The sequence below is a fragment of the Perca fluviatilis genome, chromosome 3 (assembly GCF_010015445.1).
Source record: "Perca fluviatilis chromosome 3, GENO_Pfluv_1.0, whole genome shotgun sequence".
Taxonomy (NCBI): Eukaryota; Metazoa; Chordata; class Actinopteri; order Perciformes; family Percidae; genus Perca; species Perca fluviatilis.
Genome location: NC_053114.1, coordinates 969,480 through 1,095,000, shown reverse-complemented (window position 1 = coordinate 1,095,000; position 125,521 = coordinate 969,480). Strand labels below are relative to the sequence as shown.

General features: G+C 40.4%; 4 protein-coding genes across 8 annotated transcripts; 3 read left to right on the top strand and 1 right to left on the bottom strand.

The window, feature by feature from the left end:
* The first annotated feature begins 15,512 nt into the window (after positions 1-15,512).
* Positions 15,513-33,897, top strand: pnoca (prepronociceptin a). 3 transcript variants are annotated; one of them, XM_039794047.1, is made up of 3 exons: positions 15,513-15,614; positions 30,076-30,209; positions 31,551-33,897. In XM_039794047.1, the coding sequence occupies exons 2-3, from the start codon at positions 30,090-30,092 to the stop codon at positions 32,163-32,165; spliced, it is 735 nt and encodes a 244-aa protein (XP_039649981.1). In that variant the 5' UTR covers positions 15,513-15,614; positions 30,076-30,089; the 3' UTR covers positions 32,166-33,897. The 3 variants fall into 3 exon arrangements, with proteins under 3 accessions (XP_039649981.1, XP_039649983.1, XP_039649982.1); XM_039794049.1 differs by having other exon boundaries at positions 15,521-15,614; positions 30,079-30,209; XM_039794048.1 differs by lacking the exon at positions 15,513-15,614 and adding an exon at positions 24,309-24,446.
* A 4,809-nt stretch (positions 33,898-38,706) lies between these two features.
* pdpr (pyruvate dehydrogenase phosphatase regulatory subunit) lies at positions 38,707-57,246 on the top strand. Of its 2 annotated transcripts, none has more exons than XM_039794675.1 (18): positions 38,707-38,836; positions 39,546-39,819; positions 40,267-40,400; positions 40,965-41,046; positions 41,587-41,750; positions 41,856-41,977; positions 42,434-42,551; positions 44,556-44,705; positions 45,667-45,859; positions 46,100-46,224; positions 47,588-47,743; positions 47,847-47,980; positions 48,321-48,469; positions 48,550-48,662; positions 49,717-49,811; positions 51,286-51,375; positions 51,925-52,107; positions 52,940-57,246. In XM_039794675.1, the coding sequence occupies exons 2-18, from the start codon at positions 39,557-39,559 to the stop codon at positions 53,345-53,347; spliced, it is 2,679 nt and encodes an 892-aa protein (XP_039650609.1). In that variant the 5' UTR covers positions 38,707-38,836; positions 39,546-39,556; the 3' UTR covers positions 53,348-57,246. The 2 variants fall into 2 exon arrangements, with proteins under 2 accessions (XP_039650609.1, XP_039650610.1); XM_039794676.1 differs by having other exon boundaries at positions 38,714-38,836; positions 39,610-39,819.
* A 261-nt stretch (positions 57,247-57,507) lies between these two features.
* On the bottom strand, positions 57,508-64,647 carry mrps11 (mitochondrial ribosomal protein S11). The gene is made up of 6 exons (XM_039794679.1): positions 64,467-64,647; positions 64,157-64,261; positions 63,876-63,974; positions 62,382-62,511; positions 61,184-61,249; positions 57,508-57,697 (listed from the first exon to the last, which is right to left on the bottom strand). Exons 1-6 carry the CDS (start codon positions 64,553-64,555, stop codon positions 57,590-57,592), a joined length of 597 nt encoding a protein of 198 aa, XP_039650613.1. The 5' UTR covers positions 64,556-64,647; the 3' UTR covers positions 57,508-57,589.
* Positions 64,648-64,945: 298 nt separating this feature from the next.
* mrpl46 (mitochondrial ribosomal protein L46) lies at positions 64,946-73,038 on the top strand. 2 transcript variants are annotated; one of them, XM_039794678.1, is made up of 4 exons: positions 64,946-65,452; positions 69,240-69,441; positions 69,862-70,032; positions 72,667-73,038. In XM_039794678.1, the coding sequence occupies exons 1-4, from the start codon at positions 65,192-65,194 to the stop codon at positions 72,909-72,911; spliced, it is 879 nt and encodes a 292-aa protein (XP_039650612.1). In that variant the 5' UTR covers positions 64,946-65,191; the 3' UTR covers positions 72,912-73,038. The 2 variants fall into 2 exon arrangements, with proteins under 2 accessions (XP_039650612.1, XP_039650611.1); XM_039794677.1 differs by having other exon boundaries at positions 72,664-73,038.
* The last annotated feature ends 52,483 nt before the right edge of the window (positions 73,039-125,521 follow it).

Below are 125,521 nucleotides of genomic sequence, written 5' to 3'. Positions count from 1 at the left end.
CCTTCTAGTCCATGTTTGTGTTGGTCTACTATTTTCGTTTCTCTTGTCCCCTGTACTTGTGCTAAGTGTCCGTGGGTTTCATGAAATGCAATATTAAGTTAAGTGGTCTAACAACTCCTAATGCTGGGTCAATGTGTTGCTCACATACATCCAAACTAGGCTAAGTTACGTATGCAACACTTGAACAACGATACATCTGTATGTATTCTTATTGTAAATGAATGATTTTCTGCGAGCACTATTCATCGCGACTACATACCTCCTGGTACCTAACTCAGTAATCTACAGTGGACAATAAAGCACCATAAAGTAAAGATCTTTGACAGCAGGTGTGGTAAATACACTACAGCTTTTGTCAAAGCAGCCGCTAGGATCAACACAACGAAAGTTACATAGCAACTTTAAAAAATTAACACCAGCTGAATGAGGTGACGTAGGAGTGTATTTCAGGCCGTGGTCAGTACATTGTGACGTCTGTGGTTAGAGGTGCAACAGTCTTGAAACCTTCAACTTGAGTGAAACACGGCTTTCAGCATGTTATTGAGTTACTGTTTAACTTTTCTTCATTTCTGCAATATCTGTGCATGATAACTACAGAACACTTAGTTGGGGAAATGTGCAATGGCAAAAAATAAGCTTAAACAATTGGTTTATGGAGTTATATTCCTATCTTTAATCAAAAGCGCATTCTTTCAATTTGAGAGCATTTCTCCCTGATATTACGTTCAGATTTTGTAATAATTTCCCTCAAAACCTTGCTCTCACACTCAAATAGTCACTCTCGGCCTTGGATTTGCTCTGCTTGTGCTCAAAGTTTGTGCTCCGCTTGGATTTGCTCTGCTTGCACTCAAACTTTCTGCTTGGACTCAGATATGTTGTTTTTGGACAGATTTCCTGCTCTCAGCTTTGAACCTTCTCCTCGCACTCAGGCTGATTCTGCTCACTTCAAAGTTTCTGCTCTCGGTTCTCCTGCCTTTTTAACCCACAACCCATGTTCCTGAAATATCCAACGTGGGGTCACAAGCTGTTGGACCCCCACCCTTAACCTTTATAAAGTACACCTGCACAGGAAACGGAAAGCACAACACCACGCACCGTACCCACAAAACTAACAAAAACCACCCCCCCCACCAGGTGCCCTCCACACCAGATAGGTGCCTGTAATGTCTGCCATATATCAATCAATCAATAAATGTTGTAAGTATACTGCTATCTTAAATATTGTAGAGAGCAATAAGATACAGATTATTAAAACCATTACATTTGAACAAAAAAACCCTGATCAAAAATTTTTCATGTTCCATAACATTTATAAAAACAAACCAGTACAATTAAATTTACCAACTGACACTTTGTAAATACTTTAATTTACTTGGAAAAACAATGAGTAATTCATAACAAATTGCACAATATTTGACACAAACCTTAAAGTGTATGGTTCATACTACGGTAAGCAGTACAATGGCTATAGATTTACTGTAGCAATGATATTGCAAACAGATCATAGGTGAGTTTGTGAGAGGTTAGATAAGAAGATAGTAGTGTTCACAAGGGATACAGGTATGCAACACAATTAAGAATAATCAATTAAATAGGGTATGTACAACTAGTAGAAGATAAATTAACTATACAAGAGCAATTAAGGTAAAGTTTTGAGGGCAAGCTAAAGTATAGTCAATAGCATGGAGTCAAGTCAACAGTGTACACCAGAATAATATATACTGTGATTAAGTAATGATACTTACTGTTGTCTGTACTAATATAACACAAAAAATAATACAGTGTTGATGCAGTATGGAGAACACCAAGCCATATGAACCCAAGAACTTTAAGTGTAGCTGTTGATGATGTTACTACAAACAAAACTTAATGTTAAAAATAAAAAAAAAAAAAAAAACAAGCCATACAGTAGGTAATCTGAGCAGATGGTTGTAGTCTGTAGCCAGCCGTGCAGTAGGTAGATCTGAGCAGATGGTTGTATTGTACACATACAGTAGGTAATCTGGAGCAGATGGTTGTAGTCTGTAGCCAGCCGTACAGTAGGTAGATCTGAGCAGATGGTTGTAGTCTGTAGCCAGCCTGACAGCAGGTAGATCTGGAGTAGCAGGGTGAATTCTAGCTGTCATGGGTTGGTGATATGACACACAGATCAACAGGGGTCAAACCCCAGCCCCACCTGGATGAAAAAAGTAAAACAAAATACTTTTTTTAGTCAGTTTGCTTGTATTAATTAAACAAATAACTGCTATTTAAAGCAAATAAGAACATAATTCTAGATCTGTTTATTATAGTGATAAATTGAACTTAAATTACGTTTTATACAGATTGCTATGAATTATTTTCAAACTAATGTTATATGAAGGAATGAAGACTAAATTCTGATGAACAACAAACAACAGTGATGCAAAATGACAAACAATCCAGTTTCTTGTGTTCTTCAGTTATATTACAGTTTATGTTTTACTACTGGCTCTAACATGAAATTAGCCAAATCCCAGGAACATGGTTAACCAAACGAGGAAAAATACAAAGTAGGGTCATCACATATAACACACTGTCCGTCATATGTCGTTCAATCTAGCTAGCTATACAATAAAAACATATATTTGTTTCTGACATCAAGCTAGGCTATATGCTAGCACCATGCTAGCTAGCTAGCTAGGTGCTTAAGTTATGTTACTCACCTCGTGAGTTGTGGACATAACTTCATACTCCACCAAAGCTTTCTCCGTCCTGACGGGTGCAGGTGAAAGTGCGTCACCATTCTGTGCACATTGTTGACATATACTTATAATAAAGCCATAAACGGCGGGGAATATAAACTTGGTTACAGTCAGGTACGTGCAGCCCTCCAACAGACGTTCTAAAGTAAAGTGAACGACCTCAACGGGGTTGGGAACATTGGTCAACACTAACTGGCATTCTATTGGTTGTGATTTTGATAGTTATAACACACAAAAAATCCAAGCCGCAGGAGAAACCAGAGCAGAAACTTTGCAAGAGAAAAGCCTGAGTGCGCAGGGAGAGGCAAAGCTGAGAAATCTGTCAAACAACAACATATGGTCCAAGCAAAGGGTGCAAGCAGAGAAACAGCGAGCACAACTTTGAGACAGCAGAGCAAATCCAAGCGCGAGCAGTGACTATTTGAGTGTGAGAGCAAGGTTTTGAGGGAAATTATTACAAAATCTGAACGTAATATCAGTGAGAAATGCTCTCAAATTGAAAGAATGCTCTTGATTAAAGATAGGAATATAACTCCATATTGGTTAGGTTAAGTGCAGAGTTATGGCAAATAAAAGCCGATATTAATGCTTGTTTGTGATGTAACGTGAACTTCAGTCTCTCCAGCATTAAAGTCAGATGCACTACAATCCAATGCACCACCCCAACCTCTCACTGATACTTTCCATATTGCTACATAACCAGCACACTGCTTTATGCAGTGGCGCTCAACATTGGAATTGTCGTGTGCTGCAAAATCGGCCAATGTGAAGAATATTTTGTTGGGATACGTGACTGTTTGGTTACAATAGTCTGTTCATCTTGTAATATTAGATTATTTGCCTCTTTAAATAATATATGTCCCTGTATGTAATGGTTCTCAGTTGTTTTGTTATTGACCCTCAGTGCTTATGGTCTCTTCTTGCCAAAATCTATTGCACCGTAAAGTTAGTTTCATTTCTCTGATTTGTGGAAAATGAACTAATTGAGCTAACAAGCGGTCAGTCAGAGGAAGAAGAATACACTGGTTAAATAAAAGTAAATTGTACAACACAACTAATAAATTACGATAGCCTCCTCCATTTCGGCCTCTGGCTCTCCGTCTCTCAGAGGTCAGCACTGTCAAGACAGCTTGCTATTGGTCAAATTGAATCTATATTGAACTCTACATTTGCACAGATTCATTTCACCTCCTGGAGCAGATCCACTGATCGCGGTGGTTCCATTCGAATTAATTAATTTTGCTGAAAAATGTTGCCTTTTTTAATCCTGGTGTATGTTCAAGCCAGGCCTTCATGTCAGACATTCCAAAGGTGGTATTTTTTACTTAGTCTAAAACCTTTGTAGGAGCTAAGCTAGCAGGACAGTTTTTTGCTTAACGGCCCTGTTGGCTCTTTCAAATGAAAGTGCTCCAAAAACTTTCATAGTAAAGTATTTTTTTTACGTAACTCTTAATTTCATATGTCCTCCAATTTAAACTGTCACATCAATACCAGTCAATAGGTCAATACTATAGCTTTTGGTGCAACAGTGATTTTGTCCGTGAACTCCTCCCTGTGTAGTTCCATGAAATGTGAAGCTTTGCTGCTGCTGTGTGGGTCTGTCTGCTTGCATCGACGTGCATGTACGAGCTGTGTGTGTGCGTGTGTGTGTATGTGTGTGTGTGTGCATGTGTGTGTGTGTGTGTGTGTGTGTGTGAGACAGAGACATAATGGCAGATGTGAAGCATCCAGGGAACACTGGTAGATAACAATGTGTTTCTGTTCTCTGCTCTGCTGAACACCAATCACTTCCTCTTTCAGATAAGGCCCAGAGGAATGAAAATAGACAAGTGAATGTGTGAGTGTGTTTTTAGTCATGCAGGGATGTGTGACAATAACCCATTAAGTGTTTTAGAAGTCTTGTGTTAAATATATTTCTGCAGTATTGCTGATACAGCTGTCCTTGAGTAACTTTTCTCATCTTGGTTTGGACTGACCCCTCAAGTGGAAAACCCGCACAAAACATTGGGTCGGGCATCTCTTAGTCCCTGATGCTTTGGCCTGCTGACCACATACAGATTTCTTAGCTAATGGTTCTGACCTCTATTAGTGCCCCCGTTCCATCACAGACTCACCTCTTCCATCCTCCTGCACGTATTGGCCTCCTCCTGCTCTGCTCCCGACTCCATCTGTTTCTTAAATGTACTCTTTCTTTCCAACTATCCACTCCTCCTCCCCAAATCCTAGAAGGATGCCGCTGTCCCTCAGGTTGTCAACATCCAAACTGCATCAAGACATTATGACACTCACGTGTGGTTGAACCATTAATGTGACACAAAGAATGAGGTTTGGTAAAGATAACCTGAAAAATGAAACCACTACAAATCTACCACAGTGCAGGATGATGTGACTTGAAGGAGGCGTCTGCGTCACTTTTAATTTCGTAAAGTGCACCAGCAGAATGTATTGATGAGTCTTTTGACGACCTTTTAATAAAAAAACATTTGCTGACTAAAAACATACTAACTTGTCACATCTCCCTCATAAATATATTCTGATTTTTTTTTCTGATTTTGATAATGGTTCCCATGCAATATAAATCTCATGGGTCGTGAGGCAATTTAAGTGTTAAAGAATGCCAAAAAAATTATTGTTTATTTAGAGTTTCCTCTAATGTTTGGCTTCTTTTTGTCACTCACTGGATCATTTGAACTTTGAGGTCTATACAAATATTCAAATAAAATAGGAAAACTAAATTATCACTTTTTGGTCATAACCTGTAAACATACAGCTGGTAATGAGGGCTATATGCTGATTTGATTTAAAGGTATAGTTTGACATATTTACATTTATTCGCCTTCTTACCGAGAGTGAGATGAAATGAGTCCGTAGTGTAAACATGAATGGCCAGCAAGGAGATGGTTAGCTTAGCATGAAGACACAAGGAAACATCTGACTCAGTCACCATGAAGTTATCAGGCAACCAGTAGGCTAGAGTCTCAAGGAAATACTTCTGTACGTAACAACATATCATTTTCATAAACACTTGTGAACAAGATGTGAGCTTTGGAGGTGCTGGTAGAGTATCAGAGCCAAGCCAGCTTGTTCCTGATGTTTCCAGTCTTAATGATAAGCTAAGCTAACTTTTATATTAATATTAATATTTAATGGACAGACATGAGAATGGGATTGATGTTCTCATCTAACCCTTTGCTTTGAAAGCAAACAAACACATTTCCCTAAAACTATTCCTTTAAGGGGTCACAAATCAAGAAGTTTAGGAAACACTGCTCTATATCGACACTGTGTACATCGTCACACCTCCATATGTTACACGGTATTGTTTTTAACTACGTATGTGTGTATTCAGGAGCACATCATTACTAGAAGTAAGGATTTAAAAATGTATTTAATCCTTTTTTTCTTTTTTTATTCAAAGCATTCATTACAGACAATAAAGAGACAACAGGAACTGAGGGAGAGCGGTACATGGTAACTGTCTTTAATCCAAAGCTAGATGCATATGTTTGCATATTAATGGGCAAAAAGAGGACTTTTACAATGACCAAATACATTTAAATTAACCGTTGTCTCAGAAGATAACTGCCCCAGGTTGAGAACCGATGGTGCTGGCGAACATGCCCTAAACCTCCACCTCAGCCTATTAATAGAGACGTTCCGCTCTACCACTGATCAGTCGCCATCCCCAGAAGAAGCTCGGTGGGCTGGGGAGGGAACACTGACGTAGAAATCCCAGGTGTGTTACTGCGGCCCGTTTATCTTAAAATTGAGGCGCTTGTTTAATTCCGTTCCTTTCTCTGTCTGATCCTCCTCCTTCTTTTATTCATCTTGTTATCCTCCTCTCTCCAACACCATTCTATTGAACAACCGATGGCTAGGTTATTGACGCTTTGGTCATTGACCAGCTGATGACTCCCCACTATAAATAATGGGTATTGCATTGAATTTTACAGCGCCATACCAGCTCTCCGTCATCATTAAACTCCATGGATGAAACAGGCCATCACAAGACAGTGATGGAGAAATAAGTTTATTCCATTATTTGCTCATGAGCTCTAGCTGATGTGGCCATCTCGGTGTGGCTTTTAGAGGCTGATAAATCAGCCATAGCCATAGTGGTGGAGGTGGGATTAAAGCCTTATTGGCTCTAGCCTCAATGTCTACTGTTAAATGAAGCAGGCGATGGCAAAAAAAGCACCAACAAGTAGCTGTGATCCCCTCTGTCGTCACCATTAGCATCAGTCAAGGCCATGACCATGAGGCCCTAAGCTTCCTTTCAAGTGATACTTGCTCTGATGTCACTGACTGATTAGATGAATCTATCAGGTTTACAAAATAAAGTATACTTTTTGAAAGAGGAGAAAATAAATTAAGGCAAATAACATCAATTGATCATTTGGTGTCACATAAAAGTGAAACAAGTGCAAAGCAGCTAAACCACACAGATTCAATTAATGATACAGTTGGCAATCACGAAAGGCAGAGACAAAGAGTGCAACATTTCTTTTTGTACCAGTTCAACAATTAGCACAACATTTAAATAAACCATAATTAAACTATTAGAAAAGGAAAATACTTTATTTTAGACACATCTACTGACACACGGTCCGATGGCAGTACGAAAATGGCTAAATAACCGGTAATTACATTCATAACTTCAGGTAATAAATGAGCATTGACTGTTGGTGGAGGAAAAGTAATCAGTAAAGAAAAGGGTTTCACCACACACATGAGCCCGTGCCATGTATACATACACTGTAAACTAGAGAAAAGGTGTACAATTATAAAATACAAAGTGTAAAAATAACATCACACATGCACCTATGGGGCAGGTGCTGAATCCCCTACTCCTTGAATGGCTGCTTGCCCCCACACTCTCTTATATTGTGGCCTCATAAAACACAAAGGAATTACGGTAAGTTCACAGAATCCATAAAAATCATAAACTACCATAACTTTAAGAAACACAACTCTTGGGAGAAGCAAAAAAAACTATACACAAGGAATGTAAATTAAAGGTCCCATTTTGTAAAAAGTGAGATTACGTGTCTCTTTTGACGGTTGTGATGTCACAACTACTGTATGCTATAGGTAGAAAGTGCTGCCGAGAGTACAGATGTGGAAGACAAGGAAACGCTGACCAATCCCAGCAGACTCGGCTGTTTTTGGCAGTGGGGCTTAAAGGCAGGGCTGGTAATGTTAAAAAGCAACAAGATTTGAAAGTAGCATCTCCTCGTGGCTCCGTCTAACCCCTCCCACTGCCCAATTTGATCCAGACTAGCCCTACGGTAACCCAGCAAGCTACTTAGAAAGCAAGTTTAGGGTTGTGAATATGTTACATTCCATTTTGTAATAATTGAACAAAGTCTCTTATCTGTTTTAATTGGTAACATAAATTGGAATCATGAATTGTGACAGTTTCTTTTTCTCCCTGAAGATTTATCTTTGTGAACCTACCTTGAACCAATCCTCCTTTTCTCTGGTGCCCCTTTCTTATCTCTGTACTCTCACTCACGCCATTGAAATGAATGAAGCGATTGTTAGAAAATGTATATATCCTTGTGTGTCTCATTAACCCTTTAGAACAATTTGAACTGAACTCTGCTTTGTGTCGCTTTGTTCCCAGAGATTTCGTAAATGCTTTCAGAGTCAATTCAGAGAGGTGAAGCCAGTAGATGATAGGATATGAAGCACAAAACAATATTGATTGAATAAAAATTATTTTTTGGGCACTTCCACCTTTATTTGACTAGGTGAGAAAGGGGGACGACGTGCAGGAAATCATCACAGGTGGGATTGGAACGCTGAACCTCTGCATCAAGGCATAAACCTCCCAGTATATGTGCTCCTGCTCTACCCACTGAACCAACCCGGCCACTTGAATTGTTTCATAACACTTAGCAACTGTACAGCGGACCTGTCAGGCTTTAGATTTATCCACAACGAAATCAGTGCGCATGAAAAAAAACTGAGAATCTGTGTGCATGGAGCTGTAGTGAGAGCAATTTTTTGGCATTTAAAGAGTTTGGAGGGTGGTGTCCTTTTTTTAAAAGCTTTTTTTTGGATTAAACAGCCTTAAACAGTGTGTTTATCTTCTCTAACATAAGCTGGCTAACGAGCTTACTACCTTTAAGGCCGAGGTTCACATCATCAACTAACTACATGAGTTTGGTTACAGGTTAAAAATGCCTTGTTTGCGACTAGCACAACCAGACAGTAATATTTATATCAAAGAGAAAGATTGAGAGGCATAGTAGGAGTAATTCAGCAATCAATTTACAGATTGACTAGTTTTCTTTGATAATTTTTTTTCCATTTTATAGGACAGCTGAAGACATTAAATGGGAGAGAGAGTGGGAACAACATGCAGCAAAGGGCTGCAGGGCAGAGTCAAACTGGCAGCTGTGCATTGAGGAGTGAACCTCCATATATGGGCATGCGCTCTACCAGGTGAGCTACACAGATGCCCACAGATTTATTTGTTTTCTAATGGCTGTATGCTAAAAGTAATGTCAAGAGAAGATATAGGGTCTCTGCAGCGCACAAACACCAGCACATCATCATCATCATCATCAGATATGATATGGTAGATATGGTAAAGGCGGGACTATGACCACATTACCGTTAATAGACAGGGGCTCAATTATATGGGAAAGAATGGCAGCAGGCTGCAGTGGAGAGAAAGGGGGCAGTCACAGTAACCTTTTTGGCATCTTGGTGGGTAAGAAAATGACAAGGTCTGACACCTTCTGAATGAATCACATCTGTGACATTTGGTCCATTGAGAGGTTTTCACACATGGTCAAGTGGCTAGCAACACCCCCGCACCTGCAACTAAACAACATGGCTCAGAGAAGAAAAGGTCAAGATGGTTGACTATGAAAAAGTTGCACACTTTCTGAAGCACTTCAAAACAATGGCTGAATGCTCTACATTTCCTATTCAATGTGTTACTTAGTTTAGGAAGTTGAAGGATGAGTACAGCGTCCATTTAGGGAAGCACCTTAAATAAACTTGTCTGTTTATTTTTTGTTTATTATTTAAATCCCCATTAGCTACTCCATTAAGCAGCAGCTATTCTTCCTGGGGTCTTAACAATTTTTACCAAAATACTAACATCAAAGCTGTACAACAATGAAGACAAATACAGAAGTGCACCCAACATCTTCTACATCAACTAACTAACAAACATACACACAACACAACATAACACATATACACTAAACATAACAACATAACCATAAAACAATAAGCTCTTCCATGTACAAAATATTACCACTCACAGGGTATAATATAAAATAAAAATCACATTTCAATTCTGTCACCTGTGTCATAGGTTGTTGTCTCTCTTTGGATGGTTAACATCTCTTTTGAAATCTAAGTCTAAAACTTTTCACACTCTATGTTAATGCCAAAACATCTCCCACTTGAATCACTGCAATGCTCCTTCAAGATGACATGGAATTTAACAAAATGAACCCCCCTCCCACCCCTCCATCAACGTCTTTGTTTCCCATGAACCTACTTCAAATTGAGGCTTGGGTCTAAAAGTCGATGAATTCTTTTAACCAGGTCTCGATTGGATCAAGCCTCTCAGCGCCTGGCAGGGAGAAGATAAGACCTGTTATCTCTTTCAGACAAACCTGCAACCTCCCTCCGTCCTCCCCATGACTGCACCAGAGGAAGGGGATAAGACAAAAACACATCCGCATAGATATAATTAACAATTTTGGTAATGATATTACAAAGTGTATAAATAAAATTGAAAATCTAGAACTTGAAACATGAAAGAATAAGTAGTGACAATTAAAAAGTTTAATTACAACAAAATCTGGATTTATGGTACAATGAGCTGAAAGATGATAAAAAGCTCTTTAGAAAACAGAGTTGGACGATAATGTTTCCATCTCGACAGCTGACCCCCAAAGGTGTAGTCCTGCCGGAGTGGAGTTGTACAAATGAGGAAATAGAATATTTGCCATTCGCATTATCCGGTTGAAATTCATATACATTTTAAGGAACATAACCTACAAGCCATAACTTATACGTGCACATGCATGCGTCATAGGCAGTGCTGTAGTCGAGTCACCAACTGCCAAGTCCAAGTCAAGTCTTGAGTCCCCAGGGTTTGAGTCCGACTCAAGTCCAGGACTCTATCACTCTATCACTGGTCATAGGTGTAGCCCCCTGTCACACACACGTGTGTGTAGAAGCTCGTGTAGAAGCTTGCTGCTATGGATGGGATTAAGTGGATAATGGGAGAAACAGCAGCTGAATTAAGGAAATCAGACAGATTATGTATCTGATCATTGCTTGATGGTGCTTTTATAATGCTTGGTGGGGCCATAGCCCAATATACTTCTAGCACAGCCTATGGCAGTCATGGTAGTGGCATAATTGAACATGAATGCAGTTAGGGATGCAGTGGTGGCCTAACGGTTAGAGTTACCACTGAGGTTACTTTGAGCAAGGCTTGATTAAACTCCGGAACAGATGGGTACACAGGCAGCTGGGGACACCACGGGCACATAGTAGCTCTGTTTATACTATCCAGTTAGAGGACGCGTTCCAAACATGCAAAGTAGATTGCTACGCTACCACTTGTAGTAGAGTGGCTGCATGGACATGTCTGAACAAGTCTGCGTGGTCACAACAAATTGGCTATAGACCTTTTTCACAGCAGACATGTTGACATGTCATAGTAGGAAAAGCACAGGTGTATTCAAACCCATTAATGATGGCTGCATTCCACTTAGGAGAGGTCCTGGTATTAAACCATTAATGATGGCTGCATTCCACTTAGGAGAGGTCCTGGTATTAAACCATTACTGATGGCTGCATTCCACTTAGGAGAGGTCCTGGTATTGTGCATGCTGACTCACTGAAATCTCTTACTGGGACACTTGATGGAATTGAGCCATCGTTAAGGTTATCAATTTCAGCTGTGCTTTTCCTACTATGACAAGTCAACATGTCTGCTGTGAAAAAGGTCCATTGGCAGACATCGGCATCTTATACAGTCTATGATCTGCACAGAGTCTGCTCGTACATTTTATGATGACCCTCAGCACTCGTGAACACAGATAGTCTAATTTCACCTCAAGCCCAACTGGCTTCTGATGAAGCATGGTGATTTCATGTCGATGAAAATAAATTCACAAGCAGTGGCTGGTAGATGTAACATGCATGATGGTTAAATGAAGCAAAGCAAGAACGTTACAGTGCTATGTTAGGAACAGACTCTTGTTTAAGAGGTATTCTGTCATACACTAAGTGTTGGGAAAGTGGACATTTTGATTGGTTTTGGTAAATGAACAGTGAACAGTGGACTGTAAACATAATTTTGCAGGTTATTTAAACCACAACAAAGAACAGTTAGACAAAATATCTGTGTTTAAACTTTGGTGGCATTAGCTCAAATGTAAATCACATTGGTGTGTCTTTAAATAATATTGTTTTCTTTCTTCTGGTTGTTTTGAAGCAGGCTAAAATTAGCATCTGTTGTGGTTCTGTCTAATTTATTGTTTAGCTATCAGCCATTTCCTACAGGAAAAGTCTTAATGAGTATTTGATTAATGACATTGATTCATTTGGCGGAGGAAAATCTGCTTCATGGATCAGACTCTGACATGAGACAAAGCAATGTCTCTCATTTTTTCCCAGTCCTTGTCTTAATTACTCACTTTGTGTTTTACACACACACTACATTTATTTAAATGTCTTCATTGCGTAATACTGCTTTCAGATGGTCCCGTGTGTTGCCTCTGTAGAAACCCAACATTTCGCTGTGGTGCTGTTTGGCTCAATTAGCGATCAACTAGCTGCAGTCGGCTCCACAATACAACCTAATTGCTCATTTAGCATTTTGTGTCTCTTTTCAGATTGCCAAAATACCAGAATACGTAATTAGGGGTGGGTGCGCGATGAGGCGAGGCAAATAAAAAAAGCATTGCAAACCATCATTACTGTGTGGCTGATTGTCTGATGAGGTTTATTACCTCCTGTCTGGTCTCTTAAGATGGAGGAGAGCGTAACTTTGAACTGAAGGAGATATGTATCTGATGACTCTGTCTCTGCTCTCATTATTACGCACTATCTGCTCTCTGTTAACTTGATTTGTGTGAGTTAAGTCTACATTATTTGATCTGAGCTGAGTTGAGCTGAGTCAAATTATTTAATTATTTGTAGCCCATTTCTGACAACCAAGCTACCACTGCTGCCAATCAGTGTTAATTACAACCAGCTAGGGAAGATTCATCATCCACTTCATTGTTCAAAAAGTAATTATGCGGGTACTGACGAGACAATAAGAAGCATGGTCTTTACAGGGAAGTCATGTCCTCAAACCACTAGAAACTTCAGGCGATCACAATTCATATGGCTGCTCTGCACGAACAACTTAATTTCCTTTCAGCAATGATGGTAAGAATGTCGATGCTTCTGACATTTTACTAATGTTATGTGAAGTGCTTTGAGCTGGATCATGATATGATACGCTGTGTGAAGAAGTGGGTCTGGACAGAAATGCTAAACGAGTGGACACTGAACCTGTGACGTCTTGATTATGGGACAGTCTTTTGGATTACTTGACCAAGCTGCTGTCTCTACTGTGATGCCTATCTACTAATGAACCACTGACGAGAAGAGACAAACACAATAATAGCCTATTGAACTCCAGAAGGCTGTCTTTACTACTGAAACAACCTGTCTGTCGCACACACACACACACACACACACACACACACACACACACACACACACACACACACACACACACACACACACACACACACACACACACACACACACACACACACACACACACACACCAGCTATCCATTCACCAGGTAATAAGAAGTAATAGTGACTAGTTAAAATACTATAGACAGGATCTTGATCAAGATTTAAAAGTAAGTAAGTAAAGTAATTACTTCATTATCTGGCTAGTTTTGCAGAAAACCAAATATCTAATTGATGAAAATATTCATAAAATATGACAAATGACCAGTTTTGACATTTAGGTACAAGGACTTGCTGCAAAGTCCTGTTAATAACCTTGGTGTAAGCTTCAACTTTATTAGAGAGAAAAATATTCTCCTCTCTTATGCAAAGAGATGCCACACTTTACTGTAAATATAATGAGATGTTAATTGATTCATTATATTTCAGCCACACAAAGTTTTTTATTTATTGTTACAGACCCCGGTGTGTTTAATTTTCAGTTCCATCCTGCATCACAGCAAATGGATGGCTGAAGTAAAGTAACCCTAACCGGAGAGAAACAGAGAACATCCTCCTGATAATGAAGGCCGGACATATGCATAATAACAAACTCTGCAACTCATCTCACGCGCTTGTCGTGGTTCTTTTGTTTGCAGCGCTGATTTTCATTTGTGAGCAGAATGACAGTAATACAGTCCTGCCACTGCCTGAAGAGAGATGTTGGAGGACATCTGGCTGTCACTCCTCCACCATGTTGTGGGAGTGACAGTAAGACGTCCTCCAACCTCTCCTTAGAAGAACGCTGCACATTAATACAACATTTGCTTTGCTTTTTTTCAAGGATGTAACAGTATGCAGTCTGAGTATATTATTGTAACATGCCAAGTAATAACTTAGTAACCTTGTTTGCCAATTTAACATTTAAGCTAGTCTCGCTTTGCCAGACCTTCCTCCGCAGCGCTGCGGAGGAGGGTCTGGCTAGTCCACACAGCATTCCTGGATGCTCTGGTTTATTGGCATTTCTTTAAACCAATCACAATCGTCATGGGCAGCTCTAAGCTCCGCACGGAGCCGCTGCTAAATAGCCTCGGGAAGGAACTTGTTTTGGTGGAACATGTGGACGTTCAAAGTAGTTTTAGTCGTGCAACAGAAAACTCCGATTGGACAGATAGTCTAGCTAGCTGTCTGGATTTACCCTGCAGAGATCTGAGGAGCAGTTAACCATAGTCCTCACAAATCCACCGGAGGTTAGAACGCCAACACAGAGGAAGGGGACGGACATTGGTGAAAAGACATGGCCGTTAAAACATGTAGATACAAGCAGGATTTTGTGACATCACAACGTGGTCCAGTATGCAACTTTGTGTCCAGCAGTTAAACTTTTAAACAGTGTTTGCATATTCATACATTTGGGATAGTTCAATTAGGGAAAATTGTAGATTTAATGCAAAGAATTTGTATTTATATATACAATGTATTTGGAGTATTGTTATTTCCTAAAACATGTCTGAACAGGATCTTTAAATTATACTTCAAAACTATTTTTTTTTATTTCTAAAATGTCATTAATTTGTGTTTCTTTTCTGCATTTAATGTATTATTATTTTCATCATGAAACTCAACCAGAAAAAAGTTAAAAACCTCTAGCATTAAAGATTGATAGATGAATAGGTAGATGCCTTCCTTCATCCCTCCTTTTTCTTCAAAATCTTTCCTTCTCCTTTCTTCTCCTCCCTCTTCCTCTCTCATTCAGTCATTTTGTCCCCTTCTACTTGTTTTTCTCTTGCCATTTTCTTTCTTGCCTCCCTCTTTTTTTACCTCCTTCCTTTGGCATTTACTTTTCTTCCTGTCCTAACTCCTCTCTCTCTCCCTTCCCTAACACACTTTCTCCTCCCTTCTTCTCTCTGATTTCCATCCCTCTCTCCCTCCCTCTGTTTCTCTCTCTAATGAAAGAGGGAGTTTTGAGAGAGAGAGAGAGAGAGAGAGAGAGAGAGAACCAGAGGAGGAGATTGAAGGGGAGGGGTGGGTCCCTATAAGAGCAGCTGCCTCCAGCCTCCACGCAGCCAGAAAACCCACACTGAGACTGAGGGAAGGAAACATATACGCTGACAAACCTCAACTTTCACCCAAGGGACCCCTATAGGCACCCACAATCTCAGCCCAACACAGGTAAGGAGACCCGGGGAAGAAGGAGGGAGATGGAGGACGAAAAGAATTGGCTTGACCTCTGACCTTTGATAAATAATCTTTTTTTGCGTTTTGCATATTTGTCATGTAAGTAAAGGCAGTTCGTTACATTTGTTAAAAGATTGACAGGCAGGATTTTACATTGGACAAAAAGCCCAACTGGAGTCACACTTTACAGAAAGTGAGGATAGAATTTCACATCCCTTCACCTCCTTACTAGTTTCTTCTAATGCTGGTAATGTAGCAGGTCAATAAAGTATCTATCTATCTATCTATCTATCTATCTATCTATCTATCTATCTATCTATCTATCTATCTATCTATCTATCTATCTATCTATCTATCTACCTATCTACCTATTTATCTATCTAGGTTTGGAGAGCCCAAAAAATGACTACAATCTGAATGTGAATTCCATTAATTCAACTGAAACAATTGGACACAAGGAAGGGAAAAGGACATCTTTTTAAGAATTTTTCAGCACTGTTAAGAGTCACAATTTATTTTTTTCCCATTTCAGTATTAGCCTCCATCACTTGTCTTTCATCCACACCTGCTGAAGGGTCCCAGGCTAACTGTTGCAGCTATTGTCCCGGTGCAGTGACCCTCTGACCCTTGAGTTCCATGTGGCTGAGTGCTTGTAATGACGCTGATCAAACAATTTAGGCTGTACGTATTGTTGACAGACAGAGTGGGTCAGGATAATGTCTGAGGTGGTTCTTGTTAACAAACCACTGATTCTGTGTTTCACAGAATCGATGCAGCGCTTCTAAAGAAACAACTACGGACTATAAAGTCCCATAACTACTCCCCAAAGGTTAAATACTACGGTACGTGTTTGAGTGGTTTAAAAGCATAAGGCAGCCAGGATGAACACACTACTTAGAGGAGGAGGTGTAAACGCTCCATCTGAGGACTACACGTGCAGTTTGTCTCCAGAGGGAAAGGTCATAAATAGTTTGTCCCGATTAATCATTAATCGTTAAGGCCTGATTTACTGCCGCGCTCTGGTGCATTTCATGAATGAACGGGGAGTCTTCGCACAAAGCTTATGCGAGTATGTGTTTACGCTGTAGGTTAAGACCGGAGTAATGAAAGGTAATTTGGGTGAGTGCACGTTGACTAATCACGGTCAGATTTTCTCACTTCATTAGAGGATTATTTTTAGATTTTCAAAGGCATTTGCCTGAAGGTAACTGAGTCAATATTTCCATATAATTTGTTTTTAAAGGCAAATGGGTCAAATGATTAATGGGTCAAATGATTAAATATGAAAGATATCTTAATTTTAAAAGGTTTAATTTATGGAAGAAAATCTGAAATATTAGAGAGCAGTGGGTAGAGATTGACTCATTCCACTTTGATTTTAAATATTGATGTTGTAATGAGTAAATGCAGTGGTGTGGAAATACTGACAGTCATTTTGAATAAATCTAATGTTGGTTTAGTTGTTGACATTTAGAACCATGTCACCCAAACTAAAAAAAAGTAGTTCAGTACATCAAGGGAGGTAAAAGGTTAAAGACAGTAGTGTTTATGGATTTGATTGATCATATATAAAGCATCTGGCCACATCTGGCTCTTTATGAGCCAAGCCCTTTTGTATTCTTCCAAGGTTGGATTGATGAACAGTATAAATTGCTTCTGTGCAATGATTTGGAGATGATAAATAGATTTAATATTTGAACTTATGTTAATTAGTAGTAGAAGCATTTCTATTTCTGTAATGGTATTACCTGCTAATATTATTTACCTAACGCCTTCAGGCATTTATGTGTAAAACCCATTATTAAGTGTTTTTAAACTGTCAGGAAACGATAATGAGTTAATGAACTTTAAGATTGGGTGTCACCGTTGTCTACGATGAATAATTAACATCGTGTTTTTGTTCAGCCTGGGGCTCACATTTCATTTGACCTTAAAAATAAACTCCATAAACAAAGGCACTGCTCAAAATTGGTTACTTTAAGTAAGCTTTTGGACTAAAAGCCGCTTTCAGCAACCGCTGGTGATAAGAGATTTAAAAAGTGCACGTATCTGGTTCTACTTATCTGAGTAATAACAAAAGCTTCTTCATTATCAGAAAGAAGCTGATGTAGATCTGCAGATAGCACTCGGGCTGAAAAAGACATTCTGAACTGATTCAGAGAAAACTAGAGGCTGCTTTCTCATACCTCAGGGCAGATACTCAAAGCATTGCCTGTGACTGAAATGTGAAATTAAAAGCTGCGATATGTAGCTAATTTAAGGTAAATACACGTCAGTAGTATTCAGAGATAGAGCTGTCAGACACACCAGCTGCTGGTGATGAACATTCTGTGTTCCTGTGGACAGACAAACATAGATGAGGCGACAATAACATATGAACCTTTTGGTGCAAGTCCCTCAGAGACAAAGGGCAAGGTTGTTATTCCATTTCACCATCAGACTTAGAGAAGACTATCAGAAGCCCCGATAAAGCGGTGCTTTGTGGAAAAAGTGCCATTTCTCACATTTTTCCTAGACTTTTAAATACCCCATTTGCCATCATTCTGTCCACCTACTCATGCAAAACAGTTGAATGCATCGAGTTCAAGCACTTTGGGTGAGGTTTGTCAAAACTAGTCTGGTAAAGAAGCACTGCTACACATTATATGTTTTATGTGTCAAGCGACAGTGATGGCAGTTTGTTTGGGGTAAATCGATGAAGACCGGTAGTCAGAGTGTAGATCGTGAGACGAGCAGAAGAAGAAAAAAAAATCCACTTCCACTTCCAAAACACAGTACATTAATATAAACTTCAGGAAACCATTCTCATTCGAAGGCTGGACAGGGAAATGGAAGGAGGATAAGTAGCGCTGGATCACAGGTCACACGGCATCGTGCGGGTGTGTACAACTTTGTGAATATGGCTGTGAATGTGGAGTGGACTTAATCCAAGGACACAATTTTCCTAACACAGCAGGGTTCCTGTCCATCCTTTTGTACTGGCAGGATTACACAGATCCTTCTTTATGTCTCCTTGCTGCCCCCGGTGTGTTCTTCTTACGCCTTACCCTGCCTGTTTCCATATCAAACGAGAACGGACTCTTGTCAGATGCAATTGATGCAAGGATGTATTAGGAAAGCTGGATATGTTTGCTGTCAGTTGTCCTGTAACAAAGAAATCCCCTGCAGCTCAAAAAGCATTTTCCCCGTTGGTGGCTGTCATAAAAAGACAGAATGAATGATTTATCTTTTATTATGAAATTCTAAACCCAGAAAAGAAATGTTTGTATAACTTTCCCAGAGCCTAGCTATGCGTGGGCTCAGGGAAAGAGACAGTACCCACGAAGCTAATTAGCTAACTGTTGTCATTCCAAGTCTGAGATATCAGGAATATCTGACAGCTGTGATTTTGCCCGCTTGGTGAAAAAAACTACAGAAAGTGACAACTAACCACAAAATGACTGTAAAGCCACCTTTGAAGACAGCAACATCTAATAAAATACGTACATTATCAAAGCCCTATTCACACAGGACTAGTATTACCTAGGGACCTCTAGTAATTTGTCAAAATGACCGACTATATTTCTCCAAACACAGAGGTTGTGTGATAATATTAGTCCCGTGCAAATCGGCATCATCAATTATAAAGTAAATTTTTGACAGAGCCTTGACATCATATGTGGGAGACAATGTCAGTAAATTTGAGTAAAATACAGACTTGACTGCCTGTGTGATGTGCCGCACAAAACACAGAGGGGGTGTGTGGAGGCTAATGTCTAAAAATCACATGAGGTCCCCTGGTAATACTTGTCCCACATGTACGATTAGGGCTTAAAGGGTAAGTTTTTTTAAAGCCTGGACCCTTTGTTCCTATTTTTTTGTGTCTAAGTGACTGATGGGAACAACAATCTTTTTCATTAGTCCAGTATTAAGCGAGATCGCTGCAGTTGGCAACAAAGAAACAAGCTACAATATAAGTTAATAGGACAATTGTCCACTTGTCCAATTGTCCAATTTATGTTCACAAAAGTGCTTGTTTTGCCACTGACAGGCTCAGATTAATATTCTAAATGACCTCTCCGTTAAAGAGTAAGATCCAAACTGGGTCTCCAGATTGATGATAATGTTTGGGAGGAGAGTCTCAGTAGAATCCAATATTGTTCATTCAATGTCAGACATCACTTAATCCAGTTTAAGGTCATGCATAGACTCCATTACTCAAAGACTAAACTACACAGAATATATCCTACTGTTTCCCCTCTATGTGATCGATGTAAGTCTGCTGACGGTTCCTTAATCCACCTCTTCTGGACATGTCCAAAATTGTATGTCTTCTGGTGTGGAGTATTCCAGTGGTTTTCTGAAATGTACAACTGTGTGTTCAAGCCTGAGCCAGAGGTGGCACTGTTTGGCTACTCCCTGTCTCTACTGACTCATAGCTCCTCCGTACAGCACACCATTATGTATGGAATGTTAATTGCAAAGAGACTGATTTTAAGGCTCTGGAGGTCCGAAGCAGTGCCACTCTTCAAGACGTGGCTAACAGAACTCACCTCTGTATTACATATGGAGAAAATCCAATATGGCATGACACACAATCTTAAGAAATTCTACAAGATTTGGCAGCCATTCTTAGACCATCTTGCCCAATTTGATGGAGACCTTGAACAGTTGTGAGATTCACAATATGCCACTCGCCTCTTCCTTGATAAACTCAGTTTTTATTTTTATTGCAGAGTATCGGTGATGTAACAGTACATTTCATTGTCTATACGCCCAAGGTTTTTTGTTTTTATTTACTTCCTTTTTATTTACTCCTTTTCTCTTCATATTGGCATATTATTCTACTCATAATCTTTGCCCTTTTGTATTATACTACTTTGAAAACACTTAATAAACATATTGAGAAAAAAAAAATCGTCATCGCAGCCGGGGAATGACTGTAATGGCACTGAAGCGGGACTTTCTACCTATATATAGTATAGTTGTGACATCACAACTGCACAGAAGTCCTGATGGCTCGTTAAAAGGCACAGTTTCTGAATACGGGCTTTGAGCATTTCTATGTGGATTGAGGGTTTTTATACTTTCTACTGTATTTATATAGCACCTTGACCTGCTTTATAATAATAATAAAAAACATGGAATATCTTACTTTTTACATTATGGAACCTGTAAATACTCAATTGGGACTCTTGAGTACAGTAAGAGATACCCATAAAATCCTGGTGTCATATTTCAGAATTCCAGAAAAAGCAGCAAAATAAATACTTTATGAAAAATAAAGCTAATAGAACAGTTACAAATATAACTAGTATAATTAGAATAAAATATAGTGCACACTACCAAGGCTAGCAAGTGACCAGCTTAGTGAGCCAGCCACACCTGAATGGAATGCAGCAATTTGTATTGTTACCAGTTGCACCTGTGTCCGATAAAGTAATATGAAGTAAGTAATAGCAATAACTCATAATACAGACATGGGGGACCGAAGACAAATAAATGTCCAATTTGTACAGGTGGGATAGAAAAGCTACAAAAAACAATTACAGTGCATCACCTCATCTCAAAAACATAAACAAAAAATCAATACGAAATGAGTTTGATGTGACCCCTGTGTTCGTGCATGTGAGTACACCTCCCAACCATTAATCTAACCTTAATTGATTAGGTGCATTGAGAAGGGAAATTGATTTATCTTAGCGCGTCCCGTCGGCATCTTGTAAAAGAACTAAAGGTTTCTTCTATATGTCAAAACGCCCACTCTGCAGACACGTCTGTGAGCTGACCTGACCTTTAACCAGGAGATAGAATCAGAAGAAACACTGGGCCTCATTCACCAACCGTTTTACGAAGAAATGTGTTCTTAAACCCTTCTTACGAACTTCTTACGAAGAATCTGGCATTCACTAATGTTTTCTTAACTTGGATTTGTTCTTAGCTAAGAACAAAATCTACGAACACTAAAAAGCACTCTTACGCACATTTGAGTGATGACATTTTGCTCCAAATGATTGGTTACTGCATTTTATTTAATTCTACAGTCGTTTACAATGATAGTATTGTACTGTAATGTCTTTCTGATCATTTGTTGAAAAATAAATCATATTATGCAAAAAAAAAACACTAACTGCAATTTACCCTAACCCTAACCCTGATTAAATCCTGCGTTATTTGGTGATTGATCGCCATTTATAGGGCCAAAATGCAGTGGTAGAATGTAACAATGTACAAATTCTTCGTAACTGTACTTAAGTACATTTTTCACGTATCTGTACTTTACTTAAGTAGACTCAATAGTGCATAGCTTACTTTTGACTTTTACTTTGTTACATTTTGCAGCAATTATCTATACTTTCTACTCCACTACATTTCTACAATGTTCCGTTACATTTTCTGATTAGTTGCCAAAACGTCTTCCTGACCGTCACACGTTTGTCTCACCAGTAAAGTTTGGTTGCCATAGATACTGTATATATGGGTTGCCATAGATACTGTATATATGGGGCACCGCTGATCCAAGCCGGCTCCGGTGCTCCAGAGCCCGGGCGCAGCGCCGCTGACCCTCGGTAATACAGCCTCCGGTAAAAGTGAAAATGAAAAGGTTTGTTTTTATTATTCCCGTTTTTAAATCAAAGTTGCCCTCTATTTCTCTCCACAGCGTCGTTTACTCCTCCGCCAGGCTGCGTCAGACGCGCTCATATCTTATTTATTTGGCTGGACCTCTTCACATCTCCCCATCTGCGCTGCTTCACACACTTTATTTGCTTACTTGCATGGTTAAAGAAAATAAAACTGTCTTAAAATACATCCATGAATAAAACCAACCGCATTCCGATTCTAACAACACATTTCCTTTTTATGCTGGTTAGGATAGGAACTTCTTTTTAAAAGCCAGGCCTTGTTTGTGGTAATGGACACCTTCTACTTTTACTAAAGTAAATATGTCTCTGGTTATTTGTACTTTTATTTAAGTACTGAGACTTCCTCCACCGCCGCTCCGACAATCTCTAATACGCGCAGTCTCCCAGGAGGTGCACAGGAAGTGTCATGTCCTTATATGGGAATTTGCGGGGCGTTATCTTATGCTAATTAGGAACAACTGGCACGCGCTTTCAGTTACGAAGACGTGGGATTCATCAATCCTAAGAACACAGGTGCGAACAATTCTGTTTAAGAACACGTCATGAATCAGACGTAGACTTCTCTTAGAAACTTTCTTAAGAACATATTTAAGAGAAAACTTAGGAAGATATTGGTGAATGAGGCCCAATGTCTTTTGCCTGTAGTAGTAGAAGTGCTGTTGTACTATTATTATTTGTGCTTACAATAATCTCTGCAATACACTAATCATGTTGATACAAGAATAAGGCAGATGTTGCTCTCATATCAAGTAACAGATAAAATAATTAGTGAGAGAAAGGGCTTTCATTTTTCATGAAATAGAATTTAGTTGATTCTGTGCAGAATTCAGTGTTTGTGAATTCATGAATCGTGGAGAATAGTGAAATCCCTTGTAAACTTTTAAACGGTAGTAGTAGTTTTGTCATGTTTTGTATGTGTGCGAAAGACAAAGAGCGCAAAAGTGTATGACGGAGGACGGGGGAGAGAAAGAGAATGAGTGGGTGAGAATGAGACTTAAAGAGGCAGAAATCAAATAGAGGAAGAGAGACGTAATGACAGATAAACTAGTATATAGATAGTGTATGTGGGAAGTGACAGACACTATTAATATTAATTAGATATTTATGATCAACCTGATTGGTAATATAGATCTACTGTCCTAAAATGTGTCATACCAATGACCACCCTGCCATTTTGCCAGATAGCTATCAATATTAAAACAAAGAGCACAATGTATTTTAAGTGGGCCCAAGACAAGCTGTCAATCAAAGTGACTTTTCTGACAGTTAAAGTAGTCTGCCATCTGGCTCCAGGCAGAAGACTAAATAACATTTAATGACCTGTCAAAATGACTCATCAACGAACAAAGCTGACATCATGAATATGCTCTAATTATTTAATATTTTATTTGTTTTCATTAATATGCTGGTTATCTCTCCTTTAAGAGTTGGAATGTATTGGTCTTCAGTTTAATTTAAAGCTATCTAATTTAAAGCTGCAGTTTATCAGGCCAGTATACACAATAACTTTAGTGTTAATACTTGGGAACATCTTATATCAGTTACTATTTCATCGCCCTCATTTTTTAGATGCATTCAGGCTTTTTATATAGGAAAAGTCAATAAAACAAAAATCTCATTTGCATATTGATAGGTTGGGTTTGACCTACATTGAACTTTTAAATTAGATTTAACTTGAGTCATTAAAGAGCCCAACTAATTATTGAATGCAAACACCATAGCATAGAATTTAGATAAAAAGATGTTTTTTTGGTTTGTGTGTCCAAATGTTCGGACAAACATTATATAGAAACAAACACCCAGAAAAGTTACAGCCAAGGTACATGGTGTACTGACATGAATTTGCCAATATTGTGGTTCTTACATTTAAGTTACATAATAATCTGCAGTCTGGCTTTTAAAAATAAAGAAGAGCTGCAAGATGGATGCACACTGCTCCTTCGTTCACCCACGCGTGAATAATCCGGCTTTAAGTCTCTCTTCGGGCTGAGAGTAATCTTTTTTTTTCTTGATGAGAAAATGGCAATAATGGAGAAAAATGATGGTGGAAACAGTTGATAACAGTGTGAGACAGTTGTGAGTTGTCGGATGACAAGACTATAAATCAGACCGGAACCTGCATTTGAATGTTCCTGTAATTTTAACAGTACTTATTCATGGTTGACTACAGTTTTTTAATCAACAACTTGAAGATGGTCATGATGTGAGTACTTTTTCCATTTAACCTCGCAAAGCTTGTTGAACGTACTTACAGGAGACAGACTACAGACTGTGTGCTGATGTTCCCACTTAGTCAGTAAGTGTCATTTCACTTACTATTAGTTAGTTAGTTAGTTAGTTTAGTTTATTTTGAACATGTAAAACAAACAAAAAATCATATATATATATATATATATATATATATATATATTGACACTTTCCAAATTGGTAAGTGATGCTTTTGGTCGTCTAGTTTCATATGATACCAGTATTTTTACTCTAGCTTTAAAACTGGGCCCGCTACAGCGGGTTTTATTTGCTAGTCTGACTAGCTCCTCACCTTTGCTGTTTTTAGCTTTACCTGTCATACAGGTGCTTTTAAAAAAAATTTTGGCCAGGGATTTCTAGAAGGTCTGTCTGCGGGTCCACAGTACTACAGGACAAGCATACTACATGACACGCCTTCGAACCGGTCGCAGTTGGGTTAGATTTAGGCACAAAGACTACTTTTTTGTTTTTGTTTTAAAGGTTATTTTTTGGGGCATTTTAGGCCTTTATTTTGTACAGGACAGATGATGACATTAAAAGGGAGAGAGAGGGGGAACGACACGCAGCAAAGGGCCGCAGGTTGGAGTCGAACCCGCAGCCGCTGTGCCGAGGAGTAAACCTCTACATACCCGGGCACCTACACAAATGTGTTGTGCATTCTGACCCCCACAGTTATTGTGAAAATGGATCGGTCAACAGCACCATTTTCACAATAACTGTGGGAGGTGGGGTATCACATCACAAGTTGAAATGTGTTTTAATGATAACAATAAATGTATTTATCCTATAAATACATATGACTAATTTCATAAGTGATATAAGTCAGTAATTAAATTGTTGTACTTGATCCAATTTAATCACAAACCACCGTATATAGCTGCTACTTTGGTAACCTTGAATTGCAACTTGAGCCTCTTTCACACATAGTTTTCCGGTAGATTACTGGTATAACCTTTCAGGCATTTTCACTATTCACACGTGCACTACAGGAACTTTTCTGTGTTCTGCCTTTTCACACATGCCATGGCAATACCAGAATAGATGGTGCAACGTTAACGCACCACTTCTGGATGCAAACCGGCACACAATTCAACAGAGAGTGACGGCCAGATGAAGCCTCATGAAGCTTCAGGAACCATTTTCTTTATTTTCTGAGCCCACAAGATGGCGCTCTCTGTTCAACAAAGGGTTGAAAGCACAGTGAAATGCCATCCCTTTAACCTTTTTCTTTAAACCAAGAGCGCCATCTAGTGGGCTCAGAAAATAAATAAAATGGCTCACGAAGCTTTATTTGACCATCACTATACAACAGAAGAAGAAGATGGGGCAAGGTTGGATGTACGTGCACGTGGCTGAGGACGTCACTTTTTATTTTTAGGAACATGGCGGGCATGGAGCTGTTTTTGTCCTTTTGCCAATATTCTTAATATATATTTAATTGAACAAGTTTACAGGACAAGTAATGTTTTTTGTGATCTACTTGAATCCAATTGAAATACATCATCATCGGAGTCTTGTGATTGTTTTGCTTGCTTTGTGTGGAAGCGTCTTTCGTCAGACGGACACTACCCTATACGTGCTTGTCCCTGCAATGTTAATGCTTCCATTCACAACACAGCCATAGCTGCATTCTCCCTGACATGTTTCTGGTCTTGAGGTGGGAAATTGGCGGAACGTATTTCCCTGAATATCAATTCCTGCTCCCATTCACACATGACCCCATGCAGAAAATGTTCCTAAACATTTCAGGGATATACTACGTGGCTTGTAAAAGGGGCATTGGATTAGATGTTTGTCAGGTAGCAAAACAGCTCAAATGGCACAACATCAGCAGGTAACAGGTTGAGGCTGGATGAGAGATAGAACTGAGAGATATTCTATGGACAGGGGTTCCTTTCATCTGAAAGATGTTCGTTATTATGATATTATATCATCTACTGGACTGTTAAGACCTCCATCAGCAGCGCCTCTGCGCAGCACCAGACAGTAATGACTTAATTAACTGGTTTATTTATTGGTTAATCAGTTAATTAAAAGCAGAGTGATTGGGTTTGAAGGGCTCTCGAGAGAACCTGGCCGACGTCAGTAGAAGACCACAGAAAAGATCAGTCATTAAGAAGTCCAATTTATTTTTTTACAGAGCTTTTAATAGCACAGAGTACTTTACAGAAAAGAGGACAGAAAAACAGATAAAGACTACAGTCAATGGAGTGCGTAGGCTACCTGTGTGAATGTCATATCTGTTTTATCCTGACTGCAGTCAGGCTGTATACATTCTGTCTTGATATGTACTTGATAGGAAATCAAAAATGGAAAAGAATGTTTTTGGCATGAAAGCCAGGGCTTAGCTTTGCCACAATAGTTCCTTGCATTCGCCCTCAAGTAAGATTTGGACTGCTCCTTAAACCTCCAACGACGGCTGTCAAAACATATTCTGTGATTCATATGTATTCATGTTTAACAGAGATTATTATGAAAAGACCATCCTCACAGGGGAAGAGAATTATCCTGCCCTGTCTAAACCCTTGCAGTAAGCATATAAACATATAATCCAGGGGTCAGCAAATGTAGGCACGCGTACCACCATTGGCATAACCTGACTCCACCAATTGGATTCCTTCCCATTTGCTCGGCATATCCATCTGGGAACTTTCCATTGGAGAACTTGTGGGGAAGGGGCGAAAATACTGCTTAGCTGATTGGATAAACCATCTGTCTTTCACCACCTATACTGGTGATAGACGGGCCAAATCAACCAATCAGATCAAACTCTTACCGAAACCAGTCGGGAGAAGAGCAGAAACATCTTTTCCTCCGAGAAAAAGTCTCCAGTGCCGTTTTTTGCTCTCCTTTCAATGAAGGAATACTTTCTAATTCAGATAAAACTTGCGCGATAGCTACGCTCATCTCATCCGTGGAAGCCGCCACGTTGTTTAGACTGAACAGTTGCTTCTCGTTCTCATCGTTTGGCGAACGGCTCCAAATTTTCTCTATCTCAAGATGCCAGACTGATCTGTGAGTGGAAAACTGGAGCTCGCGAGATCAGGACGGTCTCACGAGGCTACCATCGGCATGCAGTAGCTCAACCAATGGCACATTAGCAATACGTGTGCAAGAGAGGTTTTTGGACATGTTACAATCCGCATCCCAAATGACCTCTTGGACAGCCGTTGGCGGTAACCCGAATGGAGAGGGCTCGGTAGATCATGGCAGTCTTAATGCTGATGGCACACTGATTAACAAGAATATTTTAAAATGGCACTTTGCAAAGTTGCCGACCCTTGATCTAATGTGACACTTAACAAAACTTAATCTTAGCTTTAAATCCTATTTCGTCAATCCACCACTTTGGGCCAGACTGAAATGTCTATTCAACTATTATAACAACTATTAGATGGATTGCCATTAGTTTTGGTACACACATTCAAGGTTCCCAAATGATGAATCCCAATGACTTGGTTGATCCCTTAACTTTCTACATAGCACATCATCAACATTTTTAATACTTTGGTTTATGACCAAGTACTTAGAAAACTAATATCGTTCCCACCAGCCTCAAGAGTACATGTGACATTATGGTTTGATAGTATGACGGTAAGCATGTATTACACTTTAATTGTCCTCACTCATTTCTAAATAAAAAATACAGCATCTGTAAGCATCCTCTGGCCACACCTCAGTAGATAACAGAGAGAAGAAGTGAAGTCTCCTTCATGCCTTATCCTTAATGATGGCAGCTAATGTTTTGAAGCCAAGTCCGCACAAAGTCAGTGACAGGAGGTTGGAGAATGAAATGCATTTTGGCCAAATGAACACACCCAAGCTGTTTGTCTAAATCCACTGCCATCTGCCAATCTCATCCCGCCCTTAGCTGTCCTCCATCCTGCCTAAAATGCTTGTGCTGCTCCTTTGTCCTTCAGTGACAAACCCATCCTCTTTCCTATCAGACTAAAGACATACTCAACACACACTTTTGTTTGCACACTAGAAGACTGATTAATTTTGATTAATTTTGCAGAGCTGCCAGTTTTATGGGTAGTTAGAGATTAGAATGAACTGTAGTGTAATTACACTTCTATCAGTTTTTAATTACTCTGAGTGAATTCAAAATTTCTAAGACATTATTAAGTAGTGTTTGATTGAAGACAAATCAGTTTTACTTTCAGCAACGTCTATTTAATAGATAATGACAACCTACAGCTAAAAGATCAGGGTTGCAGTGTATGTGTAAATTTATATTTGAGTGGGTCTGCCAATGTACTGTAGTGGGCATAAACAGTGTGCATAATGCATGTGTTTGTATGCATGTGTATTGTTGTGTATTTTTTGTGCATGTGAGTATGAGTGTGTGTGTTTGTCTGCAACGAACAATGACTCAGTTCGTTGCCCAGAGGCATTAATTGAGGCATCAATTAAAAGAGTTAACGAGTTTGTTTAATGAGATGAAAACTCTGGTTGTGTTTCTGACATCAGACCCACCAGGCTGGGCTGTTCTACCCAGCATAAAGTCAAACAGTTTTTTCTTTTGCTCTTTTTTCATTCTCCAAATGATTCTTTTTCACATTTTATGTCTGCTGTGCTCTCTGTCCTTCTGTCTGCCCCTTATTGTCACTTCCTGCGCCCTATGATGCCTTTACCCTCTTATTGTCCGCTATGTCCCTCCTATTCCCATTGCTGTTTCAGAGGCACCACACTTTAAAAGAATACTCCAGCATTCTGGGAAATGTGCCTGCTTAGTATATAAGTTTGATAAATAGATTGGAATCATTAGACCTTTTCATGGCAGACATTTTGACTTGCAAATAGAAATAAGATTGAAAAGCCCTTTTATTAATAAGGCCTGACTCTACATGAACAGGATTGTCTCTGTCCAAGCCTGACCAAAACCTGAACCATGGCAGAAGTTTTGGGCCCGAGTCTGATTTAAAACCTGACTTTCCACTGTAAATATAAAATAAATGTATCCATGCATGTAAGTTGAATAGATATCCAGAAATCGATGGCCACACACAGCCCATACATTATTGATGACATTACATAGTCTGCATTAAAAAAACAGGGTAATTTGAGCAAACGCGACCCAATTCAAGCTCAGGGAATTTTGAGACATTACAGCCCAATTGTGTTTGGACAGAGAATAAAAGCTATATGATAACAATGGCTCAGTTCCATCAAGTGTCCCAGTAACCCATGACAGTGAGCCAGCATGCCCAATACCAGTCGCTCACAAAGGGATGCATGCAGCAGTTTTTAATGGTATCAATTACACACACAAAAATGTTTGCTGTGAAAAAAGTCTATTTCACTTTGGGTTCATTTAGAATGTGTATTCTTGGAGGTGTTGGCTTGCTAACTAAGAATATACAACATGTAAATGAAACACTATTAGAGCTGTTGGAAGTCATTTTTCCTCTGTTCTTGTTTCATCTAGCTTAGCGCTAAGCTAGCTCTAAACGCTATTCCTAATTTGAATCAATCAATAACCAGCTAAGATAGTTGTTACTACTTTTGTGTTACCTGTGTGTACTTTTGAGTAGCCTATTCATTTTGTTTTTGTACATTTGTTGCTGTCTGTTGTTGTGCAGCAGACGGTGGGACCATGAAGACTGTGGTGGCTCTGCTGCTGCTCTGTCTGTGTGATCCTGGACAGGGTGACTGCCAGGCAGACTGCATGTCCTGCAGCAACGTCCTGCCCAAACAGCTCAGTTTCAACACAATGGTGAGGACACACGCACGCACGCACGCACACACACACACACACACACACACACACACACACACACACACACACACACACACACACACACACTACCATACACACACACACACACACACAAACAAAATCCCACCACTTGGCTCTTTTACTGTAACCCACCTTCCTGTAGTTTTCACCCCACCTTCCTGTAATCCTCCCGTCCTCCCGTCCTGACTCAACAAATTACCCTTTTGGCATTTGAGTTTTAATTTGTTGTGGTTAATTGATTCCTGGGGATATGTGTTTCTCCTCTTAGTGCGAATGCCTGGTGGTTGTTTCTCTCTGATAATGACATGTCTGCGTCTCAGACGTTTTAGTATGGAGAACACAATAAGACATTTAACAGCACATGGAATACAACATAAAACTTTAGTGTTTACATTCATGTTCAAAAGGATCTTAAGTGAGCCTATTGAATTAGACATGTGATGCTTTGTAAGACATGACTTGCCATCTACTGACTCACTGCCCCTATTTTTTATAATGCCAGTTTTCTTCTGCTTATTCTAATTGTCTCTTCTCCTTTATCCCCATCTCTCCTTCCTGGTTGAAAGGCATTTTACTTGTAAATCAATAAGGGACCAAAGCCTCCATGATTAGTCTGCTTAATGGAAACACTTGGTGATGCTCAAAGCAATTTTATTTTCAAAGCAAAAGGTATTTCATGCATATCCATCCTCGGTCTTATTCTGACATTCCCTCACATAATAACACACGCACCCATTGAACCATTGAAGTAGAAGACATAGGTGATAAACAAGCTAATAATATAATCAATCTTCTTCTGTCACATTGATTTTTTCTCCTTTGAGTTAAGACTAAGGGCTTTCCACTCAAACAACCAAAGAAAATCAGTTGATACTGTACCATGTTCATTTGCGTTTGCGTGTAAACGAAGGGCACAAACGAAGGGAAATGTCTCAGTTTTTCAAAATAACCATGTACGTGTAAACGGCGTATGAGGCTGACGGAAATGTCATTAGTTTTGTAGGTATTTGGTCACAAACCAAAGGATTAGACAAAAGGAAATTTGACCTGATTGTGACACTAGATGGAGAGTTAAGGTTTCACCAAGTAACTACAATTTATCCTAAGAAGAACATGAATGTTTATAAGATTTGTTGGTTAACCATGCATTCTGATCTATGCAATGGACCGACCAACTAACCGCCCAACCACACTGCCATCCCCAGAGTTAGGCTAAAACTGTCCACAGTGAAGTCTGTCCAATGATGATATTGATGATATGAATGAACGGACTTCAGAAAGAAAATGAAGACAATCTCTTGTCTTTGTCTCTGTCAGGTGTGTCTCACTGAGTGCAAAGCTAAAGTCTCCCCAGCCTTCTCCTGGGACTTCTGTCGTAAGCTGCTGTCATCGCCAATCTTCTCTCTCACTGGTACCCTGCGGAAAAGATCTCAGGAGGAGGTGGAGGCCCTGTTTCCTGAGGAGGAGAAAGTGGAAGGAGGACTACTGCTGCCCTTTGCAATGCAGAGGTTCGATCACGTGGCTCGGGCACTCGGGGTGGACGAGAGGGATCTGGGTGGCAAGGGCAGTCAGCTAAACACTGCCTACAATTCCCAGCAGGCCCTTTCTCTTGAGGATGAGTATGATGAGGAGGCAGGGCAGGAAGAAGGGGCTGCTGACATGGCAGCAAGAGGACAGAATGATGTAGGGCTAAGTGTCTCCAAGAGGTTCGGCGGCTTCGTCAAAGGCAGGCACGGCTACAGGAAGCAGATGTATCCAGGAAGATCGTACCAGAAGAGGTATGGCGGTTTCATTGGCATTCGCAAGTCAGCCCGCAAGTGGAACAACCAAAAACGTTTCAGCGAGTTGCTGAAACAGTATCTGGGGATGAGCACTAAGGCCACTGAGTTTAACAGCGTGTCAGAGGACCTCACCCAACAAAATGAAGTTTAACAGAGTGAACCTTTACGCCACTGACATCAAACTATTTCCTGATGTATTTTCACTGATCATGTTTTGTATTTCATCGACATGTCAAAACTTAACTGGTGTCACCAAAGTTGACCTATTGAATCTAGTAATAATAAGTAATTTACCAAAAAGTGAAAACTAAGCCCGTATTCTATAACTCCCATTGCAGGCCTCTTTGCCTCAGGACATAAGAATTGCCGTTTTTGTTTTCCATCCCTTTTAAATATGATGCAAACAATTTTCCTTTAATTATGAGAACTTCTTCTATAGACCGAATCACCATGATGTCGCACCAACACAACAATCACTTTCGGGTAGACAAAAAAGAAAAATTGATTTGAATTGCATTGGTAGGCCTATGTGAAATCAGCAAACTTTTTTTATTTTGTTGTCATTTTCAGCCGTTACTGTAAGTTTGAAGATTAATAGTTAACCACGTTGGTCTGACCTAGCTACATCTCACAGCTGGTCGGACTAAGTGCTGCTTTTGGGTGGTATCGTGTGGCCGACAGGTAAATTAGGTCTCACGAAAGCATCAAACATGCATTTGAGATGAATGAGATGAGAGTATAGCCAGTTGTTCCTCATCCCCGTTTGCTCAGCGCCGTTAAATTGTATATTAAACGGGACGCAGGAGTTTTCTACCCGGAAGTTATTGGAAACAAACATCGTGATTGGGTCTATACATTCTCAAGTAACTGAACCCTCCAGTAAAAATGTAGGGCCCCCTAAAAACTGCTCCTTCTGAGCTGTGAGACTATAATCCCTGGCATCGTCCAGGGCCCCTGTCCAGCTCTGGGCACCCTGAGTCAATCAGACCTCCCATTCAGTGCCCTTGTGGGATGTAACAGTTGAACGATCATGTTTCATTTGAGCTGCCCAAAGCCCTTATCCTCATGAGCTTTGAAGTAAGCTCTCACTTTGGGAATTCTTAGTAGTCCTGCAGTGGTATGCAGTAAAATATAGGCTTTATTTTACTGTTTAATGGAATCTGCAAGATTAACGTTGGCATAAATATTGCTTTTCAGATTCCATGTATTATATAGTATATTTTACCAATTAATTACTGCGCTGGGTCATTTGTAAAAAGTGCTAAATCTTCTTAGATTGAGGCCTCTAGCTTTGGTGGGTTACATTACTGTTGAAAGTGTGGAAGAAGTCTAGCATGACCGCTTTCTTTATTCACATCTTGTGGCAAAATGCAGAACTCTGTCTCTTTGAAAGGACAATACCAGTGTTTTTCCTGTTTTGCCATTATGGTTAGGGTAATGTCTGCAGTAATGTAAAGTAAATTATATGTGATTTGTGGTAAATAAATGAAAACATGCAAAAGGAAAGCTAAAAGTCATTGATATGTCACTGTACCAAAACACACCTGAGACAGAGCAACTGAGGCAGGTTTAATGAAAAGATCTATCCTTCATTCTGGTGCAATGGTGAAGTGACAGACTGCACAGCACTCAATATTCATAAATATATATGCTACTGATCTGTCTGCCAAACTGATGTTATGTACAAGTGAGCTTCATCTCTGATTGGGTCTTGTATCCAGATGCCAGATTCCTGTATGTACAAACTATTTGGTATTTTTTCTTCGTTCAAACTGTAATGGTGTGAAAAGTTGCCCACTATGAGAACTTGTAAATAGCTAAATTTAAACATGTCAATAAAAATAGTTTACTATTTCCTTTGTGGCTTGTTATGCAGCAACTGATTCTGTGTCTTGAGGTGTTTTGTTCATAGTATTTACAGTACGGCCAGTAATGGAAGTGGGTTGCGTTTTTATCTCTTTACTTCTCTTATTTACTTTTAGATTTTTTGAAACTACTATGCTTTTGTAGATAAGTTATAAGCCATTGATAAGAACAACATTGTCATGTGGTGTACTACTCCTTTGGTTTGTGTTTGTCCTTCCTTATAGGTAATAAGGCAGTAATGAATGTTGGTAATCTGTAAATACATCTTTAACAATGGGTTATCACACTGATCCATTTAGTCTGCAGTATATTAATGCCTTGCTCTTTTCCATGAGGTCAGAAGTCAAATGGTCTGTTGAAGGGGCCAACTGATAAACTAAAGAGCTACAAAGTCACATTTTTCACAACCAGGTAGCACCACAATGTGTTTTTATTAATGGTGTAGAATTGCATCTACAAACCACCAGTTAAGTATGAAGCCATTAGTTACAACTTATATATAAGCAGGTTATAACCCCTTTATAAAAACATAAAGATTTATTGGAAAACGCTACAACTTTTGGAAATTAATTAATAACCACTAAAAATGTGTTACTGCCATACAAATATAATGTCAAGAGAAATATCCCATGATGTACACAATTCAAACCTTTGTCAATATGTGTTGCTTCTCTCTTCTGTTGTAAGAACAGCTGATAACGTTAAATTACAAATTGGCAGAGAATGCCTGGGCTCATGTTTTTTAAATCCCTGTAAAATATATTATATTGTGTCCAGGTCAAATACACTGGTGCTCCAGCGGGCTTCTGGCGCCCCTTAGTGGTCATTCCTCGATGGCCCAGCTGCACATACATTTTGTGTATTTTGCTTGATATTCCCAATCTAATGTTAGGACACTTTATTTTGAAAGTATGTCGATTCTTTGATAGTATTCTTCAGTGGTGGAAGAAGTACTTGGATCTGTTACCCCAAACAAAAGTAGCAATACTCTGTTACATGAGTGGCCTATTAACGTATGATATTGTTGGATTATGATCATTGGTGGTGCAGTCACCTCACAACAAGAGGGCAGCTTGGGCCCTTGTGTGTGGCGTGTGCACGTTTCTCCGGGTCAATTGCAATTTGCTGCAGTCTACTTCCTACTGCTGGGAACAGAATTAATCCATACCAATATCATATTTCATATTATGTTGAGAATATTTTGAGATTTCTAAATCTGCAAAGTAACTCGTAACTAAATCAAAATAAAATAATCAAATAAATGTAGTAAAAAGTAGCCTACAATATGTCCCTAAAATGTCGAGTAATAGGACTAGGAGGGGCCATGAAAATAGGCTAGATAACGTTAATCCCACCACAATTATTTCAGCTTCCCCAAATGCAGAAACATATTGGGGAAATTCATGACCTTAAAGTGATGGTTCGGAGTAATTTCACCCTAGGGTCCTTTGCACCATGACCTCGAGCCAAACACCCCCCCAGAAGCTTTTTTCACCTGGGTGTAACATTGGGAGACTTAGCGTAGCGTAGCGTTATCAGCTGAATAGCTTAGCGCAGAGGCTAATGGATCCGAAGTGTCTCTTAACATTACCCCACTAATAATGCCCGAAATGATACCAAACGTCTACAGTAGTAAGAATAGGTTATGCACTCATAAAACGATGGATTGTAAAATTTGTAAGTACACCAGAAGTTTATGTAAATAACACTTGCCTGCTGGCTTCTGCTCTCTGCTGCTGCTGCTGCTGCTGTTACTACTGGGCAGTAAGAGTGCTTAGGGACATCTACAAATTACAACACCGAAAAGAGATGCAACAAAAATATTTATTAATTTAATGATTAAATAAGGTAATGTCTCCAAACTTACCTCAATTATTACTTGTCTCCTGCTAGTTATACTACAGCACTTACTTTAAAGGGGTGATAGAATGATTATATAGGGTATTTCACACTGTTCCTTATGGTCTCCTAATGGGGTATGTAACATTGGTTGGGATGAAAATGGCCTGGTTGATATTTTATGGGCCCTTATGCATCCCTGTGTTTTGGCCCTATTTGTAACAAGAGCTTTTCTTCCAAATATGGTATGGTCATGAATATTTAGATGAGCTGCGCGGTGATTGGTTGAGCGACTTGCCATACGCAGACATTAGAGACCGAGCTGATTGGTTGAGCGAATCCCCAATACACATACATTAGAGAAGCGACAGAATCTCATATTCCAGACACTGCAATGTTTCATTACCAAATTCACTTCTGAGACTTTTTTTCTTTTTTCAGCTGCGGCATAACTATATCTATAAATAATACATTTACGGTTTTGAATGTCCCAATGTCTTATAAAGCTAACCGTTGTGTCCGATTTGATTTTAAGGCATTTTTATGAACGGCGTCTTTGTAGGACGAGCAGCTGCTTGCTATATGTCCCATTCATTACAATGGGGAAATACGCATACAGCTAGCTAGCTAACTTTCGCCATAACTAAATTATATTTACAGTTTGAATTTACTCACGCCACTTATACAACAGATTCCCCAATGTCTTATAAAGCTAACCGTTGTGTCCGATTTGATTTTAAGGCATTTTTATGAACCCGTGGCGTCTTTGTAGGACGAGCAGCTGCTTGCTATATGTCCCATTCATTACAATGGGGAAATACCGCCACGCTAGCTACATTGTTACGTCATAACTAAATTATATTTACAGTTTGAATTTCGTCACGCCACTTATACAACATCATTCCCCAATGTCTTATAAAGCTAACCGTTGTGTCCGATTTGATTTTAAGGCATTTTTATGAACGCGTAGGCGTCTTTGTAGGACGAGCAGCTGCTTGCTATATGTCCCATTCATTACAATGGGGAAATACCGCGAGCTGCTACCTATGCGTCCATAACTAAATTATATTTACAGTTTGAATTTCGTCCACGCCACTTACTACAACATCATTCCCCAATGTCTTATAAAGCTAACCGTTGTGTCCGATTTGATTTTAAGGCATTTTTATGAACGCTTGGCGTCTTTGTAGGACAAGCAGCTGCTTGCTATATGTCCCATTCATTACAATGGGGAAATACCGCAGCTAGCTAGCTACACTTTCGCCATAACTAAATTATATTTACTGTTTGATTTTCGCGTACGCCACTTATACAACTCATTCCCCAATGTCTTATAAAGCTAACCGTTGTGTCCGATTTGATTTTAAGGCATTTTTATGAAACGTAAAGCGTCTTTGTAGGACGAGCAGCTGCTTGCTATATGTCCCATTCATTACAATGGGGAAATACCGCGCTAGCTAGCTACATTGTCGCCATAACTAAATTATATTTACAGTTTGAATTTCGTCACGCCACTTATACAACATCATTCCCCAATGTCTTATAAAGCTAACCGTTGTGCCCGATTTGATTTTAAGGCATTTTTATGAACACAGCGTCTTTGTAGGACGAACAGCTGCTTGCTATATGTCCCATTCATTACAATGGGGAAATACCGGCTAAAAATTTAAAAAAAAAAAAGTTTGTAAATTAGATAACATGAATATTACAGGTTCCTCAAGGTCTTACAAAGCTTAGCTAACACTTGTCCGATTTCGGTTTCAATTGAATGTATTTTTGTAAATGTCAGAGTTAGGAGGAGGCTAGCTAGCTCTCATTGATGGACTCCATCTCACCGCGGCTCTATCAATGAGACTCGCGGACAAGAGGCTTTATTTCCCGATTGTTTGTTTAAATAACTCAACACACATACCCATTATAAGATTAACTGGAACCTGCGGAACAACTGGCGTAACAAGCTTCCGCTGGAATCCCGGGTGGCGATGTAGCAACCAAGGCAGCACCAACACCGGCACTAAACTCCGACACACAGTCGGAGAAAATTTGCAATTAGCCATCCATTTTCGTAAAGCGGCCCATATTCAAGCTTTATATGGTTGATTTCTCGCATAAAAAAGTTTCAGAAGTGAATTTTGTAATGGAATAGCAGAGATCTGCGTGACCTAGCTAGATTCAGAAAACTACCTGATCTCAGGTCAGTTGTGTAAATGTTGGGGCGTGACTGTTCTCTTAAGGTTCCGGATTTTGAGATGCTTGCGCAAGCAACTAGCTTTGTTGGGATTCGCCCGTTTTCAGCGGCAGTTTCAAAAGATGAGATTTTCATAGTAAAGGGGTGTCAGTGGGATTTTGAGCTTCTATGTATGTCCTATTTACCCACCAAACTGTCGTTATTCAACTATGACAGGGTAAAATCGGTTTTGCATTCTATCACCCCTTTAAAAAAATAAGTTAAATTAAAAAATATTTTTGTTGCATCTCTTTTCGGTGTTGTAATTTGTAGATGTCCCTAAGCACTCGTCTTACAGCAGCAGCAGCAACAGCAGAGAGCAGAAGCCAGCAGGCAAGTGTTATTTACATAAACTTCTGGTGTACTTACAAACTTTACAATCCATCGTGTTATTAGTGCATAACCTATATATACTAGTGTAGACCTTTGGTATCATTTCGGGCATTATTAGTGGGGTAATGTTAAGAGACACTTCGGATCCATTAGCCCCTGCGCTAAGCTATTCAGCTGATAACGCTACTCTACGCTAACTCTCCCAATGTTAGACCCAGGTGAAAAAAGCTTCTGGGGGGGTGTTTGGCTCGAGGTCATGGTGCAAAGGACCCTAGGGTGAATTACTCCGAACCATCACTTTAACCTATCTAAATTAAATCGGGCTAGTCAACTAAGGAGTCCGTCTAACTAGCGCTAGGTCAGTAAATAATAAAACAATAAAACGCTTCCATAAGCAGGCGGATTTTATTGTTAGACCGGAAGTGCCAGTTGTTGTGATTCTATAGAGTTTGACATTGGTACTGACTGCTGTACCCCAACAACACTGGAACTCAGTCACTGGTATTTAAGCTACTTCAGTCCTTAGATTATCACAGTGTCTGGACTTGGCTGATTCGGTGAGTTTAATGTCGTTATAAACAATGATGGAAGCGTCAGATGTTTAGCTAGCTAGCTAACGTTACTGAGGTAAATAATCAACATCTAGCTAGCCTTTCGATAGCCTAAGCTATGTACGCTAATTTAGCTACCAGTAACGTTAACGCTAACTTTAATCATGTAGCTCAAAAAACATTTTACAAAACTTAACGAATGTACAGGTCAGCAAACGTCAAGACGTTTTACCTCTAAGATAAAGTTGAGGATAATTTACAGAGATAACGTACTGTAAGCTAGTTGCTGCGAAGTGGATAGCTAACTAACGTTAAGGTTACATGATTAACTTAGAGCTAACATGTAATATAATTGTGACATCTCAAGGACTAGCTAAGTTAACCTTGCTGGCTTGTCAGGCCCCGTCTTCGTTGCAAAGTGTTAAATGCAACACGTTAAATGCGAGCTAACGTTAAATACAACAACTTGATAGCTACAGCATTTTTTTGTTCATTTTAAATTAAAATACAGCATACGTAACGTTAGTAAACAAAAACAACAACTGAATTAAGAACTCCATTATCTTAGCTACATCTTCATGTAACCTTATAAAAATAACTTAGTGACGTTTGCAGTGTCGACAATGTAACCTACCTTATAATAGCCTTAGCTACATTCTTGAATACATGACCCGTATGTGAGACTGTGCATTTGTTTGTGTGTTTGTGATTGAAGAAAGCACAGCTATGTGCAGCTGTGTGAGGAGCTCCAGGGCTCTGTCCCCTGTTCTGCTCCCCAGGCTGCTGCTTCCTCAGACGGGGTACAAATTGGCCTGCAGGGGACTCTGGACCTCCCCGCACTGTATGGCTGTCAGTGGAGACTCCCAGCTGCTCCCACTGCCCAGCCAGGCCCGCGTGGTGATCTGTGGAGGAGGTATTATGGGAACATCAGTAGCCTTCCACCTTGCCAAACTGGGCTGGACTGATGTAGTGCTGCTGGAGCAGGGCAGGTGAGATACATGCCTGTAGTTTCATTTGTTGGGGATGTTTGAAGTTGAAGTGGTGGTAGAGGGGTCAGTGGCGTCTTTAGACTTTCTTGGCTGGGGAGGCCCAAGTGGGACACTCACTTATGAAGGGTTGGCATTAAGTATATGCATGTGCGCACACACACACACACACACACACACACACACACACACACACACACACACACACACACACACACACACACACACGTGCTATTCATGTACCATTTCTCATATCTATTTTAATTAGGCCTACTAACATTACAGTATCTTACAGTTTCTTACATTCCTGTGTTTAACATGTTTATTTAAAAGAGTGCAGGGATATGGAATATAGACAGTTTCTACATTCGGAGGCAATAGAGGATTAGTAAAAAGAGTTGTCGATTGGATAATGTTCTGCTAATGCCTTTCCTGTTACCTTGTTGGCAGGCTTGGTGCAGGAACAACCAGACTGTGTGCTGGCATTGTCAGTGTGGCCAAGCCTATTTCCATAGAGTGTCAAATGGCAAACTACTCCAATAGTCTTTATCTGCAGCTGGAGGAAGAGACTGGGATCAAAACAGGTCAGCCACTTTGTCATGTTCCGCTTTCACTCATATTTAACTTCTCCTGTTGCTATTCATGAAGACCGAGGTTCACTATATGACTCATATTATTATCCTACTGCAAATAAATTGCCTAAACATTTTCCAGATACATATAACTATCGGGTTCATTATCTAATTTTACTATTTCTTAATCTATTTTACTACCATTTGAACTTTTATCCCTATAGGATATAGAGGTGTGGAGTGCATCATTTTCAGACAATGAAGCAAGCTACTCATGGCATTGTTTTTCATTAAAGTAATTTTTACAGTAATGCAGTTAAAACATTTGCATGAGGCATGCGCTACTAACCATTTCTTATAGAAGTCAAAGATATTTTGTTGTGCCTCGCCACAACTTATCATATGTTTTGGTCTTTTCCAAAGCTAGAATGATAATTCCCTTTAGTTTTGAGGTTTATTATCATTTTGGCTTTACTTTTTTTAAGTAGAGTATTTGAGTGGGGAAGAGCCTTGAGTAGTTTGAGACCTGCTGAGTCACATAATATGTGGTTTGGTGTGTTTGTATGTGTGTTTCAGGTTATGTGAAGACTGGATCTCTGTGTCTGGCCCAAAATCAGGATCGCTTCCTCTCTCTGAAGCGCCTGGCATCCCGGCTAAAGTAAGACCCTAAAGCCTCAAGTCAATGTTTAGTAGAGTTACCTTTGGCAGTATTAACTGCTTGTGGATGAGACAGCTTTGCACAAACTTTTCTCACACTTCTTTACAAAATTGCTCAAGCTCTGTTCTGTTGCAAAAGGACTTTGTGTGAACACCAATTCTCAAGTCTAGCCACAAATGCTTGACTTAATTAAGGTCTTGACTCTGACTTGGCCACTCCAGGACATACAAACGTTTTGCCTGGTGGTGGCATAATGCTTCATGATTACTTTTATTCTTTGACTGGACACTTCTATTACTGGTAGAAAATCACATCTACACACTGAGCTGAGTAATCATCAGTCTTCACATCCAAATGTGAAATAATGACAGCTGTCATTTTTTTAAATGATATTGTATGTTTATGTTACACAGCCCACATCACCGATTTGATCAAATATTCAAATGAGTCAGAGCTCTGGAACCAGTTTAGATATGCATGACCTTTTATAGTTTAACATCTGTATTAGTATAAGTCCTTCATCTTTACCTCTATTCCTAGGGTTATGGGGATCAGCTGTAACATCATTAAGCCCAAAGAGGTGGCCAAACTTCACCCTCTTGTTAACATTCATGACCTGGTGGGGGCGCTCCACCTCCCTGCAGACGCTGTGGTGTCTCCACCTGATGTTAACCATGCCCTGGCTGTGGCTGCAGCTGGAAGAGGTAACTCACAACTTGCCTTTGATTGAGCATTAATGGACAATTATAACTAATGTCCTCCTGTGTTTGCCTCCTCTTACATCTCCTTGTCTTTCTCATCCTATCCAGGGGTTCAGATCCTGGAGCGAACCACTGTTCAGCAGGTTCTGGTGGAGAAGGGTCAAGTGACGGCGGTGGAGACTGATCGTGGCTCCATCGAGTGTGAATATTTTGTCAACTGTGCTGGACAGGTAAACCTCGGAGTGGGATACAAATGTACGAGTATTAACAATATCAGTGCTAACTTAGATCGATGAATTAATGAGGGAAGTCCTTCGTAAGCATTTAGGAATGTATTCTTTATTCCTGCCTTAGTTTAACAAAGATCTGCGTCTGATTCTCGCCTACATTATGTTAATAGATAAACACAGTATGACTAAACAAATTGAGAGGATTTACAGACCAGAATGTAGAGTCTCCCACAGGGAATTCGTTGTGTATTATTTCTTACGACATTAGTGGAGCCAGTGCCAGTTTAATGGGGGGACAATTTTAGTCAGTAGTTTTGAGTTTGAGTCCCTACTCTAGCTAATCTTATTTGGTATGTTTGGCACTTGGCACAATATACACAATATGGGGCACAATATATCTGTGTTTAGAGCAGCAGATATACATACTCTATATTGTTCTGTCTGTCTCTGCTCTAGTGGGCTTACGAGCTGGGCCAGGCTAGTGAGACGAAGGTGTCGGTTCCTCTTCATGGCTGTGAACACTTCTACCTCCTCACCAAACCTCTCCAGGAGCCACTTCCACCCAGCACGCCAGGTCTCACACGTTTAACACATCAGAAAATTAACTTTTTAGACCTCTGCGCCCGCAAATTCCAATCACTTTTACAGTTTTGTCATCTAAATATAATGCCTGTCCCCTAGTTTTCTCTTCAAAGATGAAGTTCCTAGTTAACACCCAGCGACACAAGATCTGCTCTGTGGTTGAAAGCCTTTATAGTTTGCACATTATTTTTTTATAGCCAACATCTCAATTTAAAGTGATGGTTCGGAGTAATTTCACCCTAGGGTCCTTTGCACCATGACCTCGAGCCAAACACCCCCCCAGAAGCTTTTTTCACCTGGGTCGAACATTGGGAGAGTTAGCGTAGAGTAACGTTATCAGCTGAATAGCTTAGCGCAGGGGCTAATGGATCCGAAGTGTCTCTTAACATTACCCCACTAATAATGCCCAAAATGATACCAAACGTCTACAGTAGTACAAATAGGTTATGCACTCATAAAACGATGGATTGTAAAGTTTGTAAGTACACCAGAAGTTTATGTAAATAACACTTGCCTGCTGGCTTCTGCTCTCTGCTGTTGCTGCTGCTGTTACTACCGGGCAGTAAGAGTGCTTAGGGCCGTCTACAAATTACAACACCGAAAAGAGATGCAACAAAAATATTTATTAATTTAATGATTAAATAAGGTAATGTCTCCAAACTTACCTCAATTATAACTTGTCTCCTGCTAGTTATTCTACAGCACTTACTTTAAAAAAAAAGTTAAATTAAAGCGCCCATATTATGCTCATTTTCGGGTTCATAACTGTATTTTAAGGTTTTACCAGAATAGGTTTACATGGTTTAATTTTCAAAAAACACCATATTGTTGTTGTACTGCACAGCTCTCTCTCACTGCTGCAGATCCTCTTTTCACCTGGTTTCTGTTTTAGCTACAGAGTGAGACCTCTTTTCATCTTCTTCGTCTGTACTATCTTTGATTGCACTCGCACATGCGCAGTAGCTCAGATGTGTCAGCTAGCTAACTCTAGAGACAGTAAAAGAAAGGCTGTTTCTCCAACTTTGGTCAGTTACAAGGCAGGATTAGCTGGGAGACTTCTAAATGAGGGCGCACATGTAAGTAGTTCTTTTGTAGATTATGGTGAACTTGTGTGTGTTGTAGCAGTGCTTTGCTATTGAGAACGACGTAGCATTAGCCAGCTAACGCTAGCATTAGCCGGCTAACGCTAATGCTACGAGGTAACGGTTGTGGTTAGCCAGCTCATTTCGGACTGTGACGTCACAGTCCTGGTCGATTTTGAACAGCTCACCAGGAGACTGAAAGCAGGACACATTCAGAAACCTGTATCTCACTCAAAACAGCATGGATGGATTTTTTTCAAAGTTTGTATGTGTGTGGAAGCACCAGAGACACAAAAGAACACCCCAAATCCCAGAAAAAGTGTTTTTTTCATAATATGGTCACTTTAATAAATATTTTTGTTGCATCTCTTTTCGGTGTTGTAATTTGTAGACGGCCCTAAGCACTCGTCTTAGAGCAGCAGCAACAACAGCAGAGATTATGTTCGACCCAGGTGAAAAAAGCTTCTGGGGGAGTGTTTGGCTCGAGGTCATGGTGCAAAGGACCCTAGGGTGAAATTACTCCGAACCATCACTTTAGCAAGTAGTTTTATCATCATTACAGTGGACTGTTTCTCAGTGCCAGTTATGTTGCATGTATAGACTGGAGAAGGAAAACTTCTTGAAATACACCATAAAACGTAACTTCCCTTGATTCTTGTGACTGCATGTTGAATAAGTGTGTGTTTGTGAGAGAGAGGATAGAATTTGTGCCTATAATTAAATGTTTTGAATTGAATGTCTTCCTTACTGTGAAATAATTTAGCCGCTTGGCCCCTTGTATTGATTGATAATATACATGTGAAATCAAAGTCATTATTTACCGTCAAAGTAACATTTTCTGCATGTTCATGCCTGTTACATGAGGTTCCAAGCCCGGAGGAGGTGATCTTACTGACTCTGTGTCTTGTCTCCAGTGGTGATGGATATGGACGGCAGGTTATATGCACGGCCATGGCAGGGAGGCCTTCTATCAGGGGGCTTCGAGAAGAACCCCAAACCCATCTTTACTGAGGGACGCAACCAGCTGGAGATCCAGAACATGCAGGAGGACTGGGACCACTTTGGTAATGGAGGGTAGGAGGGGTGGGAGGCTGAGTTGGGAGGGAGGAAGATAGCTTTAAATCATAACTTATATTCAAGTTATCAAAAGGCAGAAACATCAGTTGATCCACTCATCTGTCGGTCATGTAGCACAGACGCAAGGTGTGTTTTGTTTTGCATAACGGTAGGGTTTCTCAGTTGTACTTTACTGATGTGAGTAAAGTCATTTATCACTTCATAACGTTCCCATGGCAACAGGGGACAATGGCTGCTCTTGTGTGAAGTAAACGCAACATTTTTCAACTTTCTGCTAAGATTTATGTGACTTTTTTGCAATGAAAATGCGGGGATTATGAAATCATGCAAGCCCCGCATATTTTGCGTGGAAATCTGCAATTTATGCGGCGAAAGTGCGGCATATTTGAAAAAAATACAGCCCCCGCATAAATATGCGGACTTTGGCTGATTATGCATTGAATTATGCGATCGCATTATCGCGTTTTTCTGGAGGGACTGCTTAGTGTTGCATTTTGGTATCAATAAGAGTCCATCACATCTTTCAGCTTCTACTGGCAGTGTGGTTTTACATTGTACTGCCACATTTGACCCACTGGGTCAGCTCTTGTGTTGGAAAACCTCAGGTGGTGGTTGGGAAAAGGCAATAACAGTGATTGGAGTGTTTTGGTTTTTCAGTTATTTGAAATGAAAAAACATACAGAGGGTTCAGGGAAACAAGTAGAAGCTTAATGTATGTGGGAGGAAGCAGTTGGCTTTAGGGGAAATGTGGCTTAAATGCTGACAAATAAGACTGACTGGCATTGCTTTAGTTCAATAGTTGTCCTGATCATAGCGTAATTTGTTAATGATAATTATAGAAAAGGATTACTGATTTAACAATGCAATATATTGATGTGTACATAACATCTTTTTTAAAGAAGGTCTTGAAAGAGATTGTATATAAACCTTATTGTCTTCTACCTCCAGAGCCAATGCTCAGTGCTTTGCTGAGGAGAATGCCGAGTCTTGAATCAGCTGAGATCCATCAGCTAGTCAACTGTCCGGAGTCCTTCACCCCTGATATGCGCTGCCTGATGGGGGAGACACCGGGTATCTCTGGCTACTACGTGCTGGCAGGGATGAACTCCTCTGGCCTGTCCTTTGCTGGAGGAGCTGGCAAGTAAGCATGGGTAAAACTGTATTTGCTAGAACATAGCCTATGGTATTTGTGAGGACAAACATTAGCAAATGGTCTTGAAGACTAGACTGCACTGTATTCTGCACCTGGATACATTATGTAGGAGGCTGTCTGAAATGTATATGTAGTTTAGTAATTTCAGTGATCAGCTATTTGATCTGAACATGCTGTGATTACAATACAATAAAGCACAAATGGCATGTTTTGTGGTTTGGTATTCAGGTACTTGGCAGAGTGGATGACCTATGGTTACCCCACTGCCAATGTGTGGCCACTGGACATCAAGCGCTTTGGCAACCTGCAGAGCAGCCGAACCTTCCTGCGACACAGAGTAATGGAGGTCATGCGTGAGTAGTGAGCTCTTGTTACAGTTTATATGTGTGGTGCGTCTTAAAACAACACTCACATGGCCATATGTACAAGAGGTATTGGTCACTACTTGTTCCTCTTGTCCATACTAGCTATAAAGAGATCCAATCCTAGCAAGATTCCAATGTAAGTGATAGTACATAAAATCCACAGTCCTCGTTCTGTGCAAAAATGCACGCTAAAGTTCAGCTGAAGAAAATATGTCTAGGTCAGACAAAACTAGTGGGTACCTTCCAATGTTATGGTCTTTTTAGTATAAAATCTCCTCTTTGTTTTACTTTACTTCCACTGCAGTTCAGCTAGGACACACTGTCTGAGGAATTTTGTACTTCAAAGACCTTAACTTTGGAAAATACCCACCTGATTTAACAAACACCGCAGAAGCCTCGTATTAGCTTGTGTTGAACTTTGGAATGCATTTTTGCATGAAAAGAGGAATGATAGGCAAATAATACCTCTTAGACTAGAGAAAAATATAAAATATCTTTTAACCAAAAAGACTTACAAAAAAACCTACAGCCTTCATTTCTATTGTGATTGGTTAACAACAGCATACAGTAGGGGTGTAAGAAAAAATCGATACACTTGAATATCGCAATATTTTATTTTGCAATACTGTATTGATTTTCAAAAAAGGCAATATCTTTTTTTTTTTTTTTTATATTCATGTAAGACAGTGGTTCGCGTTTATGTTGAGTTTAAACCCCCTACTGCTAGATGGCTATGCTGAGACACCACTAGTGTCCCTGCCTAGCAGTGCCTAACGGGGCCTGACTTTTTGCTAGAAGCTAACAGTGTAGCTATGACTGAACTTTGGCCTACTTTAGCATATCAACATTAGCTCACTAAGAACCTGTGAACCACAATCCCAAACTGGCAGGTGGTGGCATGGCGTACTGAATTGTTTACCTAAAGTAATCTTCTTTGACTTTTATGAACATCATGTATTTTTTTTAAATATTAATTTTTCTAAAATTATACTTACATTTTTTTTTTTAAATCCCAATATATCGCCTTACGCACAGTATCGAAATATATTGCAATATATTGAATCATGACCCATGTATTGTGATACGTCTCGTATTGCCAGATTCTTGCCCTAGCATACAGTGGTGAAGGTAATAAAAAAGCTATTCGCTATACGGTTGAGCTGTTCTCTCAAAATGAGCAGCACCATCTGCACAATTACCAACCTATACTGTAAGTCACAAATTGATAATAATTGAGTTTCCACCACCTTAAAGGTAGTTAAGTATTATGATGATATCAAGGTTTTTTTCAGTTTTGCTTCGTTATGATTATGTCTGTGCTTCCAACATATCTGTGTGTGTTTGTGTCCAGCCCTGCTGTACGAACTAAAGGTTCCACGCTGGGACTTTCAGACTGGGCGTCAGCTGCGCACCAGCCCTCTGTATGACCGCCTGGACACCCAGGGAGCTCGCTGGATGGAGAAACATGGTTTTGAAAGGCCCAAATACTTTGTTCCTCCAGGAAAAGGTACAGATTACTCACCAGCAACACTTTACATTCTCTTTATCCTGAAGTCTTCAGTAAACCTTGAGAATTCAAGTGATAAAAAAAAATTTGATTGTGCGTGTAGATTTGCTGTCTCTGGACCAGAGTAAGACCTTTTACAAGCCAGACTGGTTTGACATCGTTGGAGAAGAAGTGAAATGCTGCAAAGAAGCCGTCTGTGTCATCGACATGTCCTCCTTCACCAAGTTTGAACTGACTGTAAGTCACGGTGCACTATGGACAACTTGTAGTGGTTAATAAACACTGAATCACATGAGGCGGAAAACTGCTTCTGCACTTCCCTCTTTGTAGGTTCAGGCCTCTAACCATACATTGCTCATTTGGTCACATCTAGTGAGTGATGTCAGCATGTGTTTTCCATCAGTGTAACTTCATCTGTGCCAGAAAGTGGCAAAATGTCGTTTGAATGGCAGATTATGCAATTTTTTTGTCAACTGGGAGCCACTGATGCAGCAGTTATGTATTCAGTCCCTGAGTACTGCACCCACTGTGGTGAAGCAATTTAAGTTGAACCTTGTGGTTTGTACTGATGTCCCAGTCAACAAAGGACCAGGCCCTGGACCTGCTGCAACATCTGTGTGCCAACGACCTGGATGTTCCTGTTGGACATATCGTCCACACCGGCATGCTGAATGAGAGGGGAGGCTATGAGAACGACTGCAGCGTGGCCCGCCTCAGCAAGAACAGGTTTGTAACACCTAGGCAAATAATACCGCAGACATGCAGTTGACTATTTAAAACAACTCCAATTTCTCTCCCTTCTCCAGCTTCTTCATCGTCTCTCCGACAGACCAGCAGGTCCACTGTTGGTCCTGGATAAAGAAACACATGCCCAATGACCCAGACCTGCACCTAGAGGATGTCAGCTGGAAGTACACTGGTAAGCACACAGCACCATTGTTGAGGTGTTGCAGTGATGTCGCCATCTAGTGCCCACACAATAATATTAAAGGGTGGAAGCAATGCACCGGTATAAAAGGCCAGCAGTATCCTACATCCACTTTCTGCTCTTCACCCAGTTATTTAAGTGGCCTGATTCTGGGTTCAGGGTTAAAATCAGACACTAGGGGGGCCAAGGTGGTGGTTAATTAAATGTCCAAAATCTAATTTGTGTATGTGTGATGTAATTACCTTTACTGTCCTGAAATGTGAACAACAATAGGTCTACTTGCTATCTTTTATATGCAAGGTAAAAACACCAACTGAGGAGCTCTATCCTAAAACGTAGGCCCTATGCTAATGATCAAAATATTCATTAATGCTGATATTCATTTCCTAAAAAGTTAGAATAGAATAAGCTCAAGTTTTGATAAAAAAATTATGAAACACTCAAGATACACTATCTTTTCTGTATTTTAAGACTTAACTCCTGAACTACTCCTGGCCATGTTCAAGAGGAATAGCTAGTAAACACAAAGGAAGCCATGCTTTAAACTAGGGCTGTCCAAGCTATTTTTTTTTTAATCGTCATCCCAATATTAACTGGCGCAATACACATATCGCATAAGACGCTGAGTTTTTTTTATCCGTAGAAAACCTCACTTTTTTCAGTAGTGCATTTTATATTCAATCGAATGTTCAATTTGTTTGATAAAAGAATGTTGGAAGTGATTTCCTTTCGTTTTAAATTCCAAAAGCAGTTGTTAAATTCAACAAGCAATTGTATTTTAGCAGAATACTTCAACACTTCAATATCTGTTTATTTATAGCATGTAATATCTTTATCGCCATATTCAACGTTTTTGCATATTGCATATTTTTCTTATATCGTGCAGCCCTACTTTAAACAGATACTATTATTGTGAATTATTGTATTAACATTCATTGTGAACTGAGTGAGGGAAGCTGTAGGATTAAAGTACCAAACACAAGCTGAACGTTGTTAGCCAGATGGTCTTTCTCGAGTGTTTATAATTTTGATTCTTGACCCACAGCTTTAAATCTGATTGGACCTCGTGCAATGGATGTTCTGGCTGAGCTGTCATATGTTTCCATGACACCTGACCATTTCCCCTCCATGTTCTGTAAGGTAGGAAACAAAATGTAGTTTAAATGGACATTAATAGAGTAATCATAATTAAGGCCCTATGAAATCCGTTTAATTTTTTTTCAAATTCTGTGTTTTATTTTATTTTTAGCCGTTTCGGATTTTTCGGATTTGCTTGTTTTCTTTTCTCCTCTAAGCAGTATTGACCTTTAAAAACTCAGTGACACAAACTCACAATTCAGCTTTTTATTTAAACTGTTAATATATTCAGCAAAGCACATTCAAAATTACCTACTTAAAAGCTATTTGGACGCTCACCTATAACAATGTTGAGGACACTGCGATCTCGGTTGTCAGAGGCTTCGTCGACAACAACGAAGATTTTCTTTCCGCGGCTCTCTTTCAGCACTTTTTGCGCGTGCTGGTCAAAGACCCGCGGCAGGGGGCTCTGCCTGAGGCTGCTGGCGTTTTCTGGAAGCGCTCCTCCCTGCTTGCAATGTTTAACAAGAAACGGACGTATCCTCTTCATTTTCTCTAGCGGTATGTCAGCTTCAGCACACATTGCAACAAAATCTTCCACAAACTCACGCCTTGCATCTATTGATTTTGTCGTTGCCTCAATGGTAACCTGGAGGGATTTTCCCGCTGTAGATTTAGCTTTGTTCTTGAGATGAGCTTTTGATTTCAAATGGTCGTTGCGTGTGTCTTTGCGGGTCCAGTCAACAGTATGTTGACAAAACTTACAAAGCAGTCATTGTCCAGACTCATAGTAGTTGTTGGGGTATTGTTCAGCCCGGTATTTAGCACTTAATTCAGAGTTTCTTAATTTTTTAGCAACCATTGTCTTATCGGGAGGCGCCACTCGCTTCGACATTTTTTCCCTCGCAACAAACTCAACGTGAACATGATGATGTATGGTTACTAGGCAACAGGCTGTACCATTTTGCCACGGTTTAGGTAGAGACCGGTCTCTGCTTGTTGTTGAGACCTTTCTCCGCTTGTTGTTTTAAACTGAAAAATGAGAAGGAAGTAAAAAAAAAAATCGTTTATTTAATATGTCAACAAAATATATGCAAATTCCGTGCGATTCCACGTGTATAACAGAATTCCATTTTCATGTGTTGATTCCGCGATTCCGTCCGTGTTTTATCGGAAATTATAGGGCCCTACATAATAATAATAATAATAATAGTAGTGATAGCAGTGGGGAGAGTGGTACTATTAATTGTTGAAGTAGCTGAAATAATTGCAGCTGCATTACTTTAGGTTTGATCTTTTTTTTTTTTTTTTTAAAAAAAAATTTTTTTTTAATATTTTTTTTTTTTTTTTTTTTTTTTTTTTTTTTTTTTTTTTTTTTTTTTTTTTTTTTTTTTTTTTTTTTTTTTTTTTTTTTTTTTTTTTTTTTTTTTTTTTTTTTTTTTTTTTTTTTTTTTTTTTTTTTTTTTTTTTTTTTGTGTGTGTGTGTGTGTGTGTGTGTGTGTGTGTGTGTGTGTGTGTGTGTGTGTGTGTGTTACAGGAGATGAGTGTTGGCTATGCCAATGGAATCCGAGTGATGAGTATGACTCACACTGGAGAACCAGGTTTCATGCTCTACATGCCTATAGAGGTGCGTCCTGCTCACATCTGCACACACAAAACAAATATGTATCCAGTCACCATTCCACAGGATGGTTGGTAAAGTAGTTTTCAGTACCATAGACTGTATGTAAAGATGGAGGACGCGTCTCCACTTCCTCTCACTGTAAAGGTAAAGGTACCTTATTGTCACATACATGTAGTGAAATTCATTCTCTGCATTTAACCCTTCAAGGGAGCAGTGTACAAAAGTGAAGACACCTGGGCAGTAGTGATCGGGCGGTGGAGCAGCAGTGTCAAAGTCCCGCCTATACACCCATCCAACCATTCGCGAGTCAATCACAGCTGTCAATCATGACGTTTTACCCTAGTTTTATAGCATCAAATATTTAATAAAAACCAAACTTATCAGAAAAATTAACACTTGAACAAACATCAGCATGATAAGAACTACCTAAATTACGGAAACCATCTTTGGGAAAAATGTATTTGATGTGTGCTTTGATCTTTTAGTTTGGCCCATGTCCCATGGGCACAGTACATCAACTCTAACATTAGTGTTTCCCTCTGCTCTCCACAGTATGCACTGCATGTGTACAACGAGGTGATGTCAGTGGGTCAGAAGTATGGGATTCGTAACTCCGGGTACTACGCGCTGCGCAGCCTACGCATAGAGAAATTCTTTGCCTTCTGGGGTCAGGACCTCGACGCTTTCACCACCCCGCTGGAGTGTGGACGGGAGTTCAGGGTTAAATTTGACAAGGTCTGTTGCCATTTCAGCTGTGTATGATGTCAGCCAGTGGGGGTTCTGACTACTACTTTCTGGTTTTGAGTTACAAAAAGCCTTTTATTTTGTAACAGCAGTCCTTGCTGTTACCAAGCAAGGTAACTTTAGCGAAGAAGCTATTCAGCAAAAAAAGTGTTGATGCATTGCATTTCTGTTTATTACATTATTACACTATGACTTAGCCAAACTGATTTACAATTGAAGCTCTTGCTTAAATTTTGCACTTTATTTTTTACTTCATAACGATTGGAAGATGAGAGAATATTAAAAGGTACTATGCAATCTGCCTTGCTAAAACCTAAAACATCAGTGTTATAGTCTTAGCTAGGACGTAGAGATACGATTGTCACCAAGCTGCACTTGCAGGCACAACAGGTGGCACATTACACCAGCAGTGGTAAAGTTAGTCAGAAAACAATGGAACATCAGGTGTGCTGTCTGTTGCACATATACAGTAATAATGTCGACACAGTATCAATGACTGGACCTCACAGTGTAGAATTGGTTTCACAGATTGCTTTCAGATGAGTCGATGTCTTTACTGTACAGTTTATCGAAGAAATGTATGAAATGAAAAGTTCTTTCCTGTGCAGTGTTTGTAGATTTTTTATTGTTTGTAGACCATGTCCCGAAACACCTAACGGTGCTCCTTCCTTTATCTTCCTACTTTCTCCTCCTCTCTTCGCTACTTTGCCCTTTTTCCTGTCCTTCACCCCCACTTTTTTCAATTTCCCACATTTGTCTTTCTTCACCTATATTTTCTGCCACGTCTTCCTTCTGGCTCGTCTTGTCTCTATGCCTCCATCAGGACACAGACTTCCTTGGTCGTGAGGCCTTGCTGCAGCAGCGTCAGGATGGTCCGTCTCGGCGATTTGTCATGCTGGTTCTAGAGGACCACGACACTGAGCTGGACCTGTGGCCGTGGTGGGGCGAGCCCATCTACCGTAACGGTCAGCTAGCTGGGACGACCACCAGCAGCGCCTACAGCTACACTCTGGAGCGCCACGTCTGCCTTGGCTTCGTATCTCCGCCGCCAGGCCCAGAGGGGCTCCCCACACCCATCACCCCAGACTTCATCAACCGTGGGGACTATGAGGTGGACATTGCTGGCCAGCGCTACCCAGCCAAAGCCAAACTCTACCCCTTCAGCTCCCTCTTCGCCCAGCAAAAACGCCGCAAGGAAGACATGGAGTTAAGCAACCTCCAGGCGAAGTGATGCAGAGTAATAGAAAATGGAAGGCCTCGCTTTTGCCTCAGAAGGGGCTTCTGTGACACTCCTTCAGTTTTTCAATCCACTCCTGCACTTACCTGGCAGTGCCAATCTACATCGTCCCCTTTCTAGTTCCTAATCCGAGGGCTGTATGCACAATCGCTATTTGTCTATCTAGTATTTAACTTCCACGCTGCATCTCCCTCTTTTGAAAGTGCAATATTTAGGAGGCACCAAATGCTTGAGCTGTATCAAATACAGCAATACAACAATACACCTGTGTCAAATCAAATTCTGCCCTGCCCGGCTTCACACTCAAACACGTTCCACGGTTAACTGGAGCGCTCTATGGTTAAGTGCCTTGGTCAAGGCAACATCAACACTATGTGTTCACGTAGTTCACTGTAACCACCCCGAAGGGATTTAGACAGACTATCTTCTGCAGTAGTGTTCCAGATTTGACACCGCACAGTCTGGAACAGTTTGAAAGAGATGTCATTCAATGCTAATGTGCAAAATGCCTACACAGTCAACACAGTTGTTGACGTCAATGTCATTTTACAAATTAAAAATGTTCTGCTGTCAAAAATATGCGTGATGTGATCTAGAGAGCGATGTGGCCTAAGTCAGATACTGTCCACTACTATCATTGTCACTACATTATCGTCCCCAGTCAGGGGGAATAATCAGGAAGCCTGATATCATCATTAGTAAACCATTGTTTACACCTCTTCCAGTCCTGTTTAAAAGGCTTCCCAGGCTCTCCTTAAAGCCTAAAAGTAAAGCAAAATGACTTTTTCCCTATTGATTGTGTCTTTATAATCTGCTGTCTTTATTCTGCTGTGTCGAGCTTGTGGTAATGTATTTACGGTAATTGTTATTTATGTTTTGCTTTATGTTATGTATCACCCTGGTCGTTTTGAAGCAGCATTGCTCGTTTGATGCTCAAGTTTTGTTAGATTGATGTGTGTTGCTGAATGTGTGGCTGATGTTTAGGTGAAGTCAGGATGGGAAAGCTGGGGCTGTCTGTATTCCAAACATGTTGGTTGGAGTCCACAATATCTTCCACTGGCGATATGATTTTTGCCTGATCCAGAGTTACGATGTTTGTGTAAAGGAAGGACTTCATTGCGATCTGAAATAAAGTAATGTATTTTTGTATAGCTAGTGTGTATAAAATCTCTATTTTCAGTACTGCACCTTTTTTCTAGTCGATCAGCTTTAAGTCATATCAGCTGTATATGAAACATTGATACTTTGGTCAGTTGTTCCATTCTTGCAGTTATCCCTCTGATGATGCATTATTTCACATGCTTGCTGTACATGTAAAAGTCATTTGTCAGCAACGGCTTGATGTTTTCCTACATTTGCATTCGTATACACCTTTAGTCATTTGGCCCTCTTGTCCTCTTTCAGAGCTACAGATGAGCTGGTCTGGGGCTGGTAGGGAGTCTCTTCAGCAGTGCTGTTGTGAAGAACAATGTTACCACAAGAACGGCAGTTGAATATTGAATTCATCCTGCCAATGGTTCAAATGGCTATATGGTTGAGCAAAAACCTCTCTGTTGTGCAGTACTGGTGCTCTGATATGCTGCTTCCTCATAATTTCATATTCACATTTGGATGCAGATTGTTTCACTCGATCTTATGTCCAGCATTTAGTAATTGAGTGTGCTTGAGGAGGGTAGCACATGTTAAAATGAAAGGGATCATGAAAGCAGGACAGGGATCCCAGTGTTACAACTCCCAGTGATTGATAGACACATATCTCTAGACACCGACTAAATCTGTTTTACAATCTTGTTTAAAGGTTTTTGTTTGTGAATCAAAAAAGTGCAAAATGGTGATCAGAGTAACAAAAGGCTTATTTATAGTGTATCTCTAACTCTTTGTCTACCTGTCATGTATATGGTTGGAAAATGACATATTGATCCTTTAAGTATTTGCTTAGTTTGAATTTGAGATGGAATGGTTCAAGTCAAGAATCCTCTAGTCACAGTGTGGGACATGTATGTATCGTTTGGTTCATTTCAGTCTTATTTGTCAAATTTATTTTAATAACACAGTAGCATTTTTCCTTTCGATAAAAAATCCAGCCGTTCATTCATGGTATTTAAAATACTGCACTTTAAATTGGAAAATGAACATTTAAAATAAGAACTGACGTGTTCTAGTCTACTGTTGTTAAAGAGCTTATGTTGAGCTGAATCTTCACTTTGTTTATGGCCTTCTATAGTAGTCTATAATTTGGCCATTTTTATATAAAAAAATAAGAGCTGCTTTTTTTGTTTGCACTAATTAGAAAACCATTCTTTTAATAAAGAGTTGACAATGAAAGTGTTTGTTTCTATGTTCTTAGTCAGAATTTTGTTAAGGCAAGCAGTTCACTGTTTTTGGGCCAATAAATGAAAAGCATGTTGAAATTGGCAATGCCCCCCCCCCCGTACCAAAAATGCACCAAACTGAACCGAAAACCGTGAAATGAACACAATCATGACTTTTGTGAAGCGTTCCACCCCAAGTTTGAAAACAATATTTTTAATTCCTTAAAAATCCTTCTGATGTCAAGAGCAGGGGATTGTCAGCAGTACCAGTAAACAGTAGCCTAGAAATCTAGATGCACCCTAGCGGCAGCAAATTTAATTTGCATCTTAATGTGGGTCTGGCTTGTCAGGCTAAGTAAACGGTGTGGGGCTGTCTGAACCACTTTTACCTCTGGAAGGGAAAAGAAAATGGCCTTTTCTGTTAGCTGGATATTTCCAAAGATCAGATGCTGCGCTGGAATGTGTAAAGCCTCTCTAAAACCTTCATACTTGTTTTAATCTGACTTGCTTTGTAATATTTTGCTAACATCTTAGGCTTTTCCACTATAATGACCTTCTATGTAAGGAGGAATACTTAACAGATGTAAAATATATACTTATTAGTTTCTGGTTGGTAACGTATGAACTCAGAATGGAACCAGAAAAAAGAAACCAGCTGCAACAGGGAGAAAATGAAGCATTTTACACGAGAGTGCAATGGATCATCAGTTCATAGTAGTAGTAGTAGTAGAGTACAGTGTGGATTCATTTAGTTCCAGTGCTGTGACCTGAGCTGCTACTGTAGTACATCAGTGACTCAGTCACTCTGCTTTGGATTTATGTGGAGAAACTTTTGGGTCCTCATTTATACAAGAATATAACAAATTTTAGACTTATTTCCAAAAAAAAAAGGTACAGGAGCTTGGGATTAATGTTGTCCCATTAAGTCCCTATTTTGTATCTTCACTGAAGGCTTCATGCCTGAGAGTCCAGCAGCTGTGAGCCTCTGGATTCTGTGTGAAGGTGTCTGAAACACATTGCTGCAAAGACAAACTCATCTGTCGACACTGATCACTTGGCCTATTTGGTCATATCGCTGCTGTGATTTTCTTTGTTAACAGTTCAACGGACTACATGTTTGAGTGTACGAGTGAAGGGAAATTGTTCCAAACATTTGCACTAAACATGAGCAGCTGTTTTTTGTTATTGGCTTTCTATGGTGTTTGGGAATTTGAGTTTTCTTGTATTTTGACAGTTAAACAAAACTCTAGCACTGGGTGCCGAGAGCGCTATAGCAGAAGTATAACATATACCATCCAAAAATAAAAAGGGAACGGTACACATTAAATGTCAGTGAAGGTCTGGAAAAGCGGTGAAGTGGTCGTGTTGCCTTTTTCAGTGCTGAAACACACCACTGGATATAAGTTTGGAGCATGTTGGTCTCATTTAATGTTTCTATTTTAGCACTACTCGTGCTGGACTAATCTGTAAATGCCAGCGTTTTCTTCAGAGCTTTACACTAATGTATTTATATCATGTTAAAAAATATTTGGCTGTTTAATATACTTCATGTAAAATATAAAGAGAAGTTTGTTGAATTTGCTTTAATGTGTTCACTTCTGTGTGTGTGTGTGTGTGTGTGTGTGTGTGGCACTGACGTAGTGAAACCTTGCTGCTTCTCTTCCCCCCCGTGTCATCAGACATCAGCGTACTAATGAGCATCAGAGTGCTTGCAGTGAGTCTGAAGGATTATTCATGTGTCGTAGCAGAGGACTGAGACACCTGTGCTCAGCTCATTAATAACACCACCTGTAATTATTTCCACTAATTAATTATGCAGGGTCATCTCAGAGCCGGGGAAAGTTATGTAACAACAAAACACTTTATTAGCATATTACAACAACAACCGCTTCCTCCTGCTGCAGTGCATTCTGGTTCGCGGAGATCACGTCCTTCTGGCTTTGCGTGGGCGGCATCCGTTGTGCGGCACGGGGGTGTTGTCGGTGATCGATACCACCTCCAGGCCTCCCATTGTCAAGCCTTTGATCGCAGACTGCACAACAGAGAAACATCCATTCATTCATTCATTCACTGATGACGCTAATGGGAACAGATCTAGATGTGGGTGGCTCCTTAAAGAGCCTGAAATGACCCTGAGATTAATTAGTGTCTTTTCTTCACACAGTGACCGGTTTATATGAGCTGCACGCCCACATCACAGAACACTCTCATCCTGTTATCCTACTGGGCTTCTTTATACTTTCTGAACTTCATGTGCTATCCTGCAACTTTAAAATATGAGGCCATTTTTATTAATGAAATAACCATGAAAAATGTGTATACAAGTCGTTATCAGATACATATTAAGCAGAGTTGAAACAATTTGTTTAATTGATTAATGGAAGATTTTGACAGCTGAATAATCGTTGAAGTCATTCATTAAGCAAAAATGATCATTGTTAATTTAAAACCTTTTGGACAAAAGATCTCTCTCTCTCTCTCTCTCTCTCTCTCTCTCTCTCTCTCTCTCTCTCTCTCTCTCTCTCTCTCTCTCTCTCTCTCTCTCTCTTTCCTCTCTCTCTCTCTCTCTCTCTCTCTCTCTCTCTCTCTCTCTCTCTCTCTCTCTCTCTCTCTCTCTCTCTGCAAACTACACACGTCCACTATTAATACCCCTTTGGGAAGAGGTCGAGAAAACCCTAAAGTATATTTTTGATTTAAAAGGACCTCTGAAAATTGAGACTACTTTGGGTATTAACCTAAAAGAAATGATACTTTCAGAAGACATGCATCTCTTTTAAAGGGGTGATAGAATGCAAAACCGATTTTACCCTGTCATAGTTGAATAACGACAGTTCGGTGGGTAAATAGGACATACATAGAAGCTCAAAATCCCATTGACACCCCTTTACTATGAAAATTTCATATTTTGAAACTGCCGCTGAAAACGGGCGAATCCCAACAAAGCTGGAAGTTGACGTCAACCTCCCAAAAACCGGAACCTTTGTCAGCCCATGGGTGTATTAAGAGAACGGTCCCCTAACATTTACATAGGCTACACAACTGACCTGAGATCAGTTAGTCTTCTGAATCTAGGTCGCAGATCTCAGAAAATGTATACATTGTTCATATGCTATTTTACCATTAAATTCACTTCTGGAGAATTTTTTATGCGGAAATCAACTACTTAGAGGTCAAATATGGGCCGTTTTACGAAAATTGATGTCTAATTGCAAATTTTGTCCGACTGTGTCGGACTTCAGAGGCTGGTGCTGCCTGTGTTGCTGCCTGTGCCCGCGCGGGCCTGCCTTCCTCCACAGACCCGGTGTAACACCGGCTTGCTGTGAGCCCGATTGAGCTCCGTACGTCTCTGCAGCCCACAGCACCTCATACCCGCGCAAAGTCACCGTTTGGGCTGGTGGACTACTAACCGAACGCTGCTCTGACAGAGCTCCAGGGCCTGCAACTCCCCTCTTCCTGCTCGCTAACTAAATGCCCGGTGTATGTGAGTGAGCGCGGTCAGCGAGCTTGTTACGCCAGCATTCTCTTACCACAGATTCTAGTTAATCTTATAATGTGTGTAATTATAATGTGTTGAGTTATTTAAACAAACGATTGGGAAAATAAAGCCGCTTGTCCATGAGTCTCATTGATAGAGCCTCGCGACTGGATGGAGCTCTATCAATGAGAGCTAGCTAGCCTCCTCTTAGAATTCCTCTGGAATTCACAAATATTCATTAACTTGAAATCGGACAGTCGTTAGCTTTATAAAACATATAGTTAGATGTTGTATAAGTGGCGTGACGAAATTCAAACTGTAAATATACTCAAATTAACCCCAACAAAATGAAGCTAACTAGCCGCAATCTGTACACATAGGGATTGCAGGGACAGTCGCAGCTAACGAAACCCGTAACAGCTTACAAATATTCATTAACTTGAAATCGGACACCGTTGTTAGCTTTATAAAACATATAGTTATATGTTGTATAGCTATGTGGCGTGACATGTGTGTAACATTTGGTAAGAGATTGCTGGTGTAACAAGCTCGCTGACCGCCGCCTCACACACGGGCCATTTAGCTAGCAGGAAGAGAGGAGATGCGGGCCCTGTGGCTTCCTCAGGGCAGCGGCGTTTGGTAGTGACTTTGCGCGGGTATGAGGTGCTGTGGGCTGCAGCAGCCGTTCCGGAGCTCAATCGAGCTCACAGCAAGCCGGGGTCTGTGGAGGAAGGCAGGCCGGGCGGCGAGCCCTAACACAGGCAGCTGAACTCCGACACACAGTTTTACCAAATTTGCAATTAGCCATCCATTTTCGTAAAACGGCCCATATTTGAGCTTTATATAGTTGATTTCTCGCATAAAAAAGTGTCAGAAGTGAATTTGGTAAGGAAACATTGCAGTGTCTGGAATATGAGATTCTGTCGCGTTTCTAATGTCTGTGTATTGGAGATTCGCTCAACCAATCAGCACGCGACCTCTAATGCGTGTGTATGGCGAGTCGCTCAACCAATCAGCGCGCGTCTCTATGTGTGTGTACGGGGCTAAGGCTCAACCAAGCAGCGCGCAGCTCATCTAAATATTCATGACCATACCATATTTGGAAGAAAAGCTCTTGTTACAAATAGGGCCAAAACACAGGGATGCATAAGGGCCAATAAAATATCAACCAGGCCATTTTCAGCCCAACTAATGTTACATACCCCATTAGGAGACCATAAGGAACAGTGTGAAATACCCTATATAATCATTCTATCACCCCTTTAACATACTACGTGTGACTGCCATGCAGCAGATGACGAGGACATGGAAACTATCAAATCCACCAAAATTAAATGAATGGCTGCACATTTACACTGTTATACAAGCTGTAAACTTAATACTTTACATTGTAGCGAAGTGTAATTTCTTCAGTGTTGTAATGAAATATTTACTAAAATGTGAGGGGTGTACTCACTTTTGTGAGTATATATATAGGAATATATATATATATATATATATATATATATATATATATATATATATATAAAAAATACTGCACACAGGCAGTATTTATTTTGAGCCATCCCCGGTCTCCTGGGTGAAAGTCCTGTGTTTCAACCCATCCCCCCCCCGACCAACCTCCCTACGTGGATTTTCGGCCTTTCATACTACTCGCTATGGCGTCAATTGACACGCAATCGCAAGCTAATGTAATCAACGGAGGCCAAATGGCGTCGATAAACACGCTAAAAAGCGATTATGCATCTTGATAACACGCCAAAATGGCATACAAATTGGCGTGTCATACATACACCACTTATTGAGATCAGTCTGGTAGGGGGGCCTAAAGAGACAGGCACTAAACTGGAGCGTTTCAGACAGGGTGAATATTCAGAAAGGTTTTTTTACATTAAAGCACGTAAACATGTTCTAGCAGACACCCAAAACACAAGTATGAACCTAAAAATAAGGAGAATATGGGACCTTTGAGACATTTTGTGGACCTACATACACAGTGTAATGAGATCACAAGGTGGTTCCATATTTTCTTCTTCTACTCACCTGACGTCCAGGGCCAAGGCCTTTGACCACGACACGGACAAACGTCACGCCCTTGGCTGTGGCTTTCTGTTTAGAGGAGACACACAGAAGACTGATTGATGTCTGGAGCCATCCATCTGACTCCACGACCCTCAACAGCTAGATACCTTTCATTTGGTAGAACCCTAGCATTAGGAGAAATTAACTTCACCTTTATATATGCCAAAAACCGCAAAAAAACTTAACATTTTGTTACATTACAACTCATACACCGGGACAACATGTATCTGTTGGAGACTCAGCTTTTCTCCATGTTTACCTATGGGTTTAGAATAGAATTAATGGTTTATTGTGTTGGCCGTAGAGCTAAAATGAGTGGTGGAATAATGCCAAACATACCAGAGGATTTACTGAATATCTTTGGGTTTTGGGATCTTGGGCATTTCATCATTGTTCTGACATTTTCTAGGCTAAGCGATTGATTGGTTAATTCAGAAAATAAGCAGGTCAATAGATCATGAAAATAATTGGTAGTAGCAGCCATATTTTATTGTCTGAAGAAGAGAATAACCTGACAGTGTTTGACCAGCATGACTTTACTTCTAGGAGATTTTGGTTCATTTTCTTTCAATCACTAAAAAAACAAGAGAAACAAAACTCCAAAAACATTTACTGTTACCGTATTTCCATTTTCAGTTCTTTAACATTTAAACATCAGATCATATGCCAGAATAATCTCACATATCTGCCCATGTGATAAAAACACTTCATTTCATTTCATTTCTCTAGTGTGTTTCCTGTGAACCAGAAGTCTTCAGAAATCAGGCTAATATTAAGTTTAAAACACCAACTGCTGCACTCCCTCACAGTCCTCAAAGAGCAACAAACATTTCATATTTATAAATGACATATTACATTTACGACTTTTTCAATACCACCCAAGATGGGATTTGATGCCAACTTTTTGGAGAAAAGAAGTATTTACCAAGTAATGTTACATGAATTTAATAAAATATAAGTGTGTTTGTACTCATAATAAAATGAAATGAATAAAATATTTTTTGCATAGAACATTACATTTAAGACTTCTTTTTTTATACTTTTAAGACCCTGCGGGAAGCATGTAATTTATTTCAAACAAATCTAAATCCTGCTTGTATAACTTGCCTACCAGTCATATGTTCCTGATCTCTCACAGCGAGTTAGGAGGAGAACGTACCGCAGCAGCAGAGATGCCGGCAGTCTGAGCAGCGATGGGCGTAGACTTCTTGATGTTCTTGAAGCCTTCAGTTCCGCAGGACGTCCTGACAAGCGACTGTCCTGTGCTCTCTGTCAGCTGGATGTGTGTGCTGGTACGGGACAGGAAAGTTTACTGGGTCACTGACTCACAACAGATTGTTCTGAGTAGTCAGAAATATGTATATCATACACCGTTGCACTGATAACTGGATAGATAGATAGATAGATATCCCTTCACTGATTTGACTGCATCACATAAAAGCTAATAAGCAGCATAGCTAAAGCTAAATTCATTAACTCTGTAGGAGTCTGCTTCTTCTTTTTTTTGGGGGGGGGGGGGCTTTTCCCCCTTTAATGGACAGGACAGCTAGGTGAGAAAGGAGAGAGAGAGAGGGAAGACATGGAGGAAATCGTCACATGTCGGACTCAAACCCTGGACCTCTGCGTTGAGGCATAAACTTCTAAATATATGTGCGCCTGCTCTACCCACTGAGACAACACGGCCACAGGAGTCTGCTTTAATTGGTTCAAAAATCCTGTCCTACAAATCTCAACTCAACACCCACTAGACTCCACTAGACTCCACTAGACCATCAGGTTAAATTTAATAATACGTATTAGTTTAAAATATAGTTTCTAAATGATTACTTGTTTGTTTCTATTGTTCTATTATTATTCAAAGTGACAAATGGAAGTTACAATCTGCTCTCCAACATCATTTTTCCCACTAGTCCCATTTTGGATCCAGTAGTCTGGATCAACAGAAGTACATTTCCAGGATAAAGCCTGACCACCGGCGCATTGTCAGGCTTTATCCTTCACCTTCCTGTCTCTGTGTGTCGCCGTTCTCAAAATCCCTTCGCTTCGGGAAACAACAACAAACTTTGAGCTAGCGAGCTACACACTAAAAATGGCAAGTTTTGTAGAAAGTTTGGATGGTGCAACAAGGCAGGCCTGCTTGGTTCTTTAGGTGAATGATTTTAAAGATTTACAAAGAATATGTTTAGGTCATTTCCTCTCTGACTGGGACGTTTTGGGACTGATTGGTGGGATTGCTGTGAATGGAGTACACACGGCGATACACTGGTAAGAGCCAATGAGGTTTAACCATGTATCGGCTCATTTAAATAGCTCACGGTACTGTTTTGTGTCAACAGTTAACTTCATTTAATATTATATGTGGAGTTTTCTTTTGTTCCTTCCTGAGACTATTTAGCAGAGCCACCGTCGCTGCGTCTGGAGCTTAGTGGCCAAGACAACTGTGATTGGTTGGGAATGTGAACAACCCAGAGCGTTTTTTTTTCTCCTATCCTAGAATGTATCTGTGGTGTAGCCAGACTTAACTCCACAGTGCTGTGCAAATAGGTCTGGCAATGCGAGACTAGGGATCCAGTGACCTAACCTAAATTATTTGAAGATCAAAATGATCTTAGTGAATCACTGTTTTATTGTCACTTTTGCAGTTTGCACTTACTTGTTGTATGTGGCTTTAATGTGAGCGATTGGTAACTCCTCAAACTTCTTTCCACCCCATCTCAGTGAACTTTCCTGGCCAGGCAGTGGAGGAAAATGGCTAAAGGATTCAAACTAAGGTTAATATCTCATCACAACAGTATTATACTGCAGTGAGGTGTGTTTTTATTTACTGAGCAAACATATATATTTATAGTATTTTCCCTTTAATTTAATACAATAAAAAAAAACAGAATCATTAAGTTAGTAGACAGCTATGTACATCATGTGATGTTGTCTGACCTGGAGTCTCTGGAGGATTTCCCAGACTCTGTGGCGGATGCTACGGTCTCCTGAAGTCGGACAGCACCGGTACACAGTGTCCGCTGCAGCTCAGAGCTTCCACACCTAGAATCACAAACTAGCATTAACACCATCGTCATAAACCAGTGTGGCTTGTCTAAAAACTAGTTTGTTCTACGATCATCACAAATGTCCTCTGGACATTATATACAGTTTGAAGCCTGCTAGAACTCAGCATGCTGCAGCTGGCTGACTTCATTAGAGCTAGCCGTTAGCTAACAAAGATACTAGTCAACCACAGAACACTTACAGAGAACTACCATTTGCATTTAGGGAGGCAGCAAGCTGTCGGCATACGTTGCCCACAGAACTAACTGATATACAATTTAGTTTATACATGTTTGATAGGTTTAAAAAACAAATTCGCTGTCAGACATCCAGCTTCTTTACACACAACAAATGTGACATTGAAGGTGCTGTAAATGCAGAGGAGACCAGTACCATCTTAATCTTTTGAGGGGTGGCAAGGTCACAAAAACAATAGTATTACTATTACAACTACAGTCGTCACTTCACTCAATTTATTGAATAATACAAAAGTTATTTTAATAAATATGAAAATATATGTCTGTAGTACAATGAGATGTTTTCTTAATAAAAAAGATTATAATAATATCAGCCTCCCCCACTTTACGCTGAATAGACCGTTCGTTTTTTCTGCACAGGATTGTGGGTAGAAGTAGAAACATGCTGCCTTCAAGTACTACATAAACCCTCGTAGATATGAAACTACCATGGTGAAAACTCGCTTGAAGCCCTTAAGCAAAGATCCTCTATACTAAACCGACTCTGCCTCAAGTAACACTCAATCTGCCCCATGCTTAGATAAAGGACAACACTTTATATCGGAAACTGGGGTTCATGTTTTTGTCTTCTGGTATCACCGAGGGAATAACGTGGTTGAAAATCCCTCCTCCAGCCTGTTTTGCCGCCGTCGGGACTTTTTTGCATATACATTGAATGTAGCAGAAAAAGATGTCTGCTCCCTGTAGAAGGATGGCTCCTCGGTCTCTCTTCCAGTTGCTGTCTTTCAGTCGGACAGCGGGCGGGAGCTCGGCCTTTCGTCCGTTTTCCCGCAGCGCGTGTGTTCGTCGGGCGACTATGCAGGCCAAAAGTGTGACGGAAAAGGCGAGTTCTCCGTGGACTTTGATGGCAGCCGTGTGTCTGCAAAGACTCCCGGTCATCTCCGCGGACTGCGGCCCGCTAGAGCGCCGCTTCACCGACCTCATGCTCCAGGTCAGTCCGCTCTTCACCATATCATGTCTTATCATATATATATAAGAAATGTGTGTTTGGTAGATTATTTCACTGTGGTAACAATGCTTTTTGGCAATAAATGTTATACCGTTGGAAAGCCTGTTTAGTTCCCTTTCAAATGTTGCCCCATTTGTAAGGAAAATGCACTTGTGGGATGAGCAGCAGAGCTGAGTATGTGGGTTGCGCTCATGAAAAATTTGCCAAATCTTCTCTGCCAATGCCAAACAGCTTATTCTGCCATTTACTTGTTTGGTGGATTGGATGATTGAAGTCTGAAATAACAAGACATATTGGCAATTTAACAATTTATTTATTTCACAAACAGGAGCCTCAGTAGTGTGTGGAAGAACCATAAACAGCCACAACAGCCTGGCACCTCCTCCTCATGCTGGTCAGCAGCCTGGTCACACACTGCTGTGGGATGGCATCCCATTCTTCAACCAGCATTTGTCGCAAGTCAGCCAACGTGGTTGTGTTGGTCACTCTGGCACGAACAGCACGCCCAAGCTGATCCCACAAGTGTTGAATGGGGTTGAGGTCAGGCTGCTGGCAGGCCATTCCATCCTCCCCACTCCCACATCCTGAAGGTAGTCTCTGATAAACCCCGCCCTGTGGGGTCAAGCGTTATCTTGGAGGATAGAGTTCGGTCCCAGACTGTGGAGATATGTGTGCGGTTTGTGCCAGAGTGACCAACACAACCACGTTTGCTGACTTGCGACAAATGCTGGTTGAAGAATGGGATGCCATCCCACAGCAGTGTGTGACCAGGCTGGTGACCAGCATGAGGAGGAGGTGCCAGGCTGTCTTGGCTGTGTATGGTTCTTCCATACGCTACTGACGCTCCTGTTTTTGAAATGTGTGTGTGTGTGTGTGTATATGTGTGAGATATATATATATATATATATATATATATATATATATATATATATAGATAGATAGATAGATAGATAGATAGATAGATAGATAGATAGATAGATAGATAGATAGATAGATAGATATACACACACACACACACACACACACACACACACAGTACAAGCCAAAAGTTTGGACACACCTTCTCATTTTCATGACTATTTGCATCGTATATTCTCACTGAAGGCATCAAAACTATGAATGAACACGTGGAATTATGTACTTAACAAAAAAGTGTGAAATAACTGAAAACATGTCTTATATTTTAGATTCTTCAAAGTAGCCACCCTTTGCTTTTTTTGATAACTCTGCAAACCCTTGGTGTTCTCTCAATGAGCTTCATGAGGTAGTCACCTGAAATGGTTTTCACTTCACAGGTGTGCCTTGTCAGGGTTAATTAGTGGAATATTTTCCCTTATTAATGGGGTTGGGACCATCAGTTGTGTTGTGCAGAAGTCAGGTTGATACACAGCCAACAGCCCTATTGGACAACTGTTAGAATTCATATTATGGCAAGAACCAATCAGCTAAGTAAAGGGAAACGAGTGGCCATCATTACTTTAAAGGAATACGCCACCGTTTGTTGAAATTGGGTTATTCGCCGTCTCCTCTATATTTATATAGGTGGGCAAACGCATTTTAGTCTCAGTGCACGCATTGCCTTAGTCCGGCGGTGCCGTGGCTAGCTTAGCTTAGCGTAATTAATGGAATCCTTTGTGGGCGTGTAGCATGTCGTGAGTAAAAGTGACCCAACAAAAACAAAACCTAATTACTTCTTGTGGCCTGCGTATTCACAACGAGTAAAAATAGCAATGCAGATTGAAGAGTCGGCGGTTACTTGACGGTTACTTGGGACTATATTGTGTAGAAGCACAGCCGAAGCACTGCTACTTGGTCGCAGAGATATCGGCAGCCTGCGGGGCTCCACGGGCTTTCGACATACATTGCGTATATATTTACTCTTTGAATTTCGTCATGCCATTTATATAACACATACTCTATGGTCTTACAAAGCTAACGCTTTTGATCGATTTCACTTTAATCCATTTTTGTGAAGTAGAGAAGTCTCGTCAGGGCAGCGGCATTTCAGTAAAACGGTAACCGAGAACCCCCCCCCCCCCGTGGGCTGCCGATATCTCTGTGCCCGAGTAGCAGTGCTTCGGCTTCAGTCTACTTCCACCCAATATAGTCCCAAGTCAGTATCTGCCTAGGAAATCATCTAGTATTAATCTGCATTGCTCTTTTTACTCGTTGTGAATACGCAGGCCACAAGAAATAATTAGGTTTCGTTTTTGTTGTTGGGTCACTGTTACTCACGATATGCTACACGGCCACAAAGGATTGCATTCATTACGCTAAGCTAAGCTAGCCACGGCACCGCCGGACTAAGACAATGCATGCACTCAGACAAAAATGCGTTTGCCCACCTATATAAATATAGAGGAGACGGCGAATAACCCAATTTCAACAAACTGTGGCGTATTCCTTTTAACAAATGAAGATCAGTCAGTCTGGAAAATTGCGAAAACTTTGAATGTGTCCCCAAGTGCAGTTGCAAAAACCATCAAGTGCTACAACAAAACTGGCTCACATGAGGACCACCCCAGGAAAGGAAGACCAAGAGTTACCTCTGCTGCTGAGGATAAGTTCATCTGAGTCACCAGCCTCAGAAATCGCAAGTTAACAGCAGCTCAGATTAGAGACCAGATGAATGTCACACAGAGTTCTAGCAGCAGACACATCTCTAGAACAACTGTTAAGAGGAGACTGCGCGAATCAGGCCTTCATGGTCAAGTAGCTGCTAGGAAACCACTGCTAAGGAGAGGCAACAAGCAGAAGAGATTTGTTTGGGCCAAGAAACACAAGGAATGGACATTAGACCAGTGGAAATCTGTGCTTTGGTCTGATGAGTCCAAATTTGAGATCTTTGGTTCCAACCGCCGTGTCTTTGTGCGACGCAGAAAAGGTGAACGGATGGATTCTACATGCCTGGTTCCCACCGTGAAGCATGGAGGAGGAGGTGTGATGGTGTGGGGGTGCTTTGCTGGTGACACTGTTGGGGATTTATTCAAAATTGAAGGCATACTGAACCAGCATGGCTACCACAGCATCCTGCACCAATGTTGTTAACGCACCAATTGTCAACCCTAGAATATCGCCGCAATATTGATATCGAGGTATTTGGTCAAGAATATCGTGATATCTGATTTTCTCCCTATCGCCCAGCTCTACTATAACATCAACAAAAAAGATATATAACACATTAAAGGAAAGGGGAAAAGCCAGAAAGCATAATATGAACACTTTAAAACCCTCTCTAATCATGAGGCTCTTTAATTCAGAGGCATAACGTTAAGTAGTCCACCTAAGATTATCGCACAGTATGTTCAGTTTATAGAAAAAAAATCATATTTTGAAATGACATGTGCAATAATCAGTGTGGCAACTTCTAATGTATGCAATGAGAGTAAATAACTAAAAGGCAAACCCTTTTAGCAGTTTGCCTCAAAGTTAGATCTAAATCAATTTGAAAAAACCCAATTTTATCAGACTTACCATGACCATGAAGTTTATTATAGTAACCGTTGATTTGTGTTGGTGTACAAGTACATAAAAGTAATTTAGTATTATCATGATATACATTCTGTCCATCTTGCTTTGTGCTCCTACACATTTGATGCAGCTGTGGACTCTGATATTTCACATATTGTGACTCCAGCTGTAAAATAATTTAGGATATAAGGTTGATATAAGGCAGATGACAGCCGGACAGTCAGTGGGGTCAGTAAACACAGAGGTCTGCACAGCATCCTGTTGGTTGAGATGGAGACATGCTTTGACTTAATTTCAGCTTGAGTTGGAGAAAAGCTTGCTGTCGGACCACGAGCTGCGGCTGCTGGAGGACGCTGAGAGGATGAGTCGGAAGCAGGCAGACGACTATGATTCGGATGAAGAGGGCGAGCGTGGGGACCAGGAGATCGTGTTGGCTCAGGACCTGGAAGACTCCTGGGAGCAGAAGCTGAAGAGCTTCCAGCCAGCGCTGAGGGTCACGGGTCAGTATGGGAAATGAACAAAATGTTTGACCAGTGGGGTACACAAGTAAACCAGAAAATAAACAAGAGGAAAATCTCCTCGAATATTACAAATGTGCCTGATGAAATAGATGATGGTATTCAGCCTTTTGTCTCGCTCCGATCATTAATCAAGTGGAAAAGAAATTTAGATAATCTGAATGCGTTGCACACATCTGGGTTTAAAGTAAATTACCAGGGAGGAAAGAGGCTTAATATTACTTTCAGTGCAGGATTCTAATGTTTTTTTTGACATTCAGGAAGTCTTTTAGCTGCAGCACTCCCAATTAGCATTTTATTCCCTGTGACATTTCCAAAGTTTGTGTACATTCAGCTCTCCAGTCACAGAGAGACGTACAGTAGCTGTTGTGAGTGCCGTTGACGGTCCTGTCTCTTGTTTAGCTGATGCAGATAAGGACTTGACCTCGTTGGAGCGCTGCCTGGCCAACTCGCTGCTTCTCTTGGCCGAGCAGAAGGTCGGGGGTGAGAAGCTGTGGCTGCTGCCTCAGACTCCGTGGCAGGAAGGAGAAACGCTGCGGCAGACAGCCGAGAGAGCCCTCACTTCCCTGCCAGGTAACGTAGACATGAGTTTTAAAGGCTGATGCAATTAATGTTTGAAGGAAGCTGGTGCTAGGTTGTGCTGCTATTCAGTCCACTGTTTTGAAACCCTCTAAATTAGTATGTAGTATTTCATAATAAGCATTTAAGTGATTTTCCCTTCAATTCTGTTTAATCACAGGGCACTGAAACTTCACTGAAGCCACTTTGAGCTGAATGTTTAATGCAGCTCATGGAGACCTATCATTAACTCTCCATCCATCCCTCCATTAACTATGAAATATATTCAATTTGTCATTATATTACTATATAAAATATTAGACATGTAGGCAACACTGGTTGATATCAGAAATGCAAAGTCCCCATGTGCAGAGTTTTTATGTGGTTATAATATATTTAATATATATTATGACGGTGCCTTTTTTTATATTAACACTGGGAGGTGTTCAGCTTTTCTTAGACATGAGTAGGGGGGGCGCCAAGGAAACAAGGTTGGGAACCACTGATCTAGACATTTCCATTACAGGGTTTTCACTTGTGATTTTTAAGCTTAGCTAAACTCACACTTGTAGTTCAGTTTAGCTAATCAATGTTTAAAAACATTTTATTATTGATACATATGTGTGGTTAATGTGAACATTAGGAAGAATCACACTTACATGATTATCATCAGTTATAAAGAAAGCACATTTAACACGAGGTTTTCCAGGAAAAATGATTATCAGCTTAAACAATGATATTAACTAAAAGTTAGTTAGTTTTTTTAGAGGTCTGCATGGTATCGATTAACACCATGCTTTTGTCCCAGAGGTATTTTAGGTATAAAATCTCCAGCTACTCCTAAAATATATCTAATATATCAGTTCTCCCGAGATAGACGTTTTTTGGTATTGCTAATTATCTCCAAAGTCCATAGCTTTCCATGTAAACTGTTCAGAAGTAGGTAGGACACAATTAGGTCAACAAAACGGGATTAAACATTATGGATTATACATTATCCATGTACATTATGATAAAAAAAAAGTGCATTGATGATAGCAATACATAACTTTACTTAAAATCTGATTTAATTGCACTGATACAAACCTGAAACTTTATGATAGGTGATGTTTTAATGCTTTAATACAAAAGCACTGTTCTTTACTGCCTTACTTTTTTTTTTTGGTCAGTTCTAGCATCTTTTTAGGAGAATATTAACTGTAAATTAAAAATAGGGAAGAAAACAGAAAAAAATAGTGTGTAGAAATTAGGGTTGGGCATCGAGAACAGATTCCTAATCGGAATCGGTAAAAAAATTACGATTCCATTGGAATCGTTTCTTTATTGGAATCGTTTGGAGGATTTGGTTTCAAATCTGATCATGGGTTCCAAATTTAATATGCACAAGTTTTGGTTTCCGTAGCGGCCAGGCGCTTGTTGTGTTGCAGCCATGGAGCACAGTAAGCGGTGCTCTAGTGTGGCTTTATTTTGCATTGAAAAAGCCCGGTAAAATTGCAAACCACCATTGAATCAAAATAAAACTTTCCTCTTATTTGTGAAATAAGCATGTGACCCGTTTCAACTCCACCCTTCAAAGAATTGGAATCGAGAATCGATAAGAACCGGAATCGAAAGGAAGAATCGGAATTGTAATCGGAATCGTAAAAATCCAAACGATGCCCAACCCTAGTAGAAATTGGTTATAATGTATTTTAATTAACCTCAAAACCATTGCTTACGGCAGGATGTAAGGTACTATCCATATCCTAAATATCAGCTGTTATGGGTTGTACTATCGTCAACACACTCTCCATCCTAATCTCTTTAGCTGGTATCACCCGGTTTTATCCTCGGGATCATTCAAGTTTTAATGGGATCTGATGTCAAATAGCTTGATTAAGCACAACAAGAGGATCAGAACATCATTTAACGTCCAACCAACTAATCTTTTCTATACCCAGCATTTTACCATTCATATTCCAGAAGTTGGTTCCAAGCTGTCCCATCCACTGATGTCAGCTGTAGATTAGGTTTGAGCTCATGGATCTGCAACACTGCGATCGGGCAGAAACCTTGTATCTCCATATTTCGTACAAACAAATGTTCCAGTGACCCTGTGATGACCCCTGACACAAGAGATTTAACATTATCTGTAAAACAGCTTTTTTCATCTTCTTCCTTTTCTTTCTATCTCTCTGCATCCAGTGGAAGTCCAGGTTTTAAGCTCTTAAGCATTTAAATAAAACGCCAGTGACTGAGCATGTTAAACTGTTTCTCATGAACTATTAATGTGCCAACTCATCAATCACTCCCCATTAAGACTTTCCACTCGACATTACCCTGTGCCATTTGGTGGAGGGTTTTATTTAAAGTGCCTCACAGAAGCAGGAGTCAATCCATTTTGAATACAGCCGGACTCGGTGGGAACACATGGCTGTGTTGGTCTGCCTGTTGAGCCAACTGGGAGCATGTGATTTAGACGACATGAGATTTGATTAAAACTTAATTGAGAGTGTTGTTGTCACAGCGGAGAATGAGAAACAGACCACACTTAATTAAAATACAGCATAGGCTAAATAAAGCTGCAGCATCTGCACAAAACTTCTGAACATCTGCACTTGAGCTCACCTTTAGTCTCCAGCTGAATGAACTGTTCTCTGTCCACAGCAGCTGGTTTCAAGGCGACTTTCCTCGGCAACGCCCCCTGTGGAGTGTACAAGTACAAACTGCCCAAAGCTGCTCGGACGGAGAGCTCGGTCGGAACAAAGGTGTTCTTCTTCAAAGCCATTCTGTCAGACAGCGGCCCCCCCGCAGCCCCAAACGCTCCTTTTCTGTGGGTGAAGAAGAATGAACTGCAGCGCTACCTGAAACCAGCATACATGATGAAGGTTGACCGCTTCATCCTCGACCTGTGACGCCGACGTACAGAACAATATTTATGAGGCCCAGAAAGTTACCGTTGTTGCTTATCCTGTCGTCTTGTATCCTAAAATGTTCTTTCATTCAATATGTGTTGTATAAATAAATAGTTTTTTTTCCATACTGTGTGGGTTTTAAGTTAGCAAAACCCTCAGATTTAACCTGCACCTTACATGACCTACGGCCGTATGTATAAAACTATAACACAATTATCTTAAAATTAGTCCTAACTATGACTTATGAGTCAACATTCTCAGTAAAAAAGTAGGCTTTAGAGGTTTTGTAAAAAGAAGCTAAAAGTTACTTGCAGCAAAGTCTGATTCTTAAATACATGCACCCACAATGCCCGCCCTCAAGCACTGAATCGCCCAATAGCAAGCTTTAAAAGGTGACCAACGGCAACACAGCGTCATGCACACCATGTCGTGATTAAAACTACCCATCGTGCATTGTGTCCCATACTAACTTCAGTACACTGTAACATGCGAGAAGAAAAGCTTTTTCATGATATATGCAGTTATGTAGACCATGTCAGTATGGGCTATTTGAAATAATACTCCGTAATCTTAAATGAGTTAAAGAAGGATATAGTAACATCTGTGGAGATCCTATAAAATGTCTGTGTGTTAATCAAATTCATGTTTAATTGTTTCAAATTTTCTGAAACAGAGGGGTTATCTAGACCAGTGGTTCCCAACCTGGGGTCCGGGCACCCCTCAGGGGGGCGGCAAAGATTTGAGGTTGAGGTAAAAAAAAAATATATTTGCACATGTTAAACAAATTCTGATAATACACTAGAATATATAATGTATACAAAAGTCTGTATGAAAACTAGATATTTTTGTTCTCGCTTAAAATTGTCGGCAGGCTACTTAGTAGTCCAAACCTCCGGGACCTCTTAACCTGGGACCCCTGCTGTCATCAGGTCAGCTGTTAGCTGTTAGCTGCTAGCTGCTATCATCCTCGTCTTTCCTGCCGCCACGGCATCACTATTTTATTAATGAAACATGGCGGAGAAACGTAAAAATGCTGATAACTGCTCTGTATCAAAAAAGAAAGTAAGGCTCTATCTCGAGAGTTACCTCAACTTTGGTTTGGGGGGGGGGCTCAGCTTTTCTTAGACATGAGTAGGGGGGGCGCCAAGGAAACAAGGTTGGGAACCACTGACCTAGACATTTCCATTACAGGTTTTTCACTTGTGATTTTTAAGCTTAGCTAAACTCACACTTGTAGTTCAGTTTAGCTAATCAATTTTTAAAACATTTTATTATTGATACATATGTGTGGTTAATGTGAACATTAGGAAGAATCACACATGATTATTTATCATCCGTTAGAAAGGAAAAATGATTATCAGCTTAAACAACGATATTAACTGAAAGTTAGTTAGTTTTTTTATTCAGAACTGCAGCAGTTAATGAGTACACAGCGAGCACTGAAAACCAAAGTGTTGTTGCTGCAGTGCACACTTAATCCTGAACTGTGTGGGCCTGCACATTCTCCCAGTCCACATGGTATCCCAGTCTAACAGTAGATGGCAGTATTTGCACACCAGTCACACAGGAGCACTGCGAGAAGCTGTGTAATTACGCCTGTGTGTGACCTTAGAGGGGAACTGCAGAGAGAGCTGTTCTGATCAACTTGGCTTCCTCTTACTCATACTGAAAATATCCATCATAGCAGGCAAATGTTCCTGGAATAGCTACGATAATTCGTCTTAGGTAAGAGCATTCTGATGTTCCCAACCCAGCATCTGCGATCAGCCTGTTCTTTCTATTTGTATCTGCCGGGATAGGGAGTTATTAATGTTGTAGACATTGGCATTAGATTTTTCCATCTTTATTTTCAGGGTTTGTTGAAAGCCCGTGGCCTGAACTGGTTGTGAGATTGGCGGTGCAAAGCAGCGCCGCTCTGTCAGCTGAGATATGAAGGTCATGCAGAGCTAATAAATGCCATTAATAAACTGTTAGACGATTTGGTTTGAGCACAGAACCAGAGCTTACTGTTCTGCCGGCTGACAGTGGGCTCTTGCAGCCTCCGTCCAGTTCTGGTACCTGATGTTAAATCAAGGTGTAATCACAGGTACAAAAAGAGCAACAGCCGCAGCTTTCATCTCCGAGGGGAGTCTGATGAAAGCGTGAAAGGGCCTGAGAGGATAGAGAAATGGGCTTGGGATCAGAGGGCTGCCAGTCTGAATCCTGAAACCATCAGCGAGTTGTAAGTGATCAACTGTCTGTCCACCATCCATGGAAAACCAGTCAGGGTACCCTTGAGCATGGCACTTAACCCAAACTTGCTGCTGTTGAACTGCTCAGTGGAAAACAAGAGAGGACTGTTGATTGAGAAATAACTGTGTAAATGCAAGATAGATAAATGTTAAAGGGGCATTCCACCAATTCTACATGTCAAAATCAATGTAATAGGGTTCGCTACTTTGACTGGGAAAACAGTTATAAAATGTCCTCCATGTCACTGGAGGAGCTTTGTCACGTCTCAGAAAATGATCCTGATCAGGATGGGACTAACTAAAACATGCTATTGAGTTGCATTAGGGAGCAGAAGAGGGTCTGGCTAGTCCACACAGCATTCCTGGATGGGTGAAAAACATGCTCTGGTTTAATGGCATTTCTTTAAACCAATCACATCGTCATGGGCGGCGCTAAGCTCCGCCGGAGCCGCTGTAAAATAGTTGTATAAGAGAAAACTCCGATTGGACAGATAGTCTAGCTAGCTGTCTGGATTTACCCTGCAGAGATCTGAGGAGCAGTTAACCATAGTCCTCACAAATCCACCAGAGGTTAGAACACCAACACAGAGACAGAGGAAGGAAACGGAAAAGACATGCATCCGGCGGAATTTCCTGCACCGGAGCAATCCCGGAAGTGGAACGTCGTGGATGTAGACTAACTAATGACATTTTGACCAGTCTCTTTTTTTGTCTCTTGTGAGTCCTCCCAACTTCATGGAAGTGTAATACGAAACCCCTTGAGTACTTCTTACAAGTTTTAAAAAGTAAGAGTTATTTGTCCAAATCTTTTAATATGATCTCTCACTAGCAGTTAAAGGCATAGTCCAGCAAAATATTATTGTACTTTCATAAAGTTAAGGGACTTGCAAGTGACACGTTAAAAAAATGAATGGTCAAAAACAAAGCAGCGGAGACCAAGATGTTTAGTTCCTACTGTTGGTCAAGCTCCGAAGAAACTGTAATCTACATTTCCCATAATGCAAGTCACTGTCACCTTGTGTTAGACTCCCCCTGCCTGGTGAATGCCCACCTCCATGCCCTAGTTTGTAATACAGGCTTTTCATTATGAACCTTTAGTCTCCGAGTCCAAGCTGAGATAACCCTGATGGCATCACTATGACATCACTATCATTGGAATGTAACCAAGTACATTGAAGTAAGTACTAAGTACTGTACTTTAGTGCAAAATTGAGGTACTTGTACTTTACTTGAGTCTTTTCTTTTCATGCTACTTTCTACTTCTAATACTACATTTCAGAGAGAAATATTGTACTTTTTACTCCACTACATTCATCTGTTACATCCTTATTTACTAGTTACTTTACAAGTGAAGATTTTTACACACAAGAATTTGCAGTAAACTGAAATTATGATTTTAATTTTCTAGAACAATTGATACATTTTCAACAGTCTCCAAACAGACATTAGCGAGACACCTTTGCACATGTACAGTCAGTGTTATTGGTTTGTTTTATGAAGGGGTTTTCCCCTTTATAAGGTCAACATCAGCTGTCATATACCATACAAAGGTGAAGACCTGCCAATGCCAAAACACCTGAACAGACTGTGACAGGCAGGTAAAATATCACAGCTTCACTTCTGTAAAGTATCTCACCTCCTCTTCCTGCCAGATGCTGGCCCCTCACTCTACCACTTCATCCAATTAGATAGCACATGATAGCACCAGGATAACAAATGTCAAAAGAAAGGTCTTGCAGTTTTTTTTGCCACTGAAAAGGGTAAAAGAGAGACAGTAAATGGCGAGAATGAGGCTTTGAGGTGGCTGATGGCCTCGTTTCAAGCCCTGCTGCAGGAAACATGTTGGATGTTACCACCCCGCTGCACTGTCCCATCCACACTGGCCTCGTTCTCACTGGGGGATTTCAAACAGATTTTAAAGCAGCCGCTGAATTTCTTTTAACCTTATTCTTGTGATCCTTTGAAGTTCAATGCATTGAGTGAGGCATTGCCAGGCTGAGGGGCTCAGCTCCATTAGGATGTCCTGTGCTAATAATAGTACACTCACTTATGGCACCGTCGGGCACTATGAGGGGTACCAGCCTTCACCAAATGTATCTCCTCTTCAGTGCCACTGTTGGTGGATGCAATTGTTAATTATGTTCATATATTGCATAACAATTCTTATATAAATATCTATGAAAATACTGCACAGCTAAAACCGACACAGTTTGGCAGCGGTTTTGGCAGGGCAGTAAAAATGGGCTCAGAGCAAAAGAGCACACAGTCAAACTTCTCCTCTTCGACCTGTCAGTGTCATATGTTGTTATAAACGAAAGCCTGGCTCCAGAAGACAGCAAGCAGCTGTAGTAAACAGGCCAGCTCTGTTTGGAGTCAACCTGACTTTTAGTGAGAATGAAAGATTGCCCCACACGCCCTCCCCCATCTACTGTGTTTACACACTGCAACTTTCTTTGACATTTTATGCAAATCTATGAGATTTTATGGCAGGGATGTAAGCAGGCAGCTTACAAACCGTGTGATAAAGAAGCTTATTAAGACTCTATGTAAAACACAATAATGCACAGAAACATGCAGGTAAAGTAGTGCAGCTCAGAGCAAGGCTTCTGGATCCCGACCGAGCCGGACCACCTTAAGCGCCTTAACCACCACCCTCCTTAGTTCCACTCTCCCAGCATGCAGTGCTACCAGCACTATATTTCTTACCCTTAATCATTCAGTGACAGGCAGCTAAGCACACACACTTTCAGCCCCATCCTGCGTCACACAGCTGCACACACTGAAACAGGAGTCTGCCAAGGGAGTTTTGCCTTTTTGTTAACCACCATTCATGTACATTCACTTACCAGTGTTGATAGTTCCTAAGAACCTAACATTAGATTAGATTTAACCTTATTGTTCTATCACACAGAAGTCCAACTACTTACATCTTACCAGCGAGTGCAAACAGTATAAGTGTATATAGAGATATATAAAGATAAACTATTGTACAGAAGTACACAATATACCCCTGCACAGCCAGTTTATACTGGCAACCACACTGCAAACAATTCCTTTCTACAAACAAGCAGTCTGCTATCTACAGCAATATGCTAGTATCAAACAAAGAATCTACCAGGGTGGAAAGAGAAAAAGGACTCAGAGCACTTAAAGCTATCACAAAAATCTAGCCACTGCAAAACAATAGCTGTAAAAAGATATATAAACATTTAGAAATTCAATTTAATTAGAAAATTGAGCAACTCTACATAGCAGTGTTTGAAAATAGATATTTTGATTCAACACAATATAAAAGTTAAAGCCCCTACATTTTTATTTTTTAGAACATTAAATATTCCTGACTTAATAAATCAAAGTTAGAAATTTTGAAAGACAACAAACTAAGCTATTATTAATTAACACTCATAAACTCATTCAACTAATGTGCTTTATTTAGACTGTGGGTGTGGACTGATTGACAGTTGCTTGGCAATGGAGCTTCACCAGCAAGATATTTGAACTTTTTGAAATCAGCGTTCTGTTTTCATTGCACTGACAACAAAACCCACTACTTCTTCCCCACTAATTTCACAATTTTACAACCTCAGAACAGTATTTGTACCATGAGAGCCAAGGGCGTAACTTTGGGTTCAACATTAGAGGGGGGGGGTGAGATCTCCAACTATCTAAAGGGGCTTTTACACTAGACGCATCCAAGGTGGCGCGCGACATCGTGACATCAAAATGATGTAATATCCGGCCAGCACGTCCGATTTATGGATCCAGAGGCACGCGACAAAGCGGAAACAGGAGGCCTGAATAAGTTCGCCAACAACCAGATGCCAGGACTCTCAGAGTGACTGCAAGTCTCTCTGGTAAACTTCCTGGGTTAAGATGAGTTCTTTTATGGTGAATGAAAGGCTTGATCCCACCAAGTAGATCATCCAATCAAATCAAAGCATTGACGTCAATGCTGCTGCCAGTTCTGCTGTTTACCTTTTTCTTCTTCTTCTGGTCGGGTAGAAAGAGCAACGTCGGTAGCCTTTGCTCATTAGCGCCACCGCTGTTCAGGAGAAGACTGCAGCTAGTGTGGCGAGCACCAGCGCAGGTATAAATAGTCACGGCAATCTCATGACGTCACATTTGTACAGGCCAGCTGGGCTGCGTCTAGTATATAATCACCTTAAGGAGGTCCCGGGACATGTCTGCATGGATTGAGAAAAGCGACAAAAACATCGAAAAAATTGTCGAAAGAAAAACTCAACGTCAAAAGGCGACAAATATCAGAAAATGCGTGCAAACTTTGGAAAACGTTTGGAAAAAAACTCTCAAAAAAATCAACAGAACTCAGAAAGAAGCAACAAAAACTTTGAAAAAAACCTCTGAAATACAAAAGAAAAACGTAGAAGAACTGCGGCAAAAATGTCAGAAAAAGCAACGAAAACATTCAAAATGCAACAATAACGTCCAAAAAAGCAACAAGTAATTCTGAAAAATCCTGGAATGCATTATTGGGGGGGTTACAGCAATCCCACCTGTAAATTACACCTATGATGAGAGCAGACTGTAGCAGTGTAAACTGATAATACAACAAATGTAGTACCTGCTGCATTGCCGAGGGCTTTCTAAGGGGTGGGGGGCAGACTGGAGGAGGAAATGCTGTATTTTGCATCATCCACTGGCTGGATGAAGATCTTCATCTCCAATCATAAGCACACGGTCAAAGTAGAGCATATTTTCCTGGATGAAAAAGCTGGGGTTGATTTGGGTTAGAGGTGAGTCCCAGCTGTTTCATCCTCCAAACCCACCTCCACAATATTTGAGGTATATTTGAGTGAGACACTGAAGCTCTACCTGCTTGATTGTAAATCACATCCCTACATAAACTTTAGAACAATCTTTAAAGGAGCTGTACTCCTAACTAAGACTAAGAGTCTATGAGTAAATAAAGGCAAATTCAATGATCCTGTTATGGCTACAGTGGCCACTTTTTGTGGCCAAGTTACATCCTGGTAGCCACACTTTCGCTACTGTACGTAAGTAGGTGAAGCAGAGGGTAGATGCTAGAACCTAGTTAGCGAACGTGGTTACCGAATGTAACTTGCATACTGCCCAAGCGTCAAAACAACTAGCTACACTAGCTAGCTATGAAGAGTTAAGGTTAGGTTTGGCTTACAAGACAGGGTTTGGTAACAGCTCATTACTTATACAATGAGTCAGGTCTTCATGTTTAATGATTTATTAAGCAGATCATTGCTGTATTTGGCCTCATATTTAATCACTATAACATCGAGTTGTAGCAGGGTTCAAATAACCATCTGTGTGTTGACGCTTGTGCAGTATGCCAGTTACTGTCGGTAACCACGTTTGGTAACTACGATCTAGCATCTACCGAGGCAGAAGCACTCTAATGACACGATGCTCCATAGAGAAAACATTTTCAGGTTAATATCAGTGTTAAATGTAATTTTTTTTCCTGGACCATGAAGTGCATATTCTTTGAATGGGTAAGCTTAATGTTGAAAAATGTGTGAATTTATGTGTGAATGTGAATTTATGAGAGGTAGATTTTTATGCAACAGTTATTGTACTGTGATGCGGGGTATGTTTAGTTGAAGCAACGCATTCAATCTTCAAATTAAATATTTCATAATTCACTTTTGGCTGTTCCTGTTTTGTGTAAGTCCAACTCGAGTGAATCTGAATGTATTAGGACAGAGTGAGAGATTGGGTGTGATGTTGTTGGGATGGAACAGTTGGAGATGGCAGACGCTCCTCCTGCTTCCTCCTGTCCCAATCTCCACTCTGCAGGAGGAAGCTTTAGTCCTCCACACCTCCGTCTATCCTTCCTTCTCGCCTTCCTCCTTCCCCTCCCTTCTTCCATCCCTCCATCCAAAGCTGTGTCTCATCATTTTTTATTATGAATATATCATAGATTGTTTTCTTTTTTCTTGCATCTCTTCTTCTGTGATTTTGTAAACTATGCATACAGTTTATACAGTATATATATATAGGCCTAATGTTACAATGGATGGTTGAGTATGTGTGTAATGTAATTTTTTGTCTTTTTCCCTTTTTTCTATTTATTTATTTCTTTTTATTTATTGATTGTTATTTCTTCTCCCTTTCTCTCCAAAGACTCATCCAACCCATCCTCCCCTTCATCCCTCTCTGCCTCACCCCCTCCAAGACACACACACACACACACACACAGATCCGTTCATACTGTGTCTGGCACACAGACCTCCGGCCTGCAGGGTGAGTCCTCTTCCCCTCCTCTGACTGACAGGATCTGCCACCTCCTTCATAGCCTTCCCCTGTTTCCCTGGGAGCTGGCTGTCAATCCAAAACAGACTGCTGAGTGGGTCAGGTGGGGGGAGGGAGCGGGGGAGAGGATGGGTAGATGACAAATGTGGTTTTGGGGGTTGGGGGAAGAGTGTGAATGGACAGCAGGAGGGTTTAGGTCACATCCTACTGTGCGGTAAGATGGCACCGTGTCAGGACGGCCGACCCCTTCACTGACCTCAACTCCCTCCATTACTGTCACCCCCTCACACCACTCCTCCTCCGCCTACAGGCTGTCTGATTGGCTGCTGGGGTTAGCGGTTCACCACCAACTAGAGGTGGACTGGAGCATCATCACACCTCCAGGTCACTGGTAGCATATGGAAGGGAAGGCTGGAACAAGTTCACTGGTTCAACACTGTGTATAATTTAGAGAGGAGACAGATGTGTTTGATTTTAATGTGATCAAAGTGCTGCAAACGTAAAATAACTGCCAACCCCAAATCAAATGAAAACAATCAGATGAGTGGCCTTTAAATAATTATAAATATAAAAAGGAAACCTTCACATGCAGTGTGTTCATTGAATGGTGTGGATAATTTGTTGGCTGCAGCCCGTGAAGGGATGAGTCCCCTTCCAAAGACCTTTCTGATGACGATCAACGGTCCCTGAGGGATTCCTGAATGGCTCTGCTTTGGCAGCAGCTCCCGTCCGACGTCCCCTGGGATCGGAGGGACAACAGCTGCTGCAGCAGGACCAAACATCTGGCAGAAAGGTAGGGAAGTCAAAGTCTTGTCCAGAAGGTTGTTAGTAGGGACGGTGGCACTGAGAATCATGTAAGATGGCGCTGTCATCGTTAACAGAGACTGCAAACAGCACGGCGCACAACTCCCCTGATGAGGAGTCATCTGTATCTTTCCTTCAAAGTGCTGCTGAACATTTCTGCAATGATAAAAGACACAGCGGTTATGATAGGAAGGCCTGAGGGGCTATGTTAGACTGTGTGGCTTATGGTGCGTTCTTTTTGTCCACCAAAGTCGTTTTACGAGTCGTTTTCCGGAGTTACGACCCGGAAGTTGCAAAAAGAACGCCCCCGAGGTCGTATTTACGACTCGTCAAGTCGTCTGAACTCAGAGGACCCCGAGCTCACTTTCAAAGATGGCTACGTCGTGCATCACACGTGGTAAACATTGTGGTTATCTACAATTTTAAGCACTTTTGTCTTTGTTGTAACCAAATGAAGAAGTGGTACACATAGCGCTGTATACTGCTACCTATAGGCATGTCGCTACAGTCTTATTAGGAGTTAAATACCGCCTGATTAGTTATTTTGTAGCTTGTGCAGCTGAAATTGGCTAGAGACGCTCGGTTGCTATATGACAACAATGGCTTTAAGCCGAGTCTTGAGCAGAAAGCAGAGCAGTAGCCTAACGTTAACGTTAATCAAAATGTAATTTTCATGTATCAAACTGTGAAATATATGTGTGTAATATGTCAATAACTGGGTGAATAGAATCTTAAATGTTACTAAAAATGTTACAAAAATCCATCTTTTCTCCGACTCGTAGTATTGTGTGACAAAAAGAACGCAACAACCCGCGGTTATTCGTTTTTCGACACGGATGTGACGTCACGCTCGAGCTACTAGTCACGATTACAAGAAAAAAAGAACGCACCGTTATTGTGTGCATAGTGACAGCTGATATTTTTTTTTTTACTGCCTGCCTGTTGAACTACTCCAACTTCTTTCCTGTGACATATTTCAACCAGTCAAGAACTTCATGTATTTAAACTCTGTAGGTTGCTTCCACCTTTAGAGTCACATCTGAGTCAATAAGGTGTGAGGTCATCAGTGTCATGAGAAGTAATATGTGATTTGTTGTGAATGATGGCATGAGAGAGAACTTTTATAAAGCACCTGATAGTTGAGAGTGATCTGAAGGTTATGTGATCATAAAGATAAATACAAATCCAACATGCATTTTTTCTTTTTTTTGACTGGATTTGACAATTTTTTCATAATCCTGCAAGTTTTCTGCACAAAATTGTCAAATGTGTGGTGGCTGCCGGAGCCAAATGCAACTTATGTATGTCATAGCACAATCAAATAGTCAAAACACAAGCAAATAAAGAAAAGATCTTCACCAATATGACAACACATACACAACATAAACACCCTCACCCTATAAGTACAATGAATATACAGAAATAAAAGCAAACACAAAATTGCTAGTGCGGTACACAGCATCGGAAATTAAGTTACAATACAATAGAATTCTGGCTCTAATCATGTCTATATAACATGGGAATAGTGGTAAAGAGACCCAGCACTTTCTTAGAGCAACGTCATGTCATGTCATGTCTTGTTTTGTCCGACCAACACTGCAAAACCAAACATATTTTCAATTTATAACAATAGTGTTTGCAATTTACCAATGATGTTTTTTTTCCTTTACTGTGTGTGTGTGTGCGTGTGTGTGTGTGTGTGTGTGTGTGCGTTGAGCTCTCTCAGTCTGCATACAAATGAACGCTTAATGAATGGATGCTTGCCAATTTTACCAATCGCTGCAGTTTAATGCATAAAAAGAATCCAAATCAGAAGTACTTTTAGAAGCCAAAGTCAAATAAAAAATCAAGCCAACATCAGCCTCCAGAAACAAACGTTCTTGTTAGTAGGCTATAGTGGAAAGGCAGCGTTGCCCCCAGGCTATGTATTACTTTGACCAAGCTTGTGCAATTGACCAATTTTTAGGTTACCACAAAGTAACCAGTTCTAATTTAATAACTTAAACTAACCATTTTTTGTGCAGCCTAATGATGATGCTACACGGCAGGTATAAAGCACTAAAGTTGCTTTATACACTTTTCCCACTGGCCAAAAAAGCCCACTCACACCCACTAACATCTAGCTTTTGTTTGCAGTGGGAAAGGTTACAATCGGCTTTCAGTCCCAGGACAAATGACTCTGCAGTAGACACAGGTATTTATCGGCGCTCATTTTTGGCCCTTTTCCGGTGCAGTGCTGTGTTGCGCGTCGCCTCCATCGGTAACTTCTGTCATCTTGGCCACAAATTTCGTCCATCTCCACCCAAGCAGCACTCGAACATCAAATTAGTCGGCATATAGTTTTAAAAAAGAGAAATATAAAAAAAGAAGTAGCCTAACCACCGTAACATTTTCACTGGCTTCCATGTTGCTTTCTACTGTTTACTAATCCTATGTTGTGAGAGTAGCGTTATCTCTTTTAGAGAATAGCAGAGCCAGTACGTTGTGTGTGACGTGTGTGTGTGTGTGTGTGTGTGTGATGTGTGTGACGTGTGTGTGTGTGTGTGTGTGTTTGGCGCTGAATGCAAAACGATCAGTCTGAGCAGAAGAGAGTTTAGCGAAGATGTCAAGTGAATGTAGGCTACAGCAGAGTTTACAGTTTTGCGCACTGTATCAGAAAGCTAAAGTTAAAAATGTATAGTGTGTTCGTGAGGTTGAACGTGACCCACCAGAAGAAAAACAACAACAGACATACTCGACTAATGGCAATGGGTAAGGAGTCCATCAGCTGTTTTTAACAGGTGTTTAAAACCCCCACACATACACGCTGAGAAAGAGGGGTATTAGAGACTTGTTGAGAAAAAGACATTGCTGAGACCCTACAAAATTACACAAGATCCATTAGAACTTATTTTATGAGTAACAGTTGCATCTATTTTACATCTCAGTTGCAATTTTTAAGTGTTATTGCAATTTTTTTATTTATCAACTCAGCAGAACTCTATATGCTCCAAGGTGAACCACCACATGTGAGATCTATGTGTGCAGAAAACAGCCTGGCTACGAAAAAGATCAACTCCAGGCGTTTACCCCGCCTTTGATAATGATTTCAAATACACTTTCTGGTGATGTCATTGTCTTGTAACTTTCATCCCATCATGAACTATGCATTATTATAGCTAGTCAATGCTCTTCCAGCCATTTTTATTTCATTTGCCCTTGTCAGTACTTACCCCTCTCACTCTGATGGAGAAGTTCCACAGCAGGTTGCTGAGCATACGTTCTTAACAGAATCCCTTTTCAAATTAAATTTAAATGACCCCCTCAGCTCATAAGCAGAGGCTCTCCTGACAACTTAATTCATAATTCAGTGCTGAGCCAGGGCCTTGAGGGCCATAATGATGGCCTAAATGGAAGGGAGATGCTACTAAATGGGCTGTTTGTTTGCGCCTAAACCTCTTTACAGGCCACAAGTCCACAGCTCAGCACTGTGGTGGTGAGGAGGAGAGGGGCTGATGTTAAGATGAGGTGGAAGGCCCAAGACAGTTTGCTGACCAGCTGCTACAAGCATTCAGGCAGTAGCACTAGTTGAAATTAATATTTTTTCCACAATCGGTTTTCATCACTCATTTTTGAAACCTTACTGCTGAAGACTAATGACCCTCTGACAAGTAAGTTAAAATGTTTAATATACCCAAAGGTATTAATAGATTAACGCGTTTCAAAAGTAAAGCAATTACATAAATGCTGTAAGGCAGTAATATAATGCATTACTAATACAATTCGAGTAATATTATACCCGTTACAATCTCAGTAATGCAAGTTAAAACACATTTTAACCCGAAATTAAGTGGTGTTTTGTTTCTTTAAGAATTCACCAACAGCGCAAAACTTTTTGGCACCAGTGAAATAAAATCTGTAAATAAGTAATTGTACCGTACTTCAACCCAATCATAAGGTACTTATAATTCAGCATTTCCATTTTCTCCTACTTTATACTTCTACTTTGCTACAATTCAGAGTCAAGTATTGTAGGTTTTAATTCAATACTTATTTTATAACTTTAGTTACTTTGCAGATTCAGATAAAAAATACAAAATATTAAGAATAAATAAATTATGATGTATTAAATTGGATAAAGATGACACTTTGTTGTTCCCGTTGTGAAATCCACAAGCTACCTGTCAAGTCATACTTGTGTGGGTATTTTGGTGAAAGTAACGCAAAAGTACCGTAAAGCATTACAATTAATTCAGACAGTAATATTGTAATATAACTAGTAATTACTCTCATATTACGGTAACTAGTATTCTATAATGTATTACATTTTGGAAGTAACTTGCTCAACACTGGTGAACACTAGCAAACAAGTTGGAAACTGTTAGGTAGTTTGTTAGCTATCTAGCAAGCTATAGCTACAGTAGCTGGCAACTAAGGTCTAGTCCACACTTGCAGGCCAGGTACTTTTTAAAACTATTTCTATTTGTTTTGACCTTTTGTACACACACATACTGTGTTTTAGGTCACTGAAAAGGTAGTCTATAGCCACGACGTTCCACTTCCTGGATTGCTCCGTTGAGTTCATGCATGTAGGCCGGGTATCCGTTGCCTTGGGCTTCATTTGTGTTGGCGTTCTAACCTCCGGTGGATTTGTGAGGACTATGGTTAACTACTCCTCAGATCTCTGCAGGGTAAATCCAGACAGCTAGCTAGACTATCTGTCCAATCTGAGTTTGTTGTTGCACGACTAAAACTACTTTTGAACGTCCACATGTTCCACCAAAACAAGTTCCTTCCTGAGACTATTTAGCAGAGGCACTGTGGCTCCGTCTGGAGCTTAGCACCGCCCACGATGATTGTGATTGTTTAAAGAAATGCCAATAAACCAGAGCACTTTTTTCTCCCATCCAGGAATGCTGTGTGGGCTGGCCAGACCCTCCTCCACAGCACTTTGGAGGAAGGTCTGGCAATGTGAGACTACTGAAAACATAACTTTTGGAAAACTCCTACCAGGGTGATGATTTTTAGAAACTCAGTTTTCAGTGTTGTCATGAAGACAAGGAAAACAGACCTGAACCATCAGATTGTGCACCGTTATTTCCTTTGTGAGGCGTCACAAATGAGGCAACATTTTATGCATTGGCAGACGTAGCCAAAATAGTGCTGGTTCTAAACGCTAACAGGTACTTTTTACATGTTTACACATGACTTTCCAGTTACTCTTCAACTATATTGTGAAATACAGCCGTCAAAATGTGCTTTGGAAATGGTAGCCATCCAGTATTTGTTTGTTTTTAAGGCTTCTGATTGGCCAACGTTTTCTTCTTCTTCTTTTAGGGTAAGAGTTATAACTCCGTCTGTTGGTTTGGCATGCTCTCGGCAGCGCTTCAATGTGTTTTAGTCTTTTCATTTGGACGGAGATCTTTTTAGCTGCTTGTGTGGATGGGATTTTTTTGGAGAACGAAAGAAGGAAAAACCCTGTTTTTTAAAATACCCATGTACATGTGGACTAGGCCTAAAATAAAAAAAAATGTACACTAATCCCCCCATCTCTAATCTGTGGTCAACCATGGCTACACAAACCTCACCAGGCACTACTCCTCAGAATGAAGGCCTGAAGTACAAAGAGCTCCCTTTACTAAAGACCACACAGGCAAGGCTGTTGCCCAAAACCTGTGCATTACAACTGATAGTGGGACAAATATAGTGAAGGGCACTTAACTACACAAGTAAACAAGTGGACCCCACTGCAGGGCTTTGGACAGAGTAACTGTGGTAATGGAAATACAATTTGAAAGAATAGATAAATATAATTCAGGTGGCAATTTATATTTTATTCAAAGTTTGATCACATTTGGAATGTTTTATTTGACTTATTTTGACCTCTGATGTTATTTTACATATTATTTTAGGCCTACCACTCTTTCTGAAAGAACAGGCAAAGACAATAGGATGAAATAAACTGTTGTTATCTGGGGAGGAAAGTGTGTGAGCTTACTTACTCCAGTAAAAGAACAAGTGAGCTCTGGCTGCTGCTCAGGAAGAACATCACCTGCCAGTATTGAAGCTGGTGGCAGATTCACTGTTGCTGAAGCAACACAAGGTCATCTCACTTAGTGTTGCTGCAGCACATTGACATTTTTACATTTATATTGAGGGAATTTATCAGGAGCAACAAGGTAGAGACTCAGTAATTTGCACTGGGACTACCTGGGATGTTGCCTCTACTGTACAAAAGCTAAGAGCTCTCATATCCTGAACACTCTATCTATTGCCCTTTCTATGAGAAAGTGTTAGTGATAAGATCTAATATTATCTCAGTATTAGTGTGTGATTTCATGATACTAGTGATTGTCGAATTGTGATTGCATTGGATGACAAATGACCTGATGTGTGTACTCTAATGACAGAAAAGTTAGTGTTATGTTAGTTAGTTATAGTTAGTTAGTTAGTTAGTTGTTTAGTTAGTTTTAAGGCACAGGCAAATGGCGTTGTCCTGCCAATAGGGGCGTCAGATCAAAAAAAAAGTTTCTACATGTCATTCTAGAGGGCATGGACAAACAACATATTTTGTTTCATTTGGAGGACTTGTGTACAATATAAAAATGCAGGTTTGTCCACTCGTAAGCTCCCATCCAGTTCTTCATTCATAACTGCAGATATCTATAAAACTAAGCACTGGGCCAAATATAGATAAGAGACATTGCCCTCTGGTTTTCTACAGAGTTCATCAGCAGAGTCTTTTTATGAAGCCCTTTTCTATAAAACTGCATTGATTACCAGAGGACCTGAGAATTGTAAAGTACCATGCTCAATAATGGTTAGTTGCAGATGCTAACTTAGAAAGCACTGCTTTAAATTTCATTTAAAAACAGTCCTTTAATGGACTTGTCAGCCTAAGCCTCAGACAGGTTGTTCTAAAGTTGAGGAGTCCAACTGCGTGTGGACCCAGTAAAGGGAAGCCCAACACACATCTACAGAGAGCTGCTGTTCCCTAAGGGTACAGGGCAGGTGCTTTTAAAGAGCCTGGACCACCAATGTCCTGCTGTGCCATTACCTGCTTTAACAGCAGTGATTCGTTGGTGACTCTCTCTGACACTCTGTGATGTAGGTTTGGGAGTGAGCTCTATTAAAAAGTCATTAAAGCTGAGGGAAAGCATAGTGGGTTCTACCCTCTTGGCAAAAGGCGCCTCTGGAAATTACTCCATCCATCATAATTACACCAACCGGACACTGCCTCACAGAGGCCAAGGGACACAGACCCCCTTATGACCTCACTGAACCAGACTGAGAGCATATAGGGAGGAGGGAAGGAAGGAATGGATAAAGAGGTGGAGAAAGACAACTAACAGGAAAAGGAGGGAAGCAGACTTCCAGTGGAGCAGTAGGTGGATAGAGGAAGTAAAAGGAGCAGGATGAAAAGGAGGAAGGTTTCAGGGAGTGGAAGAAAAAATGAAGCAAGGAAGGAAGGAAGAAAGAAAGAACACATTACTTTGTCTGAGCACAGTTTAACTGTGAAGAAAGGCTGCTGTCATAAAACAGATGATAAAAAGAGGAACACATTTCCTCAGGATCTTACTGTGGGCTCTGTTTCTGTGAATCAGTGGCACAGGATGTGAGTGCTCAGGGTGTGGCGGCTAAGTTTTAGTAATTTTGAGGCCAGAGGCAAACAGCGTAGCTGGAAATTAGGTTGGATTTAGAGAAATACATTATCTGTGCCTCTGGCTTCAGTCACAACCAATCAGATAAGCACTTTCCTTCCTTTAAAAGTTAGAAAATGTTGTGATGTAATAGAACAGAGCATCACAAAAGCCTCTCTTGAACTAATGTCCTTGTGTAGGAGGTGCAGAATTGCCACAAGTGAATATATGGTACCTTAAATTGACTATTTAGGGCTGTTGATTGTATTTGTTGCTGTGGCCGTAGGGGAACAGTTGCCCAGCGCAGGAGATTATATTAGACAAAGAGACAATCAAAGTTTGGCAGCAAGTCGCAGTGTTAGCCCACACTATTGACCACAGACTATCCCAGTGCACATTGTTTAGAGAAAATAGAAACAACCTTGATGACCTATCAGTCCATTAAGGGGCTAACACAGATAAACACACATACATATTCAAATCCAGGGGCGAATTACATCGTCTTCTCTTGAGTTGGAGTTGGATTTTATTGAATCCAATATCCAGTGCCTTGTTGGATCTAATTAATTTGCAAGTAACTAAAGTTTATATAACAAAATCAATTATATGTAACCAGCTTTTGTTGGCTGAGATTTTCAGGGGGTGTTGAGTTACTCTTTAATAAGAGACTTTACCTGGTAATGTTGGTCATTTTAACCAGTCAGCACCACTTACAAATGAGATGCCTGCTAATTTTACCTTAATGTTTTGCTCTTTGCTATTAAAAAAGGGAGACAAGAGATAAAAGTAAGTTTCCTAAGAGATTTGTAAGGCTGGTTACACACTGGCTGCGTGGCGTGAGCGTGTCAGCTGCGTGGCGTGTCCGTTTTTATTTCGGCTCCCATGTTAACAGGTTAGAGCGTGCACACTCCCTGTGTGACATGCACGTCTCACGCACAGCTCAAGCCGCGCCGAAAACGTGTGCATGTTAGAAATAGGACGCCTATTTTTCACGCGACACGCAAGCGTGTTGGAAGCATTTCCAGGCAAAATAGAATAGGAAAAGATGTTTATATATCATGTTGACACTAATACATATTAATAAATGATGTTTGAAAGTCTCGAGGTTTTGACGTAAATGCAATTTTCAAATATTGCACCTGTCAATACAAAACAAAATATTCTGTAGCCTATTTTGACGTTGTCTTTACTGTAATCAGATCAGTATATATTTATGTTTAACATGGTATTTCATTTTATCAATGGGAAACAGCAGCAGCAGCAGCATTGCGTCAGACACGTTTCTGGTGTGTAAAGACATCCACGCAGCTGCCACACAACTGACACACAACAGAAACGCCACGCTCATGCCACGCAGGCAGTGTGTAGCCGGCCTAAGCGTCGCAGCCTAAAGATCCTTCCTGGCATTTTTTAAGACAATACTAAAATACTAAATATACTAAACAATACTACCTATTTTTCATTTCACAAGTTTACCTGCTGAACACAAGATACAAAAGAAAGAAAGACCATTCTTAGTGTAAGTGAAGTGAGGCCTTTAAATGTTCACATCACACATTGTGTAAATTGCATACTGGACCATGATTGGCTTCTAAACCAGCTGAGATGTCAGGCCGACAAACAAAAGACCCTTAAAACAACACTCCTACTGCATGCAATGAGGCCACAATACTAGCCACTAAGCCAGTGTGTCCCATGACATTGGGACACATTGTTACCATTTACATATTATTTATGTGCATTATGTGCTGAATAGAGGGGAGGTAGGGAAGTATTGGCAACCTGACAGGGGGCGCAGCACTGTGAAACGCACAAGTGCTGCCAGAGTTGAATTGTCTTAAAATGTCTTCTATGCAACGCGCAGCACAAATCGAGACAAGAGGTTGTGAGTTTGGCTAAAATATGTAAACTATCTATCTATAGTATAGACTATATAAATCAGGACATACACAGTAGGGCTTTCGCATGGCAGAGCATCGGCACAACACTGGATGTAACAGTCTGTGGTTAGCAAAGACTAGGATTGCCACTATTTTCTATAAATCGACCTTTGATTAGAGAAATATGATATATTACAGTCATATCACTGGCTATTCCCATAAGGTGTATTTGTCTCTGGACAGCATGAAACATGACCAATACTGGCTGACATGAAATCATTTTATTTAATACTTGCAGACCCATTTAGTCTTAAGTAGCAGTCTATTACAACTCACATAATGAATTCAACAACCTTTAATAGTAATTCATTGTTTTCTTTATGTGAGATCATCATCATCATCATATCCTTTAGTATTCGGAGAGCCCGCTTTGCTTTTTTTGTGTTGCTGTGTGCAGCCTGCTGTCTGCCTGAATTTAGCTTGTGTGTGTGTGGACTAATCTAAGTCCTCCATCTCTCTGTGCTCCGGAGGCTCTGAGCCTGGCAGCGCTGCCAACAGGCTGGAGGAAACATCAGCCCGGAGACACAGGAACACGCAGTGAGAGGGACTGGGGTTATTAATGATGACCGCTGGAGCTCGGTAGAATGACATAACAGGGAAACAAATAGCGTGTGAAATGCCCACCTGCCCTGCTGAGTCTCGGAGGAGGGGTGAAGGTGAATTCTTTGAAGATGGACGAGGAGGTGCAGGGCACTGTAGAGGAGGAGGACAAGGTGGTGGTGCAGGGAAGGAGAAGAGGGTTGTAGAGGCCAAAGGAGGAGGAGGAGGAGGAGGAGGGCTATAAGGAGGTGAACACTGAAGAAGAAAAACACTTGAAGAGTTGAAGGGAGGAAAACAGTGCAGGAGGTGCTGTTAGTCTCTGTAGAGCAAGATGGGATGTAGACCACTACAGAGAAAGAAGAGAGGGAGGTACAGAATACAGAAGAAAGAGGAGGCGTATAATACTGTTGCAGAGAAGGAGTAGGTGGAGGAAGAGAAAACTGCAGCGGAGGCTCAGTTCAGCTGTTTTTGAGTCTGAAATAGTCATGTGTGCCTGGTCTGATGGAAAAAATTGGGAAAAAGAGACAGAAAGAACAAAGAGAGAGAGGGAGTGAGATGCTAACCCATATTTCTATTACTATGTGGTGTCAGTGGTCAGTGTGTGAGGTTTCCTGTTGCTTAGTTACTGTATTGCAACAGCGGCGTCAGTGTCTGTGTTTGTATGTGTCATCCTCCCAGTGGTGGGTGTCTGCACGACTCTCCCACTTCTGCTGCCTTGAAACTACACTGCTGTTGACAAGAATCAGTCTTGTGACAGAGAACTTTCACCCCCCAGGCTGTCCCTATAGGAGCCTTGACCACCTTGCTACATCTTCTGCTACAGACTGCCGGTACTGTAGAGGGAATAGCAGTGCCCAGCTGGTGTTGAGGAGCCAACGTGCTCCCTGGATGAGCTGTGTGCATTGGCCCAGGTACCCTGTCATAACCCCGCCTATCAATCACCATTGGCTGACAGCCCTTGCCATGGCTCCCGCCCTAAGGACACGTGAATCTCCCTATTCCCCCACTTCAGGATGATGGATGAGGATGGAGCGCTGGGTCCTCTGGGCTGGGGCTCTATGGAGTGTGAAGTTGCATGGGGGTGGGGTGGGGGTTACTAAAGAATAAGTTGAATCTTATTGTATGTCTTGAAAATATTTTTTTTCTTAAAATAAATGAAAAAGCCTTGGAGTGTGATGATTCCATTTCCCTCCAGGGTACATGAACCCATTTCAATAATGTTTTTCAATTGAGTGACATAGAAATTCCACACTATTGTCTGTTGACCCCAACTTTCTTGATATTACCAAGTGAGCTAGAAAGAAGAAACATCATCACACCCCATGTCAGGGTCAGGTTTATGTTACTTTCTTGAGGAAAAATCAAATGTGATGAAATATGAGATAAAATGACTTCTTCAGTTGGACAGCTTGTGCATCATGAGGCTCAGTAAGTGGGGATAAGAGAGGAGAAAGGAGGAGAAAGTGTGTGTGATGAAACGTGTCTCTGAAAATGCGTCTACTCCAACAAAGTGGCGATTAACAGTACAGCAGTTGTAACCAGTCCACCATCATGCACTGCTTCTTGTATGTCTTTGTTTATTTTTATGACTTGTTTTCATGGATCCATCCATCCACTTACCCACCCACCTATCTATCTATCTATCTATCTATCTATCTATCTATCTATCTATCTATCTATCTATCTATCTATCTATCTATCTATCTATCTATCTATCTATCTATGTATGTCACCCATGTAACTTGTTTTTCCATGCATAATCTCACTTAGCCAACACTGGTCAGGTGATCTGTTTCCTTAAGGATCACAGGTGTAAGGGGGTGTGGTCTGGGGAACAAGGGGAAGAGAATTGTTTGGGGTGGCGAGAAAGTACACGTTCGTGGAGGTGGAGTAACCGGGCAGCCTTCTGTCGAGAAGGGAAAAAGCATTCAGCTCCTTTTTATGTGTATACGTGTCAAGGAAATCAGTATGATTGTTGGACTGTAACTATGGAGCTGAGGACTAGAAATGAAGCCAAGGCCAGATTACCATTTCCCAATACTACTTTTGGTGAGTTTGATTCTTTTGGGTTTGATTATGCAGTCTTGTTAAGCAGGACCTTTTTGAGTTGGACAAACCTTTTGGACATGTGTATTACTTGAAGGGGGGTGTTGTTTTCTTAATAATTTGTGTCGAAGCATACATTTGTTTGTTGTCAGGAGGGCTTTAAAGGCAACCAAATGAATTGCTTTTTAAATTTTTTTTTACCAGGACTTAGTGTTACAGTAGCGCTGAAATTATAATTGTAACTAGGCTTAAAACCTGGCTAGCTAATAGCATGGCCCACTTTTGGCGGTCGAGTTGCATTGTGGGTTATGTAGGGGCCGAGTGTTTTGACAAAGAAGACAAACGCTAGGAATAACAAAGACATATCTGGTTTTGCTGCTTCGATTTGAATCCTTTGTGAAATCTGCCTATCGTGAGTCTGATAGTTTGATGCTAAATCACTGGAGTACCCATATTGGCTCCAACAGCCAGATTTTCAATCCCAATGGGGTTCTCATGTTGCTCTGTGTCTGCTGGTTATGCAAGTATGCAGTTTGTTTATGTGTCAGCCACAAGCCCTTGGTACACTAACAGTATCTCAGGGCTGTGGCCATCATTTTCTGTTGTGACTGCTGTGTTTGTCTTTGTGAACACATTACTTGCCTTTTCATCAATTGTACATTTCCAGATATCCATGTTTGACACAAAGAACAAATGCACAGTTACGTACAATTTGAGGTACTTCCATTTTATGCTGCTTTATAGTACGGTACTCACATTTTGGAGGCAATTTAACTCTTACATTTATCTGACAGCTTTAGTTACTAGTTACTTTCTAATTATTATTCCAAAATATAATCAACTGATAAATGATGATGTAATGTTATAGGTTAAGCCACCCAGCAGTATATAAAGTACATACAATTAACCCCACCTTTACCAGCTACAACAATTAATTAATGTTCACCCATAAATTAATCCAGTTATTATCCAAGAAAATTTTCCAATCTGCATAATGATTCCTTTTACTTTAGGTATAGTCTGCTAATACTAATGCTAATACTTTGAATGCAGATCTTGTACTTGTAACTGGGTATTTCTACACTGTGGTATTGCTACTTTTACTTAAGTAAAAGATCTGAGTACTTCTCCTGTCTCATTTCTGCAGGATCATTGCTGTTTTCATTGAACCTCACAACAGTACGAATAAAATATGCAGTCCTGTGGTCACCAAGATCCCTTTTCTCTTTAGCCCTTGTACACCTTGCATCAGTAAGTGTCTCATATCTGGAAGATGTTGTTTTATGTCTCTATGATGTAAGGACACCTCTGTGAAAACACAAGCACTCCTGAGGGCCTTGTCTCACCCTATCTAAAAGGTTGTCTTAACAGTATGTCTGTGGTTTTTCATGGCCACTAGTTTTTAACACACTCATAAAACAACATATGATATCTCTCCCAGAAGACACACTCTCTACATGAACAGTGGCAGCTCAGAGACTCAGTGGATGCAGTCATGCTAATAAATGTAAAAGGGATGAATGGATGATTTCTGCTGCTCCTCTTTCAGCAGAGAAATGATAAGAGTAAAATGAGAGCCGTATGAGTTGATGTTGTGGCGGGACAGCTGCAGCACTGCTCAGATTATGCAAATGTGTTTAATGCCTTATCCTCCAAACAAATAGTTGTCGCCAATATTTTCCCCAACTCTTGTTGAGATGTGCTCAATTCCACAGACTCCAACTGCAGTGATGAGGATTTTCCCTGTAGACTGTTGAAAAATGAGAAACACTGTCTTGAATAGCATAATGGCCATAAACACAGGCCTACAACTGGAGTTCTGCTGAACACGTTAACTGCTTCATAAATGAGCTGACTTTATTTGGACCCTATTAGACGCGTCAGCCGCATGATTTAGATGGAGCGAAACTCTTAGTAGCTTAATGAGCTCCTCATACAATGGCCTGCTTTGCATCTCCTCTATCCCAGACAATGTAAAATAAAGAGGCCCTCATCAGAGAATGAGAGCTAATTGCTGTAGAGTCATATGTAATATTTTAAGCTTTTATGGAAGACATTTTCTGGCTCAGTATTATTTCTTATAAGAGGGTAAAAATGTCAAATAGAGAAGGTTTTAGAGAGTTTAAACATTCAATGAATTATGAAAAATGACTAACACTGTTGGGCAGGGTGAAATTGGAACATTATTGTGTGTGTGTGTGTCACAGTGGTGCTAACAGGATGGCAAGTAAAATGAACTGCACAAACGTTAAAGTGCATGACCTGACTAATGCTGATAATCCATAATTGTAAACATCTGTGTATGTGTCCTTCCAAGCTAGCAGTGATGCCAATAGTTCTCCAAAATAATATGTATCATAGTAATTGTTCAATTAATATTGGTCTAATAAACATAGTATTATTATAATGTTGCCTACCAAGGACTTAAGTAACTGTCCTTCAGAAAAGTAGTTTGGTTAATTTCCTGTTACTGAATGAGGGTTGATTTATTTTTTATGTAATTCATTTTGAAATAAAGTCTTTAAACTATTTCCCAGCCCTGAACTCTCTAGCATCTGACTTTGATACTTAAGACTCCTTTATGTGATGCAGATAGAGAAACCCGCTTTCCTACACAGGCTGCTGCTCGCTACAGAGAAAGGAACATAGAAAAATTGGAACTGACAATGACCTCCTAGACAGAAAGCATGTTGGATTGGATTTTATAGTGCGTTGCCTTAGTGTGCCAGTTTCACAGATTCTCGGGTGAACAGCATTGGTGTGACGTGTAGAGAGAATTCTTTGTTTTGATTTAAGCATTGCCGTGTTAATTATATATCTACTTCAATTATTCAGGATTTAAAGGAGACAAGTCTTTTTAGACTTGTTATTTGTACTACTGTGCTGCATGACTATTGAAAAACACATTTAAAGCAGGGGAATAGTGAGAAAACGGATGACCGTTGTCTGGTGATAGCTGATTGGGTCTGAGATTGCATTTCGGCCAATGCATTCTGCCGCTGTTGCTCTCCACACGGACTGTTTACCTGCATGCAACTGAAGCCCACTCAAACGTAATTTGTCATTGTCTCCTCTCTACTATTTTGTGTCTTCTGTCTTCTTGTTTTTATTTGCCCAAATTTTGTCTTGCTGTTGTTGCAAGCTCGGCCTGAACTTGGAAAAACTGCTTTCAATTTTAGTGCACCTGACCCGTGGAACAAAATACTACACATTCTCAAAATCAACCCACTTGTGCCTTTTTAGACATTTTAGGAATCTGATTTTAGAAACCAAACCAAACTTCTACTTGCAATTGCTTTACATAATTGTATTTTCTTTTACATGGTTGTTCTAATTTGTTTATCAAATTGTTTTTCCAATTCTGAAAGTTTTAGTGGCTTTCTATGTTCTTATGATGGTGTTTCTTCCTTTTTGTGTGTGTTTGTCTTTGTAATTGACATAATGTCATTTATGATGATCTCTTGAGTATAAATAAAGGTTGAATGTTTGGCTCTCTGTTATATTGACCTCTGCATATACTGCTTTGGCCTTGCTTTGTCTGTCAAAGCACATTGTTAACTCAGTTTTTAAAGATGCTGCATGAATGGAGTTATTATAATACTTCTCGGACTACAAATGGAAACCAGAACACTTCCGAAACGAAAATCTTGTCCCGTTGCCTACAGATTCTGCATTTATATGCAGATATCTGTTTATAGAGATTAACAGGACCATAACTTCACACAGTTTATTTAAAAGACTAACTTGTAAAATCGACTCCTGTCTCATAAATTTGTATGTGGAGCAGTTTTCTGGCTGAAAAGGGTAGAAAAAAGTGGATGTTGCAACAGTGCTAATAAGCTATGATAGTTCTGTTTCCAGATGTGTTGGCTCTCGATGGCAGTGATTCCAGACGTTACGTTTAGCCAGGTTAGTTGTGTCGGGGCCTTAATGGTGCAGTCAGAGACCCAATTTCCCAAAGTGAAATTTACTTGTGCTGTGGAAAAAAAGTAGATGGGACAGGAAATAATGTGGGCAGGGTCAAGTATTACCGGCTAGCATGCTAACAAAAGCATTCCACAAATTGTAAAATATACAGCTGTACAGTGAGTTGAAAGTGAGTTTAGATGCTTTCAAGTTGTTCAGCAACCTTAAACATTGTCTTTGCTAAACTTAATTGTCTTATCTTTTGGCAATTCTGTAAAATGAGACATTATGAGGACAGTGATGCCGGTGTTTGGTAATAGAAAGGTGTCTCCCTTTTTAATCAAAGTCTTATCTCCTTTAATGTTACCTAAGAGAGTTGTCACAGCCAATTAGCCAAAAAAGGTCTGGTTAAGGTTTTAAAAACTGCTGTCAGGATGAAGTTGACAATTAAAAGCATAACAGTGTCTAGGGAAAATAAATCTAACCTACTTTTTCTCCATGGTGGCAATGCTAATGTTCTTAATATTTTTGAAGATTTCATATGCAGACTGAATAAACCTGAATTAGCTTACATGTTTTATTATTGACCCATACTGAGATAATTTTAATTTTTTAAATATTTTGTCAAATGCAGTTGCAAACGTGTATCGGCCGATACACGTAAAAACGCAAATATCGGCCCGATATATCTGCCGGCTGATAAAATCGTTCTATCACTATTATTAATGACCGTGTGCTCTACAGCTCATCCATCCTACATCTGATTGCCCTGTCTTTGGATGCAGGGGAATTTTTACATTGGTTTAATATCTCATCCATCTTCAACATCTGTCTGTTACAATTTAGGCATGATGCAATGCTCCTTTCCAGAGAAATGGACAGTGAATGAAGAAGAAGGGGATCTGTTTGTAGCTTAGGGTTACTCTAGTCTCGCGTTGCCAGACCCTCCTCCACAGCGCTGCGGAGGAGGAGGGTCTGACTAGTCCAAACAACATTCCTGGATGGGAGAAAAACGTGCTCTGGTTTATTGGCATTTCTTTAAACAATCACAATCGTCTTGGGAGGCACTAGGGGCAGCACGGAGCCGTGGTGCCTCTGCTAAATAGTTTCAGGAAGGAACTTGTTTTGGTTGAACATGTGTACGTTCAAAAGTAGTTTTAGTTGTGAAACAGAAAACTCTGATTGGACAGATAGTCTAGCTAGCTGTCTGGATTTACCCTGCAGAGATCTGAGGAGTAGTTAACCATAGTCCTCACAAATCCACCGGAGGTTAGAACGCCAACACAAAGGAAGCGTAGGTGATGGAAATCTGGCCGAAAATAAGGAAATACGGCGTAATTTCCGGCGGCAACGGGGCAATCCCGGAAGTGGAAGGTCGTGGATATAGACTAGGATTACTCTGACAGAACACTGTTTATGGAAACGCTGGTTGTTGCGTGGGTCAAACTTGTGATGTTACAATTATAATCTTTTTATGCACTTGGTTAGCCTGTTGCCCAATATGAAGAGATCTGTACGCAGAGCTGAAAGAACAGACTTGTTGTAGTTGGTGCAGTAACGTATCTTGGAATGTCCACCTAACTCAGACGACTCAATCGCAGCGTGCCTGCAATGCTTCATTGCCTAAACTCATATCTCATCCCGACCAGCCCTTCCATTGCTTTTTTTTTTCCCTCTGCTAGTTTTCTCATTACATTCCTGACACTCCTAAGGAAATAATACAGAGCCTTTCTATTGGTCTCTGTGGAAAATTGCATTTTCTTTCATCTAGCCCTATATGTGCGTGCAGAATCCACATACAGCACTTGTCCTATCAAAATGTGTATGCACCCTCTCCCACTCCTCAGACTCCTTAAATAGGCTATTTTCTCCTCTAATGTTGTTTCCCCTTTTCTCTTCTCTTGTATTGATTGGACAAGCTTGCTGGATCAATAGATTGCTGTAGATCAGGGCGATTGCTGCTCAGGGGGGCTACCGCATCTTCCAGCATTCAACGCGGCCCCCCCTATAAACCACTCAGAGGTTCTCATTTCTGCGCCAAGGTTATGAAATAAAGGGCTGATATAAGTTGACAGTGAGGCTTGTTTGTTTTGACCGATGAACAGGTTAACTGCAATGGCATTGTAGCAAGCCTTCCGCGAGCGCTCTGGGTCTCACCTCATTGTGGAGCAAATTACCTTGAATCTATGGTCTCTTTATTGCACTCACAAATCCTGAAAGTTGTTAGTGCCACAGGGCTGAAGAACAGAAGGGAAGATTGTATACTAATGGCCCCATGATGCCTGGGTTTCTTTTTTGATTCAGTTGAGATATCAAACCATCATTTGTTGTGCAGTACTATTAAGCCAGAAGTTCTTCCCTGCTATTGTTTTACTTACTTTTCTTTTCACTTTTTCTTTTTTCTTTTTTTTTTTACATATGGCTGACACTGCATTCTAGTCAGAATTTTGCAGCCTGGTACCTCTACTTTAATTTCTCCAGCATTCATCCTGTATAAATCAGGTAACTATTGCTTTTATGTGTCGCTCACAGAGAGCATCCTTCACATAAAATCCTCATTTTTCTCCACTGGACTTTATATATAGTTTCCCATACATATCAAAAATCACAAGCAGCTCCTTGACCACTGCCATATTGTCTTATACAGTGGTGCTCATAAGTTTATGAACCCATGCTAAAGGTGACTAAAAAGAGGAATAAAAAAAATCATCGTTTGGAATAATGATATTAATTAATTGAATAATTGATCTTAATGCCTAAACTCAAAAATCTGCCTGCCTCTATGGGAATTTAACACAGGGGTGTACTGACTTATGCCCCCTGAATTTTAAGGAAGAACATTTATTTATTTACGATACATTATTAATTCACAAAGAAAATTGGTGTCCTTAAAGATTAAAGGTTTCCTCATTTTTTTAATTAAGGTATTAAGATCAATTTCCAAAAGATAATTTTTTTTATTCCTCTTTTTAGTCAACTTTAGCATGGGTTCATAAACTTATGAGCACCACTGTATGTTTTAGCCATAGGGACATTGCTCTAGGGATAGCAATGTCGTTCTTGGTTTCAGGGAGATTTGAGAAAAGTAAGCAAGGAAGTTGGACCACCTGGTATTGTTGATGGAGCAGCTACACTGTTAGCATAGCCCTGATCGATCCCAACTCCATTCAGGAAATAAGCATTTTAAAATGTTGTTTGCTTGTCGTCTTGCTGATAGAGCAGACAAAGTACCCTATGCATTCAGACTTTTTTACAAATGGGCATCATGCTGTAGTTATTTTGGCTTACTTTTGATCTGTTTATTGCAACTAAAAGCAAAATCTGTACCTCAAGTAGTGCTGGAAGCAGCTATCATCCAGACCTAACGCTATACTTCCTGGCAGTGAAGTTCACTGAGCTGTGAGCTTCTCCTGATGTTAGGGTTCCAACCATGATGCTGTTTTTATTTTCCAACGTGTCTGGGACTTCCACAACAGGTACAAAGCAGAAATAGTGGTTATTTTGGCCATATTGATGAAGAAAAGAAACATAGATGGTGCCTACAGCTCTACAGCAGTGCGGGTAAACACAAATCATACCAATATCATCCCGCGATCAAACTTGCGTGAGTAACGCAACATGAATATTTGCTTTGTGGTCTGTGTGAACATTAGTCTATATCCTTCGCGTTTCAATTCTGGGATTCCTCCAGTGCTGCAGGAAATTCCGCTGGATGCAGGTCTTTTCCGTTTCCTTCCGCTTCTTTGTGTTGGAATTTTAAATTTGTGAGGACTATGGTTAACTGCTCCTCAGATCTCTGCAGGGTAAATCCAGACAGCTAGCTAGACTATCTGTCCAATCTGAGTTTTCTCTCGCAAGACTATAATATATACTTCAACTCTAGTGCTACCAGCAAGTAAACGTTTTCACTAAGCTGGTGAAACTACTAGATGGTTCAGACATTCATGATTCCCTGCTGATATATCTCAGTGACTTTGGTGATTCTCTAGAGCAATTTTGTGCTAGTACTGCTAATCTGTGTTCTCTTTTATGATTATGTAAACCACTTGAAGCATAGGATAGTTTCTGTTTTGTTGGCTTATAAAGTCTTATTGCATAGTGGAGTTTTTTCCCCCACCACTAGTTATAACTACTATTATTTCTAAAGGGATACTCCAAACAAAAGCCAACTCAGAAATAAGGGGGAGGGTTTTAGGGGGAGAAAGCATTATTGTCTGCATTATGAAAGAAAATGGTTCATTTATTGTGTTAACCAGCATATATAACAGGCAAGTTCTTAATGAGGCCTCATCCATCTTCCTTGCCATGCAGCCTGGAACCACAGTATCCAGCACTCCAAAGGTGTGAACTGCAGCTCTGTCCATTTTAAATGACTTCTCTTTACCTGTGCTACATGCTTTGGGACATTATGCAAATGTCCTATCCCCTCGCTAGCAGCCCCGGCTGCTCTTTGCCTGTAATCAGACGTGATTATGTTGGCTGCAAACGCTTTTTCAGCAAATAAAATCACAATGCCCATTCTCATATTCAAGAGTGGTAAGAGGTGAGGGCCGGTGGTGGACAGGTGTAGTATATCCAACACCCCATTACAATAGCTGCATATTTGGTGGTGTTTTTGTTGTGGTTGGGAAATGTGAAACGAAAGGAATTAAGCTAGTGAGTGGGTTTGATCATAATCAGGAGTAAATTATGCTAACAAATGCTTCCATTTTGGAAAGACACTGAACTCGCCAATTGTGGTGAGGTCTCTCACTTGCTTTTCCCTCATCCACAAAGTCAGCAGCAATAACACACCTGCAAAGAGCAACAGCAGACTACAGTTCTATCCTTCTTGTGTTCCTGTCTTCATGGCACCACGGAGGACTAGCTCTGGCCTCATTAAAGGGAACAGATTCTGCACTGATGAAAGCCTGTTGGCCATGCAAAATATCTGGTTCAATATTTCATCCCGCCCTTACGGCAGAGAGAGTAAACAGCGCTCTGCAGTTCCCCTGAACTCCCATCTCTTTTTCTATGCTAACATATCTGTAATTTGGTCCATTCTAATCTTTCTATTGTCCTTTTTTTTTTTTCTTTCCTTTCTTTTAATTCTTTCTTTGGTCCTTGGAGAGTGGATATTTTCCAGTAAATAAAAAGTTTAAAATCTGATAAATTATGTTTATTTTGAAACCTCAACTTTAAGGTGCTCGACATGTTTTTGTTGCAAAACGCCCTCAAACCTAAACGACAGACTAGGTTGATTTCAAATGACTCCCAAAACAACATAAATTACCATTTTTATTTACTGCTGCACAGTGGACGTTTTAATCATGTGACTATTCTATTTAACGTAACAGGCACAGTTGTAGACATGTAGTTAACATTGTGAAATAGAACTAGATATGTTTAGGCAACAAATCCTCAGGGGTTGGCTTGAAGCTTTAGTGCGTAACTATTTGATATTAATAAACGTACGTTACATTCAAGCCATTGCCAAATGAGTTGCTACAAAGTTAATTAAGACTATCAGCTCCACACAACTCTCTCTGGATTTCTCAGTGTGACTATGTTCAGGAGATTGGGGCGTCCGGTGACTTTCCAGCGCAGAAACTCGAGTGAAGATAATGACCTCTTCTGAAGGAGGGGCTGTGTGTGATCACATAAGGCTTGTATCATGTGGACGCCCGACAGTCTTGTTGTCATTACTTAGAATTCCTCATGGGGGAGACAGAAACTACACACTATAGCTTTAAAATGAGTCACGTAGAACTAATAAAATGAGGGACGTAACTGTCCTGTATTTGTTCCTGCCTCCTTACGGGGAATTTGTTGCTCTTATACTTTGTCTCCTTAAGTTCTTGTTTGCTCTCGCAATAATTACTACAGCCACGAAAGGTTGCCGGCATACAGCAAACGTAAATATTGGTCGTTTTGAGCTGCTTGCCAAAGATGTCGTTCCTTCTCCTTACCCAGACTGATTTATCATCAAACTAATAAGGCCTGTGCTTGCTTGCTAACATGTTATGCTAGCTAATGCTTAGTCCTTTAAAAATACTCAATTTCTAGGACATGTTAACCTTGAATCATTAATTGTCATCTGTGAACTTCCTCTTTTGGTTAGGGGTTTTGACTAAACCCTCTTTTTCCCTCATTTGCATTTATTAGTTGTACTCTCTGACATCATTTGAAAATTGACAAAGGTGAGGCTGCCCCCAAAAGCTCGGTCACACCTGCATTTAAAACACTGACAGTTCTGAACAAAATGTTTACACGTTAGTTGAATTGCAATCATCAGTAAAACAAGACAAAAGTTTAAAAGTATATATATATATATATATACTATATGTATATGTATATGTATAAAAGTTTAAATTCAATGAAATTAACACGCAAATTCTCGCTGTCGACAAATGGCAAAGTGGGAGGGTCTATTAAATAAATATTCATTGATGAACTGTGTTAACTAGAGATCTTCTGAGATGATTCTAAGGATTGGTATTGGCTAAAATAAACCTAATGAATGTTGATCCTTTTACTGCACTCTAATGTGTTTGTCCCCCTCAGCCTGCTGTCGCAAAGCTGCTCTCTTTTAGACAGTCGGGCTCTATAGTGCCAGCTTTTTGTGAAATTTTTTTTGGGTTTGACAAAATACATGGATTCAGTGAGCTCTGACACAAACAAATCTGTTACTGAATCTATTATTTCTGCTCCACTTTTACTAGCAAAAAGTGCTGTATAAAACATTCAGGCAGCAGCTTCATTTTCTCTAACCAAGACTGACCGTTGCCAATGTCACCGGCAGCAGTCCTATCAACTGTTGCTGATTAATGTTAATTCTGTGAGTAGCTTGACGATGGGCCAAAATAAAACTTGGCTGTTGTCGGGTTTTGGTTCTTGCCATGAACTGGTGTCTGTACTCAGTCAAAGATCATGTGTGAGGGAAGAAACTTCACTCTGTAGCACGACTGTACAATCGCAAATAGACCAAACATTTTTGTAATTCCAACAACTCCAACACAGTGATGCGTCTTCTCTCCAGCTGATGACGTCCTGTCAATTTCAGCGGTTGGAACCTTTCAGTTGATCTTTTCATTTATATCATATTAATGATATTAAACACCTTCAGTGTGTCAGACAGTGGATGGAGTAGTCGAGTCCTGGACTCGGACATGAGGTTGAGTCGCTTTTCTCTGGACTTGTGACTCGCTACCAATGACTTGGACTTGAGGATTTATGAAATCATATTCGAGCATTACTGAAATTCATGAAAGGACATAGGATACTTTTATGTGTAAAAGGCGGTGATGGAGTACTCAAGTCCTGGACTAAAACTTGAGTCTGACTCAAGTCGATATTGTTTGAACTTGTGACTCGACTCAGACTCTTCTTTGGCGACTTGGACTTGGACTCGACAGTTGGTGACTCGACTACAACACTGGTGTCAGATACATATTTGATCATATTTAAACACTGCATGTGTTCTGCTGCTGCTATGTTTGTATTTTAATGTATACTAGCGGTGTGACGAGTTATCGTCCCACGAGCGCTGGCGATATTAAAACGTGGCAGTATTTCTCCTTGAGGTTATAAGTTGTCTCGGCAACTTTATTTCTATAGCACCTTTCAGGAACAAGGCAATTTAAAGTGCTTTACATAAAACATTTAAAGAGCAATTATAAACGGTCATGAAAATACAACCGGCTAAAATAAAACGGGACAGCCTACATATACAAGAATAAAAGTTACAGTGCAGTGTAAGAAATGAGTAATTATTTGATTAATAGTTTGTAGGCACGGGTTTGGGTGGAGAGAGGGATGGGCTTTATGGAGTTGTATCTTTCAGGTTGTAGCTTTAGTGTGCACTGGGCGGCTGTGTCATTTATGTAAATAAGTATCGGACTGGACAAGGTATCGGCAGATACTCAACATTAAAGGACTCGTATTGGGGTCCAGAAAAGTTGAATGAGACATCTCTAGCAACCTATTGCTCGGTTAGAGACTGAGCTTGCCCTGTAAGTTGCCACTGTGTTAGCAAAATTCCAGCAATTCCAGCATAGCCTATTATAATGAGGACATGCGAATGAATTTTGCAGCTCTGGCCTAACCAGCGCTTCATACTCCCCATCATGTAGCCTTGAAAGTTGCAGCTGTGGACTAGAGGCCCAGCTAACTGCTGTGTGCAGCTGTACATAGTTGAGTTGATAACCAGTATAGGCAATACACCATCAGCAACATTGTGCTGTTATGCTGTGTGTGCTGCGGCAGCAGCACACACAGCGTGACTGTAAAAATAATTCTAATTGGACTGACAACACTGTTACTACCTGGAAACTGGTGTTTTCAGGACCTGTTAATCTTGTCTGTGTGTTTTGTGTGCCAAAACCAGGCCTTGCTCCATCCATCATAACCCGGAGACAGAGAACATTATTACACTTGCAGCCCTGACAGCCAAACTCTATGGTATGACCAGTTTGGAGCTGGTCATATTGTTGGTTGTCAGGGTGAATTGTTGAAACACATGCTGAAGTTCTTCCAAACTGGGTCAGCAAACCAGTGAATCACCACACTGCATCTCATATACCCCCACCCACATCTTCCTCCTTATTCTAACTCACTGAAGAAATAGCCTAACTACCTTTTCTCCTTTGCTCTGATTCTTTATATATTCATAGAACATCTGTCCCAGGAATATTGTCAGGCTACTTAATGTCCTGTGTTTCTTACTATTTGTAATATTTGTGCTCTTAAAATGGAAGCTTATTCTGTTTTGCCCTCACTGCAATTCAATCTGGGTAACAGCGAAATGCATAAAATCTAAATACCAACTCATGTCTCTAATAGTAAGATTTAAAATCAGGATAAGAAAGTACCTACTGATCCCTCCTCTGAAGGTTTTATTATTGTAGTTATCAAACATCCTACAGACTCAGAATGCCAATCCGTGAGGGTGTTACAAAGAAAGCTTAACTAAACCGGAATCAATGTCAATCATTTCCGTCTCTCAGTCAAATAGGAATTGCCTGTGGGGGGCCCAAAACAGGTGTGTAATCTACATAACGTAATCACCACATAATCACAGCAATTACATGCACACTAAATTGGGGCTTGCATTTAAATCCACTGAGTATGTCCCTTGTTTTGGTATCAGGCCCCACCGTGCCAAAACTTAACTGCATTCCCAAATTTTTACATTCACATTAAGCTAAAGCCCTTATCCAAAGCAACATCCCTTAAATAATGTAGACTAAACTGGTGGATCCAGAACAATACAAGCAAGTAATAGTAAGATGGTCAGGGCTCATGGTCCCTGAGCGCTGCAACAGTGATTCAGCATTTATGGGTATCAAAAGTGACAAACGTAAGTGTTAGATCAAAGTAATTGATTGTATGAATTAGCAGGGGCGACGTGAAGCCACTGTGCAGCCCAGAGGACGGGGATGAGGCTTTAATTAATTTGCTTGATTGTTCCTCCTAAATGGCTTACTTTGATCTTTGCCGATTACTTTTCTTCTTTAATTTTTACAAGCTTAATGTTATTGTCTCTGTGTTACGGTGATGTATTTACCCTTATATTTTTGTTTTGATATGTTTCTGTAGGTGATGTTATATTAGATAACGATCTTAACAATTATCTAATCAAATACCTTACCTCGACATGCAGCAGAGAGGAGTTGAAAATACACATATTATAGTAACATGACAGTTGCTTATTGTTTTTATCTTTTGTGTATGAAATACATCTAATTTTATAGAATGTTCAAAAGAAGAATATTTTTTTTACAAAAACTGATCAATGAGCCGCTGCACTGGTTGACAGGTTTTCTTATTATTGTGAACATGGGCACTGTACTATAGCTTATAGAGATGCACCGATTACAACTTTCTAGGCTGATTCCAATTTTTCATTGAGTTTGAACAGCCGATTCCAATTTCATATTTTCTAACCACTTTACAGCACACACAAATATTTATTTTCTAAAAATTCTAAAAAATAAAATCTGCATATGTTAAACTGACCGGCAGGTCGCCGGTCATGGCCAATCACGTGAAAATCGGCCAATTCTGGACACCAGCCGGTCAATCGGTGCATCTCTAGTAGTTTATCTGGAGTCAATCCCACATTTTCCGTCCTGTTGCCATAAATACTGCCAGGACACCAAATGTGGATTCATCTGCAGCTGATAATTGGCCCCAACAAATGCACGATGGACTCCTGTCATGTAACGTTTGCTAAAAACTACATTGCCCAGCAATTCTGGGAAATTATTTACTATCTGCAATTTTATTTGAGTTTCTAGATTCATAGCTTGCCCTTAAAAATTGGCATGGCAACGCATTCTCATCAATAGGTTCATATGATATTTTACTAAAACGTATGCACAACAATTTGTATGATATCCTACGAAACTACATTGACTGCCACCGGTCACGTGACAGTTATGTTGAGCGGTCTGTACAGTTAAATTTAGCAGAGAAAATGTTACTGTGAGTCGACTACAGTGCACTGTGAGGGACCCGTCGTTTCAGAGGCCGTTGCTGTTAAGTTTAGCCGACCAACGGGGCTCGTCATGCGGAGGGGATAGTTAGGTTAGGTAACGACTTGAGAACAGCCTGGGCACGGACACTACTTTCTGGTAACAATCCCACAATGCAATGTGTCACGTTTTTTGGATGCGAAAATTAGCAGGCGTGGGACACTACAACTGTCCCAAATAATCCTCGGTCTAATCATGGGGTTTGTTGACGATATCAAAAATATAGAATACTGCCAGCTTTATCCTTTAATAGAGGTTTGAGGAAGCAAAGGTTTTGCAGGTGAATCGGGAGGAAGACCGGTGAAGTAGAAGAAGAAGAGGAAATCAGAGCTTCTAATTACGTCCGCTCGAGGTTTTTAACAGCAGGTCTGCAGGTTAAACAGCAGCGTCACTCTGGAGGCTGTCAGGACAATCAGGTAGGGTTGCAGATGATAGATGAACCAGCATATGGCTGTTAGTGGACCATTAAAGAAAGCTCATCAGCAGCACATACATTGCAGGCTCATACCCATTCCCGTATGTGTACAGATGACAGGGACGGACAATAGCCTCAAACATTTGTGGCCATTAGAAAGGCTAAAATGTTGACAAACTGCTTCTGGATGATTTTTGTTTTGGCTAAAATCACGCCAATTTAAAAGCTGTTCTCAATTCAATTTCTATTGACAAACATGATATCAGGCGAACAATCAATGCACACTGATTGGTGATTGGTTACCAGAATTTATTCCTTAGTCATCATCAGCAGCTTCCAATCAGCCAGATGGTTCTTAAAGCAGCATCCTTTTTTATTCATAGTGAAAGGAAAAGACTGTTTGTTTCTTTTTTGTTTACTGCTTGAAGCCATCTGTGTTAATCTGTAAGTATGAGCAGAGTTCTGCATGGATGGATATTACACTGTCACTGTAAAGGGCACCGGCTTATTTCATTGAATAAATTGCAGGAAGGTAAAGAAGAAACCAAACTGGCAACTGCAGAGCTCACTGTCCCAGAGCAACACCTGTAGCTGGTTACAGCACAGGTGTGATTGATCCAGACAGGGGGTTAAGAAACGTGTTAGGAGATGGGACAGTTCTATCAATCAATACTAAATAATAGTTTAATTCCATATGGGCCAAATCTGTTTCAAGTTCCACTCTAATATGTGCATTTTGGAGGTATTTGACACGACATTATGTGTAGATCATAATGTGGTATCACAGCAGCACGCTTTGTTGTGCAGATGGGAGTCTTTTATCATGTTTATGCTCTTCATATTGCTGATAGGGGTGGCAGGGTACTCAAGTACTGGGAGAGACAGATATCCGTCACTGCAGCCTGTTCCTTATCAGATTTTCTAGGCTGAATCAAATTTGGAACATTAAACTCAAATATTGCAAACTGCTTCTTGTAAGGCCTGGCCTGACAGTAAGTACCTCTCCGTGGCTAAAAAATGAAAACGTATTTAATATTTCAGAACATTTTTTTCTCAGAGGCAGTGCAAGAAGCTTGCCATGAAACGCAGGGCTTCTACATTAGTAACTCCTGTCATTTCCTAACATGTCATATGAGTGTGCAATCAATAGATCGATTGTGCAAAGCATAGATGGGAAAGCTAGAAAAAAAGAAACAAATTAGGGCTCTGGTGAAACGCATGATAAAGCTCTTCATTTTAACCTGAGGGTAAATCAAAGTTAAAGTCACAGCAATTGAATGTAACATCTAATCCCTCCGTTTAATCCCAGCCTGAAGAGAGCATCAAAATGCTGACAAACTAATGCTGTTTTGAGAGAATTGCTTGGAAGAAATGTGCATTTGCTTAATTTAGTATGAAGGGGGATGTGAGGTGGCTGCAGGCATAGTAATCCAACAGGCAACATTATGTGGATGGGGAGTAGAGTGTTGGCATCATTTTCTCATGTAATATCACAGCCTTCACCTTTTCCTGCACTGGCTGTGCAGATAAACCAACAGATGGCTGTTTTGAGAGCAAAACAACTAATTATGTGTATGTAATAATGTGGCCCGAAATTGAGTTCCCTGACAGAGATGAGTTAGATTAGTCATGTGTGACGTTAATATAGGAGATCATAGTTTTCAACTAACAGTGTCACAAATTACTGTTAAAAATGTTTTCTGATCTGACAAAGCTATAAGGACTGATTAGATTAGGCACTAAAATGACTTGGTTAAGGTAAGAGGGCATTTGTTGTCATGTTAAAAAAAAAAGATTTACTTTAAGGTTAGGGAACAATCATCATCATGGCTTTTTTATTTTTATAAATTCTATTGTACATATTTATTGTACTGCACTGTTTTTTTATTGTAATCATTAGCAAGTCAAATTCCTTGTTTGTTTAAACATACTTATAAAAAGCCATTTCTAATTCTGAAAAGAAACCTATTCCTAGTCCCCCCTAACCTCCTCCCTTAGTGGACTTTCTCCTGATGGACAAAATCTAGAAGGTTTTTTTAAAGGGGTGATAGAATGCAAAACCGATTTTACCCTGTCATAGTTGAATAACGTCAGTTCGGTGGGTAAATAGGACATACATAGAAGCTCAAAATCCCATTGACACCCCTTTACTATGAAAATCTCATATTTTGAAACTGCCGCTGAAAACAGGCGAATCTCAACAAAGCTAGTTGCTTGCGTAAGCATCTCAAAATCCGGAACCTTTGTCACGCCCATGGGTGTATTAAGAGAACGGTCACGCCCCAACATTTACATAGGCTACACAACTGACCTGAGATCAGGTAGTCTTCTGAATCTAGGTCGTGCAGATCTCAGAAAATGTATACATTGTTCATATGCTATTTTACCATTAAATTCACTTCTGAGACTTTTTTATGGGAGAAATCAGCTACGTAAAGGTCTAATATGGGCTGTTTTACGAAAATTGATGTCTAATTGCAAATTTTGTCCGACTGTGTGTCGGACTTCAGAGGCCGGTGCTGCCTGTGTTGCTGCCTCACCGCCTGGCCTGCCTTCCTTCACACACCCCGGCCTGCTGTGAGCTCGATTGAGCTCCGTCACGACTGGCAGCCCACGGCTAATGGACTACGAAACGCCGCTGCCCTGACAGAGCTCCAGGGCCTGCAACTCCCCTCTTCCTGCTAGCTAAATGCCCGGTGTATGTGAGTGAGAGCGCCGTCAGCAAGCTTATTATGCCAGCATTCTTACTACGCCAGCATTCTCTTACCACAGGTTCCAGTTACTCTTTTAATGTGTGTAATTATAATGTGTTGAGTTATTTAAACAAACGATTGGGGAAATAAACGCCGCTTGTCCGTGAGTCTCATTGATAGAGCCTGCGGCTGGATGGAGCTAGCTCTATCAATGAGAGCTAGCTAGCTAGCCTCCTCTTCATTTTTCTTGAAATCGGACACCGTTGTTAGCTTAATAAAACATTTAGTTAGATGTTGTATAAGTGGCGTGACGAAATTCAAACTGTAAATATACTCGAATTACGACCAAAAATGAAGCTAACTAGCCGCAATCTGTACACATAGGATTGAAGGGACAGTCGCAGCTAACGAAACCCGTACAGCTCACAAATATTCATTAACTTGAAATCGGACACCGTTGTTAGCTTTATAAGACATTTAGGTAGATGTTGTATAGCTAAGTGGCGTGACATGTGTGTAACATGTGGTAAGAGATTGCTGGTGTAACAAGCTCGCTGACCGCGCTCTCACACACGGGCCATTTAGCTAGCAGGAAGAGGGGAGTCACAGGCCCTGGAGCTCTGTCAGGGCAACGGCGTTTGGTAGTGACTTTGCGCGGGTATGAGGTGCTGTGGGCTGCCGGAGCTCAATCGAGCTCACAGCAGGCCGGGGTCTGTGGAGGAAGGCAGGCCGGGCGGCGAGGCAGCTACAAAGGCAGCTGAACTCCGACACACAGTTTTACCAAATTTGCAATTAGCCATCCTTTTTCGTAAAACGGCCCATATTTGAGCTTTATATTGTTGATTTCTCGCATAAAAAAGTGTCAGAAGTGAATTTGGTAAGGAAACATTGCAGTGTCTGGAATATGAGATTCTGTTGCGTTTCTAATGTCTGTGTATTGGGGATTCGCTCAACCAATCAGCACGCGACCTCTAATGCGTGTGTATGGCGATTCGCTCAACCAATCAGCGCGCGTCTCTACGTGTGTGTACGGGGATAAGGCTCAACCAAGCAGCGCGCAGCTCATCTAAATATTCATGAGCATACCATATTTGAAAGAAAAGCTCTTGTTACAAATAGGGCCAAAACACAGGGATGCATAAGGGCCAATAAAATATCAACCAGGCCATTTTCAGCCCAACTAATGTTACATATCCCATTAGGAGACCATAAGGAACAGTGTGAAATACCCTATATAATCATTCTATCACCCCTTTAAAGTGAACCTTAACATATGTTGTTATTAGCCATATGCTGTTGTTTTTCTTTTGAGAAAAATCTTGCTTAGCCAGACCTTAACCATAGCAGATCACAAAATGGTCATATGTTTCATTTTGACGAATGATGCATTTTCTTTTTATTTGGTTTGAAGGACCTCTTAGGTGTTTGTCACCCAGGGGTTAGTGACCGGGGCTCCTTTGTACATGCACCCAAAACACACACAAAAATATTCCTGCATTGACAGCATAACTTAGAACATTAGTATAAACCCTGACAGGACTTTTTAAAGATAAAGTGCACAATGATTTTTATTTAGATGTAGCTAAATGAAGGTTAAATAGGAGGCAAGGGAGCATTTAGTCAGTAAACAAGTCATTGATTATTCCCCCTCTTCACAGGATCCTCATATCTGTTTATACTGTAGGAAATAAAACTGTTTCTTCAGTTTTCAGTTGTGAGAATATCAACACCCATACACTGTGTATGATTTTAGAGGTTATAGTATTGGGTCTAATAAGACCAAACCTTCATCTTCACTTCCTGTTTGATAGCAAAACTGCTTCCACTGTTTCTCAACGGACATTCACTCCAGTTTTAAAGTCAAAGTGATTGTTACTTTGCTCCTTGTAGATTAGTAAATTGACTGTTTTTCACAGACATTGTCTCGAATGTGAGCAGTCAGAAAAAAATAGAATATAAATCAAAAACCAAGAAGTCTGTTCCTTGAAGGGGCCATGTAGAGACTTGATGCAAATTAAAAACAGGTTGCCAATTATGGTGGAATGTAGAGAGAAACATGTCGAAGAAATCTGGTGAATGATGATTTAAATCTACAGTCTACAGTAAGAACGACGGTCTGCGCAGGTCATTTTCCATTCAGCCGATCTTCATTTCTCAGCCAAACGAATGACACAGGAGAGTTTATGAGGAAAAACAGGAACATCATTAACATATGAATGTGCTATGTTTACTGTCAGGAATAATTAGCAGTGCTACATCTAAAACCTTAAATGCTCCTGAAACATGCTGGGACTCTTTGATGTATCAATATGAAGACAGAGCCGAACGACCGAGTGGAGCGATAATTCACTATTCACAGGCAGCTGCTCGACTTCATCAAACAAGGTGACAAAAATAAACCCTTCATTTTGACAAAAGACATTTTTACTAATGGTAACTAACTACTGCTTTACTTCTAACTTTCACATTCATTTTCAAAGAATTTCAATGAAAACAAACCAAAACAAACGCTGGATCCATTTTTCCGTAGTGGTCAAACTTCCCTTCATAGAATGTAGTTGATATAGTTGATTTGATATAGTTTATGATGCAGATACCTTAAAGGGTAACTACTGTTTTTTTCAACCTGGACCCTATTTTCCTATGTTTTAGTGTCTAAGTGACTGATGCATACAATCCATTATGTTGTCAGACACTTAGAATATTAATCTGTGTCTGTCAGCGGCAAAACAAGCACTTTTGTGAAGGTAAATACAAGCTGGACAATTGTCCTGTTAACTTACACTGCAGCTTGTTTCTCCGCTGCCGACTGCAGCGACCTCGCTTAAAGTGATGGTTCGGAGTAATTTCACCCTAGGGTCCTTTGCACCATGACCTCGAGCCAAACACCCCCCCAGAAGCTTTTTTCACCTGGGTCGAACATTGGGAGCGTTAGCGTAGCGTAGCGTTATCAGCTGAATAGCTTAGCGCAGAGGCTAATGGATCCGAAGTGTCTCTTAACATTACCCCACTAATAATGCCCGAAATGATACCAAACGTCTACAGTAGTACAAATAGGTTATGCTCTCATAAAACGATGGATTGGAAAGTTTGTAAGTACACCAGAAGTTTATGTAAATAACACTTGCCTGCTGGCTTCTGCTCTCTGCTGCTGCTGCTGCTGTTACTACCGGGCAGTAAGAGTGCTTAGGGCCGTCTACAAATTACAACACCGAAAAGAGATGCAACAAAAATATTTATTAATTTAATGATTAAATAAGGTAATGTCTCCAAACTTACCTCAATTATTACTTGTCTCCTGCTAGTTATATTACAGCACTTACTTTAAAAAATAAGTTAAATTAATAAATATTTTTGTTGCATCTCTTTTCGGTGTGGTAATTTATAGATGCCCCTAAGCACTCGTCTTAAAGCAGCAACAACAACAGCAGAGAGCAGAAGCCAGCAGGCGTGTAAGGTTTACATAACCTTCTGGTGTACTTACAAACTTTATAATCCATCGTTTTATGAGTGCATAACCTATATATACTAGTGTAGACCTTTGGTATCATTTCGGTATTATAATGGGTAATGTTAAAATTCCAGATCAATTAGCCTTGCGCTATTCATCAACGACTACTGCTACTCTAATGCTACTCTATCAATGTTAGATAGGTGAAAGAACTTCGAGATATTAAGTCAAATACTCGAACCATCACTTTAACACTGGACTAATGTCAAAGATTGTTGTTCCCATCAGTCACTTAGACCCAAACACATAGGAACATAGATTGAAAAAAACAGTAGTTACCCTTTAAGATACAACAACATACTGCATATGGTTTGTATTTGAAAAGACATGATACAAGTTGCTGTTTCCCTACTGTAAGCACAAAATACCAGATCAGGGGAAGAAGAATCAGGATCTTGACAGCCAGATGGGTATGGGTAGAAGGTAAGCACACACACAGTGTCACTAGTTGTTGGACTTTCCATGGAAATTGGTAAAAATCAATAATATGCATGATGATGACAATCAATGAATTGTATACAGCAATAGCCTACTTTGTAAAATACCAGATATAGGAAATATTCTTTCCAATTGGCGTCATCAAGTTAGTATAAACACAGTCACCGAAAGTGACAGAAGTACTCCGGTCTTTTACTTAAGTAAAAGTAGTAATACCACTGTGTAGAAATACTCTGTTACAAGAAAACGTTCAAAATTTGTGTTAAGTGAAAGTACTTATAATGCAGAATAATGTATATTATATTATTGGATTATAATTATAGATGCAGTCATGGGTACATCACTGTAATGTTACAGCTGGCTAAGGTGGGGCTAATTTTAACTACTGAATATACTGGGTAGCTTGGGAATGTCGCCCTGGGGATCAAAAAAAGTCTCAACCTATAATAACACATCATCATGTTTTTGTTGAATCAATGTATTATTAATCTGAACATGCAAAGTAACTAAAGTTATCAGATATATGAAGTGGAGTAAAAAGTGCAATATTTGCCTCTGAATTATAGTGGAATAGAAGTATCAAGTAGCAGAAAATAATCAAGTAAAGCACAAGTACCTCAAAATTGTACTTAAGTAGAGTACTTGAGTAAATGTACTTAACTACTTTCCACCACTGCCCAGTCATCACTTTCTCAGACTAAAGCTCAGTTTAAATGCCTCCTGTGCTCACCTAATCTGTACTGTGATCTTATTGGGTATCAAAGAAATGTTTTCTGCTGTCGTGCTACTGCACTTGCCTCTCTTTAGCATTGAACCGAGCAACAATTTATCTTTCTCGTTGGAAAAAAGATTGATCTTGCCATTTGCTTTATTTATTTTGCCTTTGTGACAAGAACACTACACTATTCACTGTTTACATGAATTAATTGACTTGCCTATTATTGGCTTTGTGCAGTAAAGACCTTCTGCACCTACGGTCAGCCCACACAGGTAATGTTCAAAATTGTGCCTGAGAGGACTGCGTAGGAATTGCATGGACTGAAATCCATTTGCCCAACCCATTAGCATTGTGGCACTTGTTTTGGGTGGAATATCTACACATTGATCAATCTATGTTTGGTGACTTCAGGTAATTCCAGCATAGCTCCACCTAACTTCAACCTGAGCAGAAGTCAGCTGGCAGAGTGAAAACACCTGAGAAAGTTTAACACCACTGCTTTTCTGCTATAGAACCTGATCTCTTGACCATGTGTACACTTCACTATATTTAACTGGGGTTCCAACAGGATTTTTACATGGGCAGGACAATGCCTTTAGATAAAGTAGAGGGGGTGACAGTATTGTGGTGGGATACAAATACTTCAACAGGTCCTCCAAACCATCCAAAGATATTGGTCATTTATTCCTATCCTCTAACACGACCCACAAGGGCGTTTCATAAGCTAGCGCCCTAGCGGTGGCAGGAAATATGACCCAATTCAATTTTATTTATAGTATCAAATCATAACAAGAGTTATCTCGAGACAGTTTACAGATAGAGTAGGTCTAGACCACACTCTATAATTTACAAAGCCCCAACAATTCTAATAATTCCCCAAGAGCAAGCAATGTGACAGTGGCGAGGAAAAACTCCCTATTAGGAAGAAACCTGGGACAGACCCAGGCTCTTGGTAGGCGGTGTCTGACGGGCCGGTTGGGGATGTGATGAACAGTGGCGATAATAGTCACATTAAACCCACAGGAGTGGTTTTAAACATGTCCTTAACAGTCGCAGTTTGGTTACGTCTAGGCAGAAAAACTACTTGGTTAAGTTTAGAAAAAGATTGTGGTTTGGGTAAAATCAGTCCATTTGTTACGTTTCATTTCTGGTAACGCACTTGATGCAGAACGTGAAGTAATTCCGTTTGTTCCGTAAAGTAAAAAAAACCAAAAACCTCGCTGTTTACTTTTGTCTTCAAACAGGACACAAATCCCCGTCTCCTGAGTGAAAGTCCTGTTTTTTTCTGACTCATCCATCCAGGGGCGATTCCAGGATTTTTAAACTGGGGTGGCCACCCTGTGCCATCATAATTACTATGGTCACTAGAGGGCACCGGCACTATAAACGTAACTATATGTCGTAATTGCTGCTTGAACAAACAACTTATGGTGCCATTTTTTAACAAATAATTCAAAGTTGGACTAAAACTAAAATAAATCAATCAAAATGAGTCAGTTTCTATGGTTAAAGAGTGGAGCATTTGTAAAATCAGACACGTGCACACTGTAAGAAAAAACAGTGCTTCACACTACACAGCCTGTCCTCTCACTGCACACTGTCAGTCCAAATGTTCCAACTAAAAGGCTGCAGACTCCTATCACTAATTCACTTAAAATGAGACAGCCTTAGTCCAACAAATATGATAAATGTGTATATACGAGTAATGATTACTGTACATTTTAAATCCAAAGTAACCAGCTAACTGCATAACCTATTCCTGTGTGCATGCCAATATATTACTATTTTCTCTCTTTTTAAAATTCATTCATTCATTCTGTGGCAGTCCTCTTTGCTCCTATCCATTTATTTATCGTCCCACACCCCTTTATTAATATTACTACATAATATCAGTCTGGTTCACATTATATCAAGTAAGCCTGGCAGTAAGCAATAATTAATCAGCAATTCTCTACTTAATCAAATTAGCTGCACCTGTGCAAACTCCGGATGTTGATATCCAAACGCCAGTATTAAGAAGTCAAACATTAATAATCAGACTGGTGGTCAGTATCCCCAGATGGAGTCTGTGCCAAAATCTAATCTTAGTTATTTCAACATCACTTCATACAAGTAGACTAGTCTCTCCTGTCTTTTAAAGTTTTCTTGCTCTCAGTACAAACTGGTACTGACCGACTGTCAGGCTGGTGCATATAAACAATGGCAAATAGGTGGCAACTCTTACTGTGCCCACTGCATATAAAATGAATTATATGACTGCCTGTGAACATAGTCTTTAAATGACTGCAGCAGTTAACTGCAAATCATCTTGTAACAGAGTTCAACTGCTTTCAAGAAATACAATATCTTGAAACAGGTTGAGTAATGTGGTTTAAGTAAAACTTGTGCCTCCAGTTCATCCTGAAACAGCATTGAGAAATGGGCAAAATTCAAAGGAATATGAAACTGTCCATTAGCACATTTTTATTTTATTTTAAATGCTTTTATAAGAAAGAATGTTTGTCATCTAACACAGTAATACATACGTAGTTAAGGTTGCTCTTTTGCTGCGTTGCCCATTACAAAGTTTGCAGCTTACTGCATTTCCAAAAGGCTTCTGGTAAACCAACTACAAGCCATATGCACTGTAAATTTTTCAACCACAAAATGTCTGCAATGGCGCTAACTTGATCAAATTATCGTATTAATATTGAACTGTAACAGGACCTCGAGGCCTTAAACATCTCCTCATATGCATTATACTGCATTTGAGCTTCACAAATGACTTTGTGATTGGACAAAACATGCTGATATGCATTTTTGTGGGGGGTGCAGAATAGCATTAGTGGTTTGGTAAAGCCAGAGGGGGATAGAGATTGGTTATTTGCAATAATTACATTAAGAAAGTGATACTGGCTGACTTAAAATGGAATAAACATGAGTGCTTAATGCACCACTACATTATGCTTCCCATCCCCTTTGCATTGTTCTTAAATAATTGGGCTTCTGAGAATTCATAATTGCTTGTTTTATTCTTGGCCTAGCTTATGAAAGATTAAAATTACTTTTAAGGCAGGCTTCTGCCTTTGTTGTTGCAGAAGTGCTTTTGTATGCCAATATCTGGGGTACTTATCACAGAACCGGATATCTCATGAACGGGTGCGCACGTACTCATGGCTACTCTGCCAAATTTGTAAGCGTCAAATGTAACATCTAACTCTGTTCAGACTTGCTGGGCGAGTGAAGCCCAGAGGAGCCCTTTAAAGAGGAGATCGAAGGGACCAAACGACAGAAAATAAACGGTGTGGAAAAACATGCGCTCATGGTATGTCTACAGAGAAATGGTTTGCTGGCCTTGTGCCTTTTTAATATCAGTTTGAATTAGAATGATATTATTGATTTCTGCAAGAGCAGCCTGACAATGCGCCTGTAGCCAGTCCTCAGAGAGTAAAGAGACAGAGGCTGAAAAAAGGCAAAGGGACAGAGGGAGGCAGGCAGGGAGATAAAGAGGAGCAGGCAGAAGAAGACTGATAGAGAGAGGGGGAAGGAAAAGAATAGGCAGATAGAGGGAGGGGTGGGATAAAGGAAGAGAAAGAGGCAGAAGCATGAGTGAGGGTCTGCTTGCAGAAATAGAACAACTCCCCAATCAATTGTGCGTTGGTGGCCCTGCTGTGAGACTGCAGGGGATCCCTCAGCAGGAACACATAAAGGAGAGGTCGTAATAGGCCAATACATTAGATAAATGGCATTTACTGCTATGGAAACGACTCCGACCTGGCTGGAGGTTGCCCACCGTGCTGGCAGCAGGTTTGTATTTATAGTCCTCTCCAGCACCTCGCTGTGCAATTTCTCTGGCACCCTACCACCACCATTACTTACACACACACACACACACACACACACACACACACACACACACACACACACACACACACACACACACACACACACACACACACACACACACCCTCCTCCTCCTCCTCCCTGTCTTCTCTATCCTTCTTCACCTCCCTTGGTCTCAGTGATCTTACATCTGATATCCTGCCAGCCACGTAAGCAGCTGCCCCTCCTTTCCTACAACCGGTTCCTGGCGTCCACAGTGTTCCAGGATGGCGCTGCAGTTTGCATGCTGGTGGACTATATGAGAGCAACAATCATGGGGGGCCCAAGACAAATGGGGGGCCAAGACAAACAAGTCAAGATTGTAATTGGCAAATATGCGGCAATGACGGACAATTGTTGAGCATTTCATTAATTCATGATCAGTTTATTCATGTGAACTCAGCACTGGTTGACTCCAGTCGTGATTAACTGCCTCTAAAACCTGAACAAATCACTATGTGTAATGTGAAAGGTGTCACTTGTAGTGACTAGGGATGCACCGAATCCAGGGTTTCGGGTTCAGATTTGGCCAAATATTGGGCTTTTTGATGTGGTTAGGTTTTGGCCGAACCTTAGAATTTTTTTTCCACCGAACCCTACGCTTGCACTGCGCGCGCTGTGCTGGCCGCCGTAATGTAGGTTCAATGCAGTAGGCTGCGAGAAAGTGAAAATGGAACTCGTGAGCAGAAAAAGGGCCGCCCGGCAGCAACCCCCAGCTAAAAGAAAGCAACCCAAGCCGAGCCACACGCCCAACCCGCAAGCTGACCTGTCCGCAGCAGCAAGGACCCCAAACAACACACAACATCGCCGCTGCCAAAACACCTGCACATGAATCTGTAGTACTTTTGTAGGTTTTCTCCTGCAGTCAAAACTATTAAGCTATTGTGAAATGAAGACAGGATAAGTGTTTTTGCTGGAATAGGTCCCAGTAAAAGAAAAGGTTGTTTCTGATCACAATGCATGTGAGATCAGGTAACATTTATAAACTCAAATTATCTCACATCTCGCTTTGGGAAACAAAGTGGGTAAACAATAAAATCCATACCAACACACTTATTACAACCCCATATGATAGGCATTTTAATTGGTTTTTGATGAATAAAGAACCTTTTAAATTAAGTTGTGATGGTTTAGGATTTAAGATGTGATTCAAGCCTCTCTGAGCATTGACGTCACAGGACAGGGTTATTGTGTGTTTTAATAGTGAACAGATTTATAGAGATAAATGGTCTTACAGTCTGACCCCTGGACATAAATGGCTCCGTGGTGCCACAGCACAAAAGCACAAAAAAATTAGAGGACTGCCGGTGGCTTCTGGTGAAATAAATGATGGGGTACACAGCCAACAGGTGACTGATCTGATACTGATTAGTGTTATAGAAGGAAGATTGGGGAAATGATGGCATGAATGCTTACACTCTGCATTTTTAATTTCCGTAGCTGGCTTTAATGTGGTTCCCGGAGTCAGTAATACAAGGACATTTTCATTTAAAATAAAGATGCTCCTTTGTCTGTTTCCACTGTTCCCATTTATCCTGATTGCTTCATTTTAGCTTTCCTGACACCTTAAAAGATTTCCGAATGTATTGTGTACAAAAACACCTCCTCCTCCACACTCTTTACTTCCTATCGGCGGATGAATAATTAATTCCGTATTCAAAGGAAAAGGGCAAGCAGGCTCCCAATATTGTCTATGAACAAATACTTGTAACCCACAGACCATTGTCACGTTCATGTCTCCCAGGGGAGCAATTCCAACACAATTTACTGAGCATGAACATTAGACTGTCAGAACCAGGCCAGAGCCCCTGCCTTCCCAACACAACAACTCTGGTCAACTAATGCACAGGGGAAGAGAAGACATCAGGGAAGGCTTTGCTTTCAGGTAATGGCTCTTAGCGACGCCTATTCATTTAACAGAGTGTCTGAACAATAGAGCTCTACGTAATGCATCTGCTTTACACATCCTGCATTATTTATGAGTGTAGAACAGCTTTATATTCAGAATGGGATAAAAGCTTAAAGGTTGTTGGAGGACTTGTTTTTATTCAACTCAATGCATTCAGTGTAATGGTAAAATTCTAAAGGGAGACTGATTAAAAGCTACAAGAACCAACTTTTTCACAGTATAGTAGCTATTAATAAATTACATTATATAATGTTATATTGTAATAATTCTGTGCTTGTCTCCCTAAATCATTCTATTTGCATAAAGGTGTCAGTGTGCCCAAAACTAACCACTTAGCACGACGTGTCGTCCGACTGTGTCTGAAGGCAAAAGCATTTTGTTCAAAACAGCAACACTAGTTAGCGCCCCAGAGTAGGGGAGATACGACAATCAATGTTCAAATGGGGATAACGGCACACACTTTAGGACATTGGGCTTCATTCACCAAACATTCTTAAAATATATTTTTTGAAAAAAACTATAAAAGATGTTTCCTCTGAGGCATTCATACAGTTTTCACGAAAAGAGAAGTAGTTGAGTGAAGAGAGAAGTTCAAACCCTAAAGTGTTACCACTGTCTAGTTACTGCCAAACCAGCATTTGCGTCAATGGAATAGTTTAAAAGTTAAGTGTCTTTTCAATAGTGGTCTTGACATTTTTTAGAACATGTCACTTGTTGGTGTCATGGCTAGGACTGATCTGGGTCTTGAATTCAAAGGAGACTTCCAGTTACTGATGAGAGAACACACAAACATGCTAAACGTGGGGCAGAAAATATTTCATATAATGTACTGTAGCATTTCTTATTGTCTTCACCTCTGGAGCAATCAATCTGCAGCTGCTCAAACTTTAAATCTAACCAAAATGCCTGGGATTATGTGTAGAAATGACCAGCAGATAATGGAAGGGGACATTGCAAATCAAATGTTTACTCCTAAGATACTGTAACGTCTCACCAGCACCAGCCATGTTTCCTGCTATCCCATGCAACAGTGTTTGTTATCAGCCTCAGCAAATTGAGTGGGTTTGAATTCCCAGTCATAGAGGAGTGTAGTACAGGTATGCGCTGCCAAGATATAGAATAAAAAAAGCAAAAAAGAAGTTTTGACATCACAATTGAAAACTCACATTTTAAGGCCACCTTTCAATTGTGTGAACCAAGCCTGTACTCTTTGTGAATGTGCTCTCCCTCTCTCTCAATTACACAATAAACACATCCACACACACTGCCATACTTCCATTCATCCAAGTTGTAATATACAGATATAACCTTAAAACTACTTACAAGAATAAAGTGGGGAGTTGCACAGCATTGATTGGATGATTGCACTCATGTTCAGAGAGAGAGAGAGAATGCACCTCTTGAGCTGTTGGTTTTCTGATGTTCCAGATGAGTTTGGAGGAAAAACCAAAACAAAGTTCTAGGTTTTACCCAGATAACTTAGTAAACTTGCTCTGTGTAATGCACTTAAGTCTTTCCAATTCCACTAAGCCAACAAACTCATGTTGTGTGGACAGCTGTTACACAGGATTATGACAGTTAAGTCAGCATTTTGGTGTATTAAGACCATGTTCACTGGTCAGCTGCATGGAATAGATTATATTATTAGCCATGCTAACAGTGTGGCTCCAGGGATGGCAATGTCAGTTGGTTGGTTGCTCCACTACTACTACCGGACTGAAAATTGTCAATTTCCTGACCAGCGCCCAAGTCATTTAAATAACAAATGCACTGTGCGCCCATGGGCGTCCTGGTCTTACAGGGAGGTGTGTTCAGGTGCATTCTTGGCGCATTGCTATCTTCAGGCAGCGGAAAGTGATCACACCATTGACCGAATAAACCTGTTCTAAAATCAATAACGCAGCAATTCGTTATTTTAACAGCATTTTAGTAAAATGCACATGCACACTATGCTTGTTACACACACAGGGACGCGTAGCAGCTAAAAAATAGTATTATTGAGTTTTGGTGGCATAGTGCTCGTGCCATATTTGATCTGCTCGTGCGCTTTCACTTCACGCACAAGCAGTTCAGTTTCGTCTCCTGAAAATCTCTCCTTCCTGGTTAGCAAATCCGCCATCATAATAGCAATACACCAAGGTCCAAACGCGCCTGGCTTTTAAAGGGAATGGGAGATGACACTCTGATTGGTTTATTGCATGTTACGCCCAAAACACACCTCTGATTAATGAAGACACTAAGTTCAACCCTTCAGAACCATGCGCCTGGTGCACGGACCCTTTTTTCCGCCGTTAAACTAACAAAAGTGGATTCGTACAACACCTAAACGCACCTGCGCCAGGCGCATCACGCCGTGCTCTTAGATTGTTAAAATAGGGCCACATATCTCTTAACTTTTCCTCAAGTGCCATCATAATATTTTTCATTTTTGGAGAAATATCTTAACAACTATTGTTGCCACTACTGCAAAACTTATTTTCTCATCAGCTGTACTTTTTGTTTAGAGTTCAAACGACAGATGTATCTAATGTAGGGTGACCAGACGTCCTGGTTTGACCGGGACAGTCACGATTTTGAATTGCACATAGCTAAAAACAAACCTGAATGATTTAAATTAGGAGGCTACAATAAGCTACACATCTGGCATGCCTATTATGATGGAAATATGCACCACTATGAGAGGCCGTATAGGAGGTAATTCATTATGAGAGGCCGTATAGGAGGTAATTCATACTTCTGTCTATACTCTCTCACATACACAACTATACCCTCTCATACATACATGTAAAAGGATTGTAATAGTGTGTGTGTATGAGTATAGTGGTGTATATGCAAGATTATGATAGTGTGTGTAAGACAGAAGTATGAATTACCTCCTATACGGCCTCTCATACACCACAGCATAGTTTTGCGTCCGAGGTCTCTGTACGACCTCAAACTTGTGTCATACAGCTCTGGGAGATCGCTGACGGCCCAAATCAACCTCTCGTCCATGTTCCGTTTGTGGATCCATGTGTATTCGGTGTTTACTTTTTTTCTGTTTTTTTCAGACACCTGAATGCACGTCACAGCGCACCGCGGCAAAGTTGAACCATGTTGAACTTTGACCGCGGCACGCGCAAGAGCAGCCAGCCGCAAGATGCCGCTGTGCTGCGCTTTGCTCAGCGCAGCGGCAGACCAGTTCTTACGCGCGCAAGCCATTGACAATAATGGGTTTCA

What these genes read in the sequence shown, in the direction of transcription:
- mrps11 (XM_039794679.1), bottom strand. Translation starts at nt 64,555, where the DNA reads ATGTATAAACTAAATTGTATATCAGTTAGTTCTGTGGGCAACGTATGC. An exon ending in CCGGCATCTCTGCTGCTGCG is followed by an intron (nt 61,250 to 62,381) that starts GTACGTTCTCCT and finishes TCCTCTAAACAG; the next exon opens with AAAGCCACAGCCAAGGGCGT. An exon ending in GCCTTGGCCCTGGACGTCAG is followed by an intron (nt 57,698 to 61,183) that starts GTGAGTAGAAGA and finishes TCTGTTGTGCAG; the next exon opens with TCTGCGATCAAAGGCTTGAC.
- pdpr (XM_039794675.1), top strand. Translation starts at nt 39,557, where the DNA reads ATGTGCAGCTGTGTGAGGAGCTCCAGGGCTCTGTCCCCTGTTCTGCTC. An exon ending in AGAGACTGGGATCAAAACAG is followed by an intron (nt 40,401 to 40,964) that starts GTCAGCCACTTT and finishes TGTGTGTTTCAG; the next exon opens with GTTATGTGAAGACTGGATCT. An exon ending in TGCTCTACATGCCTATAGAG is followed by an intron (nt 51,376 to 51,924) that starts GTGCGTCCTGCT and finishes TGCTCTCCACAG; the next exon opens with TATGCACTGCATGTGTACAA.
- pnoca (XM_039794047.1), top strand. Translation starts at nt 30,090, where the DNA reads ATGAAGACTGTGGTGGCTCTGCTGCTGCTCTGTCTGTGTGATCCTGGA. An exon ending in AGCTCAGTTTCAACACAATG is followed by an intron (nt 30,210 to 31,550) that starts GTGAGGACACAC and finishes TGTCTCTGTCAG; the next exon opens with GTGTGTCTCACTGAGTGCAA.
- mrpl46 (XM_039794677.1), top strand. Translation starts at nt 65,192, where the DNA reads ATGTCTGCTCCCTGTAGAAGGATGGCTCCTCGGTCTCTCTTCCAGTTG. An exon ending in GCCAGCGCTGAGGGTCACGG is followed by an intron (nt 69,442 to 69,861) that starts GTCAGTATGGGA and finishes TCTCTTGTTTAG; the next exon opens with CTGATGCAGATAAGGACTTG. An exon ending in AGCCCTCACTTCCCTGCCAG is followed by an intron (nt 70,033 to 72,663) that starts GTAACGTAGACA and finishes CTCTGTCCACAG; the next exon opens with CAGCTGGTTTCAAGGCGACT.